This window comes from Dipodomys spectabilis, unplaced genomic scaffold (assembly GCF_019054845.1).
Source record: "Dipodomys spectabilis isolate Male_0828 unplaced genomic scaffold, ASM1905484v1 ptg000071l, whole genome shotgun sequence".
Classification (NCBI taxonomy): Eukaryota; Metazoa; Chordata; class Mammalia; order Rodentia; family Heteromyidae; genus Dipodomys; species Dipodomys spectabilis.
The window spans coordinates 6,644,723-6,788,901 of NW_024870748.1; the positions used below are offsets into that span (position 1 = coordinate 6,644,723).

Consider the following 144,179-nt stretch of genomic DNA (forward strand, 5'->3'; position numbering starts at 1 on the left):
GAATTTTTTTCTGAGCCAGTAATGGGACTTGAACTCAGGGCCTTAGCCCTGTCCCTCAGCTTTTTCACTCAAGGGTGGCACTTTGTCACATGTCCTACAGCTCTGTTTCTGGCTTTTTGCTGGTTAATGGGAGATGACAGTTTTTCTGACTTGTCTGCCTGGGCTGAGTTTGAACCATATTACTCAGATCTCACAGTCTCCTGAGATGCGAGCATTAGGAGTGAGCCATTGGCAGCCAGCCATAACATGTCTTGATCAGCAAAGACTCTTCTCAGATCTTCATAAATCATCACACTGTATCCATCACAGTGCTGATTAAACATTGCTAGACCCTGCAGCATTTATAGACAGAAATTGCTCTGAGGACCTGATGTTTGGAATTCTTCAATTCAGTGCTTTAAAAACATTACATTAATCATTTTTTATGTTTTGTTTCTAAATGATGATATCTCTAATCTCATCATTTTACTTTGCACATGTGAATAATTTTTATTCCCAATAAGTGAGAAAGCAAATTGAATTTAGCTCTAACTCTGGGTTTCCAAACTACTTGAGAAATTTTTATGTGCTACCTAAGTATTTTGATCAGCTTAAGGGTCTGATGAGTATCATCTTGAGAATTTGTAGACTTTTTATCATTTATGCTCTAAATTTGAACACCAGTATCTATCTGATTCTTTGGGGATGTATATTAAGCATCTTATGGCCATTTTTATAATTTAATGCTGTATGAAGGTCAAAAGCAAGTGTTGAGTGATCAACTGAGTACCCATCAGGCTGCCACTAACCACTGCACATGTTCAATGCCAAGAGGAACGATGAACAGAGCATAAAGTTTGTAATAAATGGTCTTATGGGATAACTCTGGGAAAATGGAAAAAATATATTCGTGGGCTGGGGATGTTGTTCAGGGATAGAATGCCAGACTAGCATGCACAAGTCCCTGGGTTGTTTTGTAAGTCCCAGCACACGCACATGCACGTGTGCGCGCACGCACGCACGCACGCACGCATGCACGTGTGCGCGCGCGCACACACACACACACACACACACACACACACACACACACACACACACACACACAAACATATTCAAGACAGATCTTTGGAACCTAAAAGACCAGGATGACTCTATTATAGTCTTTCAGTTCAGCATTTCTAGTTTGTGAAAAAAGGAGGCTGACAGATCTTGGATTCACTAAATAGGAAGAAGAGTCTCATCAAGGATCTAAGAGTGAAGAGTAGAAATAAAGCAGCCAGGACTGGGTGCCAGTGGCCCACCCCTGTAATCAGATCTGAGGATTGGAGTTCAAAGCCAGCCCAGGCAGAAAAGTCCATGACACTCATCTCCAAAAAACTACTGAGAAAAAGAGGGAAGTGGTACTGTGACTCAAGTGGTAGAGCACTAGCCTGGAGCACAAAGAGGCTCAGGGACAGTACCTAGACCCTGAGTTCAAATCCCAGGATTGGCAGTAAAAGAAAAAGAAAGTAGCCAGTGTAGGAATACAGCAGGAAATGAGAACTGAAAGCATCTTAAGGAGACTACTCCTGTCTGTTAGGCCTGTCACTAATTTACCAGAATATGTAATATGCTATGGTTCTTAAGTAATGAGCATTTCTCATTGCAATTTTTTTCTAGTCCTGAAGCTTGAACTCTGGACCTAGCCACTGTCCCTGGGCTCTTTTGCTCAAGGCTAGCACTCTACTACTTGAGCCACAGCATTACTTTCAGCTTTTGCTGTGATTTAATTGGAGTTAAAAGTCTCACAACCTTTCCTGCCCAGGCTGGCTTTGAACTGTAATCCTCAGATCTCAGTCTCCTGAGTAGCTAGGGTTACAGGTATAAGCAACCAGCACCTGGCTTCACTGCAAAGATATTTTTTTAGCTAGACTCTGGTGGCTCACACATGTAGTCCTCACTAAAGTGGAGCTATGGCTCAAGTGGTAGAGTACTAGCCTTGAATGAAAAAACTAAGGAACAGCTTCCAGTCCCTGAGTTCAAAAAAAGAAAAAGAAAAGAAAAAATATGTAATTAAAATAGAAATGTATAACTCAAAATACAACACCAAAATGTAAAACAGGATTATGAAAATAAAAACAGCGCTTTCTTCTTTATGCTGTTTTGCATGGAAAGCAATGTCAGTGTTGGATTTGTTTACTTTTCAACTAGTGGTAATTTTAAAAATCGATGAATCATTTATGCCTCTACTCAGCCTACCTTCCAGCAGCCTCTAAGGGCTGACTCACCTATGTGAAATCTTCTTCCCAGCATCATCTGTGTCAGGCGAGCTTGGTTTTGTCTTTGCAGGCCCAAAGTGCTCTCACTCGTGTAGGCTTCAGCCTGCATCATATTAAATGTATTAAAATGCATCCACATTTTGCATTAAACTTTTATGTTTTGTTATAAATTTTTGAAAGGGATTTGGTAATTTTGCTTTGGAAATTATTCGTCTGTGCATTACTAATTGCATTTATAGTAGCTATGATTTCTCTATAGTAACTATGCAGTTTGGGGAAGTGAAAAGATTCAGCCTAAAATCTATTTGTAAATATCATGAGCTTTAGGGTTGGAGGTATACACAGTGCTTGGTTAGTGTGAGAGAACCAAATAAATCACAGGAAAAACACCAGAGTACCACCAACAATAAACTCATAAAGAATGGGGCTGGAAATAAATTAAACAATAAATAAACTTGGTAAAATATCCTGTTTTCTATCCATTTAATTAAATTTGTTTTATTATTAATTTTTGACTTTTTTTGGCAGTACTGGGGTTTGAACACAGGGCCTATACTTGCTAGGCAGGTGCTCTACCACTTGAGCCATGCCACCAGCCAGAATTGTTATCTTTGAATTTCCCATTTTCTGTTAATATTTGACTGCCTTGAGAGGGTAAAGATTTATTTATTTATTTATTTTGTTTCTGTGCTGGGGATCAAAGTCATGGCCTCCTGCATGCTAGCCATGTACCTAACCACTGAGCTATGTCCATTGCCCAAGATGGAAAATACTGAAATTCTTGATATTTGATGATAGTTGTCTCATGGATCAAATACAGGTACTCCACTTACGGGGAGGGTCGTAAATGTTAGGAAACTGAGTCATGAAGGGATTAGAATATAGAAAGAGCAGAAAACGACCTCAACTGACCAAATAAACTTTAATGGAAAATTGAAGAAAGAGCCAAGGTGACCTGAGGAGAGTAAGGAGACGTGAGGCATGGTGTAATGGCTGCAGGGGTGGAGGGGCTTAAGTAGGGGTAAGGGGTGAGGAGTGAGTTGTAGAGTCCCTACTAGCTAGCTCCTGGTTTCAAAGAGTCTCCAGAGTTCATGGCCCTGGCAGCTTACTGTTTGAGCAAGCCTCCTGTCCCATCTCTCTGGCGCCAATCACCTGTGATGGTGGGGGAATGGTCATTTGTATTTAGATTAAGATTCTGGGCTGGAGAATTTCAGGAAGATCCCCTGGGGGAAGGGTAGTCAGTGGACCTAGCCCTTGGGAGCAATATTGACTTATGAGAACAAAGCAGATTCCCATCAGTGAAGGTGATGTGATGCATTGTTACTTGAAGGTAAAGATTCACCTATTTACATTTTATTCAATGACCATTTAATTCTTTGCACCACATGTTAAATGTAATTATCATTTCTTTTGTGAGAGACCTCAGTGTACTGTAACCTCACCTCAATATGTTTTAATTTCTACTACACAATCTCTTGTGTTTCACTCAAAAAAAGGCCAGGCACTGTTTTAGGTGCTGGGGATACCTTAGGCTTGGAGGAAGAAGTAAGTAACTTTTTCTCTGATGCTGATTCTTCCATCTCCTTGGAACCTTATGCTTCCCTACTGAGGGAATTTGCTGGCTACCTTTCAGTCTCTCTGTTCTAGCATCTTAAAAGGCCCTCTTTTGTTACTTCTTCCTCTTTGCCTTAAAGTGGCTTCTGGCTTTGACCCTTCTTATTAATTTAATTAAAATCGTCTTATGCTCCTTTTTATTTCCAAATGTCTTCAATGTGTGGTTGCTTGTCTCTGATTTCTCACAACACAGTCCTCTCCTCCATTCTCTAATCTGCTTATTGAAACTACATATATTTAGTAGGGCCACAGGAACATCATGATAAATCCAAAGACATTTTCTTCACCTTTATTGTTCTTGGTCTATTATTAGTATTTTATACTGCTGGCCCTCCCCTACAGCTTCCTTCTTTATTTTTCAACTTAATTGATTGCAAATGATTCCTAATGCAGAAAATCACATGAAATAACAACCCAAATACATATCCCAATCTTGATATATCAACTTTCAAGCTATGTTTGAGGAAATAACAATTACAGATATCCTTGATATTCTCTGTATATTCTTCCTCAGTCTCTGTCTATTCCCCTCTTAAATTTAGTCATCATGCCCTATCATGTTTTACATCTGTCACTATAAATCTATGTAACTATGAGCCACAAACAATATTTTCAGACTTTTCAATATTTTCAGTATTTTTCAATATTTTCAGTTTTTCAGTATTTTATGCTACATTTTCTTCAACTTGCTTTTCCTTAACATTACTTTTGAGATTTAATTCTATTATTTATAGCTCAAGTTCATTCATTTTAATTTCAAAATAATATTTAACTTCATGAATACCATGACTTATCCATTCACCTGCCAACAGGCATTTGTTTTGCTTCCATTTTTTGAGATTACAAATAGGGCAACAATGAAAATGGTTTGTCTCTTTGTGGACAAAGATGAGTTTTGCCAGGGTACATACCTAGAAATGGAATTTCTGAGTTGAAGGATTCATTCCTGACTAGTGATTGCCAAATTACTCTACTAACTTTCTTTTTAGATGTGGATGAGAGTTTAATCTTCTATGCACCCTAAACATATGTTATTTGATTTTAAAATTGTTGCAAAATAAATGCTTATAATTTCTCATGTTTTATTTTTAAATTTCCCTGACCAATAATAAAGCGAGACTTACTTTTATGTCTTTATTGCCTGTTTAGGTCTCCTTGATAATGAATGCTTATTCCTATATTTTGTGAAATTTTCCAAATTTTTCAGGGGAGGGGGTGTTGCTGGGGATCAATCTTAGGGCTTTGTATGGTCTAGAAAAGTACTATGCTATTCAGCTACAGCCCTAATCTTTACGGGGTTGTTTTTTGTTGTTCTTAGTATTTGTTAGTGTTGGTTTGTATTTGAGACAGCATCTCTCTAATCTATCCCATGCTAGCTACAGATTTCCAAATCCTCCTGCTTCTGCCCCTGAATGCTCCACTTCTGGCTTTTTGGTGGTTAATTGGAGATGAGTATCATGGACTTTTCTGCCTTGGCTGTCTTCAAACAATGATCTGATCTCAGCCTCTTTAGTAGCTAGGATTACATATATGAGCCCTTGGTTCCTGGCTGATTTTTAATTTTAAATAAAACGGGATAGGAAAGCCTCACTAAATAAGTGACCTTTGAGCGACGACCTAAAAGACCTGAAAGTAAATGTAGTGGAAACAATCATAAGGCAAGATAGTGTCTGTCAAGTCCTGGGTAAATCAAGGAGCCAGTAAGACAAAGAGCAGGTTGCAAAGAGTGACAGGAAAGAATAAGTCAGAAGGCCAAAAAATTATAAATTAGAGAACTCTATAAATTATATTTCATTGAAAATTATCTTCTCCCAAACTGGAGAAGCCCCAGTTTGGAGCTTGACTTTCTTTGGCCATACTGGGCTTTGAAATCGGGGTCTTGTGCTTGCTATGCAGGTGCTCTACATTGAGCTAAGCCTCCAGCCTCTTTTTGTGCTGGTTATTTGCTTTATGCCCATACTGATCTTGGCTGTGATCCTCATATTGTGCTTCATTGTTTTACTGGGGATGACAGGCACTCCCAGCCATTGGTTGAAATGGAGTCCTGAAAACTTTTTTTTTGGGGGGGGGGGTTCAGTCGTGGGGCCTGAACTCTGTGCCTGGGCACTGTCCCTCAGCTCTTCAGCTCAAGGCTAGCACTATACCACTTGAGCCACAGCGCCACTTCCGGCTTTTTTTTTCTGCTTATGTGGTGCTGAGGAATCGAACCCAGTGCCTCATGCATGCAAGGCCAAGCGCTCTACCACTAAGCCACCTTCCCAGCCCCAGAGTCCTGAAAACTTTTATGTCCAGATAGTCTTCAAACCTCTAGTCCTCCAATTTCTGCCTCCCAATTAGCTAGTGTTACAAGCTTGAGTCACTGAACCCAATAAATACATACATTTTGAAAATCAATGCAAATAAATATATCACATTTCCTATTTTAAGATTATCAAAATATTCTATTTTCTCCTTTTCAGTGCTGAGGATAACAGCTAAGCATGTGCTCTGTGACTAAGCTATGCCCTCAGGCCTCTGTTCTCCCCCTTTTTTTTTTTCTGAAAGCTGTGAATTTTCACTTTTCATAATTAAATCTTCGGTCTACCTGGAATTGATTTTTCCATGTATGCTGTGATGTAGATTTCTAATTTTATAATTTTCCATGTGGAAAAATCAATGTCCCCAGTATGATTTGGTGAGTAATGTATTCTTTCTTCACTGGTTTGAAATGTTACATACACTGACTATCAATTTTCCATAGATGTGTGGGTCTGTTTTGAGACTCTATATTCTGTTCCATTGGCCTGTGTCCAAATTACAGTGTTAAATTACTGCAGGATTAAAGTCTGTCTTAGTAGGTAGTTTACATTCTGGAGCACATGAATAACACAGTTGAAACATTATTTGGGGGCTTGGGAATATTTTGTGGCTGCTACCAGAGTGAAAAATGATAGGGAGATTAAAGCAGAAGGATATAGTTGTGGGAAAATACGGTAATCCAGATAGGATATCGGAAGGACTTATTATATTGAGGTGACAGAGCAAAAGAAATTGGAAAAAAAAGAGTCAAAGAAAATTTTCCAAGGTTTGTTGGTTGGTTGGATGCAGAAATTAAGTCCGGGGAGAAAACATGTGGGTTTGAGGCTTTAAGGCTGGGTGACTGAGATGATGATGTAGACGCAATGTTACTCGTTAATAATGGCTTCTATTAGGTAAGACTTGACTATCTCGGGTTTGAATAGAGAGGGGCTATGCATTTGGGATTTGCCTGCTTGGATGTAACATGGACGCGATGAAAAGGCTAAGCAAAGACCTGAGCTTTGGGTGCTTTTCTGATTAGAGGATAGAAGAAAGGAGAGAAGAACATCTGGCGGGTAAGATAACCAACACACTGTAGCCGTAGTAAGGAGGGTTTTTTTTTTTTTTTTGATTGAATGAAGTGATTCCTATTGGTCCAACACATTTGAGTCCTCTCATAGGTATGGTTGTGGTTTGTTTTTTGGTGCTAACTTTCATAGTACAAACAGGTAGTATTTAAATGGGGTTTTGGTTGGAGTTGGTAGAGACAGCGCTAAGTCGTTGTAGTTCCCTAGTTTGGTCGTAGGGGGCGGACTCTGCGGCGGCCTGGAAAACCGGTGGGGGCGAGAGGAGCCGCTCTCTCTCTCGGGTCGGGATCTTGTCTCCCCGCTCCCTGGTTCCTAACGTTAGGCGCGGAGCCTGTTCTCTCCGCGTACCCCCGGGCGGGTGGGTGTCAGAAGGTGGGAGGCAGAGCCGTTGAATTGGACCTCATTCTTCAGCCTTGCTGAGCCTGGAGGCCGCCGGGATGGAGGCACTGCTCCCGGCTGGAGCTCAGCCCCTAACTGTATCCGCCTGAGATAAGGGGGAGGGGAGGCCGCGTAGGGCAGGGGCTTGCGGCGGGGCGGGGAGCTGGGGGACTGCAGAATCATGCATGCCGGGGGGCACCGCGAGAGTCAGCCATTGAATACCGCGGAGGAAGAGGCCGGCATGGGAGGCGATACTTGGAGAGACTGGGGAGGACAGCGTGGGGAGGGCAGGAGACTCCCTACGCTGGGCACCGCGTCGCCCAGCCCCAGCCGCACTTCCAAAAAGGAGACCCTTGACTGGCGCCCACATACTATCGAGGGTTTGGAGATGAGAGGTCCTCTCCGGGAGCCCTGTTCCCTCACCCTAGCCCAAAGGAACGGACAATACGAGTAAGTAACTACCTGATTCCCACGGAGGAGCGGAGCCTGCCATTACTTCCCAAGCCCAAACCGCTCTGAGCCACCACTGTCCTCTCACTGAGGCCATGTGGGCAACAGGTTCATTCCCAGGTGTGAAGTGCTAGTACCCTCCAATCACAGGGCACTCGGACCCCCCCCCCCCCCAACTTCCAGCACAGTACGTTGCTCCCGGCATTGTGGGTTTAGTGGAAGGACTCAATGGGCGGAGAATCAGGAAGCCTGGGTTTAGTTCCCGCACCCTGAAACTGACAATTGTTGCGTAACCTCGAGCAAGTCAATGAGGTTTGCTGGGCCTTCGTTTCCTCTTCAGTTAAATTAAAATTAACTGCCATAATTTACATCTTTTGGAGTTATAGAGAGTAATAAATGTAAACGTGGCCCCCCCCCCCAAGAAAAACTGCTGAGGAAATTCTTCATTGTTAATGTTACAGACTTTCCTTAACCCCATTCAGCTGGACTCCCCCTCTCCATTTTACTTGCTGGAAGGCAAGGCCATAAATTCAAGAAAGTGCGGGTGGAGGCTAGTAACTCAGTCACTTGATTGTTGGAAGAAAAGCTAATGACATGGATAGAAATATAAATGACCACTGGCATTTTATCAGTATGTGTCACGACTGCTTCCTTGGATACAGGAGCTCAGTAAGAAACTGTTGATTGATTCAGCAAAAGATTACTTTGATAAGTTATCACCATGGTCCCTAACCTTGCTGCCTTGCCACTGATGCCTCATCTTAAAAGTATCCATAGTAACCATTACATGTCTTAGGCACCTCTGTGTCCAAACCCTTTCCCTTGATTTCCCTGATTTTTTTTTTTTTTGGTCGGTCGTGGGGCTTGAACTCTGGGCTTGGATGCTATCCCTGTGCTCTTCAGCTGAAGGCCAGCGCTCTACCACTTGAGCCACGGCACCACTTCCGGTTTTCTAGTGGTTTATTGGAGATAAGAGTTTCACCGACTTTCATGCCCAGGCTGGCTTTGAAACGTGATCCTCAGATCTCAGCCTCCTGAATAGCTAGGATTACAAGAGTGAACCACCAGCACCCGGCTTCACTGATTTCTTGAAGTCAGTTTTTTTCCCCATTTGAAAAGTTGCTGAGCACTTAAATCCTACCATCTCTTAACATTAGATTCTACCTAAAAGTAGGTGTTTTATTACTCCCTATTTAAAAAAATCTATTTCAACTCACTTACATAGAAGAAATTATCACTATCATAGCCTTAGTTTCCTCTATAGACTATAGACACCATAACTCAGTGTCAACTGATTCTGTGAAGTAGCTCTTTCCTACGTTCTGCTTGTCAGTTCTGTTGATAGGAGAAATTCATATGGTTTTCCCTGGATTTCATAAAACCCAGGAAGACCAGTTTTAATAATAAAACTAGATTTGGCCAGGTTCATGCTTACAAGTCCTCTCTGGAAGCAGAGATCAGGATGATTGTGGTTCAAGATAAGCCTGCACAAACAGGTCAAAAGACCTCATCTCAAGAGAAGAAGCTGTGAGGGTGGTGCACCCTGTTACTACAGCTACAAGGGAAGCATCAATAAGTTTTTACCCAGGCCCTATTCAAAAAACTGTGACAACAAAATGGCTACTGGTGTGGCTCAAGTGATAGAGCACGTGCCTAAAATGTACAACAGCCTGAGTTCAAACCCTATACTGCCCCCTGAAACCCCAAAGCAACCAAATTCAAAAGAACAGTGATTTGAAAACTCCAAAGGTTAGAATGGTTGGAGAGCTGGGACCCTTGTATCTTGGTTTTCTTCTGTAAAAACAAAGTTAGGACAATTGAATTAAATCGCCACATTGGGCTGGGCACCAGTACCTCACAACTGTAAACCTTGGCTACACAGGAAGCAGAGATCTGAGGATCAAGGTTTGAAGCCAGCCCCTGCAGGAAAGGCCATGAGACTCTCATCTCTGCTTGACCACCAAAAAGTCAGAAGTAGCACTGTGGCTCAAGTGGTAGAGCACTAGCCTTGAGCAAAAGAAGCTTAGGGACAATGCCCAGGCCCAGAGTACAAGCCCAGGACCAGTAAAAAGAATTGCTACATTGCTCAAATGACCACACCTCTACTCAGGTAATGAGAGTGAGCAGCTGGCCAAGTGATAAATGCCTCATCCTATCTGGATTTTGTTTCTTAGCCTTCCTGTTTGGCTACTATGTTTTTTTCAAGCCCCATACTGGGGCTTGAATTCAAGGCCTGGGGTTCTCACTTGCCTTTTTTGCTCAAGGATAGGACTTTAGCACTTGAACCACACCTCCACTTCTGGCCTTTAGGTGGTTAATTACCTATAAGAGTCTCACAGACTTCCCTGCCTGGGCTGGCTCTGAACCATGATCCTCAGATCTCAGCCTCCTGAATGGCTAGGAATACAGGCGTGAGCCACCTGTGCCTACCTAGGTAGTTGAAATTTAGAATGTCGTTACCCAGTCACTTATACCTTAGTTCTAAGCTGTTAAGGACAAGTAATTAAAATTTAATATTTTAGGAGTGCATATTGGTTTAGAATCCTTGCATTTTATACCAGGGAGCTAAGTTCACTCATATTTGTATAGAAATGCCAGCATGAAGTTGGAAACCAGAGTATAAACACAAGAGATATGAAGGCAATCTGATTACAAAATTTCTTCTTATATATACATATATATATATATATAAAACTTCTTATATAAATATATAACTGGAGTTATTTTCATTGGTCCAACTGTCTAGTCACCCACTTTTTATTCTACCATGAACTTCCATACTTATTTGAAGAAATAGAACCATTCTTTGGTGAAATCAATAAGAATTTAATTGGAAAACCAATTACTTTTCTTCTTAATAAACACATCAGTGGACACCAGTGGCTCATGTTTGTAGATACTCAGGAGGCTGAGCTCTGAAGATAAGATCACAATTCAAAGCCAGCCTGAACAGGGAAGTCTTTGAAACTTGTCTCCAATTAAGCACCAAAAAATGCCAGAAGTGGAGATGTGGCTAAAATGGTAGAGCACTATCCTTGAGCAAAAAAGTTCATGGACTTTGCCAAGGCCCTGAGTACAAGTCCCAGGACTTGAACACACACACACACACACACACTTGAACACACACACACACACACACACACACACTTGAACACACACACACACACACACACACACAAGTGCCAGGTTCTGTACTACAATGAAAAGATAACCATAGTCCCTCTTGTAATGGAGTTTACAGCTAGCTGTTACTTCTGAACTCTGATGTATATGCTATGGAGGTATTATAATCTGTAATGCATGCTCTTAAATTTGCATGTTTTTGGACTTAGATTATGTTCTTTATGGAATATTGGACTGTGAGTATGAGATATTTGATCATAAAGAACATCCTTTTAGCCATTGAACAGTATCTAGTCATAATGCTCAGATCTAGGGAATTAAATACAAGTCTAATAAATGTATACTAGGTTAGGGTTAGGGCTAGATTTGCATGGCAAATTGTTTTGTTATTAAAGTTTTGGAATTCTCAGTAGCTATTCATTGATAAATTTTTCTATTTCCTAGGTTAATAATCCAGTCTCAGGACAAGGAACAGCACATTCAAGATACCATTCCTATAAATAGCCACTTCAGATGTGTTCAAGGTGCTAGCTTTAATTTTATTTTTCCATGGTCATTATTGCATTATGTACTGCCATACATATTAAAATTTATCACTGCATGCAAAATAATATATGTTACTTTCTGCATACCAAGTTAATATTACTGATCTAGCACTAAGAATGTGGCAGGTGTTTTGTCTGAGGGAGTGATGACATTGACAGGTAGTTCCTTCTCTAGTATTTTATTTTGTTTTGCTTTTTTGCCAGTCCTGGTGTTTGAACTCAGGGCCTGGCCACTGTCCCTGAGCTGCTTTTGCTCAAGGCTAGCACTTTATCACTGGAGCCACAGTGCCATTTCTCGCTTTTTCTGTTTATGTGGTACTGAGGAATTGAACTTGTGATTTTATGCCTGCTAGACAAGCACTCTACCACTAAGCCACATTCCCAACCCTCTAGCTGTTTTAGTGCACATATAACAATTCATTATATGCTATAGTCACCTTGTTGTGCTGTGGAACATTCTTACTCATTCCTCCTATCTTCCCCCTCCCACTGCCTCTACTATCTCCTACTAAAATATTTCACACTGCATTTGTATGAACTCAACTTTGGTAGCTTTCACATAGTATTGAGAACACAATATTTTTTTCTTAATGACCTCCAGTTCCATGCATGTTGTCACAAATGGAGGGATTTTATTCTTTTATAGCTGAATAATTGTATATATAAACTACACTATTTTGTTTTTCATTTGTTTTATTTTTGTTTTGCTGTACTGGGGTTTAAAATCAGGGCCTGTATTTGCTAATCAGGTACTCTACTACTTGAGCCATGTTTCCAGTGTTTTAGTTATGTTGAGACCTCATGTTTTTCCTCAGATCACTTCCTAACTAGTTGAGATTACATATGTGCATCACCATACCTGTTTAATTATTGAATTGGAACCTCACTTTTTGCCCAGGCTGGCCTTAAATCAAGGTCCTCTCCATCTCAGCCCCCAAGTAACTAGACTGACAGTCCTACACTACATTTTCTTTATCTCTCCTACAGACAGCCCAGTTGATTCTACATCTTAGCACCTATGAATAATGTAATAATAGTTCTGAAGGTACAGGTGTGCTAAGCCTTGGGTCCACAGGTGTTCATTGAAGCTGGAAAGAAGAAAACTTGAGGCACATTCTGCTATTCTGCTATAATAATAAACCAAGAGCAGAGGTAACAGGGTCATTGAAATGAATTTTTATAGTCTAGATTTGAGTTGAGAAAATAATTCACCTCTGGGCTGTCAGAGGCAAAAATACATGGAAAGGACACAGATTATATTAAATCATATTAAATCAGCATATGAGAATCCAGGAAATTAAACTTGTGTTAATTGAATTAGCATGTTGTATTGTATCCTACTATTATTTTATCATTCCTTGATTTGCTTTGAGGAACTACATTAGCTACTTGATCTTTTCCTTTATTTGAATTACTCAGAGTCTTCAGAACCTGCTCTTAAAAATCCTTGATAAATGTACTAAACAAAAAAAAAAATCAAAGGATATTTGTTATGTGTTCTAAGATATAGAAGTAGTGGCTGAGAAGCAGTTTTTCAGTTAGGTAGGTACTTTTATTGGTGTAATAAATGATTTTATCTTCCCTGATCCTGTTTTCTTTCCTCTCTCCCACTTCAGAAGCAGAAGAAACTCTTTTAATTGACATTGCTTCGAACAGTGAGTACCTTAATGAATGGGGTTGGTTTTCATTCAAGAAATACTTACTTAAATATATATTGTCATTAAGACATCTTTTGGGGGCTGGGAAGGTAGCTCAATAGTAGATTGCTTGCCTTGCATGCATGAGGCCCTGGGTTTGATTCCTCTGTACCACATAAGCAGAAAAAGCTGGAATTGGTGCTGTGCCTTAAGTGGTAGAGCACTAGCCTTGAGCTGAAGAGCTAAGGGACAGTGTCCAGGCCCAAAGTTCAGGCCCCACGATTGACAAAAAAAGACATCTTTTGGGGTACATCTTATGTGTTAACTTCTTACTCTGTGGACTCCATGTTCTTAAGGCAGCCGTACAAACTAGCATTATCTCTCAAAAGTATTTAGGCTGAGCCTTAGGAAAAGCAGGTGGCTGATAAGAATCTTTACAAAAATGGAAAATACGATCTACTGAACAATTTTGAGCTACCATAGAACTGATGGTGGGAAGGGTAGGAAATTGCTTAAAGCATTTAAGGATTATGGATGGTTTGTTCATGTGTGGGTGTGTGAGTGTGTATGCATGCTTGAACTCAGGGCTTGGGTACTATTCCTGAGCTTTTTTGCTCAAGACTCTCTTGCTCTACCATTTGAGCCGCAACTCCATATCTGGCTTTTTGGTGCTTAATTGTAGATAAAAGTCTCACAGACTTTCCTGCCCAGGCTGGCTTGGAACTGTGATCCTCAGATCTCAACCTCCTTAGTAATCTAGGATTGCAGCTGTGACCTATCAGTGCCCAGCTTGTTCTTACTTTTTAAAAATTATTTTAAGGTTTTTTTCCACCTTTTTATGCTTTCATGTTGTCATCATATTTTACTTATTTGTGTTTTGTTTTGTTTTTGTGTTCTGAGGCTTGAACTCAGGGCCTGGGTACTATCTGTGAGCTTTTTGCATTCAAGGCTAGTGTTCTACCACTTGAGCTGCAACTCTGCATTTAGCTTTTTGGTGCTTAATTGTACATAAAAGTCTCACAGACTTTTCTGCCCTGGCTTGCTTCAAACTACAATCCTCAGATCTTAGCCCCCTGAGTAGCTAGGATTACAGGTGTGAGCCACAGGCACCTGGCTCACTTGTTTTTCATATTATTTTTGATTATATTTTTTATCATCTTTAAGTAGTTGTACAAAGGAGTCAGCACTCAACAAATCAGTTTACAAATACAATGCATCTTGATTGATGCTACTCCTTTCATTTTTCTCCCCCTTCCATATTAAGTTAGCAGGCAGCAGAGTCCTTTGAATTGCTTGTCCAGGCATTTTTTTTCTTTCTTAAAATAATTTTGATTTCTTAAAGCCACATCATCTCAAGCTATCCATTTATTAGAGGGAACATGGTGTTCTCTTCCCACTGTTTCATTTCTCTGGTTTACATCTGTTTGAAGCAAATCACAATTGACTTTCTGTGCAAGCTAGTCCTTATTTATCATCCAATTGCAATGTCATGGAGAAGAAAAGATGGGTACTTGACTCCTTCCATGACTACTGGGTGGTTGCTATGGAGAAGTATATCTGACCATATAAATCTAAATCAAATGGGTTGCCTTATCTTTTACTCTGCTAGAGACACAGGTTATTCATAACTTTCTTTAGACACAGCTCTTGCCCATGGAACTATTAGTTTATACTGAATAGCTTATGTAAGCCTTTTCTAGTTTGGGATTTATTATTCTTTTGCTTTGTTTTAGTTGCTACTGCTGCTATTTTATTATTGTTGTTGTTCTTTGTTTGGGGGATTTTTTTGGTAGAGGTAATTTCTTCCTAAATAGCCTGGGCTGGACTTGAACTCAGAGTCCTCCTACCTCACCCTCCCTGGTGGTAGGATTACAGGTTTGAATCATACTTGACTTAATCTTTTCTTTAATCATGGATTTTAGAAGTCTTAAGGACCCATCTTGACTACTAAATAAACCTAGCTGCTAGTTTCTGTTGCAAGTATCAAAGAAGAAAAACAAACCTCAGTATCAGTGTCTTACTGTGCTCAGACAAGGAAAGACAAAAACAACATTTAAAAAAGAAAGTTAGAACCAAGGTACTTCTGTAGTGACTGATAATGCTGCTGAAATAAGATACTGAAGTGTCTTGTTCTTGGTGCAGAAAGATATTTGATTCAAGCTAAGAAGTTAAACTGAGCGGATAACCACTGAATTTATATTAGTTATGTTGAAACCTCTCCTACATAGAAATTAATCATGTGTTGTGATGTAGAATCCAAGTTACTGGATCACAGGGGAAAATAATTAAGTGACCACTTATCACACGTTTATTTCCACCCATTTATAGAATACTTCATACATAAGCCCCTGAGTACAGAGTATTTTGCAAGAGGGGAACCCCAGGTTTTTCAGGCAGGCCAAATCTTAATGTAAATATATAGCTATTTCCTTCAAGTCTCATGTATATGTTTATATAATAGGTATCTATGTGTTTTATGTTTTTTGTTTATTTGTTGCTAAAGATTAAACACAGGACATTTTGTATACTAAGCATGTGCTATAACTCAGAACCCATATTCCTTTTTTTTTTTTGGTCGTGGGGCCTGAACTCTGGGTCTGGGCACTGTCCCTCAGCTTTCAGCTCAAGGCTAGCACTCTACCACCTGAGCCACAGCACCACTACTGGCTTTTTCTGCTTATGTGGTGCTGAGAATTGAACCCAGGGCCTCGTGCATGCAAAGCAAGCACTCTACCACTGAGCCACTTTCCCAGCCCCCATATTCCTTTATTTATAATTAAGTATATATATTGTGTGTACGTGTGTGTGGGGGGGTGGGGTATGGAGGAATTAGCTAGGTAGCGGTTGGCTCTGATTTTCAAGCTGATATGGGTTAATACTGCCTGGGGTATATTATAAAAACTATCAGTGGAGGCAGGCATGGTTGCACGGGCCTAAAATTTCAGTACTCAGGAAACTGAAGCAGGAGAAGTATGAGTGGAAGCCAGCCTAGGCTAGATTGTGAGACTATCTAAAAAAGAAGAAAAAGCTGGGTGCCAGTAGTTCATACTTGTAATCCTAGCTACTCAGGAGGCTGAGACATAAGGATCATGGTTCAAAGCCAACACAGGCAGGAAAGTCTATGAGATTGTTCTCTATAAGGAAATACCAAAATGCTAAAAATGAAGCTGTGATTCAAGTGTTGAGTGTTAGCCTTGAGCAAAAATGCTCAGGGACAGTGCCCAGGCCAGGAGGAAGATGAGAAGGAGGAGGAGGAGGAGGAGGAGGGATGAAGGAGGAACAGGGAGGAGGAAGAAAGCATTAAAACAAACTACTAGTGCCTGAGCTTCATCCCTAGGGATTCCGTTTTACTTGTCCTTTGGTAATTGTAATGAATCCACAGTTGAGACCTAAGAGGCTAACGGAATATTCAGATAAAATGGAGGATATAGGAATATTAGCTGATCACAGATGATTTCAGAAGGGAAAACAAGAGTAGACAGTTGGATTATGGGGTTTTCTTTTCTGTTTTCCAAGCATCTAATATTATTTTGTAAGTAGTCTCTGGAATCTTCTGGCCAGTTAAATAAGTCAGTTTTAAATTTTCTAAAATCTATCTAGAATTATAGGAGAGATACTATGTATTCTTGTTCTGAATTTCTGTCAGGTAGAAACTGCTGCTTTATCTGAGAAAGAGAGGACTTATAATGCATACTCTAAAAGAATTTTTCCTTATGTCTTCAAGGGTCCTCCTAATTGGCACTTTATTCATTATTCATGGTCCTTGTTTTTCTCCTTACATTGATACCCTCATTAAATTGCAGATCTCTGGTCCACATGGATACTTTCATCTCTTCTCTTTTGATCAGTAATTTTATATTTCTTTTTGAACTCATTCTATAGAAACAAAAGTTACAGAAGAATGAGAGCTAAAGGTTCAGAAGTAGGCTTCTACCATAAGAAACTAGAATATTTTAATTTCATTTTTCTCCTCTCTGTTATTTTCAAGAGTGGAAGAGTCTCAACAGTAATTTGTGAAATGCCTTCTGGCTGTAAATTTTGGTGTCATTAACAACAGTAGAGTGACCCACCACTCTTGGACTTTCTCCATACTAGCATTGAAAGTCTTGAGTTGTAGGAAGCCTCTCAGTACCAGTCAACCCTGAGACTATTGGTTGCTATAAAATATGGAAAGTGTTAGGTGGCCTATATGTGTAGCCTACTTCTTGCTCTATGGGAACTTACAGTTTCCAGAGTCATAGAACAGCAACACATGCTTATAGATTACCTGGATCACCATTTCCAAACAGTTGATTCAGGTAGTAACTAGAGAGCATCAAAAGAGGACCTATAATTCTAGCTACTCAGGAGGCTGAGATCTGAGGATCATGGTTCAAAGCCAGCCCAGGCAGAAAACTCAGACTTGTCTCTAATTAAGCATATAAAAGCCAGAAAAGGTGCTGTGGCTCAAGTAGTAGAGTGCTAGCCTTGAGCAAAAAAAGCTCAGGGACAGTGCCCAGACCCTGAGTTCAAGCCCCCACAACTGTACAAAAAGGAGAAATAGTGTGTTAGACTAAAGAATTGAAGCCCTTAGTAATTTTGCATTGAATTCTACTACTTTACAATAGGCTGTAATTAAACCAAACAACTCTTGGACATAAATCTCTATGTTTTTGTAAAATTGTGGAAGACATATTTTTTTTAATTTCTTTTTTTATTTTTTATTGTGAGAATACTGTACAGAAGAGTTAGAATTACATGGGCAAGATAACGAGTACATTCCTTATCAAGCATTGTTGCCTCCTGTTTGTTTCCCCTTCCAATCCCTTCCCATACTCCCTCCCTCCCCCCACCCGATCCTGCCCCCACCCCCCACCAAAATTGTAAAGTTTGTTTTTCGACATAATGACTAGTACATCTCATTATTGCAATGGGTCCACCTGTATCCCTAAACGATTTGTTTTTTCCCTTCCCCTCCACAAATTATACCGACATCAAACACAGTGAAAGCATGGGTTATACTGTGGGGGAGGGACATACAAAGCAACATAGAAATCATCTTATAAATATGTTAGAAACAATTGCATGAAAGGAAAAAAAAACAGAAAAAAACATTTCAATACTTATATTAGGGTTCATTCCCCTAACATCAGCTTATCTGACCTTTTCTGCTCGACTCAGACATATACTAGTTATTGCAAATAAGGGAAACCATGGGACCTATGTTTCTTTGGGCCTGGCTTACTTCACTTAATATAATTTTTTTCCAAGTCTTTCCATTTCCTAACAAATGGGGTAATGTCATTCTTTCTAATGGAGGCATAGAATTCCATTGTGTATATATACCACATTTTTTTATCCATTCATCTACTGAGGGGCATCTGGGTTGGTTCTATATCTTAGCTATGGTAAATAGTGCTGCAATAAACATAGTTGTGCGGGTAGCTTTAGTGTGGTCTTGTTTGTGATCATTTGGGTAAATGCCCAAAAGTGGGATTGCTGGGTCATAGGGGAGCTCTATGTGGAGTCTTTTGAGGAACCTCCATACTGCTTTCCAAAGTGGTTGAATAAGTTTACACTCCCACCAACAATGAAGTAAGGTTCCCTTCTGTCCACATCCCCTCCAGCATCTGTTGTTATTAGAGTTCTTGATTATAGCCATTCTAACTGGAGTGAGGTGGTATCTCATTGTTGTTTTGATTTGCATTTCTTTTATGGCTAGAGAGGTTGAGCATTTCTTCATGTGTCTATTGGCCATCCTTCTTTCCTCTTCAGAGAAGTTTCTCTTTAAATCTTTAGCCCACTTATTTATTGGGCAGTTGTTTCTTTGAAGATTTGTTGTAGGGGTATTTCATTTTTTGAGTTCCAGGTACATTTTAGATATGAGACCCTTGTCTGTTGTATGGCTAGTGAAGATCTTCTCCCAATCCGTGGGCTTTCTATTGATCTTGCTAGCTATGTCCTTTGCCATGCAGAAGCTCTGCAATTTCATGCAATCCCATTTGTCCAACCTTTCTTTGATTTGTTGTGTTTCTGGGTCTCTATTAAGAAAATTTTGTCCTGTGCCAAGGAGACCTAGGGTTTCTCCTATTCTATCCTGTAGTGTTTTCAGAGTGTCTGCTTTGACTCTGAGGTCTTTGATCCATTTGGAGTTGATTCTGGTGCAGGGTGATACATAAGGATCTAGCTTTAATTTTCTACAAGTAGTTAACCAATTTTGCCAGCACCATTTACTGAAGAGGCTGTCTTTCTTCCATTCTATTTTTTTAGCTCCATTATCGAAGATTAGATGGCTATAGGTCTGTAGGTTCATTACTGGGTTTTCAATTCTATTCCATTGGTCCTGGGGTCTGTTCTTGTGCCACTACCAAGCTGTTATGATTACTATGGCTTTGTAGTAGAGTTTGAAATTTGGTGTTAATATTCCTCCAGCACTGTTCTTTCTGTTGAGAATCGTTTTTGCTATTCAGAGTCTTTTATTGCTCCATATGAATTTTTGGATTGCCTCTTCTATTTCCTTGAAGAATGAGGTTGGAATATTGATAGGTATCGCATTGAATTTGTAGATAGCTTTGGGAAGTATTGCCATTTTAACGATGTTGATCCTTCCAATCCAGGAGCATGGGAGTTTTTGTCACTTTCTAAGTTCTGTTTTGATTTCCTTTTTCAGGTTTTTAAAGTTTTCATCATAGAGGTCCTTCACTTCTTTGGTTGTTAATTCCTAGGTATTTTATTTTTTGTGGGGCTATTACGAATGGAGTTGCTTTCCTGATTTCAGCCACACTTTTCTCATTGTTGGCATACAGAAAAGACATTGATTTTTGAGGGTTAATTTTATACCCTGCTACTTTGCCAAAGTTTTGAATCACCTTGAGTAATTTGGGAGCGGAGTACATGGGATTCTTTAAGTACAAGATCATGTCATCTGCAAAGAGGGAGAGTTTTACTTCTTCTTTCCCTATTTGGATCCCCTTTATGTTTGCATCTTGTCTTATTGCTGTGGCTAGGCATTCTAATACCACATTGAAGAGCAGTGGAGAGAGTGGGCATCCTTGTCTTGTTCCTGAGTTTAGAGGAAATGGCTTTAGTTTTTCACCATTGAGTATAATACTGACTGTAGGTTTGTCATATATGGCCTTTATTGTATTGAGGAAGGTTCCATGAATTCCTAATTTTTCCAGAACCTTCATCATAAAGGGGTGTTGGATCTTGTCAAATGCTTTTTCTGCATCTATTGAGATAACCATGTGGTTCTTATCCTTGCTCTTATTGGTGTGATGAATTGTGTTAATTGATTTGCGTATATTGAACCAGCTTTGCATCCCTGAAATGAATCCTGTTTGATCGTGGTGTATGATTTTTTGGATGAATTGTTGAAGTCGATTGGCCAAAATTTTGTTGAGAAGTTTTGCATCAGTGTTCATCAAAGAAATGGGTCTATATATAGTTCTCTTTCTTTGATGAGTCTCTGCCTGGTTTTGGGATGAAGGTTGTTATAGCTTCATAGAATGAATTCAGTAGTGAACTTTCTCTTTCAGTTTCATTGAAGAGTTGAAGGAATATTGAAGACATATTTTTTTGTTTAAAGTGATGAGGTTATAGGTACTTTTTTTTTTCAGGGTACTTAGAAATTCTACCACAGTTCTCTCCATTTCCTCTTTTTGTGCCAGCATTGTGTCTTGAACTTGGGCCTCTCACTCCTACTTGGCTGATACTCATAGCTGGCACTCTACTACTTGAGCCATGCCTCCAGTCCTACATTTTGCTGGTTAATTGAAATTGGAGTCTCATAGACTTTTCTGTCCATGCTGGCTTCAAACTACAACCTCCACGTTTCAGCCTCCTGAATAACTAAAATTACAGGCATGAACCTCTCATATCTAGCTAAAATTTCATTTTATAATTTACTTATAGACAATTAAATCTGAACCTAAGCCTGTAATCCTAGTTACTCAAAAGGTTGAGATCTGAGGATCGAGGTTCAAAGCCAGCCTGCGCAGGAAAGTCTGTGAGACTCATCTCCCAATAACCACCAGAAAACTGAAAGTGGCTCTATGGCTCAAGTGGTAGAGCACTCGCCTTGAGCTGAAGAGCTCAGGCACAGTGCCCAGACACAGAGTTCAAGCCCTACTACTGACAATAAAAAATCTGAACCTATCCATTTTACTGTCTTTATTTCCATCACATTAAAGTATATGATGTGAGATAATAGGAATTTGAAGTTTGAGGGTAGTAGTAGTATGAGTGAGGAACTTATCTTTAGCAAGAATTTGAAGATAATTTAGAATAATATTAATATCTTTTGCAGGGAAATAGACCTAGAAAAAATATATTAAGTCCCGTAAGCCGGGTCCAGCGAGACAGATGGCCCATGTTTTCTCTCATATGTGGAAACTGGATCTAAAATATAAACATGCATGATAACATACCCAGGGCTCTATGCATATACACAGAAGCAAACTGACTAAAGGATAATATCTTTAGGGGAAGATTCCAAAGGTATAATTCCTCTGAACAACTAATGTACAGTTTATCAAAGTGAATGTTTTGGGGGATGGGCAAAGGAGGGGGCATAGGAATGGAGGGAGCGAAGGGTGAGCAAATGTAGTGATTATATACAATGTACACTATGTAAAAAGTAAACTACAGTAACTTAGAGGTAGGGCTGGGAAGGGGAATATGAGGTAGAACAAAGGAAGGAGTGCCAGCAACCTAGCAGCCTTGTACTCATAATCTGATTTAGGTACTTGTAATCTCTTTGTACAACTATTTAATAATAATATTTTAAGATAAAAGAATTTGGATGTCACCATATGGATGTGAATATTTCTAATCTCTAACATGTGAAGCACATATACAAGAACAAGAGATTCAGTATAGTAAACAGTATTCTTAGAGCTGATTAATCACATCAATAAACAGCCCATTAAGGGGCTGGGAAGGTGGCTCAGTGGTAGAGTGCTTGCCTTGCATGCATGAGGCCCTGGGTTCGATTCCTCAGCACCACATAAGCAAAAAGGAAAAAAAAAACCAGCCCATTATAGTAACTAAACCATGGTTTTTTATCTTCTGATCTCTCAATCTGGACCTTATGAGAATGTAATAATTTGAGAATATGATCGAATAACATGTATGTGGGTGTTGATTCTTCTTAGGTGGTTGCAAAATTCGGGTTCAGGGGGACCGGATCAGAGAGCGCCGCTTTGAAATCCCTGATGAGGAGCACTGTTTGAAATTCCTCGCTGATGTCCTTGCTGCTCAGGGAGGTAACTCAAAACTCAGTGATTTTCTTTCTATTATACTGACATGCCCTTGGATCCTGGGGATAGCCAATTTTTCTTTCTTCAGGAATGAACCCCAAGGATAGATTAGAAAACAAGTCTGTCCAGCTGCAAGGACACTGGGCCAATTTCCAGAATCTATTGTGTCATGCACAGTTTCCCTCCTTCTGCCCAGATGACTCCAAAGCTGTCCTTAGTTCCTTAGTTTTTTTTCTTCTGTTAATTGCAAGAATGGTGCTGGCCCCAAGTATTAGGAGTTGAATGAATTGCTTTATGTTGTGGTAAAATCCATTTCAGTCCAGGGCTCCTCAGTTGCTGACCCACACCCTTATCATTCCAGCTCAGTCACAAATTCTTGTTCCAGAGCAAAAGGATTCCTCAAGCTGGTACCAGAAATTAGACAGTATGGACAAACCTTCTGATTTGTCAGGTATTGGAAGAGCCTCTCTTATCTCTGGGCGATATGATCATGTTAGTCAGTAGATTTTATTAGGCCAGATGAGATAATGATATGGAATAAAGGAATGTCAGTCATAATCTCCTGTGGTGTGGTTGTTATTGACTCTGTACTAATCCTTTCTGTGGCATAGTAGCTTTTCAGGAGCTGGCTTAGCAAATTGTTATAAAGTACTAACTCTGCAACCAGACAACCTGGGTTTGAATCCTAAGTCTCGGACTTACTAGTTATATTATCTTGGTGAAGTTACTCAACAACTCTGAGCTTGCATTTACATTTCTGTAACATGGGAGTATTTTTAATAGTGCCTGCATTATGGAGTTTTTGTAATGATTAAGAGAGATGATGATATAATCCCTGTCTGTCATCCTGGCATTGTGCTGAGTCTTCAAAGTATTAGCTGTTATTTTTTAGGTTCCAGATGAATGTATCCTTCCAGTTGTAGTTAGTGTTAGTGCTTTAGGGATGGGTATGCTTCTTTCCCTAAGCTAAATAATTATTACCCATATGGGACTCTCATGTTTTTATAACACTACTGACTCAAGTAGTGAGCCCTGTCTATCCTGGCCATGTTGAATGTTAGCTTTTCCCCCTTTAACTTTGGGACTTGTATCTTTCAGGACTTCTTGGATTTGAGGACAATTTCTCATCAATGAATTTGGACAAGAAGATAAATCCGCAAAATCAGCCTGCAGGTATTCATCGGGACCCTCCACCCCCACCACTTTCAGTGAATAAAATGTAAGTCCTAGGTTGAAGCCTGTTTCCCCTGTAGGAGACTTATATTTTAGGCAGTTTTACTTTTGAATTCCTCATTTACTTGGTAGGCTTCCACGTGAAAAAGAAACTTCAAGCAAGGAACAACCCAAAGTGACAAACACTATGCGAAAGCTGTTTGTACCAAATACTCAGTCTGGGCAACGAGAGGGCCTCATTAAACACATCCTGGCCAAGCGAGAGAAAGAATATGTCAACATTCAGACTTTCAGGTTTGCTATTTTCTACTTACTGAGTCCGAAGAGTTAGGCCTTTTGATTTTTAATGTATCAACTAAGAATAAAAGCATAGTTGGTCATCAGTGGCTCATGCTTGTAATCATAACTATTCAGGTGACTGAGATATGAGGATGATAGTTTGAAGCTAGCCCAGGAAGGAAAGTCCACTAATCTCTTATCTCCAATTGACCATCAAAAAGGTAGAAGTGGAGCTGTGGCTCAAGTGGTAGAATGTTAACCCTGAGCAAAAAAGAAAGAGAAAAAATAAATGCATGACAAAAGTCATTTGATTTAGTTTTCTGGCTCTGTGCTTGTCCATAGTAAGTTCCTTTGAGTTTTCTAACTACTAATAATATCATGTCTACAAATGTTTCTATCCATTCTTAGGGAACCAAATGAAGCATGCCTATAATGGAGAACTGTCCCCTATCACATTCTATAAACAAGTATATTTGTCTATCTAGTCTAGATTTATTTTCTCATCTGATACTGGAAAATTAAAGTCCATCATTACCGTTGCATCTTAACTTATTTTAGTAAGTTAACAAAAAAAAAATTTGATCCAGTGTTCTTGTTTTTCATTTCACCTTTCCTTGTTAATATTCTCTTTTCTGGACTTGGTATATGTGGTAAATGGAGTGGGGGTAGGATTTGACATGGTATGTATTCCTAATGTGTGAAGTAACAAAACATCTTTTGGTTATTTATGAATATAATGTGCCTTTTGAATCCAAGACTTCCATATGCTACATTTGTTCTTATTTAATCATATCTATGTCCCTATGCTAAACCTTCAATTTCTTATATTGTACACAGTGCTTATATTTCTATGTAAGCAGTTAAAGACAGTCATGAGTTTTCTCTTCTGCTTTCCTCACTGACTACTGTTTATCGGCCTCATCAAAATTTCCTACATGTTCTTGTAACCCTTCAGGAAGTGAATGAATTCACTACAGCTTGTTACAGAACTATTAGTCATAGGCTACTTTTCAGGATGAAGATACCTGATTCTCATCCATAAGCTCTCCCTTCAAGTATACTTAAGTTTGAAAGAAAATATGAAAGACTAATTAACTTTGTATTTTTAAATAGAGACTTGTTTCCTTGTTTTATATGCCAGTCCTGGGGCTATAACTCAGGACCTGGGCATTGTCCCTGAACTTTTTTTTTCCTTCAGTCATGGAGCTTGAACTCTGGGCCTGGGCACTGTCCCTCAGCTCTTTCAGCTCAAGGCTAACGCTTTACCACTTGAGTCACAGCGCCACTTCCGGCTTTTTCTGCATATGTGGTGCTGAGGATTAGAGTTCAGGGCCTCATGCATGCAAGACGAGCACTATACCACTGAGCCACCTTCCCAGTCCCCCTGAACTTCTTTGGCTCAAGGTTAGCACTCTTTTACTTGAGCCACAGTGCCATGTGTAGTTTTTTTTTTTTTTGAGTAGTTTATTGTAGATAAGAGTTTCATGAACTTTTCCTTCCCCAGGCTGGCTTCAAATCATGATCCTCAGATCTCAGCCTCCTGAAGTAGTTAGGATTATACACGAGAGCCACCAGCATCCAGCTTTGGTTCCTGCTTGTAGGTTCACTTAACATAAAATTTTTGAAAAAATATACCCATGCCTTTGTTTTCCAATTGTTTTTGGTGTTATATATTAGATTCTTCATTGGAACTTGGAATGTGAATGGCCAGTCTCCAGATAGTGGATTAGAACCTTGGCTAAATTGTGATCCAAATCCTCCTGATATCTACTGCATCGGGTAAAGAATTCTGCTGGAACTTCCTTTTACTCTATATTTAGTGTTAGTTTGCATGGTATTTGTCTTCTTTTTTTTTTTGTCGGTAGTGGTGCTTGAACTCTGGGCTTGGGCGCTATCCCTCAACTCTTCAGCTCAAGGTGAGTGCTCTACCGCTTGAGCCACAGCACCACTTCCAATTTTCTAGTGGTTTATTGTAGATAAGAGTCTCACGGACTTTCCTGCCCTCCTGGGTTTGAACCATGATCCTCAGATCACAGCCTCTTGAGTAGCTAGGTTTACAGGCGTGAGCCACTGGGCACCCGCTTGTCTTCATTTTTTCCCCCTAAAAACTGTTTGGTAAAAACCTATGGACTAAATGTGAGGATTAACTTCTGGGTAAATGCATGTTATCAGAACAGGACAGATCTAATATGGTAAAATAAACATCTAGTGTTTTGAATCTCATAGAAAATGAATCTTGTTTAGCCAGGTGCTGGTGGCTCACACCCGTAATCCTAATTACACAGGAGGCTGAGATCTGAGGATCATGGTTCAAAGCCAGCACAGGCAAGAAAGACTGTGAGACTCTTAATCTCTAATGAACCACCAGGAACCAGAAGGGATGCTGTACCTTAAAGTGGTAGAGTGTTAGAGTGCTATCCTTGAGCAAAAGCACTCAAGACAGTTCCCAGACCCTGAGTTGAAGCCCCATAACTGACAAAAAACCAACAACAACTGAGTTGTGAGGTTAATTATAACAGTGACTATTGCTGTTGCCCCTTGTGGGAATTTGGTAGTTTATTTTTGATCTAGCCCTATGAGTTTATAGTGGGAATTCCTTAGAAAACTGCTTTTCCTTACTGATAAATTAGGAAAACAGGATAGGTTTTAAGATTTATCTCCTACCTTCATTTTGTTTTATGTTTGCTCTGATCTCTCAGCAATGAAAAAGGAGGTAGCCAGAGATAATTATGGGATACATACACATTCCATACCCTTTTTCCTCAGATTCCAAGAATTAGACTTGAGCACAGAAGCCTTTTTCTATTTTGAATCTGTGAAAGAGCAAGAATGGTCAATGGCTGTGGAGAGGAGTTTGCCTTCTAAAGTCAAGTATAAGAAAGTAAGCTACATTTCATTATCTTCTTTAGTATATGACTAAATGGAACTCATTGGAAGTTATTCCATTATGTGTAACTTGTTCCAAAACAATGGTATGATTTAATTGTTCACTGTGTTAAATATTGGTATGTATAAACTAATCTTCATACTTATTTCCTAGGGGGAAAAATCCCCAAGCTCACCAAGCTTATATTTTCATTGCCTAGATAGGTTATAGGAGAAAAAATACTGTTCTTATAGGAATAATAAACTCAAAATAATTACATGTAAGGAAAAATGATCTGTGTAATGGAAGTTTTAGATTGAAATTGTTCACTGACATAGAACTAGATGACTTACAAAAAAGCAATATAAAGCACGACGGGGTACATAGACTATAGGGAGTACATAGACTGTTTTGGAATCTGTACACGAATCTAAGTGTTGTGGAATTTAAACAAGTTCTAAACTTGGTTGTAGGTCAAGAGTAGAGTTGACTTTCACACAGTGGTCCAATTTGTTGATCTTAAACTACCAGAAGAGTTCTTTCATTACAGGGCTACCATATTAAATTCTTAAGGGAGTAATCTGAGTAATTTTCCTCTGTTTTTGAACAGTTTGTGCAGGGAATGTAATTCTCCAAGTGTTGTTCCTCTCTAGTTACAGTTCACAGGTTAAAAATAACCAAAGTCAAAAGTACTGCTGTTTATTGATTTAGATTTCTTAAACATTTAGAAATAAACTTGAAAGGCAAGATGGGCAGAGAAAGCTGGAAGAATGACTTTATCTTTGTTATTTGAATTTTTTTTTTGTCGGTCCATGGGTCTTGAACTCTGGGCTTGGGCACTGCTCCTGCACTCTTCAGCTCAAGGTGAGTGCTCTACCACTTGAGCCACAGTGCCACTTCTGGTTTTCTAGTGTTTTTTTTTTTTGTTGTTGTTGTTGTTTTTGTTTTTTTTGAGATAAGAGTCTCATGGACTTTCCTGCCCCGGCTGGCTTTGAATCATGATCCTCAGGTCTTAGCCTGCTGAGTAGCTAGGATTACAGTTGTGAGCCACCGGCACCCAGCTTAATGCACTCTTAGTAGGCAGGACTACTGAAAATGAATAAAAGAATAAATCTGAAATTGAGAGTACTACCCATTGTCGTGCAGATCTATACCAGAGAATGTTGGTTTCTACTATATGGGGTCAAATGGGAAATAAGAGGCTTTAGATTCAGATTTGGCTATCAGTATTTCATTTTGGTAGAACAGTTCTACCTAGTTCTATCTAGGAAGCTAGCAATATGGAAAGAAGTTATACTAATATTAACACTATATAATTCCATGGAACTCATAGGTTCAACTAGTCCGCCTTGTTGGGATGATGCTTCTTATTTTTGCCAAAAAGGATCAGTGTCGAAATATCCGTGATGTTGCTACAGAAACAGTTGGAACTGGAATTATGGGGAAAATGGTGAGGTTCTTTGAAAAGGAGGTTGACTATCATTTATGTTCATATGAAATTCCCTTTCTAGTTGTATATACTAAACTGAATAATTGTTCTTGCTAACAGGGAAACAAAGGTGGGGTGGCTGTGAGATTTGTATTTCATAACACTACTTTCTGCATTGTTAACTCCCACCTGGCTGCCCATGTGGAAGACTTTGAGAGACGGAATCAAGATTATAAAGACATCTGTGCAAGAATGAGTTTTGTGGTCCCCAACCATACCCTCCCACAACTGAACATCATGAAACATGAGTGAGTGGTTAACTCTTCTGTGACCTTGAAATAGTTGGCATAAAAGAGATTAAATGTGTTTAGAAACTAAAGATCTATGAAGAGTGAAAGATTAGCATTTAAAGATTAGGATAACAGAAGAGAGGGTGTTTTAAGAAAGACTGATTTATTGAGGTAGATAAATGAGATTTGATATCAGAAAACAAATTAGTGAAGCATCTAGAATAATACTGAAGGGTGTCTGTGAATTGAAGACATTTTTATTACAAAATAGAAATGTTCATTTTAAATGCAATAAACAATAAAAATTAATGTGCAAAATAGGATTTTTAAATCCCTTATTTCTTATTATCTGCTCTCCTCAGAGAGTCCCTCTCTCCAGAGGAAACTCTAATAGTTCGATATATATCCTTGTAGATCTGCATTATATAATGTGACAGGCAATAGTCACATGTCACTACTGGCATTTGAAAGGGGTTGCTCCACATTGAGATGTTCTGTAAGCATAAACTAAAAGCTGGATTTCAGATACATAGTAGGAAAACTATATATAGACTATGTCAACTTTCAAAATATGAAATGAGGCAATAAGAAATTTTAGCTGTGAAATTTGTTTTCACTTGTTCCTTTCACTTTTTAAGTGAAACTACTACATAAATAAAAATTATATTGTGGCATGTATATAATCCCATTAAGCAGTGCTATCCTAGACATAGGCATATACAAAGATGAACATATTGTTTGTAAGGTTAAAGCTATGTTGACCTATTTACCTCTTCCCAAATCAGTGTATACAGAGTTACATTATTCTCTGTTATAGTTGTGACTATTAAAAATAGGGGTGGCAGAGAGCGGTCCTTGAAGAATGGGACTTCTTAAGCAAAGAAGCAGAAATCAATTAAGTAGTGGATTGGGTGGGTGTTGGTAGAAAATTGCTAGTAAAACAATACTGGTGATTGAAATGCTGAGAATATGGCTTATAACAACTGGTATGAGATGAAAATTAATTTTAATGCAAAAGATAATTTAAGGATGGTAGAAACAATAGAGAATAGAGCAAACTAGAGATAGGGATATTGGAGCAGTTCATATTTTCTGAACAGTTAGGATCATATGGAATTCTGTTTCATCGTGGTAAAGCAATGTTTTGAAATTTATGATCAGTTGACTTGAAATTCCATAATTTATTTCCTTTGGATTCCAAAAACTTGATATTTCATTTGAGATTCGTAGAAAAGATACTTACTGAAGACCTAAGATAGTACATAAGAGAATCCATTTTGATGTGGGAATTTCAAGGTCTGTCTCGCAGTACATCTTGAGGCTGGGTGCTATAATTGGGGGCTCAGAATCACACAATATACCACTCTCCTTCATGCCTGGAACTTGGACTGCAGATATTGGATAGGAGTAGACAGACTGGCTACATTGGAGAGCCCTAGACCTAATTTCTTCCTGACATTGCTTGGGAGAACTGTCATTCAGACCATATAGGCCTTAGCAGATAGCCTGCAGAACTTCTGGGCTCTAGGAAGCAGAAAATATTCAGAATGTCTTTTCCCTAGACTTGACAAGCAGCTAGGTAAAATTTTGAAGCTTGTTCAGCAAATAAAGTATACACTTCTCAGACCATTAATTCTTTGACTTTTGAATCTCATATGTATGCTGTTTCCCTATTTTCATTCTTTATATGTGGGGTACTTATTTTCTATCCAGTTTATAATCCTTTGTCTCTCTCAGATATTAATAATACTTGCCCCCAAAGGATTAATTACAGCTTGAACCCCATTATCAAATAGTGATAAGTCATTATAATCTACCCATTTTTTTCTCTCCTTTCTTCCCTAGTAGATTTTTATTGTAATTACTGCTACTTCTTTTAATATATTTCTTGATCCTCAGTGTTGTCATTTGGTTGGGAGATTTGAACTATAGACTTTGCATGCCAGACGCCAATGAGGTAAAAAGTCTTATTCATAAGAATGACCTTCAAAGACTATTGAAATTTGACCAGGTAAGTAAACTTTTTAACAGTGAAAATTGTTCGGATTATGAATTAGACATATAGTATTCATGTCTCTCTCTCTGTGGGATTTTTATGGTACTGGGATTTGAACTCGAGGCCTTTCTTTTCCTAGGCAGGTGCTCTACATCTTAAGGCATGCCATCAGCCCTTTGTGCTGTGGTTATTTTTGAGATGAGGCCTTGAATTTGTGCCCAGGCTGGCCTGGACCAAAATCCCCCCACTTGTACTCCTGCATAGCTGGGATGACAAGCATCTCTACCATACTTAGATTTGATTAACTGAAAAGGGGTCTCACAAACTTTTTGCCCAGGCTAACCTTGTGTTCCTTCCAAGTAGTTAGGATTATGGGCATGAGCTACTGTGCCCAGCTAAGAGAAAATCTTATTCCAGGAAAAGATGAAAAGTCATATCTTGCAAAAGAGTATTACTAGTGATGTATTAAGTGCATTCAGGACTTCTTGTGCTTTGATTAGGTACGTGGATAGGAGGAGAGGAGATAATGTTGGTGATAAAAAATAAACAGCATTTGTTTAGTAAGCTATTATCAAGTGGAGATTTCCGAGATTTGTATAAATAGTTGGAGAATGGTTGGGGTTAATTGGAGAACACTTCCTGGAGAAAGTGAGCTTTCAGCTATGTCGATATGAATTGGCAGATGGAATGGAGAAAATTGTTCTATGATTACTTGGCAGGCAAACAAGATCTGGGAGGTAAAAGAGAGAGGCCCCTGTGAGGGAGGTTGGAAAGCAAAGAAAACTAATGGGAACTAATTAATAAGTTGGGGCAAATGAATATTTCTATGTTTTATTGTGGATTAATCATATTAATTGTAGGGACCAATGATGGTCAATGTGATAAATCAGCACAAACATACAGAGTGCACTAATCATGTCTGGCCTCTCAGGGCTGAGGATGTGGCTCAGTGTAAAGCACTTGCTTCACATGTGCAAAGCCCTGGGTTCTACGCCTAGTACACCCGTTCCTCCAATGTAGACTCTCTTATCCACTCTCTTCTCACCCTTCCCAACCTTTGGCAATCATTATTCTACATTCAGTTTAAACTTGTTTTTTTATATTCTGTATAGGAGACAGAACATGTATTATTTGCCTTTCATTCTTTATTGCTGAATAATACACTCACGCACACACGCACAGGCACACACACATACATGCACACATTTTTTTCCATTCACCTACTTAAAAAAATATTTTGTTGGTCATGAACTCTGGGAGTGGGTCCTGTACCTGAGCTTTTCAGCTCTCAAGACTAGTGCTCCACCACTTGAGCCACAACACCACTTCTGGTTTTCTGTTGCTTAATTGGAAATAAGAGGCTCACAGTCTTTCCTGCCTGGGCAGGCTTTGAACCTCGATCCTCAAATCTCAGCCACCTGAGTAGCTAGGATTACAGGTGTGAACCACCAGCACCCAGCTTCATTCACCTACTTTAATGGGCACCTATGTTTATTCCATCCCTTTCCACATGAGCATGCAAGTATCTTTGTGATATATTGATTTTATTTCCTTTGGAGCTATACACAGAGGTTCATGGTGCTGGCACAAAAAATGAATGCTACCTGGGCACTGGTGGCTCACGCCTATAATCCTAGCTACTCAGGAGGCTGAGATCTGAGAATCACAGTTCAAAGCCAGCCCAGGCAGGAAAGTCTGTGAGACTCTTTTCTTCTTTTGTTTTTTGGTCGGTCGTGGGGCTCGAACTCTGGGCTTGGGCGCTGTCCTTGCACTCTTAAGCTCAAGACCAGCGCTCTACTGCTTAAGCCACAGTGCCACTTCTGGATTTTGAGTGGTTTATTGGAGATAAGAGTCTCACAGACTTTCCTGCCCTGGCTGGCTTTGAACCGCAATCCTCAGATCTAAGCCTCCTGAGTAGCTAGGATTACAGGTGTGAGCCACCTTGCTGGCTTCCATGAGACTCTTTATCTCCAATAAACCACTAGAAAACCAGAAGTGGCACTGTGGCTCAAGTGATCACAGGGACAGCACCCAGGTCCAGATTTCAAGCCCCGTGGCAGATTAAAAAAAAAAAAAAAAAAGAATGCTTACTGAGCAAAGAAAATGTTTTGACTTGATCCAAATGTCTTGAAATCCTTATGACAGCCTTTTAGACCTTTAGGCAGTCAAAATTTAGGTGTTTTACAGTAGAATGGCTTTTGTAGTGGCCTTTCTGGGTTGTGTACGTTCACATTGACATTGGAAGGACAGTTTCTTTACAATTCTTCATTTTCCTGTCTCTAAAAAAGACTTGGTTGGAATAATTATGAGTCTTATGTAATTCTTATAAAATATATGAGTGAAGATAGCTTTCAAAATAATTTAACTATTCACCAAATTTGGTTTGGGAAATTATCCACTCCATGTTTGTATACTTAAAAAAATGTAATTGTGACACATGGTTCCTATCTAGCTTCAAGGAATTTATGATTATTCAGAGTTCATGTTTCCTTTTCACCCCTGGCCACCATTTGCAATAAAAAATAGCAGTATGATTAAGAACTACATATGATCCTTCTATACCACTCCTGGGCATACATCCAAGGGAATGTAAGTCAGCATACAATATCAATACTTGCACACCCATGTTTATTGTACCACCATAAACAAGCCAAGCTATGGAGCCTAGGTGCCCAACAACTTATGATTAGATAAAGAAGATATGGTATAAATATACTATGAATGTATTACTCAGTAATCAAGAAGAATTAAAATATGTCAATAGCTGGGCACTGGTGGCTCACATCTGTAATCTTAGCTACTCAAGAGGCTGAGATCTGAGAATTACGGTTCAAAGCCAGCCTGGGCAGGGAAGTCCGTGAGACTAGAAAACCAGAAGTGCCGCTGTGGCTCAAGTGGTAGAGTACTTGCCTTGAGCTGAAGAGTGCAGGGACAGCGCCCAAGCTCAGAGTTCAAGCCCCACTACCAACCAAAAAAAAATAAAATAAAAAAATAAAGTATGTCATTTACAGGAAAATGAGTGGAACTGGATAACATGTTAAGGGATATAAGGCAATCTCAGAAAGAGAAATATTGCATGTTTTTGCTCACATGCAGCTCACATACATAATAATACATGATTGTAAGAGAAGGACTGTTTTGGGGGATCAAGTAGGAGGAAGGAAAGGAAAATACATAGGTGTATATAATAGAATTATATGTATATGAAACTTGCATAATGAAACCCACTTAAACCTGCTAAAAAGAAGGAAGGAGGGAATTTAAAAAAGACTAATAGATGGGGTAAACTTGGTCAAAGCACATTATTTGCATGTATGTAAATATCACAATGAAGCCCATTTGTACAATTGACATACAATTTTTTAAATTAGCAGTGTAAACCCAGGTGCTAGTAGTCCTCGCTACTTAGACTGAGGTCTGAGAATTGAAGCTCAAAGCCAGTTTCGGCAGAAAAGTTTTTTGTTTTTGTTTTTTTTTGTCAATTGTGGGGCTTGAACTATGGGCCTGGGAGCTGTCCCTCAGCTCTTCAGGTCAAGCAAGCACTCTACCACTTCTCCAGGTCAAGCAAGCACTCTACCACTTGAGCTACAGTGCCACTTCCAGTTTTCTGGTGGTTTATTGGAGATAATAGTCTCATGGCCTTTCCTGCCTGGGCTGGCTTTGAACCAGGATCCTCAGATCTCAGTTTCCTGAGTAGCTAGGATTACAGGTGTAAGCCTCTAACGCCCGGCTCAGAAAAGTCTTTTAAGACCCTTATCTCAAAATTAACCAGCAAAAAGCCAGAAGTGGAGGTGTGGTTCAAGTGGTAGAGGACCAGCCTTGAGCAGAAAAGTCAAGGCCATGTGTTCAAGCTCCAGTACTAGCACACACAAAATATAGCAATGTGCTAATAATGAATTTGCTGTCTGAGAATGTTTACCTGTTATGTGAATGCTGACAGTTAATTCTTAAGATACAAAAATGATATTCTTGCATTTGTACAAGCTGTGAAATGGGGTCCTTAGTGTTGATGAAACAATGGCAAATCAACCTGATTGTCATTTTTATTAAGGTGTATATAGACATATGTGTTCGATAATTATATTAAGGTTATACTGCTTATATTGCTATATTAAGGTTACACTGCTTATATAACATTTCTGTCTATCTGTAGCTAAATATTCAGCGCACACAGAAAAAAGCTTTTGTTGACTTTAATGAAGGTGAAATCAAGTTTATCCCCACCTATAAGTATGACTCTAAAACTGATCGATGGGACTCCAGGTAAAGTAATAAGAACCTTCTCACAGAACAGGTTAAAGCACTATCTTATTCTTATCTTCTTACCCCTGGTAAAAAAAAAAAAAGTCTAAGCATTTTTTAGGTCATACTATAAGTAGATATAAAAACCCTCATGGCTCAGTGCTATTGCAGAAGAGTTTTAAATTCCTATATACCCAAAAGTGAGCTTATCTTAAGGAGAGTATTATTTATGGGTCAAGGCTTGCTTGTCTTTTTTTCTGTCATCTCAGCAGACTTGCTTAGATCTTTGCTTTGCTAATCTTGGCCTTATTTCTTACCTAGTGACCACTTCTGGCTCTTTCTCCCATACTGCGTCTCAACTGTTTAACTCCAGAAACCAGAAAGTAAAAACAAAGAGCTATGAAAGCTGTTAGTCCTTAATCTTCAGAATACATTAGACTCTTTTGGGAAGTTCTTAAAAATAATGATTCCTACATCCCACATTTGCCACTGTTGTGGAAAAACTGAGAACCACTGTGTAGGAGTCCCTTTCATCTCCTAATAGGCACATACCTATCCTGGGCAGTAGGTCTGTGGTAACTATTTGTCCTCTACCTACTATTTCTTTGATTTCTAGCTGATTGAACACAGAGACAAGAAGAGAATCCCTGGGCATACTCGGTTGCTTCAGACTGTGGGAGTACTGGGGTGGGGTGAGATGAGTCTGCATTCTGGTGCTCCCAGGGAGCAGCTCAGCAAATGAAAAGTAACACTGGTAGATTTTGTACACTGGCCCATGTGTCTTCCTCTCAACTGACTTGAGATCTGACCGAATAGCTACTGATTGTTCACTTTCTAGATCAGGCGTACAAGGCTTGGTTCACAGGTTTTGTCCTATCCTTGGTATTCTATAGACCGTTCTTTGCTCAGATCTGCAAGCCTGGATGTTAGTTCATCCGCATCCAAGAAAGTAGATTAATCCAGAGATTAATCTAGTCTAGGAATAGTGGATTAAATTTTTAGACCTGATTAGCTGTCTGTTGTAGAGTGTCACTGTAGTTCATAGAGCAAAGGAAGAGGAAATGATGAGAATAGAATCCTGATGTGAGCGCTTTAAGAAGGTGCTGTGTGTGTGTGTGTGGCCCTAATCTTAGGATGACCACTGAGTCCTTTATTACATAATTATTTACCGGGTGCTAGGTGTTCAACAGCAGACAAGCAGACACAGTCCCTTCATAGAGCTTGCAATGTAAGGAGAAAGATAGTTTAAGAAGGAATTCATAGTTCATGGGAGCGTATAGCTGGAGGGCATAACCCAGATCTAAACCAGCTTATGTTACTATGTTCCTTTGTCTTATGATCTCTTTATAACTCTTTTCTTTATTTACAGTGGTAAGTGTCGGGTCCCAGCGTGGTGTGACCGAATTTTGTGGAGAGGAACAAATATTAATCAGCTTCATTATCGGAGTCACATGGAACTGAAAACTAGTGACCACAAGCCCGTCAGTGCTCTCTTCCATATTGGGGTAAACACTTTTTCATTTATCTGTGTGTTAAGTACTTATTTCTGTACTTATTTCTAGAGCATTATTTAGACTCAGAATGGAGTAGTAATGTAGTGAGCTACCAATACTCTGTAACTAAATGATCATTTGTAAGGTTGAGGATTGAGTGCCCTAGATTCTCCCAAATGTTGTCCTTAACTCTGTTCATGTGTCAGGCCTTCTAATAACAGAAGTTTCTCATGGTACATAGTGGTTGGGTGAGATAACCTGAGCCTCTTAAAGTGAGTAGCCTGAAAGAGTGTTAGATGCTACCTTTTCAGCTGAGTGCTGGTGGCTCAACATTTGTATTCCTAGCTACTCGGGAGGCTGAGATCTGAGGATCACAGTTTGAAGCCAGCATAGGCAGGAAAACTATGAGAATCTTATCTCTAATGAACTACCAAAAACAAACAAACGAAAAAAACCCAGAAGTGGAGTTGTGGCTCAAGGTCCTGAATTCAAACCCCAGAACTGGCACATACACACAAAAAAGAAGCTGTCTTTTCAAAGATAAGTAATTTTTCATCAGTTAGCTGGTAACGAAGAGAAGCACCAAGAGGGGGAATGTGTTTGCAAGCTAGAGCATGTGCACAGAATAATGAGAATATAACACAATTTGCACATTACTGTAAGAGTGTCATCTACTACAGTGAGGTCTTATTACCCAGGAGCAAAAGGTTTGAAGATTTTCCTTAATTTGCTTACATCTTGGGCTGAGCTAATGACCAGTTGTTTAATGTTTTGACTCTGTTGTGGATAAGGATTTTTTCATGTTGTATTAACTGTCATTGGTGTGCATATTATGGCTTATAATCTTGCTTGTTAAAACCAGTATATTGATGTTATTTCTCATGGATTTTTCCATACTTGCGGTCATGTTGTCTGCCAGATAACATCTAGTATACTATTTAGTAGAATGAACATTGCAGTAGACTGCTTGGATTTGCATTTCAGCTCCTCCACTTTGTAATGTTCTTACCATGGACAATGTATGTAACACTTGTATGCCTTGTTCTCCTTTCTATAAAGTATGTGTAATAATGATACCTTCTTGTGAAGATTATCAACTTAAGATGTACAGAGACATACAGGGTAGATTTCTTTCCTCTAGTGTATATGTCAGGGGGGCCTCCTGAGATAGGTATCACCCATGTATCTTATTTTGATTGTCTTTTAAAGAAAAATGGCTTAAAGCTTTTCCTTGAGGAACAAAATTCTGGCCTCAGAATATATTTTAAATTTTATCATGATAAACAGCAACTTTATTTTTTGGAGATTTTTGTATTGTGGAGACTTTCTAAACCTGCAATATTAGAGATTAAATCTATGGCTTTGTGCATGCTAAGTATGTACTCTACCACTGACCTACAACCCTAGAACTTGTTTTGAAATTTTAAAGCATAGTGATCAATAATAGTAAGCACTCCTCATAGAGGAGCTAGTAGTAGCTGTGTGCCAGGAGGTGTGGTGTTAGGCAGTTTGCACACATCTCCTTTACTCCCCACAATAACACTTTGACTTAACTATTTCCCTTCAACAAATAAGCAGATAGAGAACCAGGGACTTTAAACTCCTTCTCTGAGATCTCTATCTTAAGTCTGTTTAACAACTAATCCTGTGCTTTTTCCACCACCCTCCCATGTCCCTATAGTTCTAAGGTACTCATTGACTAATATGCCTTCAGATGCTACTTTTAGCCTATTTCTAGTTTAGACTTGGAGACTACCTTAATCCATTTTAAGAGGATGTCTTTCCTGAAACATCAACCTCCCTTGTTTAATCAACTATGCTTGGATTTTCTGTTTGTATTTTTGTTTGAAATCTTAAAATGTTTTTAAATACTCCATCCACATTATTCCATAGCTCCCAGTAGAATACTTAATTTCATTCCAGGCATGGTCTTGATCATGACTTAAGAGGTAGATGCAAATATCAGGCTCTGAGTTCAATCCTCAGCAGCACCAATTTTTTTCCCCTAGGCTTTTCATATATTTTTGTGCACCTTTTAAAAATTGTTTATTTGGGGTGGTTATTAGGATTTGAACTCAGGGCTTCATACTTTCCAGGCAAGTACTCCAGATCTTTTTGCGGTAGTGATTTTTTTTCTACCAGTACTGGGGCTGGAGCTCAGGGCCTCAATTCTCTCACTTGATGTTTTCTATTGAAGGCTAGGGCCCTACCACTTAAGTCACACCTCCACTTTTGGCTATTTGCTGGTTAACTGTAGATAAGAGTCTCTCAAACTTTTCTGGCTGGGCTAGCTTTAAACTGTGATCCTCAGATCTCAGCCTCCTGGGTAGCTAGGATTAAATGTATGACCTACCATCACCCAACTTCTGGTGATTTTTGATATGAAGGTCTCAATTTTTGCCTATACTGGCCTGAACTGCAATTCTCCTATTTATGTTTTCCACAGCAGCTAAAATGACAGGTGTACACCACTATGCCCAGCTTTTGTTGTTCAAATGGGGTTTAATGAACTTTTTTGACAAGGATGGCCTGGGACCATAATCTTATTGATCTCTGGATTATGGGCATGAGTCACTGCATTCTAGCTTCTATCTTTAAAAGAGGATTTTCTTTTAGTTATTAATTTTTAAATTATGCATCAATTTAGAAGAACATTTTCTTTAATGATCTAAATGGAATTTACAGTGAAGACTAAAGTTCAATCCCTGTTATCTCTTAATTTCCTAAACCATTACTCCCCAACCAAGACAACTCCCACCATTATTTACTATGACTTTCTGTGATGATAGAAATATCCTGTATTTGTGCTGTCCAGTCTAGTGGCTTCTACCTGTGGTAGCTATTAAAATGCGGCTAATGAGACTGACAACTGAATTTTAATGGTGTGTAATTTGTAGTAATTTTAAACATCCATATGTGGCTAGTTGCTATTCTGTTGTAAGGTGCAGCTTTAGACTTCTCCATATGCCTTTCTGTGTTCCTCCGTGACATTCCCTTTTAAACATTTTTTATTTATTTTTATTTTGTTGTTGTTGGTTTTTTATTGTGAAAATACCATACAGAGGGGTTACAATTACATGGGCAAGGTAATGAGTACATTTCTTAACAAGCATTGTTGCCTCTTCCTTTGTTTCCTCTTCCCATCCCCCGCCCCAGCCAAAGTTGTAAAGTTTGTTTTTCGACATAAAGACTTGTACATCTCATTGTTGCAATGGGTCCACCTGTATCCATATTTAAACGATTTTTTTCCCTTCCCCTCCACAATTGTTGTTGTTTTAGTGCTGGTTCTGGGGTGCCTGACCCTGAGGTTTTGTGCTCAAGGCTAGCATTCTACTACTTCCAACTCCACATCCAGGTTTTTGGTGATTAATTGGAGATGAGTCTCAGCAGTCCTGCTCAGGCTGGCTTTGAACTGTGGACCTCAGATCTCAGCCTCTTGAGTAGCTAGAATCACATATGTGAGCCACCAGTGCCTGTACCTAAAGATAATCAGTCTTCCTACCAAAACAGGGACTTGAACTCAGGACCCTCAGATTTTAAAAGTTTGATGTTCACCAGGTGCTGGTGGCTCATGCCTGTAATTCTTGCTACTCAGGAAGCTGAGATGTGAGGATCACAGTTCAAAGCCAGTCCAATCAGGAAAGTCCATGAGACTCGTATTTCTAGTTAATAACAGAAAAAGCCAGAACTGCTCAAGTGATAGACCAAAAGGAGTCCAGAGACAGTGCCCAGGCCCAAAGTTCAAGCCCCAAGATCAGCAAAAGAAAAAAAAAGTGTGATGCTCTACTGACTGAGCTGTTCAATCTTTCTTTTTAACGTTCAGTAATTGTCTTAGAGAGCTAACCATAGTATCTAAAGATCTAGCTCATTGTGCTTTTTTCTGAATACCTAATTTTATTGGTAGTTTCTTGTTCTGAAATGCTCCCCCATTATCCTTAGTATGTCATAGAATTATGTTAACCACTGAGAAAAAGTTTGCTTTTATTGAGTAACCACTTCGGATTTTGGACTCTTGGGCATACTATGATTAGAGGCTTTAAAAACCACATATATTTTCAACATCATTGACACCAATGACTGACAGCATAGGAGGAAATGTTATGTGGCTAATTAATTTCAGAAGAACATGTTGTGGTCTGGCTAAGATTAAGCTGAGATAGGGTTCCACCCCTGCCCTTGGTACTGTGAAATTCTCAGATTTCAATGGATATAAAATTTGTCTATAGACCTTTGAAAAAATGTATAGATACATGAGCCACATCCTTCAAGATTGTAATTAATAGGCTTAGGCACCTGTGATTTTAAGATTTATTTAGGTTGATTCTATGTCATAAGTGAGACTTTGGAAAGAACATAGTGAGTGGTCCAGATGTCACTTTGGTATTAACTAAGGCAGTGAGCAAGTAAACTGATACTTTATTTTGTCAGTTGTGGGGCATGGGCCCTGTCCCTGAGCTTTTGCACTTCAGACTAGTGCTCTACCACTTTGAGCCACAACTCCACTTCCATTTTCTGGTTGTTAATTGGAGATAAAGAATCTCTTGGGATTTTACTGCCCAGGCTGCCTTTAAGCTGCAGTCCTCAGATCTTAGCCACTAGGATTAAAGGTGTGAGCCACCAGCGCCTGGCTAAACTGATCTTTTGTATCTCAGTGTTCTCAATTGTCAGAATATACTTTGCTCTTTATATAGCCTTGCAGAATGTGAAAATGAGAAAGTATGTGTAAAATACTGTTTGAAATAAAAAGTTACTTTTTTGTAATATAAAATTCATCTAAAGAGTGTGACTGGTCAAAATGTGTTATACTCATGAACTAACGTTGAAATAAAACCTATTAAACTACTTAAAAATAATTAAAAAGTGATGCTCAGTTCTCTAAGCATTATGGTGCAAATGTCTATTTGGCTCAACTTTGATGTTCTATTTTCCACATCTGGTTTACACTCTTTTCTGTCTGAGTGTGTGTTTGTGTATGTGTGTGTGTTTTTACATTGACAGTTAATACTGTACCACTTTAGCCCCACACTTCCACTTCTGGCTTGTTGGTGGTTAATTAGAGATAAGAGTCTCATGGACTTTCCTACCTAGGCTAGCTTTGAACTACAGTCCTCAGATCTTAGCCTCCTGAGTAATTAGGATTACAGACATGAGCTATTGGCATCTGGCTTCTGGATCTTTTAACATGCATTTTTGTAACCTTTTCCTATTCTAAGAAGAAAACTCATGTTTCAACTTAAAATGTTAGGTTAGTTATATTCATTTTTGGTATTGGTTTGTATGATATTTTAATGTTTAAAAAAACATGCGTGTATCAGGTAGGAAATTTTTGGATCTGTTAAAAGTCTAGATGGCCTGTTTGTTGTCATGGTTTTACTCTAGTCTATGACATTTTGTCAGCCATTTTCTTTTTTTGTATATATTTTTATTGTAAAAATACTGTACCAGAGGGGTTACATTACCTTACATGAGTAAGGTAATGAGTATATTCCTATCGAGCATTTTTACCTCCTCCTTTGTTTTTCCCCTACCATCCCTTCCCTCCCTATTGCAGCCATCTTCTAAAAGGGCCACAGGTTCCATTTACTAACATAACATACTTTTGCTATTATGATATGATTTTTGGCATTGCACATAGCAGCTAATGGAGTTCAGTGTTTTAATCCCATTTTCTACAATTTCACTCCTTTCTGACAATTGTTAAGTATATTTTCACATAGTCATTTTATGCAATGTGAAAAAATCATTTTTACCACTATCATCACATTTTCTCCAGTGCCAAATGTCTTAATAATGGAACAAAATTATTTGTCCAAAATATTTTCTTTTTCTTGTGCAGGTAGTGGGGTTTAAACTCAGGGCCTGGACACAGGCCACAGGTGCTCTACCTCTTGAGCTGTAGTTCCACTTCTGGCTTTTATTGCTGGTTAATTAGACATAAGAGCCTCACAGACTTTCCTGTCCAGGCATGGTTTGAGCCACCAGTGTCCAGTCCAAATATTATTACCATGCTTCTTAACTCAGACATTTAGTTTTTACCCAGTTAGCCTTACCTTTAAGTGTATGTTTCTAGTGTTTATTAATTTGGCTTATGTTTGCTATTGTAACTTTTTAATTGTTAGAGACTCTTAAGAGAAGTTGAAAGTTGAAAGACTAAATAAGGATCTGTTTTCTTGCAGGTGAATGTTGTGGATGAAGCAAACTATTAAAAGTTATGGAGGACGTTGTTCGCACCTGTTTATTTTAAATGATTCCTCTAATAATCAGGTTTAAATAGATAATGCCAAAGGGAGATGAGCTAGGTGTATATATACTGAAAAGAGGGTTCATTTTCTTTTAGGTGAAGGTTGTGGATGAACGGAGGTATCGGAAAGTCTTTGAAGATATTGTACGAATCATGGACAGAATGGAAAATGACTTCCTTCCTTCTTTAGAGCTCAGCAGGAGGGAGGTGAGCAAAAATACATAGCCACATCTCTACTGTCCTTGGTGGCTAGCATATAGGAAACTTATTTAGAAAAGGAATCAAGGCAAAGTAACTAAGACCATGTAAGGTGGAATCACACTGCCTCTGTTCTGTTCCAGCACTATTATTTAGCAGACACAGGAAGTATTCTATTCACTTCGATTAGCTTGCTTTTCTGGCTTAAGGAGCTGTTGTGCAGATTACATGAGTTAATACATGTGAAACTCTTAGAACAGTGCTTTACACCTACTAAGCTCTCAAGCTAGTCTTTCTTTTTCTTTTTTTTTTTGGTCGATCATGTGGCCCGAACTCTGGGCCTGGGCACTGTCCCTCAGCTCTTTAGCTCAAGGCCAACATTAAGCTAGTCAACTCTTATTCAATATTTCAGGCTTGCTGAGTAATTTGTATCTCAGGGCCCATGGACTTGGTTATAGAATGAATGCCCTGGACCAAGGTTGTATCACACTGTTAGGATCCCAGGAGCAATCTGAGTTGCTTAGAGAAGGAAGAAGAACCACCTAACTCCTCTATGGTCTGACTTTTATTATGTAGAAAAGTTGATGGTATGAAGTTGGCTTAGTCAGTGTGTGCATATGGCAGTTACTTGTCTTGTTAGTAATTATCTTATTCTTTATTCATATTCTATATGGAATAATCCAACTGACTGACTTCCCCTACTAGTGATGCATGGTGTGTTTGTCTGTTACTCCCCAGTTTGTGTTTGAGAATGTGAAGTTTCGACAGCTACATAAGGAGAAGTTCCAGATCAGCAACAATGGACAGGTTCCCTGCCATTTTTCTTTCATCCCTAAGCTTAATGACAGCCAGTACTGCAAGCCATGGCTTCGGGCTGAACCTTTTGAGGGCTACTTGGAGCCAAGTGAGTTTTTCCTTTACCATTGTCTCTGACTGTCATCTCCTGAAGATTTCCACCCTCTTGATTTAACTTCTTGTTTTCTAACCACATGTCTCACTGTCACTGTCATATTCTTGGTGATATCTCTTTTGGGTGTCCAAACTCTTCTCCTTTATTGCTTGGTGATTTTTTTAGAAGACACTAGTTCTGTTAATTCTCATAACCATTTTGCACTTCCATTGGAAGTTTCTGTCTTACTATATATTATCTCTTACATTTCAGATGAGACAGTGGACATTTCTCTTGATGTATATGTCAGCAAGGACTCCGTGACCATCTTGAACTCAGGGGAAGATAAGATTGAAGATATTCTTGTACTTCATCTGGATCGAGGAAAAGATTACTTCTTGACCATCAGTGGAAATTACCTCCCAAGTTGTTTTGGCACATCTTTAGAGGCTTTGTGCCGAATGAAAAGACCAATCCGAGAAGTTCCTGTCACCAAACTCATAGACTTGGTAAGAAGCACCCTTTACGTACAATTTTCATAATATTTAAGTAATGACTTCATTATTCACTCTCTCTTTTGGACATGGGAACTGTTACATGCTATGGAAGAATCACTTTATTCTAATACTGCTTTGATTAGATTAAGCCTGAGAGGCTAATTTGTAGTTAGCTCTAGTTGGGAATATAATTATATTAAACTCACTACATAATATTAAAATTTCCCTTTGAAGGAATAATGCTTACTTGTTGTTTTCCTACTCTTGAGTCATTCTGTATAAATTGCCATGTATGTTAGGCAGAGTGTGTGTGGTGCAGTAATATCCTCATTAAGCATCTGAGAAAACTCAGGCATAAGGACATTAACTTACCTAAAGACAAATAAGTTAAAAAAAAAGAAAAGCTAGTGACCAATCTATCACCCAGAGTTTCTGACTCCTCTATTATCTATCTATATATTGCATTATATCTAATCACAGGAAAAGTTCACTGTTTATGAGGATCTAGACCAATAGTGGAACCCTGAAGTACCTGCATACAGTCCTTGGAGGTACTTCTTACAAGTACAGGTTTCTCTGCCATGCACTTCTGGCATCAATGAGGATATCAGGTTAGGAGCTCAAGGGTTATACATTTAATCAGAATCCCACATAAGTATCATGTTTTGAGGCTTAGTATTCATTTAGTGTGACTCAAATAAGGAAAGGATGGTGATTTTGTTCCCACTCCCCCAACCCAGGTTATAATGGTGATGTCCTCATGAGGAAAATGTGTATTATTTTCAGTATCACACAGTTGATTTAATAACAAGTTCATCATATTAAAAACCTTATTCTAAGTGAAACTATTATTGGGTTGTGTGCAGTACTTTTGGGGTTATAGAAGTATATTCTTGGTCTTTACCAAAGAAAATGAGGTGAAGTATTAGCCACATATTATAGTTAACACTAGTATTCTTGATCATTTTGGCCCAGCCAAGGCAAACAGTTATAGCAGGGAGGGCTAGTACAGAGAGCAGGCTGCTGGCTTGTCTGGGTGTGATCTGTTCGGTTGCCATGGAATTGTTTTAGCTGTGACTCAGATAGCAGATGAAAGCATTTGAGTCCAGTCATTACCATTCTTTTCTTAGAATTATACTTGTTTCCCTAGAGTCCTCAAGACTGAGTGTTTTACCTTTGAGAAAAAGTTATTTTCTTCAGAAATTCATATCCTGCTATTCTGTTGTACCTTATCATCGTTTTTTCTTCTTCCACCATATTTTTCTGTCTTTCAAATTTAGTGTTTCCTCTTTTATTATACATTTAGAATGGTGGGGGTTTTTTGTACCTTCATCCCTTTATCTCAAACATCATTTCCTAGATGTCCTTGTCCCAGCTTTTTTTTGGGGGGGGGGGGGGAGTCAGTTGTGGGGCTTGAACTCTGGGCCCTGGAGCTGTCCCTGAGCTCTTCAGCTCAAGGCCAGCACTCTGCCACTTGAGCCACAGTGACACTTCCAGTTTTCTAGGGGTTTATTGGAAGTCTCATAGATTTTCTTGCCCCAGCTGGCTTTGAATCGTGATCCTCAGATCTCAGCCTCCTAAGTAGCTAGGATTACAGGCGTGAGCCACCAGTGCCAGGCTTGTCCTAGCTTTATTTTTATTATTTTTTATTGTGAGAATACCGTACAGAGGAGTTACAATTACATGGGCAAGATAACGAGTACATTTCTTATCCAGCATTGTTGCCTCCTCTTTGTTTCCCCTTCCCATCCATTCCCATACTCCCCCTTTCCCCCACCCAATCCTCCCCCTACCCCCCACCAAAGTTGTAAAGTTCGTTTTTCGACATAATGACTTGTACATCTCATTGTTGCAATGTGTCTACCTGTATCCCTAGTTCAACGATTTGTTTTCTCCCTTCCCCTCCACAAATTATACCGACATCAAATACAGTGAAAGATGTGTTATACCGTGGGGGAGGGACATACAAAGCAACATAGAAATCATCTTATAAATATGTTAGAAACAATTGCATGAAAGGAAAAAAAAACAAAAAAACATTTGAATACTTATCTTGGGGTTCATTCCCCTAACATCAACTTTTTTTATGAGAAGTGATAAATATGTGGGAAAAGAAACAAAAGAATAATACAGTGAACCCCTGAACACCTTACGTACATATGAACAAAAAACATATTTTTGTTGTACCATTTGAAGTTAAATGGTATTAGCATATCAGCTTACCACTTAATACTTCAGCCTGAATCTCTTAAGAAAAAGGATAAATCCCACATATACATACCACCAATATTACACCTGAAAAGATGAACAGTTATCCAGCCAGTCATGATAGTGTTCTCCTGGAATTCCAGCAAAGACTTGAGGAACTCAAATTTGAAGCCAGCCTAGGCCACACAGTGGGTTCTTAGGTAGCTGAGCTACTAAGACACTGTCTCACAAAATCAAAAATGAAAACCAGTAATCCCAGTACTATTTGATAATATTTAGTCTTCTAATTGAACTCATAATTTCTTTTTTTTTTTTTTTTTTGGGTCTGGTTGTGGGACCTGAACTCTGGGCCTGGGCGCTGTCCCTCAGCTCTTCAGCTCAAGGCTAGCGCTCTACCACTTGAGCCACAGCGCCACTTCCGGCTTTTTTTCTTTTTGCTTATGTGGTGCTGAGGAATCGAACCCAGGGCCTCAGCTTGCAAGGCAAGCGCTCTACCACTGAGCCACCTTCCCAGCCCTCATAATTTCTTTTATAGCTTTTTATAAATCGAAGTGTTGATGCCAAGGACTTGTTTATGCTTAAGCAATAGCCCTATTTCAGACTAAATCCCCAGTCCTTTCATAGCCTTTTTTAGGCCAAAATACAATCTGGGTTTATGTAGTCTACCTGGTGAGGTCTATCTAATCTCTTTTAGGATACAGAAATTAAAGGGAAAAATCCTTTAATGCCATCAGTCCCTCTTTTTGGTGCTGGAAATAAAGCCATTTATTTTTAAAAGAGTTCCATACAGTTGCCAACTCAATGCCATTCTACTTCCTAAATTCTGATTGTTTGTTAATATTTTGTATGTTCAAGCCCATAAAGGCTTGAACTGAGGGTCTGGGCCTTATCTCTGAGTTTTTTCTTCCCTTAAGGCTAATGTTCTACCACTTGAGCCACATCTGTGCTTCCTGCTTTATGGTGGTTAATTTTCTGTTTTTTTCGACCTTCTGAATTTTTTTTTTTTTTTTTTTTTTGGTCAGTCATAGGGCCTGAACTCAGGGCCTGGGCGCTATTGCTGAGCTCTATCAGCTCAAGGCTAGTGCTCTACCACTTGAGCCACAGTGATACTTCTGGTTTTTGACACCAAACTTTTTTTTTTTTTGGGTCCGGTCGTGGGGCCTGAACTCTGGGCCTGGGCGCTGTCCCTCAGCTCTTTACTTCTGGTTTTTGAGTGGTTGTCTCACAGGGACTTTCCTGCCCAGGCTCGCTTTGAAGTGTTGCTCCTCAGATCTCAGCTCCTGAGTAGCTAAGATTACAGACATGAGCCATTGGTGCCTGGCCTGAACACTTCTTTAGGCCTAATGTTTGTCATTTTTTTTCTAAGAACCAAGATGATATTTCAAATCTTATGACACAATGCCATTAGTAGTGCTATCTATCCTCTCTTGTAATATGTCCTATATTATGGTGAAGCCAGGTTCCAGTTGCTCATGCCATAAACCTAGCAACTCAGGAGGCTGAGATTTAAGAATCATCATTCAAAGCCATCTCAGGCAATAAAGTCTGTGAGACTCATCTCCAATTAACCACCAAAAAAGCTGGAAATGTAGCTGTGGCTCAAGTGGTAGAGCACTAGCCTTGAGCAGAAAAGCTCAACGACAGCGGCTAGGCCCTGAGTTCAAGCCCCAAGACCAAGAGCAGGGATGGGAGGGAGAAACTGAGGGAAATTAAAGGAAAGGGTGACATTGTCAAAAAAAAGAAACGTACTTATTTTCTGACTTATGAAATGGTAGCCCTTCCATACAACGTCTTAATAATAGTAATAATTTTTAAGTATACTTGCTTATGCCATATAGTTAAATTCCAAATTGCAGTTAATAGAACAGTTGGCTAGAGATGACCCAAGCATTATCAATTTTTACTGACTAACATCCACTGTATTTGCTGTGTCAATATTTTGTAAAGTCATTTAAAATGAATGTGCTGGAGCTTGAAATTTATATGAACAATAGATCTTTCTATATAAGGATTGTTTACTCCAGCCCTTATATGCTATAAATAATCTATTGATTGACTAGCTAATCTATGTAAAAATCACTGTCAAAACCGGCCTATTTTTATTAATGAAATGTGATGCATATAACATTAACATGATCTCGAAGTAAATATAGTACATATGAATAAAATAATTTAGAAAATCAATTTGGCCTTGATGATAGTATTTCCAGTCAAGGCCAAGTACTTAAGAAATATGTATACAAAAGGGACATCTTGAATAAAGGGTAGAAAAGTCAAAGTGAAAAGACAATATATGAAATATGTTAAGATTTCTCTAGAATGACTGAAAAATAAGGATGAGAGCTTGTGAATCTGAGTCTGTAAGATGGGAGTAGGCCATAGATAATGTTGAAGTCAGCATATGAGCTTATGCTTGAGACTGAGGACAGCTTCAGAAGTTTCAGAAGGCTTTGAGGATTAGCATGAGGTTATAAAGCGATGTGTTAGAAGGAACATTCTGGTGTTGCTTATAGAACTGTCAGATCTGGTTATAGGTTTTGGGTTAAATATAAATATTAAAATATTTGAGAACTGGATAACTGTAATGGCTTGGGAGCATATTGACTAGAAGCATATAAAAACCAATAATTTGGTGATGAATTCACCCCTATTGAATCACTTTACTTACTGTTTACTTTGCCTTACTGATCTGACCACTTATTTCTTGTCCTGTTAAAAATATGGTTAGTTATATTATATGAACTAATGCTTTTGAAAACTTCAGTTTCGAGCTGGGAAGGTGGCTCAGTGGTAGAGCACTTGCCTTGCATGCATGAGGCCCTGGGTTCTATTCCTCAGCACCACATAAGCAAAAAGAAAAAAGCCGGAAGTGGTGCTGTAGCTCAAGTGGTAGAGTGCTAGCCTTGAGCTGAAGAGCTGAGGGACAGTGCCCAGGCCCAGAGTTCAGGCCCCACGACTGGATCCAAAAAAAAAAAAAGAAAACTTCAGTTTCTATTCAGTATTGGGGGAGGTTATTTTAAAATTCTAATCTCCCATGTCTAAATAACTATTATTTTAGCTGCATTTATTGCTAGAAACATTCTTCTTCCAAGAATACAGGCTGGGGTAAAGAATGATTTGCATTGCATTTGTGATGTACCATTGTTGCCTCGCTGGGGAATTTGCTTCCCCTTTCACTTTTTTAATGTGAACATCACATAGCTTTTTGCAAAAAACAAAACAAAACAAAACAGACATTTCTACCTTTTCTTAAAGATCATTGAACTAAATAGATTTTAGTTATTGTAGAATCACTCTAGTAGGCTTTTTATTCTGACAGTTTACTGATATTACTTTTTACAAAATTGGGACTAGTGTTGGATGAAATATTCTTTACATCTACTTAATGCTTGTACCCAGAAGAGTAAAGTCTCAATGAAAATTTCCTGTTCTCCATCAGTACTTAATTGGTCCTTTTGATACTTTTTAAAAATTCTTTATAGTTTTTTTTAAAAAATCCATTCCTTTTCTTGGGATGCAGGAGATTGAACCCAGGGCCTCACACATACCAGATAAGCACTCCACCACTGAGCTATATCCCCTGCCTATCTACTAATTTGATAGCTTATGCCACTTGAGCCAAATATCCAGCCCTGACTATTTTCATTCCATATAGAATTTTCAATGAAGCCAGGCACTGGTAGCTTAAACCTATAATCCTAGCTACTTAGGAGTCTGAGATCTGAGGATTATGGTTTGAAGCCAGCTCAGGCAGGAAAGTCTACAAGACTCTTATCTCCAGTGAATCACCAAAAAGCTGAAAGTAGAGCTGTGGGCTCAACTGGTAGAGCCCAGCTTTGAGCAAGAAACCTACTTTTCCCTTTTCCCTGCTTCTCTTTTGTATCTGTTATACCCACTAGAAAAGCAAAAATAGGTGAAATGATGGATTTTCTGATCTACAAAGGCCTAGAATGAGATTCATTTACATTTCAGAAGGGTTTTCAAATCTGAAGAGTCTGGGGTAGGACTACCAGAAGGGAGTTGACTATGGGGAAGTGGAAACTCACTTGGAGCACTGATTAGGAGGCTAACTTGGATGGAAGGATCTGCTTCTGAATGGCCACTGTCAGCTCCACAGACACATTCTTCCAATGAGGTGGCATTAGGGCAAGGTAAGAAGTACGCAGTGAAGCAGAAGAACAGGAAGTGTCATCAGTAGGTTTTTGGCTGAGTCAGCTGGCACCTGCCAGAAGGTTCAAAATAAGGCAACACCTATGTGTTTGTTGAGTAATATTTCCAGTAAACTACATAAAAAGTCAATGTATATATTACAGAACTTTGCATATGGGCAATATATTTCATTTTCAAGCCCTAATTTTTTGAGGAATCCAAAGCTTTTAAAAATATATGTGTCTAGGAAGCTAGAGAGTTCTAATGCTGATCTGTTTCTAATTCTGTAAATTAATTCTAATTTTCTATCTGCCAATGACTTTTCTCCTGTGCTGCTCTCAGGAAGAAGACAGCTTCCTAGAAAAGGTAATGCAATCCATTGCTGCTTGAGAGTTTCCTTGTGCTTGATTAACACTTAACTCTGGTCCCTGGAATTTGTCCCTAGGCCTTCCCATATCAGAGCCCTCTGACTCGGTGAGAATCCCTTATCATCCTCCCTGCTACCTTTAAGTATGTTCACAGTATAGGAAAAATGTTTGTAGGCTTGTCAAGTTATTGAGACCAAGTACATAAAAGCAATACAACTCAAGGTTCCAGATTTATGTATTTTTTTTCATAGAATCCAGCATCTCATGCATACTAGCAAATGTATGAGCTACATCCCATCCAGATTAGCACTTTTGAGCTGAGAAATAAGTACAGAACTATCTTTTATGTGTTTGGTGCTGGGGAATTAAAATCAGGACCTTGCATATATGGGATAAGGGCTCTACACTGAGCTACATCTCCAGCTGCTGAATTGGGGGAAGGCACCACTTAGCTGCCTCCTTCATTTCTGTTGCATTGAGAGTGATTTGGAGTTAGTGTAACAATAATTTCTAAAAGGCTACATTCATACAGTCGAGAATAGTTTGGAGTAGAATTGTGGAGCCAAATAAAAGCATCAGGGATCATTTGATTCACTCTTCTTCTTTTAATACAAAGGCCCCCAAAGGTTGAAAATCCTGTGGTTTCCTGAGTGTCTAGTGAAGTGCAACTATTACAGTTCTCACAGCCCATCCATGTTCAGCTGGAGAGTTCTGGGCTCCACACGAGAAAAGGTGCATGGGCTTGGTAAACATCCTACAGCACTTTCATAAAGTATCTAGCATAAGACATCCCCATGTGTTGGATTTGAATGCATTTTTGATGGTGGATATAATACTCGGTTTTTATGCTTTAATTATTAGCATTGACATTACAAAGACTAGGCTTATTAGGTAGTGTCTTGTGGAAAGAAGCAAAATGTCTTGGTTTCCCTTTGAAAGTCAGAGTGCATTATAATTTGTGGAATTTAAATTTCTTATTATATCTTTCTCAAGACTTCACAGACACAGTATGACATTTTGTATTACCACACGTGAATTTGAAAATGGATAGTGTGTATAACCTACTGACATTTTATTAACCTTTTTAAACCATTAAGATTTGAGACAGCTGTTTTCCAGACTTTTCCTGTTAAGAACAGTCTATGTTCTGTCTGTTCATCTTAGACAGTGCCTGGTGTTGTTTTAATGCCTCAGTACAAGAAAAGTTTCAGTTGGATGTCAGATTTTTTGAAAGTACATCAATTGGTGCTGAATAATTTATATATGGTAAATGTGGAGGCATCTGCTAAAGAATCTGTACACACATTTCATTTAATCCAGAGAGTTAGCAGAGTGCCTTGTGAAAAGTTTAGTCTCAGATATCATGTGGATTCCCACATTTAAAATGTGCCACCAGAATGAAGTCAGTGGGTGGTCCACAGGTAGAAGTTATGGTAACTATATAGAATAGGAATACCAATCATAGAATCCCAGGGAAAGAAAGCAGAGTAAGTGTAAAAATAGATAGAGCCATGGTCCAGTAGCTCTCACCTCTAATCCTAGCTACTGAGGAGGCTGAGATCTGAGGAAAATGGTACAGAACCAGTTCAGGCAGAAAAGTCCATAAGACTCTTATCTCTAATTAATCAGCTGAAAGCCAGACATGGAGGTGTGGCTCAAGTAGGAGAATGCCAGCCTTGAGCAAAAAAGCTAAGGAACTCAGCTCCTAGGCCTGAGTTCAAGCCCTAGTACCAGCACAAAAAATATTTAGGGAGAGACTTTCAAGGGTGAACAGCTATATTATGCCCCCTTTTCTTCCTTATTTCACGTAGAAAGACACAGCAGCTTTAAAATGTCATTAGTGCTTATTAGAGACTTCCAAGCTGCTGTAGTGTACATGTTCACTGTGATGTTAGTGAAATGCTCATTTCTTTTCCATTTAAAGCTTTATGACTAGAGATTGTGGATGGAATTTACAGGGTGCACAGTTGGAAAAATATCTTCTAAAGTTGTGGAAAAGAGAGGAGTGCGGAAAAAAAAATAAGATCATGGTTTTCTCCCATAAGATTTTTCTGAAGGCTGCCTTCAGATACCTTTCAGCCTATTTTGGATATCTTTTTCATATATTGATATTGTTTTGGTACATAAACATAAGATAACTAGGTTGGGTTTCTTTGAGTGCTAGGGGAAAACAGTTTATCTCCTAACCTTCTTCAAGTTTGAATTTGATGTAATTTGTCATGTCTGGATTTTTCTCTTATGTTCTTTCAGAAGAATCTAACAAATAGTAGAAAGGTAGGTATAAGGAATAAAATCCTCTAGAAATCTTTTAATTTATACAATAACTCTTGGAATTACACTGTAATCTTCAGCTGCTATATTTCAGTTTGTTATTTTCAGATCTTAAGTCTTACAAGTTTTAGGGCTTAACAGTAGAAATTATATCAAGCCTAAAGTATTCATATATGTGGGTCTGATGTCAAGACTTTTCTTTAATCCCTGAGAACTAAAGAACCTCAATTAAAGCAACACTGAAAATGGTAAGGTTTGTGATAAGACTTGAAGGAAGAGTAATTTAAAAGCAAACAGAAACCTAAGTGTGAACATGGTCCTTTAAAAGACAATTTTACTGACAATTAAAATTTAATGGTCCAAACTCACTGTTTGTATGTGTACTGTACTGTGATAGTATCACCGGAACATTGGTCCTTCGTTACCCTTGAAAGGATTTACAACACACAATCTACTCACGTGAAAAATACCATAAATTAAACTGAGTTCCTAATGTGTGGATGAAGTATTTCAGAAAGAGGATCCTTTAACTGTGGAAATCATATTGAGTACCTTCTGGTTAGGGATGTCCCCAGTGAGAAAAGGAAAAAGAAAGTCTTAAGAGATGAGGATTTTATCGTACCAGGAAATTAGGTCTATCATCTGAGATCCCTTTGATTCTCATCCCTTTTCATCTATTAGGAGAAATCCCTTCTTCAAATGGTTCCCTTGGATGAAGGTTCCAGTGAGAGACCCCTTCAGGTCCCCAAGGAGATCTGGCTTCTAGTAGATCACTTATTCAGATGTGCCTGTCAACAGGTAAGTGAAATAAACCTTCCCTGAAACTTCAGAGTATATGCAAGTCCTGTAGGAAATTATGATACCTCACATCAGCATAGTGTGTTTAATTTCTCCAATCATCCTCCGCACAGCAGTACTCTAATACCATGGTCTCTAATATCACAGGAGTGCTCTAATACCATGGTCTACCTACTGATTGATTCCTTATTCTTTCCCAGTAGACATCTGAGTACCTGAGTCTATAATGCCTACTTTAGTTGCCATGTAGCCATTACAGATTTTGAAGTCCAAAACATGCTTCAAGTCCAAGTTTTAATTTATCAGAACACATTCTACCCCTAATCATTCCCCCACAAAAGAAAACTCTGGTGGACTAAATTAAAGGGTGATGTTCTGTAACCTTCTAAATAAAGGCCAATAGCACTTGAAAACAAGACTTATCATGAATATTCCATTTATTCTTCCCCTGCTATCCTGCCTATATCTGATTGTCTTTGTGCTATTTGCACTCTGCCTTCTTGTCCACAGGCTCTAAGTGGAACACCTGGCTTCCTATTTTACAGGTATTAGGCTCAAACCACTGAAGAAGAATCTGTACACACATTTCATTTAATCCAGAGAGTTAGCAGAGTGCCTTGTGAAAAGTTTAGTCTCAGATATCATGTGGATTCCCACATTTAAAATGTGCCACCAGAATGAAGTCAGTGGGTGGTCCACAGGTAGAAGTTATGGTAACTATATAGAATAGGAATACCAATCATAGAATCCCAGGGAAAGAAAGCAGAGTAAGTGTAAAAATAGATAGAGCCAGGGTCCAGTAGCTCTCACCTCTAATCCTAGCTACTGAGGAGGCTGAGATCTGAGGAAAATGGTACAGAACCAGTTCAGGCAGAAAAGTCCATAAGACTCTTAACTCTGATTAATCAGCTGAAAGCCAGACATGGAGGTGTGGCTCAAGTAGGAGAATGCCAGCCTTGAGCAAAAAAGCTAAGGAACTCAGCTCCTAGGCCTGAGTTCAAGCCCTAGTACCAGCACAAAAAATATTTAGGGAGAGACTTTCAAGGGTGAAAATTATTTTCTTCTTTGAAATAAAATTTCACATGGATTACAGAGATGCTATAGGAAAACAATGCTGTTTTCATACTTCATCTGTAATCATTAACATACATACACTCGTTCCTTTTGCGTCCTGCTGTCCTTGTATTTCCTGGCAAACTCCAGAATCTCAGGTGATTATCGTGCCTTGTTCACTTCATTTTGACTTCTTTTGTAGGAGGACCTGTTCCAAACCCCTGGAATGCAGGAAGAGTTACAACAGATCATTGATTGTCTAGATACCAGCATTCCAGAGATAATCCGTATCCTTTCTACCCAAGGCTTAGAATTCAACATGGGTACATAGACAAATTCCTTTTCTCACCTACATTTAATTTTTGTTTTTCTATATTTTCTTTGTAATTGCCTTTTGTGAGAATTATCTAATATCTAGTTGTTTTTAATCCCTATAGGTATTTTGACTTTCCACTCAAGTAAGAGGAATCGAGGAGTACCTAACAACTTTTTTATTGGCAGTTCTGGGGTTTTAAACTCAAGGTCTTGTGCTTGATATTGATAGGTAGATAACACTACTACTTTGAGCCATGTCTTAGCTCTTTTGTTATTTTTCAAATAGAATTCTCATATTTTAGCCTGGTTGGCTTCAGATTATGATCTTCCTACCTATACCTCCCCGTAACTGGGGCCAAGGAGTCTACCAGCATACCTGAATTAATTGGTTGAAATGAGGTCTTGCTAAATTTTGCTAGCCTTTAGCCTCCATCTTATCAGTCCTCACTGAGGACTGAGTAGCGGAACCACTGCCCAGCCTAGTAACAACAACTTTGAATAAGTGTGAAATGTAGCAGCCACAGCAATGGTACTGTTCTCCTTTGACCAGCTATTCACTCTCCCACCCCTTCATGTACAGTGCTAAGGGTAGGGAGAAAGATGGTAAATACTGTAAGCAAGTTTATAGGATCAACCTAGTGGAAACTATTGTTCAGCAGGCCTTAAGAGAGAAGTTGGGCCAAACCTCTAAAGGGACCAAACAGTTTCATAACAATTTAGCTGTAGAGTACTTGGACTAGTAAATATCAAACCCCGTTAGGATCAGTGTGCCCCAAATAAAAGGAGGAAAAGCCTCATTATAGAGGTGTTCTTCCTGAAGAAAGATTCAGTTAGGTCTCTGCATGGCCTATTTTTGGAATCTCTTTCCCTTGACTGAAGGTGATACAGCTGGCAGTAATCACTCTGTAGCTGAAGCATTGCTCATTTTCCTGGAAGCCCTGCCAGAGCCGGTCATCTGCTATGAGCTGTATCAGCGATGTCTTGATTCTGCTCATGAGCCTCGGATTTGCAGACAGGTGAGTTTCATTGGTCTAAGGAGGTTTTTGAGGCAGTTCTTCCCCCATTACCCCCCATGAGCAGTGATCAGTTCATCAGCTGTATGATATGCTGAGCGTGGGTCTTTGATTCATAACAGGATACCAGTATTAAGAGCTGAGAATCTTAACCAGGCCCTGGTGGCTCACACCTATAATCCTAGCTACTCAGGAGGCTAACATCTGAGGATTGTGGTTCAAAGCCAGCCTGGGCAGCAAAGTCTGTGAGACTCTTTTTTTTTTTTTTTGTAGTTGCTGGTCATGGAGCCTGAACTCTGGGTCTGGGCGCTGTCCCTCAGCTCTGCAGTTTAAGGCTAGCACTCTACCACTTAAGCCAGTGCCACTTATGGCTTTTTCTGTTTATGTGGTGCTGAGGAATAGAACCCAGGGCCTCATGCATGCAGGGCAAGCACTCTACCACAGAGCCACCTTTTCAGCCCATCTGTGAGACTCTTATCTCCAGTTAACCACCAGAAAACCAGAAGTGGCACTGTGGTTCAAGTGGTAGAGTGCTCCCTTGAGCTGAAGAACTCAGGGACAGCACACAGGCCCAGAGTTTAAGCCCCACGACGGACCAAGAAAAAAAGAAAATTGAGACTCTTGAGTTTTTTGTTGTATTATTTCTTATTATCTTTCCCACCTTTTCCCCTTGGCCTAATCTCTGTTCAGCAAACCTAATAGGGTAACTATCTGAACCTTGGGATAAAAGTGGTGAAAGTGATTGTATGTGGAATGCTGACTGATTGTCAGTACCAGAAGGGTATGGGACCTTTGGAAACCTTCCTTCTATTTCTTCTTGGTTTATATTTAGTCTTGAAATGAGTTTTGATGCACAATAGCTAGGAATCACACCTAGGAATCACACTAGTGAGTATGGGAAGGTGTTCTCCATCAATGGCAAGTGAATTGGAGAGAAAACCACTCAGATTGGCAGATAACTTGGCTTTCTACCTGTATGAGGAGGTGGGAAAAAGAACATAAAATCATGCCTTCATGTGAGACACTAGTTTGAGTCTGGGATTACTGTCATTGTACAGACAAAATCCAAACAATATGACCATTCATATTTACAGTTGTAATTTGGCAAGTATGATGTTGGTTGTGAGTAAAACAGTAGAGGGTAATGACAAAGGGACGGATAAGGGTTGGATTGTAAGCTGTTTTTCATCAACTATAAGGTCTTTTTACTCCTTTCTTCCACCTATTTTCCTCACCACTCCCTCCCTATTTTTAAAACTAGATAATTTCCCAGCTTCCAAGATGTCATAGAAATGTTTTCCGTTACTTGATGGCATTCCTTCGGGAACTCTTAAAATTCTCTGAATACAACAACGTCAACGCCAATATGATCGGTAAGGGTGCTTCACAAGATGGCTACATAGGGGTGTTTGTGGAGGACAATCTGTGTGCGTTGTGCTTGATAATATATCTTCCTGAATGCTCAGTCACTTCCCTCCTGCACTCCCTGTCCTCTTCTGCCCCTCCCAACCCTGAGGTTTTGCTCAAGTCCTATCTGACAAAAGGTTTCCCTTTTTCTTTCTCTCACCCTTTAGCTACTCTTTTCACTAGTCTTCTCCTAAGGCCTCCACCAAATCTCCTATCAAGACAGACTACAAGTGACCGCCAGCGAGCCATCCAGTTCCTTCTGGTCTTTCTGCTTGGGAGTGATGAAGATTAAGTGTTTTCCTGCCCAAGAGTCTAGAGGAGGAAGATCTTGGGGGTCCAAGTATTTCAGAATGGTTTGAAAAGTTATACCATAGGATGGATCGTTTGCAGAATCTCAAGTTCGGTTAATAATGCAGAAGGAAGTTTCCTAATCTCTCCTTTACCATATCGTACAGAGCAAAATACTTCTAGATATATATTGCCAAGCCAAAGTTATCATATTTTGATGTTTCTGTGTTTTTTTTCTTTGTAAGGCAAAGAGGTCTGTATTTACACTCCTTTACCCAGGGATGTGTTTGTTGTCCTCTCACCCAATTGTCATGATTGTTCTTGGTACCCTAGGCCTAGATTCTGATGTATTTCCATCGTAGGCCTATAGGCACTACTTGCTATAGCTCAGATTTGTCTGTAGTCCTTTGTTCAATGCACTTTTGACCCACTCCTCTCCATATCACTCCTTTGCACTCCCCTCCACTCATTCTATCACCTTGAAGGAAGCTTAAGTGAGGCTAGTGACTCCTTCGGTGTTCTCAGTGGTTATTAGATCATTTTCTACATGTGGCCATTACATATATTTGTGTATTTGTACTACAGTGGTCTCTATGTGTCACTGTAACATTGGCCTTTTTGTGAATCCACCCTGAATGCAATCGTATTGTCTTGTTTTAGGTCACATTTAGTAACATAACTAGGGACTACAGAGAGGGCGTCCCATGATTTGTGAGAATCGCAATCAGAAGGGATACACTTTGCATACTTCAAGAGTGAGTACATTTATGCTTCACAGGTCCTGTTTCCTTTCTCTCTTTCCTGCTTATTATCCATATTTGGTATAGGGTCCATCCTGGGTGTCAGGGGACCCATCTCCCATTTAGGATCTACAGTACAGTATAAGAGAGAGTCTACGCACCTCAGGTCGACCACTGTGGAACCCCTTCTGCAATTTTCTGACATACTCCAGGACAGACATCACCCCCTCCGTCAGCAGGGCTAACTCTAGACTCTACATCTGGCCCCATCAAGACAGGATTTAAAGACTCATTGGTACTCGGTCACTATATTCAGTGCTGTGTAAAAGAGACTGACTAGTGGGACCTGCCATGCATCTTACCTCTCTCACCTTAGATGACCCTTTAAGCTTTTCATTTATTGAAGCTTTGTGGAACAGCCTTTTTAATTAGTTAATTTGCTGAATAACATACAGGCCTCCAGCCACAGACTGCAAAACTGCCTGATGAAACGTCTTTCCTCATTTTTTTTAAACCCACACTAAGTTGATTCATTTTTGCCTATTAGCATTTTATGCAAGGAGCATAATGTCCAGGGTCTGGTGCAATCTTAGGAATTTATTCCATGACTCCTCTAGTGCATTCAAGGAGAGACCCAGGGGAACCTGCACCACTGAATGGTTCTCCAGTTCCCCATCTCTTGAAAGTTGAGTTCTTTAGCGAAACAGAGGGTATGTAGCCTCCCATATACTGGTTAAACTTTTCCCTAATAGGAGGTAGAGAAATATTGGTGCCAAATAGCTGAAGATCTGATAGGTCTGGAGCTAGGTGCACAGTGAACCTAGTTAATGACAGGCTGAGAACAGAACAGTTCCGCCATATCCAGTAGAGCAGAAAGTAATCTCAGAAAGCAGCAACTGATAGGAGCAAGGGTAGGGTTTTAACAGGAAACTATCATTACTATGCCCAATTTCTAGTATCTTGCCAATCTGAGTTGTTCGTGTGACCAAGGATGTGGTTAGCAGGGGCACTGTGTGGTATACATGCAGCGTCCTTTCTTCCTTCATCAGGCCAAAGCACGAAGTTGATGTACTGCCTCAACTTTTCCCAGCTAATCCTGGGATATGGACAAGGTTGAGGGTTTTTGACAATCTCTAGGTAGGAGACACAACACATAAGAAATGTACTTCCCTGCCATGGTTTTTTCCAGCATCCCAATCCCTAATCCCTAATTCTTCCATGGTACTATTTCATAAATTAAGGGTTTCAGATCTAAGTTATAGGGCAGGATTCTGCACCCATTGTTTTAGGAAGAAATAGTTTAAATCCATGGGGTGATGTAACATTGGTCTTTCTTTCACCATTTTCTGATTCTTAATTTGAAATTTTTTTGTTATATTTTCCCCAAAATGACTTGGTCACTAAGCAGTGCTGCTAGTGGGATTCTATATTTCATGTCATCTTTTTTAAAATTATAATTTATTGCAATTTTTCTGAATAAATATATGTTGTGTGAAAAATCAGTGTGATCTTGATGAGAGAGAGCTGGGAAGGGGAACATGTCCCACTTTGCTACAGTATCTATCAACTGCCTGTATTATCATCAGTTGTCTTCCAAAGAAATATTGGCTACAAGAATCCTTAGGCTAGAATTGTGTCTCAGTGGTAGAGTATGTGAGGACTTGGGTTTGATCCTTAACACCAGAAAAAAAGAAACAAAATTATTTCCCCTCGGAGATGAGAAGCAATGTACTTTGAAAGAACAATAAAGTAGTCATCTATTTTCAGAGGCCAGCTGTGTGTGTGTGTGTGTGTGTGTGTGTGTGCACTCATGCATATGTACGCACATTGCAGTCCTGGTCCAGGGGCTGAACTCAGGCCCTAGGCACCTGAGCTTTTTTGCTCAAGGCTAGCTCTGTACCACAAGCCATAGCTCCACTTCTGGCTTTTTGGGTGTTTATTAATTAATTAAATAAGCATCTCACAGACTTGCCTGCCTGGGCTGTCTTTGAATAACAATCTTCAGATCTCAGCCTCCTGAGTAGCTAGGATTACAGGCATAAGCCACCGGCGCATGGCTATTGTGCGACTTTTGAACACCATTTTTGAACTTTTGTCAGGATAAAGTACATAAATTTAGTCCTTAGAAGGTGAGCTTTAGTCTGAGCTCATTAATATATAGAGAGAATTCCCCTGATCTGAATTTTGAATTTGTTGATTCTAAATCCATTTCCCCTTGAGACAGACGAGGCCTCAGCTGGAGGTTTCTTCTCAGCCAGGGCTCTCTTCCAGTTCTTTCCAACTGTGAGCTTGACCCAGATGAATGTGCTGATTCAGTGTTGTCAGGAATAGTTTTTCTAGCCCCACCCAAAGCATAGATTTGGCAGAAGAAATTATTTCCTTTTCAGAACAATCTTCCCTTTAGCAAATGGAAACTGAGAGCCAGCAGTGTTTACATATCATCAGCAGACTGGGTTTCTGTTATAGGAAAGCCATTATCCCTTCCTTCCTAATGGTAGGGCAAGTTGAAAAATGGGCTCATGGTGTTACCTGCAGCTAGGGGATCATGAAGTGTTAAAGAACCTTAGTGATGCTGTAATCCAATCTCATTGTTTGAATGGGAGAGTTTCTGAGGGAATAATGATTGAACCAATTATTATCACTTGATTACTTTTGTTAGTGACAGCATTGGCACAGTCAGGAAAAGGTGTGAGGGTGGGGGAGGGGCTTTCCACTCTGTCACATCAACTATGATTGACTACTTATACTTCCCACATAATTCAGATGACAAATGCATGGCACCATGACCAGCGTTTTTAGTGGTAGGGAGATTGTCTTGCTTTTTGCCCATGCTTCCTATCCTCCTGAGTAAGATTACAGGCATGAGGCACCATGCCCAGCTTCAAAATATCCTTAGCACTCCTTAGAATAATGGTCCTCAAACTGCATTGTGCCTCAATGTTACCTAAGAGCTTATTAAGATCTACCTGAAGGGCTGCGTATCACATCCAGAGTTTTGGAGCCATTGGGTCTGAGGAGATGTCTTAATCCATTTCTCTGTTGCTAAAACAAAACACCTGAGATTAAACAAATTTGGAAGTTTGAGCTCAGGGCTTCACACTTGCTAGGCATGCCTCTTAGCCCTGGATTAGGGATTATAGTCATACACCACTATACTCAGCTCACCAGTACTCTCAGCCATCTACACAGTATTGCCTTCCTGCAAGCCTACCCATGTTCTCCTCCCATGTGACCAGATCTCTCAGTCAGCTACTTCTGCTTCCTCATGCTCATTCAACATCTTCATCCTGTGACCTGCAGTTTTTCAAACCCTTTCTGTGCTTGTTCATTAATCCCTTTTATGTCATCTCAATTTTTTTTTTGTCGGTCGGTCGTGGGGCTTGAACTCTGGGCCTGGGTGCTGTCCCTGAGCTCTTCAGCTTATGATGAGCACTCTATCACTTAAACCACAGGGCTACTTCCAGTTTTTCTGGTGGTTAATTGGAGATAAGAGTCTCCTGGACGTCCCTGCCCAGGCTGGCTTCTAACGGTAATCCCCAGATCTCAGCTGAGTAGCTAGGATTACAGGCATAAGCCACCAGAGCCCAGCTCATCTCAATTATTTTCTGTGACTTTAAAGACTAACTCTAATGCCCCTGACTCCAAATATGTATTTCCAGTTCACCTTTCTTGTTTCCTGCTCACTATGTCCAATTAGTTATTTGACATCTCCCCTTGGATGTCTCACAGGTATCCTAAGCATCCTATGTCCAAAATGGACTTATTTTATTTCAAATAAGACCAGATTGGTCATCCCTCAGCCAGAGAAATGCCAGTGTTATCCATCCAGTTACTTCAGCTAAGCATTAGTGTAGCCTTAGTTTCTCTCCTTCCTACTACTTTGGCCTCTATGTCAGCTTTCTAATCACCTCCTAGTCCAAGTCACCATCATTGCTTGCATGAACTACTGTCACAGCTTCCTACTTGTTCTCCTGTCTAGCCTTACTGTCTTTCAATCCATTCTACGACAGCCAGCCTGACAAGAGCATTCATCTCAGTATTCCTCTGTTCACAATCCTCCAGTGACTTCCCAGCATCTGATTTCTTCAAGCAAATATCACATTAGATGAGATTTACAACAAAACCTGGATTTTCCCATGTTCTGTTAGGCCCTGCACTGCTGGATTCCAAATCTTATTGGATTGAAGAGTCATCTGGAGACATTGTTCAAAAGCAGGCCACACAACTACCTGAGAGCATTTTAAAAAAATATTTATTTTTATTGTACAGAGAGGTTACAGTTACCAAAGTAAGGAAATAAGCACATTTTTTTTTTGTCAGTTCCGGGGCTTGAACTCAGGACCTGGGCACTGTCCCTGAGCTCCTTTTTTGCTCAAGGCTAGCACTGTACCACTTGATCCATAGCACCACTTGTGGCCTTTTCTTTGTTTGGGTACTGAGGAATCAAACCCAGGGTTTTATGCATGCTAAGTAAGCACTCTACCACTAAGCCACATTCCTAGCCCATAAGTACATTTCTTCCAAGAGCATTTTGATACAGGATTACAAGCAGCCCTCCCCTTGCCCTTGTTGCTAAATTTGGTTACTGTTCTTTGCCTCCCAGTGATCTGAGAGCTCTATCCCAGTTCAGAGCCTTTGAATATGCTGTTTTCTTTACCCAAAACATAAATTCTCCACCTGCTTCACCCTTCAGAATGCCTTAGTCACCATCTTTGCTGTGCCTAACTCCAAGTACCAGTCACTTTCTCTGCTCCTATTCCTGGACTTTTTCTATCACAGCATGCTGTTCCATGGGAATTAAAGACAGAAAACTATTAGTTCTTCATATAGACTCTAACTCTGCCATTTTGTTTGTTTCTTTTTTTCTTTGTGCCAGTTCTGGAGCTTGAACGCAGGGCCTGGATGCTGTCCCTATGTTTCTGTGCCACAGCATCATTTCTGGCTTTTTTTTTGGAGTATTTAGAGATGAGTCTCACGGACATTTCTGCCCAGGCTGGCTTTGAACCATGATCCTCAGATCTCCTTCTTGAGTGGCTAGGATTACAAGTATGAGCCAGCACTGAGCTTTCAGCAAAATTTAATTGATTATTCTATGCCTCACTTTCCACATTTTCCCCAGGTTTAATGAAGTGTAATTGATGTCAAATTTTTATATATTTTAGGTCTATTCACATCTTACTCCATTTTGTATTGCTCTAACAACATACTTGAGGCTGGGTACTTAGAGAAAATGTTTATTTCACTTGGTTCTGGATATCCAAGATCATAACAATGATACTGTTTAGCTCTGGTAAGGGCCTACCAGCTACATGACAACATTAGGTACATGCAATCAAGGGCAATACAAGGAAGCAAGAGAGATCCAAGGGCTTGCCTTGTAACAACTCACATATTATGGGATTTATCTAAAGTCATTTGAGAACTGCATTAATCCCTTGCAAAGGCAGCATCCCCATGCCCTAATCCCCTTCCACTCCAATCCAGGGACCAAACTTCCTACATGTAAACCTTTGATAGACACACTGAAGCCATATCGAAACCATAGTCATCCTCATCTTAAAAGCAATAATACCTTTCCTCATTGATTGTCATGATTATCCTGTAGTCCTAGGTAATCAGGAGGCTGGGATCAGGAGGATGGAGGTTTCAAGGTTACTAGGGCAGAAAAGGACCACAAGACTCCATCTCCAAAATAACCAGCAAAAATCTGGGTTGAAGATGTGACTCAAGTGGTTGACTTCCAGCCATGAGCAAGCACAAACCCCCTCTTCTGCTGCCTTTCAAGTCTCAGAAAGTGATTCCATGCTTTATGCTAAAAATGTAAAGCCAAGGGTGAACAAATGCAGCAATGATACCCACTAGACACTATGTTGAAAATGAATGATACAACTTGTAGGTGGGGATAGGAGAGAAAAACTGGGAGAGAGTGAGGGAAGGGGGTGACATTGTCCCAAAAAGAAATGTACTTTTTACCTAACTTGTGTAACTGTAACCCTTCTGTACATCACGTTTATAATAATTTTTTTAATGTAAAGGCATCTGACAGAGGTAGCCCTCTCAAAGAACTGTCCTACACATTAAAATGTTTTTAGCTTCACTTCATCCCTCCTATTTCTCTCCATCTGGGAAATATGTGGCCCTCTTCCTGCAGAGGTCAAGTCTTCCTCTTTTGAGGCTTTCTCTTCCACCTTCACCAAATCTTTTTGCCCATCACCATGACAGTTCTTCTTATATCTTCAATACCAGTAATTCATTTGACAAGTGGTATGGAGTGCTTCCTACATGATTGATGCTGTTCAAGATGCTGAGGATATCGAAATAAAGACAAAGTCCATGCTGTTGTCGTGCTTTCATTAGGGGGAGAGGCAGGTATGGAGGTAGACAGGCATGCAAATGAACTTTATGGAGGCAATGGCCATATATCTTGTTCCTTACTCCCATATCCCCAGCTCTGTCTCTAATGTCTGGCACCCCATAGTCTTTGCCATTTACTACTTAGTGGTAGCAGAGGCCAGGGGAAACAGCATGTCTAGGGCTGGTAAAAGGGTAAATGAGTGTCATTTTCTAGAGGAAATATGGCAATGAGTATTAAGAGCCTAGAAATATTGGCATGAGCAATTCTACTTCTAGGAAGTATTCTAGAGGTGCACAATGGCATTATTCATTAGAAAAAATAACCTATGCCTTGTGCTGGTGGCTCACTCCTGTAATCTTAGCTACTCAAGAAGCTGAGATCTGAGGATTAAAGTGCAAAGTCAGCCAGGACACGAGACTCTTATCTTCAAATGACCACCAAAAAGCTGGAAGTGGAACTGTGATTCAAGTGGTTGAGTGCTAGCTTTGAGCAAAAAACGTTCAGGGACAGCCCCTAGGCCCTGAGTTCAAATCCCAGGACTGGCCGCACACACTTTAAAAAGCAACCACTAGAAGATAGGCTGAGGGATTTGTCTAGAAACAGCAGACTACCTTTTCATACCAATCAGAATTTTGCTTTAAATTGCATATATATTCAGAGTGACTTTAGAGGTGCTTCTGGGGTGACTTTGGAGGAAAATGATTATGTAAAGCCACCCCCAAGCCACTCTTCGGTACCAACCTCAATGATATTTTGTAGTCTTTATTTGTTTGGTTTTCTAAATATTTTACAACAAACATGTATTCCTTTTTATAATGAGAAAGGATTAAGGAAAACATTATTTCATAAAAGAAAGAAATGTGTGTGTACTGGAATGAATGAGCACAGTGTCCTCAGGCTTGGAGGCGGCGGACCAGCCTTGCCAGCCTGGAGCCGCTGGCCCTCCTCCCTCACATTGCTGCCCACTCACTCCCTCATTTCGTGGGCATGTCTCCTCTACCTCTGACATTCTCCCCAGCAAAGATCCAACGTTATCTGTGCTCCTTGCTCCAAGTCAAAACCCTTCACCAATAGTCCTTTTGGCAACAATGGCAACAAGCCACTTTTTTTTTGTTTGTTTGTTTGTTTTTTGGGTCCAGTCGTGGGGCCTGAACTCTGGGCCTGGGCGCTGTCCCTCAGCTCTTCAGCTCAAGGCTAGTGCTCTACCACTTGAGCTACAGCACCACTTCTGGCTTTTTTCTTTTTGCTTATGTGGTGCTGAGGAATCGAACCCAGGGCCTCATGCATGCAAGGCAAGCGCTCTACCACTGAGCCACCTTCCCAGCCCAACAAGCCACTTTTTAAAAACAATTTTTTTATTGTAAAGATAATGTACAGAGGGGTTACAGTCACATGAGCAAGGTAATGAGTCCATTTCCTTTCAAGCATTGTTGCCTCCTCCTTTGTTTTTCCCCCACCATCCCTTTTCTCCCACCTCCACCCCCAACCCCGCCCGTGCCAAAGTTGTAAAGTTCATTTTCAACATAGTGTCTTATACAGCTCATTGTTATATTGGGTCATCTTGCATCCTTATTTCACCATTTTGTTATTTCCCTTCCCCTCCCCAAATTAGAAAAATGCATATATAAGAAAATGTGATATATATATATATATATATGATGCAATTCTATACCTCCATATGGAAAGACTTGGAAAAAATTATATTAAGTGAAGTAAGCCAGACTCAAAGAAACATAGGTCCAATGGTTTCCTTATCTGCAATAATAACTAGTATATGTCTAGGACAAGCAGAAGAGGTCAAAAGCTATGTATATATGACCATATAACCCAACACTAAGTGAAATGAACCCCAAGATAGGGACGCAAGAGATTTTATCTTTCTTGTTCTTTTTAATATGTTATTATTTTTTTTGCAACAAGCCACTTCACTTTGAAGTTTGTGTCTGTGTCCACTAGATGGCAGACAACAGTGAATGTGCCCATTAGAAAACTAGCATTTAAAGCTACAGTTACTTTCTTATTCTGGGATCCTTCCAAGTTTGAGCAATATGATTGAATTTTCTCTCTTCACAGTCTATGAACAACAGCTCCAAAAATCAACAACTGCAAAACATTTCTTAGGACTAGATTGAAACTGTCTAAAGGCCATGGAGGTTTTATCCCTGTCTTCTATTGAACACCAGGGAGATTTCATTAACATTTGTCTCCATCATTGTCCCTAAGTATTCCAAGTTATTTGGAAAGTGCTAACCAAAATTGAGGAGGTAATCTCACTGCTATAAGCCAATGACTTAGATATGTGGAGGGCTCATCTGGAAAGGAGGGATGAAAACAACGGAATCCTAGAGGGGGGACACACAGGTGAACTGGGAAAAATCAAAATGATTCCTGGCCAGATGGTTGGAGAAGGAAGTAGAGAGAAAGGAGACCTAGAGGTAGTGAGGTGTGTCATGGCTGTATTATATCTCCCCAAATTCATATGTCATTTATATAACTTCCCCTCCCCCCAGTCTCTATAAACATGACTTAACTTGGAAATAAGGTTGGTGATGCATGGGGTAAGACGAAGTCAAATTGCAAATGGTGGGCCTTATGCCATTAGAATTGGTGTCCTCATAAAAAGGGGAGAATCAGATAAAGGCATGCACACAGGGAGGTGGCCTTGTGAAGGTGAAGGCAGAGATGATTCTTTGTAACTCAAGGAATGCCAAGCAAACTACCAGAAGCTAGGGGAGAAGCCTGGACCAGATTTGCCCTCACAACCCTCAAGAGGAACCAAGCCCTGTAACCTCAGTTTTAGGACTTCAGCTTCTAGAACTGGGAGAACAGTCCCTATTGTTTAAGCCTCCCACTTTGTGGTACTTTGTATAGTAGCTCTTTGGGAAAGTGAAATGATGGAGGAAACAGAACTGAATTCCTTTACTCTCCCCAAGAGTGATAGCTGTTCTACCCATCTGCCACTTCCTTCCTCGACCATTATTCTCTTTTTTTATTGTCAAGGTGATGTACAGAGGGTTTTCAGTTACATGAGTAAGCTAATGAGTACATTTCTTGTTAGCCTTGTTATCCCTTCCCTTCCCCCCCCCATTCCCCTCAAGTTGTACAGATTGTTCCCAACATATTATCTTGTGTATATCACTGTTGCAATATATACATAGGACAAGGGCTCCCCCCTTGTCCTTTGTCTCACTATTCTGTTTTTCCCCTTTCCTTCCCTAATTCCCATAAATGTATATTCAATACCAGGGCATACTTCTTGAAAGAGTTCCGTCCACTTACTATCCCTGCTTTCTCCTCTTCCCCTACCCCTCAATCTTCTCTAAGCCATCCCTCTCACATGACTCTTCAATGTCACCAGCAACTTCTGTGTTGCCAAAGGTCTTTTTCTCAGTCCCATCTCATCAGCCTTTTCTGGAACACTCCCTCCCCAGGCCTCCAGGACTCCACACTCTTCCTGGTTTTCTTCCTATGTCACTGGTGGCCTCTAGCTCTGTTGTAGGCTCCATTTCCTTTTTTTGGGGGGAGGGGTCTGGTGTGGGGCCTGAACTCTGGGCCTGGGCGCTGTCCCTCAGCTCTTCAGCTCAAGGCTAGCGCTCTACCACTTGAGCCACAGCGCCACTTCCGGCTTTTTTCTTTTTGCTTATGTGGTGCTGAGGAATCGAACCCATGGCCTCATGCATGCAAGGCAAGCGCTCTACCACTGAGCCACCTTCCCAGCCCTCCATTTCCTTTATATACCACTAAATGATATCATATGTTGGGGATGGGACTTTAGTTGACCACCTCTCATCTTTCTCTCTCTCTGCCTGCAGTTGTTACTTGTTGCTAATGCATCCCTAAACTATCTAAAAAAAACTGTGTTCATCCCTATCACCTTCTACTTCAGACTCATGTACAGTGACAGCACATTCTACCCAATTTACATTCCATAGCCCACTGCTTAAGTCAAAAATTGATCATGAAACCAACTGCCAGCTGCTCATGCCTGTAATCCTAGCTACTCAGGAGGCTGAGGTCTGAGGATTGTGGTTTAATGCCAGCCTAGGTAGAGAAGTCTGTGAAACTCTTATCTCCAATAAACTACTCAGAAAAAGCTGGAAGTGGCTCTGTGGCTCAAGTGGTAGAGTGCCAACTTTGAGTGCAAAGAGGCTCAGAGACAGCACCCAGTCCCACCGTTCAAGCACAAGGACCAGAAAAAAAAAAAAAAAGATAATGAAGCTGGGTACTGGTGACTGTAAACCTAGCTACTTAAGATGCTGAGATCTGAGGATCACAGTTCAAAGCCAGCCTGGCAGGGAAGTCTGTGAGACTCATCTCCATTTAACCACCAAAACCAAAACAAAACAAAAACACAGAAGTGAGTCTGTGTCTCAAGTGGTATAGCCCTAGCCTAGAGCAAAAAAGCTCATGGACAGCACTCAGGCCCTTAGTTCAAACCCCAGGACCAGCACACACAAATGAAGGTGTACAGAAAAATTCCTAAACCATCCTGAAATGAAATAATACTCTCAAGGAGGCCTGTTGTGCATATGCAGCATTGATATCCCATAAATCTCCTTATTTTTCCTGTGCTCTCAGAGAATGACAGCATTATCCAGCACTACTAAATCCCCATGTCACTTCTCTCCTTAAATGAGTAGCATAAGGGATGGCTCAGGATTGGTTGGTGGTACACACATACCTCAGTGTAACAGCCCTAGTTAAGACTCAGACCAAGAATGTCAGGGTAGCCTACTCTTCAAGAGTGAGTTAAGGGCATACTACTGAGCAATCTAAGCCAGAAGCCCTGCCCACCTCTGTAGTGACCAAGGCTCACTTAAGATGTCCAAATGGACTCTGAATAAACCTATATTGGATATATCACTTTCCTGTGTGGTTAATGTATAATTCACTTGTGGAGAAGTTCTGCAGAATTATATCTCAATTGCTTTCAAAGGTTGGCCAATTCTGGTCCATGGGTCAAATCCATCCCACCATCTGTTTTTTGGTGTGTGTATGTGGGGGGGGATTGAACTCAGGGCCTAGGTGCTGTCCCTGAACTGTTTTGTTCAAGGCTAGCAGACTAACACTTGAGCCATAGTTCCACTTCCAGAGATTTGGTAGTTAATTTGACATAAGAGTCTCATGGACTGAGCTGGGCGCCGGTGGCTCACGCCTGTAATCCTAGCTACTCAGGAGGCTGAGATCTGAGGATCACGGTTCAAAGCCAGCCCAGGCAGGAAAGTCCGTGAAACTCTTATCTCCAATAAACCACCAGAAAACCAGAAGTGGCCTGTAACTCAAGTGGTAGAGCACTAGCCCTGAGCTGAAGAGCTGAGGGACAGCGCTCAGGCCCAGAGTTCAAGCCCCACGACGGACAAAAAAAAAAAAAAAAAGAGTCTTATGGACACTCATGCCTGGGCTGCCTTTGAACCACAATCATTACATCTCAGCTTCTTGAATATCTAGGATTATATACGTGAGCTATACCTGACTGCCATCTGTTTTTATAAATAAAGTGTTGTTGTTGTTTTTTTTGCCAGTCCTGGGGCTTGAACTCAGGGCCTGGGCACTGTCTCTGAGCTTCTTTTGCTCAAGGCTAGCATTCTACCACTTGAGCCACAGCACCTTTTCTGGCTTTTTCAGTTTATGTGGTGCTGAGAAAATGAACTCAGGACTTCATGCATGCTAGGCAAGCACTTTACCGCTAAGCCACATTCCCAGCCCCTGTAAAAAGTTTTACTGGAATGCAACCATGTTCATTACTTTTCATATTGTCTATGGCTGCTTGTGTGCTATAACAGAACAGTTGAGTCATTGCCAAAGAGGCCATATGGCTTGAAAAGTCTAAAATAGTTACTAGTTGTCTCTTTCTATAAAGTTTGCCTGTCAACTATCTAGACTGTGCTGATCTGAGTCCTACCAATAAAGGCCGAGGTCCTTTACCAGTGTCTTCAAGTCAGGAAGTTGACCTTGAAAGTAATATATTATATGGTATTTAACTCACAGGAATTCACGTAAAGGTGCTCAGAACAAAAAGGAGATCAAATGCCCACAATGATTTAATACAGTTATCTAACACCCTACCAGTGAATGAGCACATACCTTGAGTGAGTGTGAGATACATGGGAACTGTGACCCTGCTCTTCCTGTATTCAATCTCTACATGCTTCTCATTGTGCAAGCATCTCACCATGCTGAATTGATTTGAATGTGCGCGATTCAATAAGTGGTGTTAGGAAAGCTGGATAGTCATCTGGAAGAAAATAAAGTTGGATCCATACCACACAACTAAGCCAAGATGAAATCCCACCATTGGGCATGGAAGAAACTCCCCTGCTTGACAAGGTCACTAACAGGATGACACAGGAGATGGCTGATGCTTTGTGGGACCCAGTGATTGCAGGGAGTTTGGGATTGATAGAGTTGGTCGATAGCAGGCAGACCCCTTAGCTAGACAGAAGGTGTCCCAGGAGATTTACTTGGGCCTCTCAATGTGTATCTCTCAGAACTAGCCAGGAAGCAGAGCTAAAACAGACAATCCAAGAGGGAGCAGAGCAGGCCAGTGGCTCACGTGAAGAGTGTCTGTTGGTTACACAGACAAACCCCAGCCCCTCAGCTAGAGATCAGGAAAGTCATTGTTCATTTGTTATTGGAATGTAGCTGGGTGTTACACAACCCAGTGACAATGACTATGGCGCCCTCCTTGATTCACAGAACCCCTAGAGGTTCATGTTTTGGAAGACTTGCAGCCTGTGGAGCTGGTCCAGGAGCTGAGGTAATCCTACAAAACATGCAATGAGTCCAGATTCATTTTTCAAGTCACTAACAGGAGAACCTGTGAGCAAGGGGGAGAAACAAGGAACATTGGACTCCAGTCATTATGTCAGTACATAGATTTCCCCCTTCCTCGGGGGCTTAATGAATTCAGGGCCTCAATCTTGCTTGGCTTTCTTGCTCATGGTGTTCTATCACTTGAGCCATGACACCAGTCTAGCTGGTTATTTTGGAGGTGGCATATTATGGACTTTAATGCCTAGGCAGGTTTTAAACAATAGTCTTCCGGATATATGTAGGCTTATAGCCAAGAGAAACCAGCACCCAGTATGTAGATCTTCAGTATCTTCTGTCCTGTCAAGCTGAAGCCTGAGTAGTAGTAATTCCTTTGACTCATATGACTCTTTACTAAGTATATCTTGGATAGTTTTGCTTCTCAAGATCCTTGGGTTTTGTTGATTTTGACATATATGTATATATATATATATATATATATATCTGTTGATATATATATATAAGTTAATATATACACATAAATACATACATATTCTGGCACAAGTACTGGAAAAATTGACAATGATGAAAGATCTGGTAATCGATCACAATTCTCCAACTATAGTAATAAATAGAACAATGCCTTTGAAGATCTGAATCACAAGCAGTATTCAAACCCCTTATCCTTATTCTATGGGAGAGAGACCATTGACAACACAGTCTTATAGCCCAAAACCCTATGAGTGATCTGTTAAAACTTTCAAAAAGCTGGGCACTGGTAGCTCACATCTATAATCCTAACTATTCAGGAGGCTGAGATCTGAGGAAGCCAACTCAGGCAGAAAAGTCTGTGAAACTCTTTTTTTTTTTTTTTTTTGGGTCCGGTCGTGGGGCCTGAACTCTGGGCCTGGGCGCTGTCCCTCAGCTCTTCAGCTCAAGGCTAGCGCTCTACCACTTGAGCCACAGCGCCACTTCCGGCTTTTTTCTTTTTGCTTATGTGGTGCTGAGGAATCGAACCCAGGGCCTCGAGCATGCAAGGCAAGCGCTCTACCACTGAGCCACCTTCCCAGCCCCAAGTCTGTGAAACTCTTATCTCCAATTAACCACCAAAAAGCCTGAAGTAGAGCTGTCACTCAAGTGTAGAGTGCTAGTCTTGAGTGCAAAAGCTCACGGACAGCACCCAGGACCTGAGTTCAAGCCCCAGGACTACACAAAACGAAACAAAACACACACAAAACAAAAACAACTTCAGATGCATCATTTTCTCTCCCTTCAGATACATCTTCAGATGTATAATTTTCTTTCATTTGTTAAACCAAGTCACCAACCAACGAAGGAAAGCAAGAAATGCATGGAGAACTGAGTTTATTTGACAGAACAAAAATCTCAAATTTTCAAGAATTCTTCACTCCCGTGAACAAGGATAACTTAATCACTCCTGTTGTATACACACATGGAAATGGAAAGCAATGAAGTAGGGGAAAATAATCCGAAACTTCTGAATAAGACTGTGTTTCTGTTCTTCCAAGGAATTGTTTTTCAAAAGACAGTTCAAAGCCTCATCCTGAAAAGAATGGGACACTAGTCAACAATTGGTCCTTAATATTGTCAGTGATAACTAGGCTATCTAACTTCAAATATCCAGTCTGGCTCCAAAATCAAAACTTGCTACCTGATGCAAATAGTCAAAGGGCTTAGGAAACACTGAACCTAATCAATGTTCCCCTAGACATAGCTACCAGTCACAAAGAACTTGTCATGTTATAAATAGATTGCTTTGAGGACCCTTTAAACCCCATGTTCTTCATTGGGAGCAGAAAATATTTTTTCCCTTCTTCAACCTGTTATACTAAAATAAACCCCTACTAAAATGTTTTAAAAATAGATTGTTTTGAATATACTTTTGAACCCTCAAACTTTTCAAATTCCTTGAGTAAAGCATTAGTTAACAAAATATGATTGTGAACATAATGTGAATGTGAGCATCAATTTTTTCCCAGGAAATCCAAACACATTCAGTGATAATATTTTGCTTTTTAGTTTTTTGTGTTTTTTTCCAATTAAAATAACTGCAGCAAGCTTGACCTAATATCTAAGAGTTTTACATTTTTCCTTCTAGTACTTTTATGTACCTTTTTTAGAATTATGATCTTTTATAAAGTATCATATAGCTATAAATATATTGCTTTAAGTGCCACATTTTTACATTTGCTGTTATAAATGTGTGTATTAGAATTCAAAGTTCTATTAGTTCTTGTTGACTTTGTGGATTTTTAATATTTTATATTTATTTATTTAGGGTCCGGTTGTGGGGCCTGAACTCTGGGCCTGGGCACTGTCCCTCAGCTCTTCAGCTCAAGGTTAGTGCTCTACCACTTGAGCCACAGCATCACTTCCGGCTTTTTTCTTTTTGTTTATGTGGTGCTGAGGAATCGAACCCAGGGCCTCATGCATGCAAGGCAAGCGCTCTACCACTGAGCCACCTTCCCAGCCCCTTATTTTTTTTTTAATCAATATAAAATTTTAAAATTAGCTGACAGAATTTAATCCTTATTCTGGAAGCCAAGAGAAATCTCACATAATAAATGCTGAATAATTACTAAGGCTTCTGAAAAGGAACACGCTTTTTACATGGTGACATATTTCATAGATCATACATACATATTTCATACATCATACAACTTCTGGCTTTTGTTGAGAGCCAACTATCTCACTGGAACATCTTGAGGCTGAGTTTACAGAATCCCACCTTTTCACCTGGCCCTAAGTAAACACCCTGCAGCTACTAACGACCACCTTTTCACCTTGCCCTAAGCAAGCACCCTGCAGCTGCTTCGGCCAATGAAAACGCTTCCTTATTCTAAGCGTATAAATACCCCTGTGTGAAAAATAAAAATTAGCAGCTTGATCAGAATCCCTGTCTTGCTGTCATTCTTTGTGTCTCTTGTCCCTTCATTCCTTCTCGCTTAGGTTCATTGCCCTCGTTGAAGTCCTGCGGGTCGGGACAGGCTTTGTTACATGTTCTTTTTGTTTCACTATTAAATACTGATATGTACCTTTCTATGGTAGTGAAGTTTGAGTTCAGGGCCTTGAGTTTGCCAGGAAGGCTTTTTACCAATTGTGCCATACCCATAGATGAATACAAAACAGAACAAACAAAACACCGCCTGCAATGTTCACTATGACCACTAGAGGGAACTCGTAGGTAACAAGCCAGCAGAAGCCAGACCACCATTTCATTCCCAGCCTTCTGGAGGTGGGAAAGCCTCTCAGGGAATCTTTTGGAGTTCTGGAACGCTGGGATGTCCCTCCCTGGCAAAAAGAATCTGTCCTATCAGCGATGGCCTGGGCCAAACACTCATGGTCTCTTTTAACAAGAGAAGTACAGAGAAGCAAGAAACAGAAACCCATGATGAGGCCTTGACTCCATCCTACACATCCTACATATCATGTCCTGGCAGAATGGCTTGGCACCACCATACAGACCCAAGCAGAAAAGGCCAGGGCTCTAGAGGATGGCTGGGCTCCTGGATTCAGGTGTCCTCTGTAATGTTGTTGATAAACATTTGACCTCAGGCGATTAGAGAACTCAACACCATGCAAGCAGCCCATATACTTCTTAGCTCTTCAGCTCAAGGCTAGCACTCTACCACTTGAGCCACAGAGTCACTTCTAGTTTTCTGGTGGTGTATTGGAGATAAGAGTCTCATGGACTTTCCTCCCCGGATGGCTTTGAACTGAGATCCTCAGATCTCGGCCTCCTGAGTAGCTGTGATTACAGGTGTGAACCACTGGTGCCTGGAACATTTCCCTTTCTTTAGTGTTGTCATTCTAAGTTCTTTATATTGAGGCTATGACTTGAATTTTTCCAATTCTATCCAACCTCTACCTCCACCCTGGTCCAGGCTGTCATCAATCCTTTATAGGAGTGACAGATAAAATATAGGGTACCTATCAAATTTAAGTTCAGATTGGATGAGAGTTATGCAAGCCTCAAATCCTGACATCCTGGAAGCCAAGGCCTGAGGACTGAGTTTAAGGCCTGCCTGGGCTATATAGCAAGACTCTGAAAACAAAACAACATTTAGATACACAGAATACTTTTTAGTTTATACTATACAACATTTGGGGTGTACTTATACTTAAAAAGCATGTTTGAAGTTAAAATTTAACCAGACAATCTGGATTTCATTTTGTTTGTTTTATTTCTAATCCTAGCAACCTGACCAAGAGCTCCCAACCCTGCACTGCTACAAAGCATCTACAATGGACATGCAGAAATTCAGATCTACCTATGTCACTGTCCTGCACACAGACCATCCTGGGGCTCCTAACCACCCAGGAATCAGGTCTAAGCCCTTGACAAGCCACACAAGACCTCTGCTTCCAGCTTTCACTCTCTTCTCCCACAGTTCCCTTCACCCCACATTGGTATGCCCCCTACATAATGAACACTCTATACACCCTTAAATGCACCCCAAGTGCTTTTATCTACATCCACCTCTGTTGTCAAGCAACCACCACCTTTCTTGCCAAGATCTTCTCAACAGGTCATCTGCTTCCCCTGAGCCAAGCACACACTTTTGGCATGATGCAATGGCCCATAACTAGCTAAACCATTGCTTATGTGTCTGTTGTCCCCCAACAGATTATGGCCTCCTTCAAAGAAGTTTTCTTAGTTCAGCTTTGTAATCCCCCTGTTAGTCACAGCACCTGGCCCAAAGCTGGGCACTTGGCATGAATGAATGAATGAATGAATGAATGAATGAATGGGCAAGTGAATGAAGAGAAATGACGGATTCTCAATCTTAATTTAGGAAGTGGGTACAGTTACAGTAAGAAGGCACCAGGGGGCAGAATTACCTTAGTTTTCTTTGGTTTGGCACAGTGCTGAAAAATGACTTTTGCTCTTCTTGGATCTTTTTCTCCTGTTCCGAAGAGAGGAATCTCTGTTGTTTTTGTTTTGTTTTGTTTTCAAATCATGGAAACATGACACCAGGAAGGAGCATTTTAGAAAGCATGTGGACCAGTCATCTGTATTCTTATAGCTAAAAAGAGCCACCCCTCTTTGTTGTATTTAACCAAGAGCTTTTAGGTGGTCTAAATTATCTTTTGGTCAGAGAGGTTAGGAGACTTAGCCAAGTCACTGGAGACAAAGTAGAGGGGTCGATGGAGGAGCCCTGATGACATTTTGCGGTCTGAGCCTATGTCCTTGTCCCTGCAACCCTATGAGGGCGGTGCTGCTATCAGCTTGCAGATGGGCAAAAGGCCCAGGGAGGCCGGCTCATATCATAGCAGAGTGGGGTTTAGACTCAGGTCTCCAATCTTTTTCCTACCCTTGATTCCCTCACACTCATAAATCTGTTCCTGAACTTGACAGAGAGTGTTGAAGAACATTCTTCCCAGGAAGCTACACTGGTGTGACCTTGGCTCCTCCTAGGGGAAAGTGAGTCTGTTCTGAGTCTGCTTTTCTGTTTGGAGGCTGGCTATTGTGTGATGTTTGCCCTTTTTAAAATTATTTTTTTCTTTGGTGGGGAGGAGTAGTGCCAGTCCTGGCACTTGAACTCAGGACCTGGGATCTGTCTCTGAGCTTGATTTTGCTCAAGCTATTGCCCTACCACTTGAACCACAGCTCCGCTGGCTTAATGTTGGTGGCTAATTGGAAATAAGAGTCTCAGGGACTTTCCTGCCCAGGCTGGCTTCAAATTGGGATCCTCAGATCTCAGCTTTTTGAGTAGCTAAGATTATAGGCATGAGCTACCAGCACCCAGCTTTTATTATTATCTTTAAGTAGTTGTACAAAGGAGTTGCCATTTAACGAAGCAGTTATGAATACGATGCATCTTGATCAATGTCATCCTTTATATTTGCCTTTTTGAGCTTGGCTTATCTTTTTTTTTTTTTTCTTTTTTTTTAATTTAATTTTATTTTTTTTGTGAACATACTGTACAGAGGGGTTACAATTACATGGGCAGGATAATGCATACATTTCTTTTTTTTTTAATTTAATTTTATTTTATTTAAGAACATACTGTACAGAGGGGTTACAATTACATGGGCAGGATAATGCATATATTTCTTACCAAGCATTGCAGCCTCCTCCTTTGTTTACCCTTCACCTCCCTTCCCAGCCTCCCCCCTCCCCCCACCCAATCATACCCCCCCTCCCCTCCCACACACCGACATTGTAAAGCTGGTTTTGACATGACATTTTGTACTTCTCATTGTTGCAACAGGTCCACCTGAATCCTTAAACGACTTGTTTGTCCCCTTCTCCTCCACATGTTATACTGACATCAAATATAGTGAAAGCGGGGGTTACACTGTGGGGGAGGGACATACAAAGCAACAAAGAAATAACCTTATAAATGCGTTAGAAACACATGCATGAAAGAAACAAAAACATTAAAATACATATTTAAGGGTTCGTTTTCCTAACATCACATTATCTGACCTTTTCCGCTTGACTCATACCTATACTAGATATTGCAAATAAGGGAAACCATGGGACCTATGTTTCTTTGGGCCTGGCTTACTTCACTTAATATAATTTTTTCCAAGCCTTTCCATTTCCTAACAAATGGGGAAATGTCATTCTTTCTGATGGAGGCATAGAATTCCATTGTGTATATATACCACATTTTCTTGATCCATTCATCTATTGAGGGGCATCTGGGTTGGTTCCATATCTTAGCTATGGTAAATAATGCTGCAATAAACATAGTTGTGCTGGTAGCTTTAGTGTGGTCTTGTTTGTAAACATTTGGGTAAATGCCCAAAAGTGGGATTGCTGGGTCATAGGGGAGTTCTATGTGAAGTCTTTTGAGGAACCTCCATACTGCTTTCCAAAGTGGTTGAACAAGTTTACATTCCCACCAACAATGAAGTAAGGTTCCTTTCTGTCCACATCCCCTCCAGCATCTGTTGTTGTTAGAGTTCTTGATTTTTGCTGTTCTAACTGGAGTGAGGTGATATCTCAATGTTGTTTTGATTTGCATTTCTTTTATGGCTAGGGATGTTGAACATTTCTTCATGTGTCTATTGGCCATCCTTCTTTCTTCTTCAGAGAAGCTTCTCTTTAAGTCTTTCGCCCACTTATTTATTGGGCAGTTGTTTCTTTGAGGATTTGTTGTTGGGTGGTTTAATTTTTTGAGTTCCAAGTATATTTTAGATATGAGACCCTTGTCCGTTGTATGGCTAGTAAAGATCTTCTCCCAATCCGTGGGCTTTCTATTGATCTTGCTGAGCTTGGCTTATCTTAATCAACATGATGATTTGCTCCATTTTCCTGCAAATGACATGATTTAATTTTTCTTTATAGCTGAGTAGTTTTCCATGGTATATATATGCCATATTTTCTTTGTTCATTCCGGAGTTCTTGGGTGCCTTGTATGATTCCACAGTTTGGCTATTGTGAACTTAGCTGTAATGAACAAGGATATGTAGGTGTCTGTCTTCCTTCCTTCCTTCCTTCCTTTCTGTCTTTCTTTCTCTCTCTTTCCTTCCTTCCTTCCTTCCTTCCTTCTTTCCTTCTTTATTTTTGGTGGTTATAGAATTTGAACTCTGGACCTGGGCACTGTCCCTAAACTCTTCAGTTCATGAGCCACCAAACCACTTCTGGTTTTCTGGTGGTTACTTGGAGATAAGAGTCTCATGGACTTTCTTGCCTGAGCTGGCAGGTGCTTTTCTTTCATAATTAATTTACATTGCTTAGAAGATATGCTCAAGGTGGTAGGATGGGAACATAAAGTATATCTATTTTTAGAGGGTTTTTTTTGAGAAAATTCCATACTGATTTCCATGTGGTTGTACTAGTTTACATTCCCATCAACAATGTATGAGGGAGGGTTCCTCTCCTCTCTATCATTACCAGCATTTGTTATTGTATTCTTCATAGTGGACATTTCCCACTGGAGAAAATGGACTATCACTGTCATTTTGGGTTGCATTCCTTTTATGACTAAAGATGTTGACCATTTCTTCACATATTAGCCATTTGTACAGTGGGGTGTGGTACTTGAGATTGAACTCAGGGCGTAATACTTGCTGGGCAAGTACTCTACCACTTGAGCTATATATATGCAGTCTCCTTTATTAGTTACTTTTTGAAGCAGGATCTCACTTAATGCCCAAGTGGACCTGGGCTGTTATCCTCATTCTGTGTTTTCCTGTGTTGCTGGGGATGACAGACATGCACTGCCACACCCAGCCCTTGATTGAGTTGGAGTCTCATGAACTTCTTTTTACTTAGGTTGACATATTCCCCTATCTCAGCCTCCTAAGTACCTATGAAGACAGAACTGGGCCTCTGTACCTCATACCATTAATATTCCTCCTTTTAAGAACTGTCCAGTTCATTCACCATTGGATTATTTGTTCTTTCGCTGTTTAAGATGTTGAGGTCTTTTGTATATTATTGATATGAATCCTTTATCCATTCAATATCTGTTCAAAGATTTTCTCCCATTCTGTGGGTTTTCTCTTGATTCTGGTAAATGTTTTTTTGCTGTGCAGAGACTTCTTAATTTGACACCATTCCATTAGTGTATTCTTGCTCTTATTTTCTGGGCTACTAGAACTTATTTTTCCCAGCCCTATCTCCTCTTCCCCTTTAATTTGTTCTCATATGTAGACTGAGGACAGAGCCACCAGTCTGCCACCCATGCAGATGCCTACTGTTCAAGGGTATCCTATTCTTTGCTCTTCACACCCCAGCTCTTGACGTTCTTGATGGCATTCTTTTGGAACCCTTCACCTGGCTAGGGGCCTGGAGAGAGAGAATCCACACCACTAGACCAGAGTCTCCTGATCCCATGATGTCCTCCTACTGCCTTCAGGAAGGTGGTTGCTGTAGGGAGTCTCTTAATAAGCCCATAGGATATCTTGGTCCTCTATGGGATGTGTCCTTAGCTTTGAGGCCTAATTTCCAGTTCTAAGGTCTATAGAAGGCCCACTTACATACTGTTCAATGACCGTTGTATAACTTTTTATGCCTCAGTTTCAATGCCTATCGAGTGGAGGTAAAATGAATGTCCCTTATTGACCTATTTTAAATTGGATGGAAATGAACTTAGCATACCAAGTTTCCAGGAGAAAGCAAAGAGATTCACAGGACCCAATAAGAGGCACATGGGACCAGAGAAAGAGCAATTCATTGTCACTCAACTGGATGCATGCCTCTTGGATGTCACGAGTGTTTTGAGGCTTAGTTACCGTGCTTGTAAACTACAGATAACACAAACTCTCAAGAGTATAGTAAAGATTAGATGAGATTTTTGTGTTCACTGTATATTAACTGTAAAGTCCTGTTCAGAGGAGAAAAGGCTAAGTATTCATCTGAAGCCATCTCTACCTTCCACGACCTTGTAGGGTATATGGAGTAATTCCAAGAGACTGTAATAGACTGACCTGTAGGGGCCAGTAGAGGACAGCGGTTAAGATCATTGTGGTGGAATCAGAAATGCTTTGTGGTCCAGTTGAGACCAGGGTGCCATGCTAGCTGTGTGACTTTGGATAAGTCACTTCCCTTGTCTGAATTTCACTTTCCTCTAATATAGACATGATGACCAAACATCCTCTGGCTCTGGGAGGAGCCCAGAAAATATCATGTAAGCAAATAAGATAGCACAGGACATGGCTCATAGAATATACAATAACTATTTGCTGTAGCTATTATTAGAAGTTCAGCAGACATTACAACGTGTGAAAAAAAGAAGAGAAGGGTTTTTAGAGGAGAGTAAACTTGAACTAGGCCTTGAATGTAGAAAAGAAATTAGGAGGCATCTTCAGATGAAAGCAATCAGTATAGATAAACAGAGCCAAGCATATCTTTTCTCTTTATAGAAAGAAATTCCTCAAAGTTCACATTCATCCTTTCTCTGGGATGGTCTAAAAAGATGGTCATGAAGGTGGCATGGCCCAAGGGGGACACACCAAGGAGAAAGATGCCACAGGGAAGCTCAAGTAGAGACGTGGGCCTCTTATTCCTGATGAAATTCAAACCTCCTCCTGGGTTGGCAAAGGGATAACTATAGCCCAAGCTTAGAAGTCTGCTTCCTACTTTGTGATCCACCCCTGAAGAATGTGCTTTTTGGTTATCACGGGATAAATATATGACTCCTTCTAGGGAAGTGGTGTACATATCTATGGGAACTTTCTAGAAACAAAGCCTAACTTCCAAGCATATCCTAACTAAAAAAATATACCAACTACAGCTCTTGTTTTCTTACTTGAAACTTCAATGGATTCCTTCAGCAGTTTAAATGGTCACTACCACATACCACAATTCAGGAAGTAAGGTTCCATCTATCTTAATAGCCACAACTCACTGGATCCATACTGAGTCTTGGAAGACAAGTTGGGTCCAAAGAAAACTGCTAGAAGCACTCTTCTACTTTTAGTCTTGGTTAGAAAAACGTGATATATATTTGTCTACCAACTGTACGTTGGTGAGGATAGGTGGGGTTAAGCTGCAGTAACATAGAAACTCTATAGTGTCATGGTCTAACACAGGAAAGGATTCTTAATCACATAGCTTAGTGCAGGGTAGATGACAGGTAAGCTGACTGAATCCAGTAGCTGCTAAGAGTTCCAGGGTAGCAGGGCAGACTTCCTTGGCCCAGGCTGTCATAACAAACTACCAAAGACCAGAGGTTTAAATGATCAGAATGTGTTCCCCTCAACTCTGAATGCTGGGGACAATATAGGCAAGGCACTGGCAGAGTAGATGTCTAGTGAAAACTCCTTTTCTGGCTAACAAGTGCCTGACCTCTCACTGTGTCCTCACATGGGGCAGTGAGATGGTCCCCTCTTATAAGGAGACTAATCTTATTGAATCAGGACCTCCACCCTTATGATTTTATTTAACCTTGATTGCTTCTTTGCCACAAATGTAGCCATAGTAGGTTCATTGCTTCAGCATGAGTTTGGGGGAGGGGAATACAATTCATTTCATAAGAGCATACCATCTACTGCTATAGTCCAGAAATGACACACAGTACTCCCATTGACACTCTCATGGACAGAATTTGTCATGTGGCTTAAATTACAAGGGAATCTGGAACTATACAGTAATAAGAGAATATTTCTTGGGTGTAATCTTTGCCATACACTGTGTCCTAGCCTTGAAGAACAAAGTCTTTGAAGGTCAGAACAAGAGTAGGAAGCACACCTGAGATTATCTACTAAGTAGGTTCAACTCACTAAGATCTAATTCTGAAGAGAACTCCTTTGGGCAGTGTGGAAAGTAAGGAATTCTCTATATGTGTGGTATTTTGACATTTAGTAGGTCTCCTGCCTGGGACAAGCAGAGATACTTCACCACTATCATGTCCATTTATACAGATGAGGACACTGAGGCTCAGAACGGTCAAATAACTTGCTTGAGGTCACACAGCTGGTGAGTATGAAATAATCTATTATTAGGCACTAACTTGGGGAATTCCCCTATTTTTATTGTGGTGATTGTTGACCCAGGTCACTTAGGAAGTGCTACATCAACTCCTCCTGCAGTTTAGATCCTGTTTACGGACAGTTGTGGTAAACAAACAATGCTCTGGCCACTGCCAAGATTTCTCTTTGGTTTTGGATGTGACTCAAAGTTCTGAAGCTCAGTCCTTGAGGCCTTGCTTCGAGAGTGGTGATTACAGCAGTAGCCAATCTCAGCAGGGAAGTCATGTCTACAAGGTTTTTTCTTTGCTCTTAAGTTAGGATCTCAGATCAGTCAGTTTAGTGGATTCTATGTAGCCCATTCCCAAACATCATATCTTTCCCTAAGGAATGGCAAGAACACGTTACAGGTGCAAATACATCACATAGTGCTCTCAAGTAACTGAAATCAGTGGATTTATCTATGCATCTTCTTCTGGAGCATCCCATATGTGCCAGGTACTGCTTGGTGTTGGGACCATAGAAGTGGTCAACGTAGCCCGAAGCCCTACGCTTTCATGGCATATGAAATTCAATAAAGAGGAGCAGGATATAAAGAAAGTGATTATGGAAATGTAAAAGTCTGTGATATGCAGCCACTTCCCTGCTGAGAGTTGCAACATCTGTACTCAAGTAGGTTTCGAAGCTCTGTGTGTGTGTGTGTGTGTGTGTGTGTGTGTGTGTGTGTGTAGTAGAGGGTGCATCTCAAACCTTTCCACTTCATATGTCTTTTGCTTTGAGCATAGGACTAACAGAGTCTTGGTCATAGTAATTCCAGCTCTTCTATTTATTCAAGGATATGGCATGGGGTTGGTGAACCTGACTCTAGCATCAGATAGACTTGAAGTGGCTTGTTGAAAGAAAGGAGAAGAACAAAGGGAAGAGGAGAAAAGGAAAGGACTTGGCCTTTGCCCTGAATAGTGGATTCTGGTAGTTCATATAGGAGGGAAACCCATAAGCCATTCTGTACTTGGCCTAATGTTAAACTCTTCATCCTAAACTTTGTGTTGTCAAAGAAGGAAGGACAATAGAAGAAGTGAGGCTCCAGTTGGACTGGGAAGGAGAGGAAGGATAAGGATAGGGTGGGCACACTCCTTCCCAAGCCACGTGGGATGGATTGGCTGTGTGTTGGCTGGTAACAGAGACTAACAGGCCAGTCAATCCCAGGCAAGATATTGAGCCCTCAAAGTGAGGACCTTGGAGCAGTCAGAAGGAAAGCACCAGAGGATCTTGACTAGAAGTTTACAGAGGCCATTGTGCAGCCCGTGGTCTCCAACTCTCATTCTGTTCTCTTTCTTGCCTTCATCTTTGCACTACCTCCTACTTTCTTTCCCTTCTTTAGGGTATCTTCATCATCTTCCTCCTTTTCTTCTGACATCCAGTTATTTCATTGGCAAAATAAGGATGCTCCTATTAGAGGCTACACGTGTTACCTACTCTGCCTTGCTTTTCAATTCTGAGATCTGATTCCATGTTTAATGCTGCCCCATGCTGCTCTTATTCCTGGTGCCCCAAAGAGATGGCTGAGTCCCTGGGCCTTGGGTGGCTGTTTGCTTGAGGGCTGTGAACAGCTTGTTACCTAAGCTGTAGACAGGTGAGGATGCCAAGCCTAGATGTTGCTTTGCTTCTAGAATCAAATGGCTTCCTCTCAGCATCATAGTCCCTTTAAGATGAGAGAGAAGCTACAAGGAGATCTTTGATGTAGTTCAACTGAGAAATCCATCAGGAGGCAGCAAGCCCGGAAATGCCTGAGAATAGGGCTCCACAGTTGGCTGCATTGACAAGCCTTGCCTGGACTTTGTTTTCTGATGGCAAACATTTCTCTGACATAAACACAGGCAGAGCAGGGGAATAACAACCTTCAGTCACCAAACAAACAAAACAGGAATGAGACCTGCCTTACATGGGCGGATGGCTCTTTCTCCAGTGATGCAGTTCAAGGGGCCTTCACTGTGGAATTTCCTGCCTGGAGCATGATGGATTTTCCATTCTTGCCCTTGAATGAGCACTGTCCTTACAGCTCAGTGGATAGTCAGTAGAGCTCTGCCAGGCCCTCTGGGAAACAGGCAGCATTGTCTTCTATGGCCTTGGTCAAGGGGCATGCCTCCTTGCTTGACTAACAAAATTAGTCAGGAGTTGGGTGAGTGCTACTGCTGTACTTTCTCCAAACACTATGACACCCCTTGCCCTCATGTACCCAATGACTTGACTTGACATCATTTATTGCAGCCCACTCTTGGAATACTTGCCTTCATGTATCTGATACTCCAGCTGTACTAGATCATTACTGCTATCCATGAGGGGTCAGGTGTTGTTGCATTCCTGGGTCTACTGATTCTTTTTCTAGCTTGTATCACCCTTCTATCATCCCATTTCTTCCCATCCAAGAAGCAGTGTAGCAAAGGGTTATGAGCATGGAATGTGCTAGGTTTGATGCAAGACTCGCCCCTTTCCCAAATGTGTGGCCCTGGGCAAGTCAGCCAACCTCTCTGAGCCTCCATTTCCATGTCTGTTAAATGAGTGTGCATATGGCATTCATTTCACTGTGGTAAGTCCTAAATGAGTTACTATTTTCAATATATTTAGGAGAGTATCTTGGCATCTAGTAAGCACTATATAAGGGTTAGGAATTAATGTGTAAGTCCTAACTCTTTCAAGGTTAAGTTTATATGAATTATTGTCCATGAAATCTTCTTGGTCTACTCCAGTAGAATTTCCTCTCCATTCTCCAATAGCCTTGTCATGGATCTGTCCTCGAGAGCTAACTGAATGGTATCCTAACGATGTATGTGCATGTGTATACAACCCGAGGAAAATGACCTCCTCTGTAACTTCCAGAAGACCAACACCAGCAAATGCTCCATAGGACCTTGGTAAGTGATTGAAATGAAGTGAAAAGGGTTGGTAAAAGGACCTTGGGAAACAGCACAGCTGGACTTGATCCATCACCAGCATGTTATATGTTGATCTACATCTGGGACCTTCTTTATGTGTTTTGGCGCAGAGTTAAGAGGAAAATGAATAATGGGATATACCAAGCAGCGTCCATCCAAAGTAGTGTCATTAGATTCCATTAAAACATGACTAAGCCAGGTGCTGGTGACTCCTGCCTGTAATCCTAGCTATCCGGAAGGCTGAGATCTGATAATCACAGTTTAAAGCTAGCCCAGGCAGGAAAGGCCTTGGGATCTTATCTCTAATTAACTACCCAAACAACCCAGAAGTGGAGCTATGGCTCAATTGGTAGAGTGCCAGTTTTGAGCAAAAAAGCTCAGATACAGTGACCTTACCCTGGGTTCAAGCCCCAGGATCAATGTACACACAATCACTAAAACCACTAAAGTTTTATATAATATAAAATTGCATTCAATGTTAACAATAATTTACCATTAACTACAATAAACAGAAGTATCATTCCTTATCCAGGTGACAGCTCCAGTATATTAAATGAGTTGTAGTAAGGATTTACAAATTAAGATTGAATTTTTTTATTTTTTGGTTGGTCATAGGGCTTAAACTCTCGGCATAGGCACTGTCCCTCAGCTCTTCAGCTCAAGGTGAGCACTCTACCACTTGATCCACAGTGCCACTTCTGGTTTTTTGGTAGCTAATTGGAGATAAGAGTCTCACAGATTTTCTTACCTGGGCTCACTTTGAACCATGATCCTCAGATCTCAGCCTTCTGAGTAGCTAGGATTACAGGCGTGAGCCACCAGTATCCAGAAAGATTTAAGGACAGATTTTTCTCAAGTAAAGAGATATTGTTTCTTTTGAGCATATTGGTACCATATAGAATGCAGGAGAGATATCACTAGAGTGGGAAATTTATCTGTGGCAAATGCTTTTTTTTTTTTTTTTAAAGGATGCCTAAATCATTGCATGCCTTCACTCAGGGGCTACAGTGGAAGTTCAGATTAGCTACTACATGATTTTTCTTTATTTCCCATTGTGATTTTGTATCAATTTTTCTACCTTTAATCCCAGAATTCTGATTCTACAATAAAGCCAGATCAGTTCTGAGCTCAGAACCAAACCCGTACACATTTCCTTCCCTGAAAATTCAAGCCACTGTTGTCCTTCTTGTACAGCTTACCTAGTCCCTGTTGAATTTGGGCCTCTAAACCCTGCCCAGTCACTTTCACCTCTTTTCCTTCTGGTTTAGGACTTGACACATCCAGAAATTCCTCAAATCAGGCCCCCTGTCTATTGTGGCTTGACTGAGGCTCCACCAGAGTGCTGAACCATTTAAAAATGTATTTTTATTGTCATTATAAAGGTGATATACAGAAGAGTTACAGTTAACTCAGGTAAAGTGTACATTTCCTTTTGAACAGTGTCACCCCTTCCCTCGAACTCTCTGTTTTGCTGAACCATGTCTGCAGTGCTCTAAGCATCCTCTTAGGCTTTATGTTATATGATTTCTGATCTTTGCCAATGCTACCGATTGGTGAAATGACTTCTCTATGGGCTGCAAGTCATGGTAGCTTTTTGTATACCTTACAGTACCTAGTATGGTAAGGGTGGAGGCTGGCTTTCATGTAATAGAAGCTTCCTATTCCTTCGAGGTTAAATTGGTGGGTCATGTTGAATCAAGGAACAGGAGGTGGGAATTAAATCTGAAGGTACTCTAATCAGATTTCTCTTAACTTTTTCACTTCTAATCATACACGTGGATCCCTGGGAGCAACCAGGCTCTGCCATCTCTCTGGCTCCTCTTTCTGCCATATGACTCTTTCATTCATTCTCCTTTGTCATCCCATTCCCTCATTTTTTTTTCTGGAGTGGTGGGACCTGTGGTATTAGAATTTGAACTCAAAGCCTCATGCTTACTTAGCTTGCTTGCTCACAGCTGGCACTCTACCCCTTGAGCCATACGTCCAGCCTGACTTCTTGCTGGTCATTCTTTCGAGGCTTGCAGAATGCTCTGGAGGGATGGCCTTGAACTGCCATTTTCTGGATTTCAGCTACCTGAATAGTTAGGATTGCAAGTGTGAGTCACAGCTTCTCTCCTGCTTCTTAAAACAATTTCAACAGGTTTCATTGTTCTATTTTCATCATGCGTACTTTGACCGCATTCCCCCTCCTTCACCTTCTCCATTTGCCCTTCCCTATCTCACTGATGCTGGCCCCCTAATATAGCCAGTTGGAAATTGCCTCTCTTAAAATTTCTCTTGCTCGGGCTGGGAAGGTGACTCAGTGGTAGAGCGCTTGCCTTGCATGTGTGAGGCCCTGGGCTCGATTCCTCAGCACCACATAAGCAAAAAGAAAAAGCCGGAAGTGGCGCTGTGGCTCAAGTGGTAGAGCGCTAGCCTTGAGCTGAAGAGCTGAGGGACAGCGCCCAGGCCCAGAGTTCAGGCTCCACAACCGGACCCAAAAACAAAGTTTAAAAACAAATTTCTCTTGCTCCTTTATAGTTTCATATACTTCACAGTGTATTTTATTAACTTGCTATAACCACATCTTATCACCGTAATATGTAATTAATATGAAAATATTAATGATATATTTTATATTATTTTTTTCAGATTCCAGTGTGCAGTGGCCATGTTTTCAGTGCTCCATAACCACCTATGATTGGTAGTGATGCTTCCGAACAATTGGGGTTTAAATGAGGTCTAAGCACCTTGCCTTCTACTGTGGTTTCCAAGGTCATCTGTTGGAACTTTTAATTTAGAGTGGCAGTGTTGGCAAGTGGGGTCTAATGGGGAATGTTTAAATGGGAAGGCTTCTTCCCCTGTGCATGGATGAAAGCCTTCTCATGGAGGTGTGTTAGCTCTTTTAGGAGTGTTCTCTTTCTTGACAGAGTGGATTCTTGTGCATGTTCTCACTTGCCATCTAACCATGTGATGCCTTTCACTTGAGGACACATTACTACACATTAGTACTGGTGCACTACAGTTCTCAAGCGCTTACCAGACACTGTCACCATGCCCTTCGACTCCCTAGCCTTCAGAACCATGAGCCAAATAATAATTCTTGCCTTTATAAATTACCCAGCCTGTGGTATTTTGTTATGGTAATAAAAACAGACTCAGGCACCATGCTCCTGTGTGTCTGCATCTCCTAAGGTGTATTGTATCCTTGTTGTTAGTCATGAGATACTACAGCCCTAGTGGAACTGGAACATTCAGCTTGCTTGATCTAGATCTCTTCCCATTGTTGGGTGGGTATCTAGAGGGTGGTGAGCAGGCTGCTTTCCCCAGCTCCAAGGACTTTGAAACCAGCAGCATTGTTTCTATTGCTGTTTACTGCCATCCACACCTGCAGTCAGCACCATACCACCTTGGCAGAGGCATCTGTATAAGGGCTTCCTGATATAGGATAAGTCTTAAGTATTCCCTTAAAGCTTGATACATCAAAGATTTGACCTCCATTGTGACACCGTAGGGAGATGGTGGTACCTTTAGGAGTTGAAATTAAGTAAAAGAAAGTTAGGGGGTGGGAAGGTGGCTCAGTGGTAGAGCGCTTGCCTTGCATGCCTGAGGCCCTGGGTTCGATTCCTCAGCATCACATAAGCAAAAAGAAAAAAGCTGAAAGTGGTGCTGTGGCTCAAATGGTAGAGCGCTAGCCTTGAGCTGAAGAGCTGAGGGACAGTGCCCAGGCCCAGAGTTCAGGCCCCACAACCAGAACCCCCCCAAAAAAAGTTAGGTCATTGAAGCACTGTCCTTGAAGGGGATTATGGGACCCCAATCTCTTTCTCTTGCTATCTTTCACCTCCCACCATGAAGTAAATGGTTTTCTTCTACCATGTACTCCCACCACAATGTGCATCCTCCCCACAGATCCAAAGTATTCATGTACTGAAGCATCCAAAACTGTGTGCCAAAATAAACCTCTTCCCTTTATAAGTTGATGATCTCAGGTATTTGTTATAGTAACAGAAAGCTGACTAACAGTCCTGTCCTAGGAAGGTCATTCAAAAAAAAAAAAAAAAAAAGAAAGAAAGAAAGACAACTTTGAGCAGACTAGATGAGGCCTTTTCTGTGAACAACAAGGTTAAGACAGATCAGTTCAGTTACTAGGTGTATCACTGATATAAAGCACCAGTATTTGCAAATATATGATTTTGCCTTACAAATGAGGTTGCATTCGGCATTGTCTTTACTATAGATAAAGATGGAGTTTGATTTACCCTTAGAAGAAGGTGATTTGTACTCAAGCAGAACTTCTTCAAAGGAGGAGAAAAGGGATGGGTGGGTAGAGAGTCCCTACAACTTCAGTGCTGGGAATTAGAAGGATCTTAGCTTAGCTTCCCTCTGCTGAACTTTAGTAGTCATTAAGGATCACTAAGCATTGGGGCCCTGATCACTACAAATTGAATGGAGTGATGATCACACCCCAAGTTTGTCAACAGGAGCAGTCTTAGGGTGGTTTACAGTGCAGATAAGACATTGCAGAGTGCTAGAATGGGGTATCCAGTTGGGAAAAATGAGAGATTCTTTGAACTGAGAGCCTTTGAATTACCAAGAGCCTATGACTGCTTATAAAATCCCCTAATACACTCACAGACTCTTTAGGCAAAGGCATGGAGAGAGCTGGAGCCAATCCCCTTGCTGTCCCCTGGCTTTCCTAGGCCTACAGGTACTCTGGTGCTGGTTGAGCACATTGCCTGCTCAGCCTCTGGGGTGATAAGAATGGCTGAGCTTGCAGGGAGTTCACTAGGGCCTTATCATCCCTGTGCTCTAGAACAGTCTTTGGGGCCAGAGGGAAGCTACAGCTTTTGCTCTTGCAGCTGCAACGGCAGTGAAGAAGGCAGGAGGGCATCCTGAGGCGGGAAATGCCTGTCCATGTCATCCCCAGCTGCTTCCGCCTTCTTCCTTCCAGGATTCCATAGCTTCTCTGTATCCCTGCCAACCCCTCTCCCCTACCTCAGGTTCTGGCAGGCAGCTGTGTACTCCCCCTCTAGGGCCAACTCACAGGCTCTCTGAAGGACTGTCAGCTCCTCATTGTTCTTGGGTCTTCTCCGGCATTCCTTTGGTTCAGGAGGGGAAATGCCTGAAGTTTGGCCCCCCACGTCCTCGGAGATGCTTGACCCCTCAAGGGACTCTGCTTGGGAGGATCTGGCCATATCCCAGAGCTAGTCACACTAAGGCCACCTGCTGGAAGCCAACATGACGCTGAGGGGCTAAACTAGGCTTTGGCCCTGCTCCTACCTCAACAGCCAGCCGTCTTTTCCTTGTCTCTCCTGAGCAGTATGGTTCCTCCTATAGTCACTCCCATACCTACATCCCCATTACTAGTCCAACCCATTTCCACATAGTCTCCACACACTGTCATATGTGTATACCACCCCCAACCTGACCCATTCTTTCAGGGATGTCTTCAGGTACAGCAGAGTTGCAGGTACATGACTGAGCCTCTTCCAAGAAGCCTTCTCTGACTGACAGGCAAATTTCTTGGAGGGAGCTGCCCCTCAGCCCCTTCCTGCCTACTGAATGCCAAGTTCATAAGTCCTGCGAAAACTGTGCAGAATGCAAGCAACAACTCTCTCCCTTCTGGAGTTCACTTCTAGCGTGGGAGAGAACAAGAAGCAAGGTTTAAGATTGTAACCATAATATAGATTAAAAAGTAGATGAAGTGCCAGGTTCCCGTGGCTTACAACTGTAATCTTAGCTACTCAGGATGCTGAGATCTGAGTATTATGACAGGAAAGCCTGTGAGACTCATCTCCAATTAACCACCAAAAAAAGTTGGAAGTGGAGCTGTGACTCACGTGGTAGAGCATCAGGTGGATAGCATCCAGGCCCAAGACTATCACAAAAAAAGTAGAGGTAGATAAGAGATTTTAAATATAGGGGTGGGTAGGAAGTCTACTGATAAGTTGTCATTTAAAGGAAATAGCGAAGGACAAGAGACATTAAACGATGTTGATACCCAGGAAAAGAGGATTCTAGATCCAGGGAGTACAGGTGCCAAACAAGGAGCCACATCCACCAGATCAACAAGTCTAGCCTGGTCCAACAAAGCCATGCATTCAGGAATTGGGGCAGTTACTCTGCTCTTGCTATCCAGTCTAAAGAAACAATTACAGAACTTTTGTTGTTGTTGTTGTTGTTTTGTTTTAGACAGAATTTTATTATGTAGTCTAGGTTGTGCTGGAACTTATGATCCTTCTGCCTCAGCCTCCTGAGTGTTAGGATTATAGGTATGCATCACCATACCAGGAAATTACAGACCTTTTATTCCTTAGTTTCCATGGCAAATAGTAACCACTGCCTCCCTCCGAATCCTAACTCACAAGATGTTCTTACTGTTATGACTAGCAAGTATGCCATATTATAAATCAATAACACACATCCTGCTGGGTGCTGGTGGCTCACGCCTATAATTTTAGCCACTCAGGAGAATGAGATCTGAGGATTGTGATTCAAAGCCAGCCTGGGCAGGAAAGTCGTTGTGACTCATCTCCAATTAACCACTAGAAAATCAGAAGTGGCACTGTGGCTCAAAGTGGTAGAGCCCTAGCCATGAGCTCTGGGGACAGTGCCCAGGCCCTGAGTTCAAGCACCCATGACTGACAAAAACAAAATCAAACAAACATAAACTCCCACATTCATCCTGATTTGGAGACTAGATTAGCCCTGCAGTCACCCCAAGAGGGACAGCATTGCAGGTAGTGAGAGGTCTTAATTCCTGGAACACATCCAGCTCCCTCAGCTCAGTGTCACCAGAGAAGTTAGCATTCATCCCAGAATTCCTTGCTGGGGCTAATGAGGTCTGCTTGGTGAAGAGTATTTAGTACACCCAAGTTTTAGTTACTCATCCTCTCCAGCTTCAGCATCCTTTTCCTTTGTTAAAGAAAAATAATTATGCCTTCTTTGACAGCTTGTAGAGAAGAAATAAGATGACCAGTCACACATATCTTTGCATATAGAAGGCACAAAAAACAGTCAAACCGAAATGGTGCCTTCTAAACATGTTTACCTGCCCCATAATGGAAACTTCTCCCTAGACCTTTCTCATAAGCTCTATGATGATTAGCAAGGCAAAGCCCCAGTGGTCCTTGGGAAATGAGAGAGACCAAGTTAGAGGTGACCCAGACGTTCTTAAAATTCTGATTTTTGGGGAGTGCCCTTACAAACCCAAGAGTCCTGGGGTTTAGCTTGGCTGTGGGGACTTGGGCAGTTCTCCTCCATCCTTGGCTCTCAGCCTCTCCATCTGGACTATGATGTGGACTGACCTAGATAGAGGCAAGGTTATTCACATTGTGTTCTACAGAAATCTTGGGGGACACTGGCAGTGTGGAGGATGAGATGGAATGGATACTGCTGCAGTTTATACATGCCATGACTAAAAATATTAGAGCCAGGCACTGATGGCTTATGCCCATAGTCCTAGCTACTCAGGAGGCTGAGATCTAAGATCATGGTTCAAGGTCAGCTTGGGCAGGAAAGTCTGTGAGACTCATGTCCAGTTAAACCACCAGAAAACCGGAAGTGGTGCTGTGGCTCAAAGTGGTAGAGTGCTAGCCTTGAGCAGAAAAGCTTAAGAACAGCACCCAGTCCCTCAGTTCAAATCCCACAACTGACCAAAAAAATTAGTTTGAAAACTCTGAATCCATGCCCTGGCTTTAACAGGGTGAGGTGGCTCTTTGGCCTCAGAATACATGAGCCCAAATGACCTAGGAGCAGCCACAGCAAAAAAGTGCCCAAGGCACCATTTTCTCCCACCCCAGCTAGCCTGTGTCCAGTTCCTGCTTTGACTTTTCCCCTGACATCACTAATGGTCCAAACCTAGGCTGCTCCAGCCTGAAATCTTTAGAAGCAGTGTGGACAACGGACTTGGAGCAAAGAAGGGACTAAGGAAGGGAACAAACCCTGGCCCTCTCTTCTCTTAGGGTGAGAATGACAGGGGCCAAGCCCTGGGGCTACCATGCCAGTGGATAGCCCTCCCAGGGTATTTTTGCTGAGTGTACAAGGTGGGGACCTAATCTACATTTGGGACAAAGCCTAGCCTGGTGCTTGAGTGTTGTTGTCATGGAGACTCAGAAAGGTGTTATTAGCATCTTTTCAACTTGGTGGCCCTGTGTGGTCCAGTGCTGTGCAATCTTAGCAGTAGTGTGCCATCACCCTGGCAACCCATTAGCCTAGTGTTGTTACCATGGAAACCCCAGCAAGGGCGATCAGTCCCAGAACTTCTGAGCAGATATGAGCTCTGGGATCCGCCCATAGCAGGCCCATTCTGCAGGTCTCCCACCTGACAGTGGCCTCTCCTCGGACACTAAAGATAGTTTAAAGTCTTTTCTGAAGTAAGCTCAGAGACATGTGACAGAAAAGAATTTGACCCTATAAAGTGGCAGGTCTAGGCCTGGTTACCATGGAAATGTTGCTTTGAAGGATCTCAAAGCATGATGTACAACTAACTTTTCCAGGAAATTAGGGCTAATGGGAAAAAGAAACTACAAATCTATGCTTCATAACACTAGCCTATGTATTCGATCATTCAGCATTTAGTGAGCACCTGTTCATACAGTTGGCACTGTGTAGGCCCACTACCCAACTCTCCCCAACTGAATAGAATGTTGAGGTGCAAGGAAATACTTTACTTCCTGTTTCAACATCCAGGGTCCTTGGGCAATTCATTCACCTTCCCTAGTTCTCAGTCTCTTCATCTGGATTGCCAAGGATTTTCAAAGTGTGTTCCATAAAAGCCTATGAGGTCAGAGGGGTACAAGGAGAATGTTTCCTTCAAAAGATTTCTGTTGCCAGGTGCTGGTAGCTCACACCTGTAATCCTGGCTACTCAGGAGGCTGAGATCTGAGGATTGTGGTTCAAAGCCAGCCTAGGAAGGAAAAGTCCATGAGTCTCTTATCTCCATTGAATCACCAGAAAACCATAAGTGGAGCTGTGGCTCAAAGTGGTAAAGTGCTAGCCTTGAGCAGAAAAGCTCAGGTCAGCACCCAGACCCTGAATTCAAGCCATATGACTGACAAAAAAAGCTTTCTGTTTTTAGCCTGCTCCCTACCCAAGTCTCCTGGGAACCTAGATGTTTGTGTGTGGTTTGAATTACCAAAGGCTTGGTTAAACTTACATGAAGATTCTAGATGGTACAGCTGTGTGAAGTCAGAACAGGCTACCTTAGGACGTAATGAGCTCTCCATCACTGGAGGTATTCAAGCAAAGGCAAAACAAGTGTTCAGTGGAGATGTTAGAGGATAATGATTAAGAACACAGATTCCATAACAGGTATGATAGCATGTACTTGTAATCCTAGCACTTGGGAGACTGAGGGAGGAGAGTTGTGAGTTCCAGGCCATCCTGGGTTATATAGCAAGACCTTGTCTCCAATGACCAAAGGAGAAGAAAAAAGAGTATAGGTTGCAGAGCCAGACAATAGGCATTTAAATCTTGGTCCAGTATATTACCTTTGTGACTTCGGATCATACTTGAGCCTAGGCTTCCTTGTGCATGAAATAGGGATAGTAAGGTGTCTATATTGTGGGGTGCTTATGAGGATTAAAGAAATTATATATATATATGTATATAGATGCAAAGCACCTAAGTTCTCAACAAATATTAGTGGTATTTATCTGCTTTTTTTCTTGGTGCCAGTATTGAATCTTGAACTCAGGTCCTTGGTACTATCCCATAGCTTTGTCATTCAAGGCTGGTGTTCTACTACCTGAGCACACCTCCACTTGGGGTTTTTGTGATTAATTGGAGATGCAAGGCTCAAGGACTTTTCTGTCCAGCCTGACTTGGAATGCAGATCCTCGGATCTCAGCCTCTTGAGTAGCTAGGATTACAACATGTGCCATTGTGCTTGACAGTGATATTTCTCTATTCACTGTTCAGCTGCAGTCCTTATCAAGCCTGGGATGCTGCAGGATAGTTTGCTACAAACTTTTTACCCATTCTATCAAGGGTGGGACTCTGCTGAGATGGCTACAGATAGCATGTCAGTGCTTTTTTTTTTTTTTTTTTTGGTCAGTCATGGGGCCTGAACTCTGGACCTGGGCGCTGTCCCTCAGCTCTTCAGCTCAAGGCTTGCGCTATACCACTTGAGCCACAGCACCACTTCCAGCTTTTTCTGCTTATGTGGTGCTGAGGAATCGAACCCAGGCCTCATGCATGCAAGGCAAGCGCTCTACCACTGAGCCACCTTCCCAGCCCCACGTCAGTGCTTTTAACTGTATACTTGCATGCTTGCTTCAAGCAGTGGTTGTCTTTTCAAAATGCTTTGTGATGAGCTCCTCATCACCAGAGGTATTCAAGCACTTGGGCATGCTAGGCAAGCACACTACCATTGAGCTATACCTCCAGGCCTCAAAATGCTTTTGAAATTAGTGTCTTCATCCAACCCTAAAGACCACATCTCCTATGTTATAGATAAGGAAAGTCAAGCTAAGAGGGAGACAGTGACCCAGCTCTCAAGTGACAGATCTAGGGTGACAGCTTCCTCTCTGTCATACCACCTCTCTCTCCTCAGCCCCATGGGGAGGACAACAGATGAAAAGGTGCAAGTCTTAAGTTAGGCAAAGCAAGAGCCAAGCCTAGTGACAGGGTGAGAGAAACTGGCAGAAAGTATCTCCCCTCTGTGAATACTTCTACGAGAGTACAAGGCCACAGTCCAAGGAGCCCAAGAGGGGATTTCCTGGAAATGCTGTGGCTATGGCTGTGTGCCCCACCCATGGGCAAAGGACGAGGACAGGCCTGCCTGCATGTAAGTACTCACTGGGAGCTGATTGCTGCGAGCTGAACTTGGCTCCTCCAAATCTCCCAGCCCTCTGAGCTCATCCAGAAAGCTTTCCTATTGGGCAAAGTCCAAGGGGGGTCATTAGACTCTGATCTGATATTCTTCTCTTTGATCCAGTCACTCAAGTACTTAGCTGATGGCTGATGGCCTCATCAAGGGGTTTTTCTCGCTGAAGCTAGCAAGGTAGGCTAGTATTTTCATGCCATTTGGAGGAGTGATAAAAGAAGTGGTTACTAAAAGAAAAACTAGGCTATAAATAAAAAAATAAACTATAAGCTCAAGAACAAAAAGAATAGCCTAACTCATGGCCTTCTGATGCTCTAGGTAAAAATACACCTTATATCTGAGAGTGGTAAGTAGACAGGTGTAACAACCTTGAAAAGCTTTGATAACAGAGTTGACAGAGAGAGACAGCCTTCTAATTAGAAGGTTCTATGACTAGAATCATCCTGCAAGGGGGCATAAGCACAGACAGAGGTAAAGAACAGCCCTGGATGAGGGCCTTAAAAGGAGATGGGAAGCTCATGAGCATGTGTGGAAATTAAAAGTATTGTCTCCAGAAACTGTGGGCTTTCTCACAGGAGCAGGAGACCAGTGGGAACATGGGGATGGGGGGCACCGAAGGAAGCACTTCTTGGGACAGGTACAGAACCAGATAGCATTAGCTAGTCCTATAAGGATGCTGAGGCCCAGATTTTGTCCTTTGCCAACATGGCCTTCACCTTACAGTACCTTGGGTGCAATTTCTCTCCCTCTCGCACCTACATACTATGCACAAGCATCATCAGTATTTCCACAGTCATACCCATTTTGGGAGAAGTGGTTGCAATTCTGACATTCGCCAGCAGGGGGAAGCCTGTCACATCACACTGGATTTTACCCAAAGGCTAAGCAGGCTGGAAGGAGAGACTCCAGTGACCTCAAGGAAAGAAAAACATACAAGGAGCTTGCAAAGCATACTATTTGGGCACCAATGGCCACTCACTTCTAGGGGGTAGGGAAAGGACCTCAACCATTCCTTACAGAGCATTATCAGGAGGGGATGTCTTAGCTACCATAGCAAATCCTGCCTAACCAGTGTAGAGCTGGACAGGGACTCCACACATGTAGAAGTACAGTGGAATCTCTCATTAGGCACACTACAGGCTCTCTTAAGGCTTGCTTCCTCATCTGTAAAATGAGTTTAGGAATAAGTTGTGTCTGCTTCTTCCCTCCTCTTGGACATGGACTTCCCTCTCTGCTTGGACATGAACTCTGCCTGCAAGGACTTCCTTCCTGTTTACTTCCAACTCACTCTAAAAGTCTCAGCTACCAGTTCTGGTAGAATCAGGCGATTTCCTAGAGGCCTGGACTCACCCCTTCCCAAAACTTTGCCACCACTTCTGGTCAAACAGTCCATTGTAATTTTAAAAACTAACATCTATCTCCCTCTCTGGGTTACAATATATGTGGTCTATCTCAAGTCCTCAGTAAGCACTTAGTTAATGGTGAGAAATAATGTTTTGGGTTTTTTGGGGGGATGGGGAGCAGAGAGAAGCTGGGGATGGAACTCAGGGCCTTGGTCATCCTAAACACCTGTTCTACCAGTGAGCTACAACCCCAGCCTGAGAAAAGAATTTCTATAGCCCTTTAAAGATTACAAAACGGGCTGGGAGGGTTGCTCAGTGGTAGAGCGCTTGCCTTGCATGCCTGAGGCCCTGGGTTCGATTCCTCAGCACCACATAAGCAAAAAGAAATAAGCCATATGTGGCGCTGTGGCTCAAGTGGTAGAGCGCTAGCCTTGAGCTGAAGAGCTGAGGGACAGTGCCCAGGCCCAGAGTTCAGGCCCCACAACCGGACCCCCCCCAAAAAAGATTACAAAACACTTTCACTGTACCCTGGAGGTAATTCTCCCTCCTTGTGTCATACATGCATGCCTTACGACACTCTCACTGTACCAAATATTGTGTTTTCTTTTCCACTAGTGGGGATTTGCGCTTGCTGGACGGGCCTTGAGCTTGCTGGACATCACTCTACTATTTAAGCTATGCCCTTAACTCTTTATCAATTTTTTTTTGCCAGTTCTAGGGATGGAACTCAGGGCCTGGCCACTATCCCAGAGCTTTTTTTCTCAAGGCTAGCACTCTATACCACTAGAGCCACAGTACCACTTCTGGCTTTTCTGTTTATGTGGTACTGAAGAATCGAACCCAGGGCTTCATGCATGCTAGGCAAGCACTCTAGCACTAACCCACATTTCCAGCCTTCTATCAAATATTTTGACTTCTGAATTTCTCATCAATATGGGACTGTGAAGAAGCTAGGAATTATTTTTTTTATTGTGAAAATACTGTACAGAAGGGTTACAATTACATGAGCAAGGTAATGAATACATTTCTTATCAAGCATTGTTGCCTCCTCTTTGTTTCCCCTTCCCATCCCTTCCCATCTTCCCCCCCAACCCCCCCACCCCGCACCAAAGTTGTAAAGTTCATTTTTTGACATAAGGGAGCTAAAAAAATAGAATGGAAGAAAAACAGCCTCTTCAGTAAATGGTGCTGGCAAAATTGGTTAATCACTTGTAGAAAACTAAAGCTAGATCCTTATATATCACCCTGCACCAGAATCAACGCAAAATGCATCAAAGACCTTGAAGTCAAAACAGACACCCTGAAAACATTACAGCATGGAATAGGAGAAACCCTAGGTCTCCTTGGCACAGGCTGAAAATTTCTTAATAGAGACCCAGAAACAACAAATCAAAGAAAGGTTGGACAAATGGGATTGCATGAAGCTGCAGAGTTTCTGCACGGCAAAGGACATAGCTAGCAAGATCAATAGAAAGCCCACAGATTGGGAGAAGATCTTCACTAGCCATACAACAGACAAGGGTCTCATATCTAAAATATACCTGGAACTCAAAAAATTAAATCATTCAAAGAAACAACTGCCCAATAAATAAGTGGGCTAAAGACTTTCAGAGAAACTTTTCTGAAGAGGAAAGAAGGATGGCCAATAGACACATGAAGAAATGCTCAACCTCCCTAGCCATAAAAGAAATGCAAATCAAAACAACACTGAGATACCACTTCACCCCAGTTAGAATGGCTATAATCAAGAACTCTAATAACAACAGATGCTGGAGGGGAAGTGGCCAGAAGGGAATTCTACTGTATTGTTGGTGGGAGTGTAAACTTGTTCAACCACTTTGGAAAGTAGTATGGAGGTTCCTCAAAAGACTCCCCTATGACTCAGCTAGGGATTATCATTTCCATTTTAGAAATGGTAAATGGAGACTCAAGAAGGTGAAGTGCTAGACTCGAGTTTGGCCAGTGGATTGGTAACTATCCTGCCCTAGGAAGAGTGAGCAATGTCACCTTCAGCATGCTTATGTCCTCACTCAATCCGACCAACACCTGCAGAGTTGGAAAACACAAGACCTTTGGAGATCAAGAGACAAACCTGGGTTCCAATCTTAAAAGTCCCATGTGGAGTGACTCTCAAGGCTGGGGGAGCATCTGGCGAGCCTTCTTAGTAGGCTTTGGCTAGCAATTGAATGACCAGGGCAACTTGGTGGGGGGAGATGGAGAACCCTAGAAAGGAGGTCTAGGGAAACTGGAGAAGCATCTGCCAATGCATAGGTTCAAGTCCAGAAGAGAGCTTGGGTGGGGGTGGGGCTACATGAGGTGCTATGGCAGCAAAAGGCAGCAAGGGCTGCTACTTGCCACACACCTCCTTTCCCTGGAGCTTCCCAGAAGCAAAGTGGTGAGCAGGCCTCTATCACTGCCCTGCTTGGTGGGGGGTCTCTTTCAGTGGATATCCAGGGTAAGCCAAAGGACTCTTTCCTATGCCTGGGTTTTGGAAGGTTGAGCAAAGGCTGAGGGAACTTTCTTTAGAAACTTGCATAAAGACTGGGACTTAAAACTTGTGAGATCATTTGAGAATGGAATGGGGGTGACAAGGGCTATGGGACTGAGCCAGTCGGGGAACTAGAGTAGAGGATCTCTGAGGTGCTGAAGGGGGAGGTTGAATGGGAAGACCTCTCCTCTAGCCCTTTCTGTGCCTTGGCACCTCATACTTATCCTCCTTTTCTTTCCACATCCCTCACACCTGAGCTGAGAGTTAACAAGGCGGCCAAAGTAATTCCAGACTATGAGAAAATCTGGGAGCCCAAACACAGGATGGGGGAGGGAAAACCCTCATCATGTATGCCAGAGCCAGCAGTCTGTCATCCCATGCTTGCGCTGGAGGGAGGTAGAAATGTCCCTGCTTAGCTGGAAAGATGAGTCTCCTCTTCCCAGAAGACTTCCCACAATCCTGCAGACACAAGCACTTTGTTGGTCTTCATGGATGGAAGGGGCCAGAGTGAGTTCTCCTACAGTTGCTAGACAGTGAACCAATCTAACACAGTCCTGGAAGGAATGCTTGACATTTGAACATGGCCTTTGCTTCTCTTTGAAACAAGGCCCCTTAAAGCACATGGCACAGAAATCCTTAAATGAATGAATTGCTCTACCAGTGCTTAGTTTCCTCAACTATAAAATGGGGCTGTGAGCTGTAATCCTAGCTGCTTGGGAGGCTGACATCTGAGGATCACAGTTTGAAGCTAACCTGTACAGAAAAGACTGTTAGATGCTTGTTTCCAATTAACCACCTAAAAGCCAGAAATGGAGCTGTGGCTCAAGTGGTAAAGTGCTAGCCTTGAACACAAAAGCTCAGGGACAACACCTAGGCCTAGAATTCAATCTCCAGCACCTGCATAAAAAATAATAAAATAAAATGGGGTTGTGATATAGACTAAAAATAGTGTACAAGTTGGCTGATATTTAGCTATATGATCTCATGCCCGTCACTTTGAGTCCCAACTTACCCATCTGTAAAAATGAAGGGGCTTCATCAGCTGTACTGGACATTGATTAAAATGAACTAAGCAACTCAAGGGCAGCAATGGGAGGGAAGGAATGAGAGGGAAAAAGGGAACAGTTTACACTAATCAAAAGGAAAAAAGTGTACATATCACATAATGTGGAAGAAATAGTATTGTCAAAGCTCATAGAATTCATAAACATTATAGACCATGATAATGACAATTTGTCTTGTGAAGGTTAAAATGTGTTTGTGACTTTAAGTATCACTCTCTCATAATACTGTGAATTTTGTGAAATTTATGTAATCACTTAACTTCAATAAAAATTATTTTTAAAAAAAATGAAGAGGCTTTTACTGGGTGCTGGTGGCTCTCACCTGTAATCCTAGCTACTCAGGAGGCTGAGATCTGAGGATCGTGGTTCGAAGCCAGCCCAGGCAGGAAAGTCCGTGAGACTCTTATCTCCAATAAACTCCCAGAAACCCAGAAGTGGTGCTGTGGCTCAAGTGGTAGAGTGCTAGCCTTGAGCAAAAGAGCTAAGTGACAAGGCCCAGGCCCAGAATTCAAGCCCCATGACTGACAAAAAAAATTAAGGAGCCTCAAATATTGGGTGGCCTCCTGGCCTCCTGCCAGCCTGACCTTCTAGAATACTACTTGGATATTGAGATCAAAGACAGTTATCCCATAAAAATACATGGTGGGGGGAGTAAACCCCTAAAAGAACAACAGAGCTAGCTTCATGGCAGCTACTTTGTGGCCACTGAACTAAGTCAGCTGCAGCCTACCAATTATCTAACACTTGGAGACAACCAAGAAACACTTGCTTTGCACCATAGGAAAAGTGAGACATGAGGCTTCCAGCAGCCCTTGGGGTAAAGAGAAGCTGGGCAGATCCGTATAACCCAGCAGTGGCATTCCATGCTGGCTGAGCTTCCCATTTTCCCACTGCATGTCCACTTCTTCTCCCAGAGTTCTTCCTTGTAGGACTCTGTGGCAGGCCCTAAACCCCCTCCAGAATGTAACTGGAAGTGCCTGAGGCCCTCCCACAACAAAGCACTATTCATCAAAAAGTGCTTCACCTTCATCTACCTCCTCAAACTGGCCTGGGCAGGAAGAGAGGTTAAGGCTCAAAGAGGCCGAAGAAAGATTGTGCCAAGTGTGCTTAGCAAACCCTGTGCAGACACAGAGTCAGAACAGAAACTTGGGTTTGTGGACCTTGTGTGTAAAGGAATCATAAGTGCCAGGTAAGTGTTCTGGAGCAGGTGCCTGGCACTGCAATTCCTGGCCACGGTGCTGGAATAATGTACTAAGCATGAGCACTTAGTACCTCTGGGAAGGGTTGTTGACTGTTGCCCAATCTCCGTAAGAGAGAGCTGTGGACCAAATGTGTCCCTGAAGAGGCTTTATGTATTATTTAGAACACTGGAAGTTTCCAGAATGGGAAGTATACCTTTTGTGAGAGCAGGGCAGTGAATGACAATAGGAAGATCCTAGGCTGGTGGCTTGACTTATGGATTAGCAGCTCTATGCATTTGAACAAATGACTCAGCATATTTCCCCACCTATAAATTGGAGGGAATGATGCCTGGCTTGTCCACATTTCCAGAGTAGTTAGAGCTAACAGAGAGAATAGCAGCTCCTACTGTAGTCAGCTGCTCCCAAGGGCCAGGCACTGGGCCAAACTCTTCACTTGCATCAATGTGTCCAATACTGACCACAGGCAACAGGAGGAACCACAGGGTCAAGACCCTGGCTTCAAGGTCACACAAATGTGTAAATGTGCCAGGAATTGAAGTCTGGTCTGACTCTTCTTGTCTTCCCCTTCCACTGAAAGCACTTTGCTAGTATGAGTATTATCATATAGGGCTTGTTATGATATAGAGGTTATATCATAACAAGTGTATTGAATTTTTTTTTAACTCTAGCCTTTCTGCAGACTCTAAGTCTTCCCTTTGAGCCTCAGGCAAGGGTCAGGAGTTGAGTTGGAAGGGCTGGCTGGTTGCTTTGTTTGTGATGGAATTAGACAAACTATAGCCTGTCACCTGTTTTTAACAATTAATTACAAGCATATAATGATTGCCCAAAGGATTTCATTGTAATACATCTATATATACGTATAATGTGCCTTGATAAAATTTACTCCTTGTATTACTCTCTATTATCCTCTTACTTTTTTGTTGGTTGTGGGGCTTGAACTCAGTGCCTGGGTATTGTCCCTGACCCTCTTTGCACTCAAAGCTAGCACTCTACCACTTGAGCCACAGTGCCACTTCCAGTTTTTGAGTGGCTTATTGGAGATAAGATGCTAAGCGAAATGAACCCCAAGATAGGGATACAAGAGGTTTTATCTTTGTTGGTGTTTTTTTTTGTTTTTTGTCGGTCATGGGGCTTGAACTCTGAGTCTGAGCGCTGTCCTTCAGCTCTTCAGCTCAAGGCTAGCGCTCTACCACTTGAGCTACAGCACCACTTCCAGTTTTCTGGTGACTTGTTGGCGATAAGAGTTTCATGGACTTGCCTGCCCAGGCTGGCTTTGAACCTTGATCCTCAGATCTCAGCCTCCTGAGTAGCTCGGATTACAAGCATGAGCCACCAGCGCCCGGCGGTTGGTGTTGTTTTTAATGTACTTATAATGTACTGTGTGATTTTTTATTTCTTTTGTATGTTCTTTCTCCATAGTATAACCCCTGTTGTCACTGTATTTGATGTTGGTGCCCTGAATCTTGCATATACATTTTTCTAATTTGGAGAGAGGAAGGGAAATAACAAAATGCTGAAATAAGGATACAGATTGACCCATTGTAACAATGAGATGTACAAGACACTGTTGAAAATGAACTTTATAGCTTGCCATTTTTTGGCACCCAGGCCAAGTCCCTTGTTTCTGCCACAGGTTTTGAAAACATTTGGTTGGAAAAGATGTATTGCATCTATAAATGGACACATTAAAACTCCCTTGTACAGTTGTTTGAAGGTAATGATTTTTTAATGTTATAAATGCTTGGGGGCTGGGAATGTGACTCAGTGGTAGAGTGCTTGCTTACCCTGCATGAAGCCCTGGATTCCATTCCTCAGTACCACATAAACAGAAAAAGCCAGAAGTGGTGCTATGGCTCAAGTGGTAGAGTGTTAGCCTTGAGCAACAAGAAGGTAAGGGACAGTACCCAAGCCCTGAATTCAAGCCCCAGCATTGGCAAAGAATAAAAATAAAAAAGGTTGGTTAAAGCACAGCCATACCCAGTGATTTAAGAATTGTCTATGGCTATTTTGGGATAACAACGATAGACTTGAATAGTTGGAACAGAGACTGTATGATCTCTAAAACCAAAACTCCTATCTGATACTTTATAGAAAACATTTGCTGATCCTTGATTTGAGACATTAAAGTAAGTGACCTGGGTACCTATTAGGCCTGAAACTAATGTCCAAGGCAGCAGCATAGAGCAGCTCTGGCCAGTGTCCTTCAAGCACTGGTCACTATAAAGGGAACAGTGGCTTTTCAAAGGAACCCTGGAGAGGCCTTTCTTTTGCGGGGGAAGTTCCAACAAAATGCTGGCTGGGTCAGCAGTCTTCCTGGGCCAGGAGAGGAAGGTATTGACCAAGACTTTTCCGACATCTTTGGCAGTTATCTGGCACAGGCTCACTAGAGTCAGGAAGAAACAAACCTTACTTAGGTTGAGAAATTTCAGTTGAAAAACCTTTAGGCCTAAAAACAGAATTATATAAGTCCCTCAGAATGGTTACTCAGGCCAGGGCCCATGAGACCCTTGCTTACAGAAGCACAGTCCAGGCCCAATTGGAGATAGCAAGTCAGCTAGGACTTATGGCAGAGTCTAAGGCTTGAAAGCAGCTTTTAGCTTATTTGACACTGCACCTAAGGTCCTCAAAATCCAGGTGGGTGGTCTGAGTGCATTTGCCTGCCTAATCTCTGTCACTGAAGAGCCTGCCTAATTTCCAGATGGAGTGGAAGCAGAGTTGTATTTCAGGTACTCTGCCCTCACCCTTCAACTTCTCAGTCCAGGATCTACTTGTCCAGAAATAAGCAGTTTTTCTAGGGCTCTGCTTCTATTGTATTTATTTGGTCAATCAACCTATCTCCAAAAGATATAACCTATATGATTTCCCCTGTTTCGGTTTGAGGTATAACTCTCTTTACAGAAGGCCACCCATTTTTCCTGTCATCCCCTGGCCTAAGGAGGCTTGGCTTGCTTCCATCCACTAGCATCCCGTTTACTAAACCTGTTCCATGGTCCCAGATGGCTGTTCCCCTTTCCTTATTCCCACCCTCACTGCCTACCAGCCTCCTGTCAACTTAATCAAATGCTATTGGGCCTTCTAGTGCAAATTTGAGTAGCTTGTCTCCCACTCACTTTCCCTTTTTTCCCCTTTTGCTTTTCCTTGTACTCCAAAATTCTGTTGCACTGATGAGAAAACCCAGCACTCTTCGTACTTTGTTTTATCTCTGGCTAGAGGATTGCCTGTTCTACTATAGAAAGTTTCTGCATGTTAAACTTCAAAGACTAGAATCTTGATTCACTTAGAGGCTGAGAGACTAAGCCAGTGGCTTCCTCTTTGTTAGCTAATTCTCTCATTTGTAAGCTAAGTGCCGGTGCTCTTTGTGGCCAAGTTGGTAAAGTGATGTAATGAGTTAATATTTTTAAAGAGCTCTGCAAATTGTTAAAGGTCTGTGCACTTTATGGGCAGCTTTTCTGTTGTTTTGCCCCACCCCCACCTCTTTCTTCTTGGCTTCTTAGAGCTCTGAGGGTGAATAGGGAGATAATAGACCAATCAGTATAAAGCCAGCCCACCCCAAACCCAGCTCTGCCTAAAGCTAGTTGCTCTCTGATGACTAGTTTGCCTAAAAGTCAAACTAGCAATTTCTTAAAAATAAAGTATTTTGCACCAATTTTCCTAAGAGGCACTTCCAACAAAATGTCATATTTTTAAATAACTATGTAACCATATGCAGCATTTTGTCAATGATGAGATAGTTTTACAGCTTGTGGCTGACTTTTTCTTTTTTTTTTGTTCTCTTATTGAACAGTTTTATGACTGTTGAGCAAGTTTGTCTGAAGGTGCTTTCTTTAAAATGATGTATTTGGGGCCTTAAATACTTGTCACATCTATAGAATTTCCTACAAGATGCACCAAATGTATGCATTTCGATCACTCCTATCTCCGTTGCTTTGGGTTTTGCTCTGCATTATGTATGCTTGCATGCCCCTAATGGGTTTTTTAAGCAAATTAGCATGTACCCAATGTTTCTTTGTGTTCTGGAAGATATTGACATTTTGACAACAAACACGAAGATATAGGAGATATGGGGCAGGACTGAATTGAACTCTCTGTATCTCGTTTTTCAGGCCATCTCATTCATCAAGCAACTTTACTTTGTGAAACATAAAAATGATACATACAAAGTGATTACAAAATATATTTATTGCTGAGAACATAACATTTTTCAAGAAAGGCAAACTGGTAAAGAAGTCCCAAAAGTGTTCAGAAGTAGAGAAAATAGAAGACACCCACCAAGGCTACAAAACAATTTGTAGTAGAAATACTGTCTTGAATCAGCATGCTCTTAAGTAAATTGCTTTTGAGAAATCCTTTTAAGTGACTGCTAAAAAATTAGGACATTCCAATAGATGCCAAAGACTTAAAAGTGGGTTGTATTTTATGTGCACTGGTCATTAAGCACAGATTCCTTTGTGAACTTGTGGTGAATCAGTTGAGAGACCAGTTGACCTAAAACCAATTTGGGATGCAGGCACTTACTGCCCCCTCCCCGCCTTGCACGTGCAATCTTTGGGCACAAGAACAACCCTGGCCCCCAGGGGGAAAGGAACGCCCATCCTGAATGTGACCTCCAAGAGTAAGGGCAAGTATCAGCTTTTAACTCTTTATTATAAAGACATATTTACATAGAACAATCTTTACAAATACAGTGAACACAATTATGGGAAGAGGGGACAGTTTCTTAATGAGAAGGGCCTTAATATCTTTGTATAAATTAGCATAAGAATCATACATAATCACTTTAAATAAGACAGCCTCCATGCCCATCCAGGCTCCCCTTTTGCCAAACCTCCCCCCAACATCTTTCCTCTTTTTCAGCCTCTTTTCTCCCCTTCCCCTTGGGGCTGGGCTTAGCTACAAGTCATTGCAGGCTGATGAGGCAGGAACTTCATAAAGGACAAGGAGGAAGAAGGCTAGGTCCCTGTTGAGGGACCAGTGGCAGAACAGGCACTGGGCAGCTCCTACTCCAAGCCCTGGGGTGATGAGGCTGTGCCCTGCTCCACAGGGTGGGCTCAGACACAGCAGCAGCAATAGCAGCAGCAGCAGCATTAGCAGCAGTGAGAAAGAAAAGGATTTAGGGGTTGTAGATAGGCAAACACCAGGGTTACTGTGGGACGTGGGGGTCCTGATTCCCACTGGCCCACACACATGTAGGTGAGCATTAAGCTTTGTCTTCTCTTTGTCCCTCCTGAGAAGCCTCTGAAAAGGATACTTGCTCACACAAAAGGCAAGATGACTCTACCCCTTCTCTGCTTCAGGGAAGAGTTGCAGAAGGCTCCTCATGGAAGATGGGATGTCCTGGTAGAGAGGTGTACCCCATTTGTACAAACTCCCGTTTCTCCTTCCTTCCTTCTCTCCATCTAGCTCCTCTTCTCTTGTTGTCCACTCTTTGCCCTCTGCCCTCTAAGAAGAGGCCACTGGAAATAAGGCTACTTCTGGTTCTGGACAACAAGTGCTGTTGAAGTGTAAGGGGTCCCAATTATGGAACCATCGAGCCCAGGATGGAAATGGAGCAGCCTGAGAGGTGGGAGCAGCTCCATCCCCATTCCCACACAGGGCAGTTCACAGGTAGCTTGCCTCTCCTCTTTCCAGCCACTAGTAACCCTAACCCTAGGAAAAAAGGCACTTCATTTGTTTTGAAAGGACATCATCAAGAGGGAAGGAGGTATCATAAAGTGGGAGTTGGGAGACCTGGTCCCTTTTCTGGCTCTGCAGTGGCCCAAGCAGGTCAATCCCCTCTCCTTTTGCAGGCTTTTGCATAAGAAGGCTGAGCTAAGAGATCTTCTAAGGTCCTTTGGGTCCTGCTTTTCTGTGATTCTTGGCAAAAACAAACCTCCTACTTGGCTTTCACTCCCTGAAGGGTATAGAGTCATGACTCAGACACTGAATTAGCTGGGGCTAAGTGGAGGTTGAGAGTATTAGGAGACAGCATAAGATGAGAGAAGTGACAAACTACCTCATGGCCTCCTCTCCTTCATCTCTTCCTTAACTTGGCCAAACACAATGATGAGGCTACAGCTACTATTTCTGTTGTACTTTAGTCTTCAACCACATTCCATTTCAGCGCCCCGATGCAACCTGTCTGGATTCCAACAATCTATGCCTCTAACTAGATCCTCTCATTATGTATCTCTGTATTCTTTTCTAGAAGCTGGCTAAGTTCAGCTGACAGGAAATAGTGGAGGTGCAAGATCCCACTGAGAAGGGAGTGTTTCCACCCAGATGCCAGAGCACACATGAGGAGGGAAAGGGTCAAGTGAAGGGCAAGGCCAGAGCTAGGTGAGGTAGGGACTCGGGCATCAGTGGACCAGAGAAGAGCTGAGTTTCCATAGTCAGTCCAGGGAGTGGCCAGAAGGATGTGCTGAATGGATCCTTGTGAGAGAAATGGAATCATCTGAATAAGAAGCAGGACCACACTATTAGAGGAAGCTGGTGGGTGAAAAGAGCTGGGATCATCAGGAGCTATACCAGCTGCAGGATGAGAGTTGAACAGATATGAAGGCTCCACAGAAACAGATGAATCTGTGGAGTAGAGAGAACTGCAGAGAGGGCAGGCACTTGGGGGGACGTTTTCAGTCCTAAAGAGACAAAAACAAACAAAAAAAAAGACGAGAGAAGTCATAAACATAGGTCAAAGGACACCTCACCCTCCACTCCAGGAAAGGACAGGAGATAACTTTCATTCCATGTTTCATTCCAACCCTTGAACCTAATGCTTGAGGTGCTATATTAGCTAGTCTCTGTCCCAGTGCAGTGACAGCAGGCCGGACCTCCAAACCGAGTTCCAGCTCTCTCATTGTTTTTCTCCTTTCCGTAGCTCTGGACGACCACAGCCACACTTTCCAGGATCTCACACTCTCCTTCTTCCTTCCGCCCGCTAAATCTCAAAGCGTTGCCTCCTTCCCATTCACACCCTGGACCTGGGGAGGTTCTGCACTGGACACCTGTGCATGCCTCTCCAATCAAGGCCTGCTAGGACTTCCAGAACTGTCCAATGGCCAGCCTGTCCAGCCCTAGGCAGCAGCAAGGTAGAGGACAGTACTCAGCACTTGAAGGTGGGGGGAGCCACCAGGAGATGAGTCCAGTGTCAAGTCCATCTCGGGGCCTTAGTCTCCTCCTCTGATAAATGGAGGGGCGAAACAATGTTTAAAAAGCTGTGGTTGGTGCTATGCTTCCTTGCTGGGTGGACCTGGCCAATGATAAGCCACAGGGTCACTAACAAGTCTGTATTAGGCTGTCCCTCCCCATCCCTGTTAGTTCTCCCCCTTAACCAGGGACTCTAGTACCTACTTCAGAAAGGCATAGGGCCCTTATGGGAGAGGCGAGGCCGCTGGCGGCGAAATTTCCTCCGGCCACCCTGCCAGGTTCCCGGTCCATTCCTTGAAGCTCTGGGCTGCACCAGGTAGTGAAGGTTGCCTTCCTCCATCCCATTGCCATCTGAAGGCAGCATCAATGGCACTGTAAGAAGAGGGAAGCCTATTAGCCAGGAAGACTGTTGGAAACAGTAGGAAGCAGGAGAGGATGTTTTTCTTTTCTATCCTGGTGAAAAAGGTGCTGTTTGTACTGTGTCCTGGAACAAATGGATGCGCTCACATGTTGTCACTAACGTAGCTGCTTTTATGTTCTGTTGAGTTCTGTTTCTGACAGGCACAGCTGGACACTTCCTTTACAATGTCATTGAGGGGTACACTCTGGGACAGCAAGCCTATACTTGGCTATGGTTCAGGAGGCAGACCCTCATGGTACACTAGTGACTTGTTCAAGCCTTTCACAAATACAAAAAGCACAGTGACTCTTCTTCCATTGACCCACCACTTGGATCCCACAGTTATCTGATGGAATTACATATGCTCCACTTAGCCTCTTTGTTTCTTGTCTGTGGGATTTTAAAACAAATCTCAAACATTATGTCATTGTAGGCCTACATCCTCTGGTAGGCTGGATGGCCTAATTTTGTGTGCTAACAATCTCATCTCTCACACCTGGGCCATCCTCAGTGGTTGAGATCTCTGAGGCACATGGTGCCGTTCCAGAGACTTCCCTGTGTGTCTGCCTGGGACATGTCTAACTAGCCTGCTTTCTGCTGGACTCTATGACCAGATTTTGAGGCTATGAAATCTTGTTTGAATGAATGAATGATCACCTATAGCAAGCATGAATGTGTACCAGGAGAAGGGTGGGCAACTGCAGCTATTACCTCCCCACTATGGCCTGCCACCTATCATTCACAGAAAACACCTTCTATCCTTCTGTTCAAACCCCTGCTGGCTTCTGTTCGAGTCTCCCTAGCTCCTCTTCTACTTCTTTCCACATCTGGCTTGCAGTAGAAGTTGTCTGATGCTAGCTTGATCCCTGACAGTGCAATCCAAGCGGAGCTGGGTGTACTTGGACAGGATGAGGGAGAAGGCACACTTGCCAGCTCTCATGGAGCCTGCAATCCAGCCAGGGAAACCAAGCTGGCACCCAGAGGTAAGCCTGCCCACTGGGGGAAGGCAGTGTAGGCAGATGAAATGGTGCTGGAGAAGAGGTGAATGGACACAATGCTTGTGCAATGCACAGTGTGAGGTGGGCTGCAGAAATAATGGTGTGTGAGGCCAGGAATAATGAATACCAGGGTCTCTTCCCTTCCCACCATCAGATTTGCCTTCAGCTATAGTCCTGTCCCTTGGGCCTTATTGCTATCCATCCAGGAATTCCTTAGCTCACAGTTTCCATATAGTCTACCATTGGCTACTCCCTCTTCCCTTGCCTCAACACCCCCATGTCTCGTTTCTTCCTTGGACCCTTGGCTCTTGTGAGTTCTCCTTTGCATGCATATGCTTTCCAGGCATTTCACTTCCTTCTGGTTCAAAAGTGGGCAAGGTTTATCCTTGGAGCCATCTTTGCCCAGCCTATAGGACATCCTCTCCCTCCCCACTCACAACCAGACACCATATTCTTTCAACCTGCACCCTCTTTTCCTTCTTCTCCAGGGAAAACCACCAGGCTCATTAGGACCCAGCTGTTCAGTAGGGTTATTTGGTTCACCAGCCACAATTTCATTCTGATAACCAGAATAGGTTAATGTGACAGCTCAGCCCTTAAACTCTAACCCATGAGCATTAAAACAAGTTATATTAGCACTTTGGGGAAGAAAGGAGAGCCCAAGGTAAGAGGTTGTTTTTGTCTGGCTGATCTAGAGGTCCCTTCTTGCTACATCTCTGAAAGGGCTGGGGTTGGAGAGGAAGGGAAGAGAAGAATGTTCATCAAGTTCCACCCATGCTGCTCCAGCTCCTGCCCAGAGTTTTGAGATCTTTTCAAGACTTAGCTGGAGCACTTTTGGTGGATCTGGATGAGGCTGATGATGAGGCAGATCCAGAGATACACTTGGGGCATGGTGCAGTAAGGATTGTGTAGTGCATTGGCCATGCATAAGGGAATGACCCTAGGGGCCTCAAAAATGCAAGTGAAACCCTAGTTCTAACATCTGTGCCTTCAATTGATAGTGGTAGGGGCACAGGCCACTGTGCCCCAAAGGTGCATTGGGCAGGAGGAGGGCATGCATGGTGTTAGGAGAGAGACAGTTATCAACCCCATGTGCTCAGCAGCTTAGACTCTCTGTGGCAGTCAGAAAAGGAGGCCTGGGGGAAGGGTTCTGTAGGAAGGGTGATCAACAGCTAGGATGGGGAGCAGGGTGAATGGCTCAGACTCAGGCTAGGATTCAGTCCAGGAAGATGTCTAGACTCCAGGCCCGCAGACAAGAGCCATACTAAGCTCATAGAGCATTACATACACTCTACTGCAGCCATCCAGAAGACCCTGGTCTCTTGCATTCTATTCTCTTGGGTGGAGGACTCCTTGTCTTTCTCATCACAGGAAGTCTGCAGACTCCTCCCTTGCTCTAAGCCACCTGCTACCTACTTTCGCTGCTGAGTCTGGCTTTCCCTCAGGTAAGCTGACACCTGAAACCATAGCTTTGTCCTTTCCAAAGGGAAAAATTAGAGGCTATTGATTCTCACCGCTGCAGAGGTCCTAGCTGTACAAAAGAATTCTCTTTCAGATTGGGAGCCATCCCCAGTACACTTCATCCAGTTCATTTGCAACTTTAAAGGAAGGCAGGCTCTATCCTCCAAAGAATCTCAGGCCTGAAGGGCTTAGAACTATTGCTCAAGGAAGTGCCAGGCAGTCAAGGGGAGAACAGAATTGGATTTCCATGCCACCAGAACACCAACCCCCTCAATGCACAAAGAGGTATATGCACACTTTTTAGGAACAATGCCAACTTCACAAGGAATGGTAACCTGTTTTCTGTGTCAGGATTCCATCTGTCATGATTCCTGAAAAGCCCACTGTCAGGAACTGGTAATGACCCCTCTGCTGTTGGGTGACTCTGGCTCCAGGATGAGAAGCTCAGCTTCATGCCCAGGTTTTCTCTAGAGCTGGTGCTGCCTTCTGGTACCAGCTTTGCTGCTCTGGATGCATCAGGCTCTGGTAGCCTGGCCCTACACTTGCCTCAGTCTTTTGCTGCTGACAGCCTTGGCTTAAGTTACATGGGTGCTTAGCACTTAGGTTTGGGCATAGAATGGAAATGCCCCCCTAGTGTCTATGGGAATGGGGTACAGTAGGCTGTCCTCAAACTGACACTGTGACTGAATAGAGCAGGGGCTGGTAAGGGGGAGTAAAGGGGGTAAAGAGGTGCTCAAAGACCAAGGGACACTTGGCCCAGACCCAGCAGCTCTTAGACAGAGAAGAGCAAAGTGTATCTCAGGTCAGGAGGCAGTGGAGGACAGCGGGTGGTGAGCGGGGAGGGCAGTGGAAGGGGTGGGCATTCCAAGTCAGGACAGAGTGTGGGGAGAGAAGAGGTAGCATGGTTTTCAGGTCTGGAACTTTGACTGGAGCCTCTGGCTGGGGAGAGCACATGCAAGTCTGGGCCAAAGACAAAGTAGTTTTGAGGCCCAGGCAGCAGGAGAAGGAGACCTATGTACCTAGACTTTGTCTGGTGGCTACCTGTCCTACTTTGGCTCTAGGAGAGGATAGGAGATGACAAGGCAGTAGGAGCCTTAGAAATTTTTAGCATCAGGCTTAAACAAAATGTGAGGGCAATGTATATTCCTAAATTGGGGTGGGCAGATGAGCTAATGACAAAGGAAAGATTAAAGCAAGAGGTGGAAAGATCTAAGCCAGAAGCATGCACTGTTCTAGCAGGATGACTAGCTTCTCTTCCCTTGAAACTGCACTACCCCATATGGCTCACTTTTCCATTGATCAAGGATTTCCTTGTAGCCTGGGGGAGGGGACAGGGTATACAGATCGGGCAGCCCCAGCTTCCTGTGGGTCACCCTTTCCACACTCACTCTTTTTCTTCCCTGATGGCACCACCTTGGAGTCTTTGATGGCTAAGGTTTCATACAAGGGGCTTGTATTGCTATTTATACTGGATGGGAAGTTCCAGGATGGAGGGACAGGAGCTTTTGGGATCTTTATTCTTATCTTTCACTCCCTTGCTGACACTGCCTGGCAGACAGGAGTTTGAGCATAAAGTCTGCTCTTCTCATGGTGCTGGGAAGGTGGCTCAGTGGTAGAGCGCTTGCCTTGCGTGCCTGAGGTCCTGGGTTTGATTCCTCAGCACCACATAAGCAAAAAGAAAAAAGCCAGAAGTGGTGCTGTGGCTCAAGTGGTAGAGCACTAGCCTTGAGCTGAAGAGCTGAGGGACAGCGCCCAGGCCCAGAGTTCAGGCTCCACTACTGGACCCAAAAAAAAAAAAAGTCTGCTCTTCTTCCCAAGGAGGTGAATGACTCAGTTCTGGAGTCCTGAGGAAAGAAACCACTGGACAGCTGCCTGGAGGCAAAAGGTGCCAGACGGAACCAACCTGCCTTCCTGAAAATCCTGACAGTGCCCTAGAATCAGGGCAGAGCCAAGGAACAAAACAGAGAAAGGAAGGTGGCCTGTGAAGACACGCAGGCAGAGTAGGTCAGACCTGTAAAGGCTCCTGGGCTTCAGCCCATCATCCTGCTTCAGCCCATCATCCTGTTCTAGAAGGTTTAGAACCAAGTAGGACTCTCTGCCCTTGATCTAGGAAACGTAGTACTCTGCCCTCTCCCCTTCCTCCCTGTGGCCCCAGTCCTGGCACTGGCATTAGTTCTCCTAGTCTTGGCTTTCTCCTTCTGTAGTGACAGGCAGGCAGTAGTGACAGCCAGATCACAGGACTGTAGCAGTTGGAGGTGGGAGTTGGCGAGCCCAGGAGATACTGACGCACAGAGGACTGGCAGCCTGGAAATCAGGCTTGGGGCAGGCCAGGGAGTACTAGTGCCAAGTATTACCAGGTGGGGGGTTGGTACAGGTGGGGGTGAAAAGAATCTTCCCTGAGCTGCATCAGGTCAAGTGGTTGTGTTTCTTGGTTTGATGCCTGGAGACAGAATTCAAAAGATGCAAACCCATGCCTGGGGGAGTGGGGTCTGAAACAAGGATATAGAAGATCGGAGTACCTGGGGTGGGTTGGAATCTGTAGCCGAGGAGGGTGTCCCATGCTAAGCAGTGGAAAAGACCAGAGAAGATCTTAGCATAAGGCAGGAGAAGACCCGTCCATTCTGGTCCAAGCCCAGCCTCGGGGAGGGCTGTCTCTGCTCATATACAGGCTGAACGGAACAACAGCTGAGATCCACGCTGCTGCCACCCCACCACACGCTCCTCCTGCCTATGCAACAAGTGTCACGTCTACATGCTGGCACATAAATCCCTAGTGGCCAGCACCCCTGGACTGGCCGGCAGCCCCTAAGTTCTAAGAGCCAAAAAGACCTTCAACACGGGGGGGGGTGGGGTAGTCCACTCAGCTGTAGCCAGCTCTTTTCCATTGATCCACACGGACAGGTTCCCCGCCCCCCACCACCACGTGGGATGCAGTGTGCAAGACATCGGGAGTTCCTTAGACAGTGAAGGGTGGTCAAGAGGGGGCAAGGCGATCACTGAGGATGCCCAAAGACATGCGGACCCCCAGCCCACTCCCACCCCTCCTGCCGGAGGAAGCAGCTCGTTGGGAGCTCTGTCAATCAGCCTCCCGGCCCGGCTTGGCGCGTGGCGGCTTGTGCCTAGCTCGCGCCTGGCTCTGCGGGAGGCAGGGAGAGCGTGAACTGGGGGCAGAGGGAGGGGAGAGCACGGGGGAGCGCCGGTGGGCGAGCGTGCAGTCACTCACCTCCACACACCGCAGTCAAGGAGAGCCAAAGCAGCAACAGTGTCTGCACGCAGAGCCGCAGATTCATGCTGCAGTTTTGTACTGATGGGCGGGCGGGAGAGTTGAAGACACGGAGGAGCTCAGAGGCAAAGAAAAGCGAGAGCTCAGAGCGGTGCCGGATGAGTGCGGGAACCGAGGTCTTGTGGCTGGGATTGGGGTGGGGTGGGAGGGGTGCGTGCGTGGTGTGCACCCCTGCCACGCCACAAGCGACCAGCTGCTGTACCCGCACGCTCGCGGCCTCTCCTCTCGTGCAGCTTCTCTTTACCACCGCGCGTGGCGGCGCCGTGAAGCTGGCCTCCGCTGATCCAGGGGAGAGGAGGTGACGGCAAGCCTGTGCCAAGCGGTTGGCTTTGCTCCGCTGGGACTCCAACTGCCCGTGGTCCAGCTGCCAGCGAGAATGCGCCCGCTCACTCCCGTGGCTGCATTTTGTAGTTTGCGGCTTGGCTGAGAGCCCACTTGGTCATGTGGTCATTGGGAGGGCTGACGGGGGGGGGGCAGGAAGAGGGAGAGGAGGGAACAAGCCTCCTTTGCACCGCCCCCCCCCACCGCCCCCCTTCCCTCACGCACTCTGCTGCTCCAGGAGGGCATAAGAGGGATCCCCGAGGTGGCCCCACAACAAAGGCTGCACATTGGCTTGGACAACCCACAAGCGCTCCTAAGACAATGCCCGTTTGGCTGAGGGCCAGGGGGTTAGTGGAGACCTAAAAGATTTCAAACACAGGAAGAGTGGAGGGGCGTGCTTAACCCTTTCTCACCTGGCCTCCTTCAGAGCGGCCACAAAACCTGTCTACTTGGAGAAACATCCCATCCACACTGACCCCATTCATTCCTCCTCCCTCCCACCTCGGACTCTATGGTCCTTCTTATCACTCTGCAGCCCCAAGAATTTGCTCAAGAGCTTTCAACACTAGTCCAATTATTTTCACTTCACCTTCAACTAAATTGGAATGGGAGATGATTACCCTGGTTTGTGCCCAAAACTTGATTCATTGTTCACACACTCTTATTTCTCCTACTGTCTCCCAGGAGGTATCCTCTACCTGGTCTGCAACACCTCCGCCAACATCCCAGCCTATGAGCTCTTCATTCTTACAACTGACCCTCAAATGCCAGGTCATCAGAAGACTTCCAAGGTAACAGTAATCTAGGAGAGCCTTCCCCTTGGTTTTTTCTCACTGTTTAGGATGTACAAGTCCTACCACATGCCATTCTCTTTGGAACTGTCCCCTATCCACTTCCCCATCATCATAAAGAGAGGTTGGTTTATCCAGGTCCACGCAGTGGAGACTGCATTTCTTTTTACATATACCTGGCATGCCTCTTTATGTGCCTCCTGAAAACTTCTTCCCTTCTAGACTAAACTTCTAGTCCCTTCTACAGCCTGGGAGCTTCCAAACAGAGACTGCCTGTTGCATCAGATAGGAAACACCCAGGATGGGATCCTATGTTTTCACTCTTCTGTATTTTTCTAAGGTCCCCACCAGTATCATTCTCTACACATAGATGGCACTCTCTCAACACATGTTAAATCAAATGTGTTTCCACCTTGCAGCAAACCAGGCAGCTTTGTTTAAAGTTTAAGACCAGATTCAAACAAAGGCATATTGGACAGTGCCTATGTGGGCCATAAAAGACATGAAATATTACAATGAAATATTTTTGAAGTGTTACAAAAATGCAGCAATCTACTATTTAGTATCAGTTTCCTGCCATCAGAATGTGTTACCTCCACAAAAGAAGGATCTTTGTTTTGTGCTTGTGTCTCTCCCTAAACCCAGAAGAGTGTTTGGGGGCATAATTGGTGCTTGATATATAATTTAAAATATATGGACGTACTAGTCAAACACACTCCTATTGCCTAAATCAGGGGATCTGGAAAAGAATTCTTGTTCATGGGCTATGATCCCATTAGTGCCCTCCCCCCCAAATCACAAAGTAAAGCATCTCTCTTCAGCCAAAAGACCCTGGCACTGAGCAAGTGGGCACAGTACCACAAAGTAATTCTTTCTCTGCTATGCCCATGGAAGCCTGTTCCAGAAGAAAAAACAGCTTCTTGGTTTCACCCTTACTTAATGTAAGGCCTTACAGGTCTTACATGTACAATAATGTCTGCCCTATCCACTTTGGTATGTCATGGGATCAAATGCAACAATGCACATGAAGGTACAGTGCAGATCATGAAAGCTTTGGAAGGTCATTTTTATAAAACATCTGGGTCCTACCCATGCACACCTAAATAAATGCCCCCCCCCATATCTAGGTTAATAGAAGCCTTCAATCACACCTCCACTATGAGGCTATTGTTCAATGGTTAGAGAAGTATTTCCCATACAAAACCTACTAATGTATTTTAAATGAAGTTTAAATTCAGTTCCTTTGTCACACAGGCCACATTTCAGTTGTTCAGTTTTTCAGCTACTCTATTGGACAGCAAAGAACAGAAATGTTGATCATGGCATTGATATTGATCATGGCATTTGATGGCTCATTCATTCTGCTTGTTCTATAATTCTTTTTCCTACCTAGACTAATCCTCAACTGTACAAGGTAAGGTGAAAAAAAAGGGAAAGATTAAAAATGAATGCAAAGCAGTTATAGATTGAAGGCATTCATTAAGGTAAGATGAAAAGAGCTTTACATTTAGGAGAAACATTTCAAAACTGAGTCCTTCTCTCCACTTAACCAAACTCCATTCATTTTTCTAGTCCCAACTCCAAGACCTCTTCCTCCTTCTTTTTCAGGCTATTCCTTGCCCATTGTGAGGACAAAGGTCCTCCTCATGACAGCTATGGCCACTGTGTGTGTGTGTGTGTGTGTGTGTGTGTGTGTGTCATGGGGCTTGATCTCTGGGCCTGGGCGCTGTCCCTCAGCTCTTCAGCTCAAGGCTAGCACTCTACCACTTGAACCACAGCACCACTTTCGGTTTTCTGAGTGGTTTATTGCAGATAAGAGTCTGACGGCCTTTCCTGCCCAGGCTAGCTTTGAACCTCAATGCTCAGATCTCAGCCTACTTAGTAGCTAGGATTACATGGCCACAGTTTTCATCAGCACTACTCTTGGGAACATAGAAAGCATTTTTAATGGATGTACCATCCTCTTTGGACCATGTTCTACACAGAAGGACAACCACCATTTTATACAAATGCAATTGTGATCACAAACTGTGAATCCTTTGTAGACTCCCTGGAATGTCCAGTTTTCCTATGTATCTCCACCATCCGGATTTTAGGGTCACCAGAATGTGATAGTGTCTAGTTTGTACTCTGTTTGTCCAATAAATACCTAAGCAGAACTCTGTGTTGGCTTTTGTTCAGGAAGATGATACTGTTGACTCAATAGTGCAGAAAATGTGTTTGAACATTTGTTTGGGGGAGCATGTGCTTCCTGCCCTGATGAAGCAAGTCACTGTGAAACACACTGTTGCCCTTGAGGATCAGATCTACCATCAGAGGTTAAGACTGTTTCCAGTCAGAGTGAGGGACAATTTGGGACAGGAGTAGGACTCTGAATTGTGGAAAAAAGTGATGACATATCTGGGCTATGTGACTTGTTCCCCTCTTGGACATTATACATAAATTATTCAGATCTGCATAGTGACCTATGTCATCACCACCAGCTACTAAAGTTCAACTGACTCATCCATGTCTGTATACTGTGGGTTTATGTGAACAGTGCAGTATATTAAAAAGAAGGCAGATTTACATAATAGATTTCAAATCTGGCCTCAACCCCATTCATTGGCTCTGTGATATGGATGAGTTACTTAGCCTCATCAGGCTTAGTTCCTTCCTCTGTTAAATAAGTGCAATAATGGTACCAACTTTATGTGCTATGGTTTCAATGTCTATGTCCCTCCAAAAGAGGAGATTTCTTTTTTAATGCCAGTCATGAGGCTTGAACTCAGGGCCTGGAAGTTGTACCTGAGCTTTTTGCTTAAGGCCAGCAGTCTACCACTTGAGCCATTTTTCCACTTCTGGCTTTTTTGGGGGTGATTAACTGAAGATAAAAGTTTCACAGTCTTTCTAGCCCAGGCTGGCTTTGAATCATGAACCACAAATTTCAGCCTCCTGAGTAGCTAGGGTCACAGGCATGAGCCACCAGTGCCCAGTTAAGAGGAGCTTTTTGGAAGGTTAATAATCATGAGAGTTCCACCCCTACAAGTAGATTGGTGCTTTTATAAAAAGAGGTTGGGGGCTGGGAAGGTGGCTCAGTGGTAGAGTGCTTGCCTTGCATGCCTGAGGCCCTGGGTTCGATTCCTCAGCACCACATAAGCAAAAAGAAAAAAAGCTGGAAGTGGCGCTGTGGCTCAAGTGGTAGAGTGCTAGCCTTGAGCTGAAGAGCTGAGGAACAGAGCCCAGGCCCAGAGTTCAGGCCCCATGACCGGACCCAAAAAAATAAAAAATAAAAAGAGGTTGAAGGGGGCAACCTAATGTCCTTTTTGCCTTTCTGGCTTCTGTCATGTGAGGGCACAGTTCCATTCCCTCCAGAGAAATATAGCACTCAAGGTAGTACTTTGGAAGAGGAGAAGAGGGCTTGGGAACTTACACCAGACACTAAACATGCTGGTACCATGATTTTAGAAATAATTTTTGACTGCTTATAAATTATTAGTCTTGGGGCTGGGAAGGTGGCTCAGTGGTAGAGCGCTTGCCTTGCATGCATGAGGCCTTGGGTTCGATTTCTCAGCACCACATAAGCAAAAAGAAAAAAGCCGGAAGTGGCACTGTGGCTCAAGTGGTAGAGCACTAGCCTTGAGCTGAAGAGCTGAGGGACAGTGCCCAGACCCAGAGTTCAGGCCCCACGACTGACCTAAAAAATAAAATTATTAGTCTTAGCTATCTTGTTATAGCAGCAGGAACAGGTGAAGACAAACATTATTAAATTTGATAATGCAAAATAAAGTACTTAGCATAACCCCCACCCACAAACACACTATAGTTACTGCTTTAATGTTACTCTCCTTTTCATATGCTCTCTCTTGACTTCTGGGTTTAACCCTGAGTCTCCTGGAACTGATTTGGAAGGAAAGACTCTGTCTTCCCCTTGCTCCATTTATATCTATTTTCTTAGTAGCCATTAAAGCTGCATCCTGTACTTGCCTTGGCAGCACATATACAAAATTGGAATGATACAGAGAAGATTAGCATCCACTGCACAAGGATGATCTGAAAATTTATGAAACATTCTATATTTTAACATGTATTTGCATGTAGAAAACAAAAGAACTGCTGTCAGGCACTGGTGGCTCATGCCTTTAATCCTAGCTACTGGGGAGGCTAAGATTTTAATCACAATTTGAGGCCAGCCCAGGCAGAAAAGTCTGTGAGACTCTTACCTCCAATAAATTACTAAAAAGCCAGACATAGTGCTGTGACTCTAGTGGTACAGCACTAGCCTGTAAGACAAAGAGGCTTAACAGCAATGCCCAGGCCTTGAGTTCAAGCAAAAACAACCCCCAAACAAACAAAAAACCCCCGCTCCCTATCTTATTTCCCCAAAGCACCAGTGACTATTGGCGCTATTATTTTTGTCAGTCATGGGGCTTGAACTCTGGGCCTGGGCACTGTCCCTCAGTTCTTAAGCTCAAGGCAAGTACTCTACCACTTGAGCCACAGAGCCACTTCTAGTTTTCTGGTGGTTAATTGGAGATAAGAGTCTCACAGAATTTCCAGCCTGGGCTGGCTTTGAACTGGGATCCTCAGATCTCAGTCTCCTGAGTAACTAGGATTACAGGCATGAGCCACCCACCAGCACTCGGCTATTAGAGCTATTAAGATGAGTGCATTTGATCCAGGGAATAAATACATGATAGTGGTTTGAAGTTATACCTTCTAAGTGTGATTCTCATTCTCATTCTAACAAGGCCTTTGGAAAACAATATCCTATACCAAGGTAACACCAGCTTCAAGGAAAAAGCACTTGAGTCACTTTGATATGACTTCTCTACACAGCACTCACCTTGTTCCACAATCAATTGAGGAAGAGAGTCTGTCTGGCAATCTCCAACCCAACTTTCAACATACAGGTCTAGCCACTGAAGCCTCAAAGCACAATCTTGTCGTATCCTATTCCTTTCTGCCTGCCCTCAATGATAATGATGATGACAATGACAACGATAGCTACAATTTCTTGTGCATGTACTGTGTGTCAAGCAGTAGCCTAATGCTTCAGATGAGTTAACTCATCAAATCCTCATACTCATATAAGGTAGGTTTTGTTCTTTATCATCACCATTTTGCAGATGATTTTTATCAGAGATTATATAATTTTTCCAGATTGGCCTAGCTTCAAGACCCATTCTTTCCTCTTTACTGGGCAACAAGAAGTAATGTTTCATTTCCTGGGCCCATATATCACTACTGGCAATTAAACATCTAATTCATAAAATTTTTATTTGGGAATCAAGAAGGCATGGTGGGTGAGTACATGTCTTCTGGAACTAGGTGGCCCAGTCACTTACTAAATAGATAACTTTAGGCAGATTATTAACCCTTTCTGAACACTAGGTTCCTCAAGTAAAAAGTAAGCCAGCACCTAGCTCCCTCAGTTCTTGGAAGGGTGAATAAAGTACTTGGCAGAGTGCTTAGTTATCATAGTGAGGGGAGCATTGTATAGCTCTTGTGAATCTTACAGATATTTGTTACATGTGTCTTATAAATATAAGAGTAAGTCTTCTGGGGCATGGGTTACATATACTTCTAATCCTAGCTACTCAGGAAGCTGAGAGCTAAGAATCAGGACTCAAAGCTAGCTCAGGCAGGAAAGTCTCTGAGACTCTTTTCAAATTTATTTTTTCTTTATTTTTTAAATTTAATTTTATTGTCAAGGTGATGTACAGGGGGTTACAGTTGCATATGTAAGGTATTGAGTACATTTCTTGTTAAACATTGTTACCTCCTCCTTCATTTTTCTCCTACCTTCCCTCCCCCACACAAGGTATAAAGTTCATTTCCAACATAATGTCTTGTGAGTATCGCTGTTGCATTGGTCTCACCATTTTGTTTTTCCCCTACCCTTTCCCAGATCAGATAACTGTATATACAAGATTCAGTGTACCAAAATCAAATAGCATTGACAACAGGGGTAAACCAAAGGAAAAAAAATGAAAGAAAAAAGAAATAACTTCATACAGTGCATTAAAAACAACAACAACAAAAGAAAACTTTTTTCCATATCTTGGAATTCATTTTGATTAATATCATCTTATATGGTCATATATACATAGCTATTGAGCTATTATAAGCCTCTGCTAAGACTATCCTAGACATATACTAATTATTACAAATGAATGAAACCATGGAGCCAATATTTCTTTGGGTCTGGCTTAACTCTAATCAATCACCAAAATATCTGGACATGGTCTGTGGCTCAAATGGTAGAATGAAAAAACTAAGGATAGTGTTCAGGCCCTGAGTTTTAGCCCATTCCTGGTACCACGAAAGAAAAAAAGAGAAAAGGAAGAGAGAAAAGGAGAAGGAAGGAAGGAAGGAAGGAAGGAAAGAAGGAAGGAAGGAAAGAAGGAAGGAAGGAGGGAAGGAAGGAAGTATTCTCACTGGGAGTGCTCTTACCCTAAGTAAATGTTCAATGAATGAAAGAAGGAATTGTAAAGTCACACTAAGAATGATTCTAAGTTTGATACCTATCAAGTATCTTTTAGCTGAGTCTTCACCAGTAGTTGAGAAATACTCGAAACCATGACCCTCCACCCCTGATTGTGTAATCATTGCTTTGATAGAAATAATGCAAATAATGGAGGGAGGAAAAGACATACGGATAGTGATAAGCCTTTCCAGCAGCCAGGAAAATTTCATACTCAAAAGAGTCACTCCCATGCCCTTCATTATGCAGAAAGAGAAACTGAGGTCCCAAAAGTAAAGTAGCAAAGTTATACAGAAAGGCGCTGGCAAACTTAAGACTGGTATCATGGTCAAAGTCACTTCAACTGTCTGCTGTTCTGTTGTGCCTTCCTGGCATAGCCTGGGGCTCACTGGCATTGTTGAACATGAACTTTCATTGTTCCTCTACTAAGTATTTGTCTTGCCTATTCTATTGACCACAACTGAGCTTTCTCTGTATCTATCAGAGCAGTCAGCATAATGCTTTCCATAGAATAGTGGAAGTTCAAGCCATATTCACAGATCAACTTTCCCACTGAGGTATGAGACCATTCTAATCAGAGACCATGATGTTAATTATAAGGAACCTATCCTGGAACTTTGTGAGTCAAGACACTCTAGTTACTGTTTGGAGGAAATAACCTTGTTGTTGAATTTTGTCAAGCTTTCTTCTACAGCTAGCTGTATGATGCTCTCTCCCTTGTCTTGATGTCTGGTGCTTCCTAACCCTCATCACCAGAGTAGTAATTCTGTACTTCCAAAGAGGTTGCAAATGCCCTAGAAATGCGTAATCCACTTGCATGAAATGTTTCTTCCAATTTCTTTGCAAATGATGTGTCTTTCAGGTTGTTTTAAATGTTTAAGAGGAATCAGAGGTTCCCACAGATATACCTCACTTACCCAAAAACCATGCTCCTCAAAAATGTTCTAGCAATAGAATTAAGATAATTGGCTATTATTCCAACTGTCTGTGAAGATGCAACTGTTCATTAGCAGGATATGTCCTAAGAGAAATCCATCATGAAGGTAAAGAACCACTCTTCTGCCCCTGACCCTAGCTCAGCCCCATCAAAGTGCCCTTTTCCCCCTGCATCCTGCCTAATTCCTTCTGATCCTTTGGCCTCTCCCAGCATCACACTGGTCCCTTGTTCCTCCTGTTTGTCTTTCAGAGCAGTTACATTTCCTTTTCACATCCTCTATGACGTCTCCCAGGAGCCTCCATCCTTCCTCTCCCCTAGGATCTATAAATACTCTGGTCCCCAGGGAGGCATGTAAATTCTTTCCTCAGCCAGCAAGGCCCATTGAGCTAGGTAGCCACTCCCAAATGAACAGGTTTGTGGGTATTGAGCCAGGGCCAAGAAAGACTGTTGGAGAAGACTAGGGGGCCCATTAGATCCTATCTCTGAGACAATGAGGTCAAAGACAAAGAGCTAATGACCTCCACACTGCTGTATCCCAAATCCAGTTTTTACCTTTGAAGTGATCAGAGCTAGACACTAATCACTATGTGGTTTCAAATCCTGGCCACAAACTGAACACTTGGATGGTTCTTACTATTTTATCTTTCAAATATTAGCATGAAGAATTAAAATACTTTGCTTAAAACATTTAATCTTAAAAAGTCAAAATGTTGGGGGTGGGGTATAGGAAAAAAAAGAAAATTAGTCATTTTACAGAAAAACTTCATGCATTAGCTTCCCAGTGCTGCTGTAGCAAATTACCACAAACTTCCTACCCTACAACAAAATTATCCATTTTCATTGATAGAGACCAGAAATTTAAAATCAAGGAAGTTATAGGGCCAGGCCAGTAAACCATGGCTTGGAAGACAAATGTAATTCAGAAAATCATCCCCAACCTTGCAATAGTGAATATCTGTGGATTTATCCGGGGGAGGGATTTAATGTTCCCAAGCCCCTTGTACTTTAATAAAAACAACTTGTGTTAGGGGAAAAATCATTGTCATTCTCACCCTAGAGATGGCTTGCTTTCATCCTAGTGAATGTGTAATCCTTTTCCTAATAAGCAAGATGAAGAAGACAACAAAATAAAGTTGCAGGATGAAGATAACTTCATAAATATGAACAGAAAAAGCAGGAGAGAGGAGGGGAGGGAGAGAGAGAGAGAAAGAGAAAGAGACAGACAGACAAAGAGCAGCAAAAAAGAAAACAACTAACTCCAGGCTAAAGAGTTGATAATCAATCCATGAGGTAAGGGTTCATTAATTAGCTTGGCTGATTTTTTTTTTTTTCCGGTCTTGGAGTTTGAACTCAGGGCCTAGGTGCTGTCCCTGAGCCTCTTTGTGCTCAAGGCAAGCACTCTACCACTTGAGCCACAGTGCCACTTACAGCTTGTTCTGAGTAGTTTATTGGAGATAAGTCTTAATGGACTTGTCTCCCTGAGCTGGCTTTGAACTGCCATCCTCAGATCCTAGCTTCCTGAGTAACTAGGATTACAGGGGCAGCTACCAGTGCCTGGTGTTGGCTGATTAAAAAAAAAATTGAGATACCACCTCACCCCAGTTAGAATGGCTATAATCAAGAAATCTAATAGCAGATGCTGGAGGGGATGTGGACAGAAGGGAACCTTACTGCATTGTTGGTGGGAGTGTAAACTTGTTCAACCACTTTGGAAAGTAGTATGGAGGTTCCTCAAAAGACTCCACATACAGCTCCCCTATGACCCAGCAACCCTACTTTTGGACATTTACCCAAATGATCACAAACAAGACCATACTAAAGCTACCAGCACAACTATGTTTATTGCAGCATTATTTACCATAGCTAAGATATGGAACCAACCCAGATGCCCCTCAGTAGATGAATGGATCAAGAAAATGTGGTATATATACACAATGGAATTCTATGCCTCCATCAAAAAGAATGATATTGCCCTATTTGTTAGGAAATGGAAAGACTTGGAAAAAATTGTATTAAGTGAAGTAATCCAGGCCCAAAGAAACATAGGTCCCATGGTTTCCCTTAATTGTAACAACTAGTAAATGTCTGAGACAAGCAGAAAAGGTCAGATAAGTTGATATTAGGTGAAATGAACCCCAAGATAAGTATTCAAATGTTTTTTTTCTTTCATGCAATTGTTTCTAACATATTTATAAGATGATTTCTTTGTATGTCCCTCCCCCACGGTATAACCCCTGCTTTCACTGTATTTGATGTTGGTATAATTTGTGGAGGGGAAGGGAACAGGTGGACCCATTGCAACAGTGAGATGTACAAGTCATTATGTTGAAAAACAAACTTTACAACTTTGGCGGGGGGGGGGGGGGGGGGTGTGGAGGCGTGAAGGGGGAGGATGGGAAAGGATGGGAAGGGGAAACAAAGGAAGAGGCAACAATGTTTGATAAGAAATGTACTCATTATCTTGCCCATGTAATTGTAACCCCTCTATATGGTATTTTCACAATTAAAAAAAGGTATACAGACATTAAAACATCATATTATACCCCCTAAATATATACACAATTATTATTTGTCAATTAAAGTTAGTGAGGAAAAACAAAGCTGTAGGAGAGAAGCCTTTCTTGTCCCTTTCAACTTCAGGTGACCATTGCTTAGGACTGTATCACAACAATCTCTGCCTCCATCCTCACATGACTTTCTATTAGAGAGAGAGAGAGAGAGAGAGAGAGAGAGAGAGAGAGAGAATTTTGCTAGGAATGGAACCCAAGAGTTCTACTTCTGAGTTACCCCTAGCTTTCTGTCCTATTATTACATGGACATTCATTATTAGATTTGGGGTCCATCTGGATAATCCAAGATAATCCGATCTCATACTTTAGTTACATCTGTAGGACAATTTTCAAATAAGTGTGTCACACACACAGGTCCCAAAAGATAAGACACAAGTGTATCTTTGGGGAGAACCATCATTTAACTTATTGTACCCCATAACCCCTCATTGATACCTCTCGCATACTGGAATCAAATAAGCATGAACTGCCAATCAATTTCATCTTCAAACAGCTCTCAGAAGCAGGGCTCCAGTGACTCACGCCTGCAATCCTAGATACTCAAAGGCTGAGAACTGAGGATCACGGTTTAAAGCCAGCCCAGACAGGAAAGTCTGTAAGACTCTTATCTCCAATTAACCACCAGAAAACTGGAAGAGTGCTGTGGCTCAAAGATGTAGATTACTACTAGCCTTGAGCTGAAGAGCTCAGGGACAGCAGGCCCTAAGTTGAAGCTCTACAATTGACAAAAAAGCTGTCATCTCTACACTTCTTTATGTCTACTGCTGCTTCATCCTCATTCAAATCCATTATTCTTTGCACATTGTTCTCCATAGCAACTAGCAAGCTCATACCAGATTGGCTGGACTTGTAAACCATCTGTAGCTCCCATGGATTGAAGGATTAAGACCAAACTCTTAGCCATATCTGCAAGGCCCTGAATAATGGCCCCTCACCAACATCATCGACCTCCTCTCTTGCCTCTTATCTCTATGTGTAGCACCATGTCTCTCCTGTCCCAGTACCTTCCCAATGTTCTTGTCATCTACTCCATATCCCCATTTTTACCTGGCACCTATCAGCTCATCTCTAAGGTCAAATAACGCCTCCTCAGTATATGCTTTTTCCCATCTTCTTACTGGCTAAAATTCCCTAGTAGTAACTTTTCTCATAGAGTACAATTCCATTTGTATTGAATTAATGTCTGTCTCCTCACCCTTAACTAGACTCCACAGGGAGGAGAGGAGTTGAAGAGTCTGGTACCATAACAGGCTTCAATATCTATCTAGCCAATTTCTGATTAGTGTTCATTTTCTAAATGAATGTATAATGAACAAATGAATGGACAAATATATCTGAACATCTGAGTTGTAATACTCCATGTTTTTCTCCTTTAAAAATTAGAATAGAACTGGGCATGATGGTGCAATCTTACAATCCCAGCTACTCCAGAGACTGAGACAGGATGATTGTGAATTCAAGGCCCATCTTTGCAAAGGTAGTGGTGCAACCCTGTCTTAAAACAAAACAAAAAGGGGGGCTGGGAAGGTGGCTCAGTGGTAGAGCGCTTGCCTTGCATGCTCAAGGCCCTGGGTTCGATTCCTCAGCACCACATAAGCAAAATGAAAAAAGCCAGAAGTGGCGCTGTGGCTCAAGTGGTAGAGCACTAGCCTTGAGCTGAAGAGCTGAGGGACAGCGCCTAAGCCCAGAGTTCAGGCCCCATGACCGGACCCCCCCAAAAAAGGGGAGGGGTTAGGACACATAGCTCAAGTGTTAGAGTTCTTGCCTAGCATTCACAAGGTACTAAGTTCAATCTTACACAGACAGACAGATAGACAGAGAATGCCTACCTTATAGAATTCAGGAAGAATCAGAGTGAGAACTCGAGGGAAAGGGACATTGTAAACCCTGAGATGCCTTCCCAATTGAGGGAATTATTATGATGCGGGCCAATATAATCAGCCACGAGAGGTAGATGCATTTCTCATGGTTCAAGGGCAGCAGGAGAAACAGATGGAGGTGGGAAAGAATACAAGAGGTCTACATTCTTCTGGATAAAGGGGTTTTTGTGGCTCTGCCATATAGGATACAATGGCAAGAGCCTATTTCCTGGCTTTAGGCTTGAAACACTTAACTTATCACCCTCTGGGGATTAAGAAAAAAATGCCCCCCAAAAGAAGAAAATGCCATCATCCTCAAGTAGAACTATTGCCTACAATCACCTTGGATGTCTAGGGCTTTCATTACCTTCCTTTAAAGCATCTGATCCACGTGCAGGCTGAGGATAGGGTAACAGCTTCCTGGGCTAGGTCTATCCCCATGACACTACCCATGAGGTGATCCATCAGCTGTGGCGCTGGCTTAAGGTGCTTCCCAGCTGACAAATGACTTTGAAGCTTGCTTCTTGGCATTGCATTCTTCTACTTGTTTGCCTACTTGGCTTTCACTGTTAACAGGCAGGGAGGGTATCACCTCCTTCCTCTTGCTCCTCCAGCACGTCCATCTGGAAGGAATCCCTGGGGACCTGACATTCCAAGGCTTTGGTTTCTTACATTTAATTTCCCCCAGACCCTATCAAGTCATAATCTCCTTTCCTGCAGGAAAGGGACACTTCCACCTCTTCCTCCATATCCTCTGAGCTTCTTGCATTTGAGTCAAGAGACATAAAAAGGCCGTTTCTCATTTCCATCTTGTCTTCCCTTGTTTTCTCCCTTGGGACATCTATGCATTCAAAGCTGTGAGATGCCTCATTGGTCTGGAATGTCATGGCAAGTTAATTCTCTGAGTCATAGACTTAAAGAAATTGGAAAGAGCAGCCTTCATTAGGCTGTCATTTCCCCAGTTTCCTCCTCTGACCTGGATGTCTTCCCACTTGCCTGATGGTGTGCTTCCCTACTCTGTCCCATTGGCTTTTCAGGCATACTCTACACAGTCTCAGAGAGAGAGAAAGGGAGAGGGAGAGAAAGAGGGAAAAGGGGAGGGAGAGAGGAAGAGAAAGAGGAAGAGGAAGAGGAAAAACAAGAGAAAGAAGGAGAGGGAGAAAGAGAGAGAGAGGAGGTATATCTCTCCATAACCTAAGCAATTTTGTCTAAATTTGAACACCTCAGGAAAGAGTCAGTAGAAGGCTTTGGAATAATTTCTTCTAATAGATACCACAGAACTAAAGCTGAAAAGGTATCATCTATCCAAATACTTCCTCCACTTTTTGATGACATTAAGTAAATATAACTGACATACAATAATCTGCACAACTTTCATGCAATGTGCAAAAAAGTATACAATTCATAAAGTTTGGACTTTCACACACTATCTCCATCATCGTTTCCATCACTTCCTAATGCTTCCTCCTATCCCTTCATAATTCTTCTCTCCAGCTTCTCTCCCTTCTCCTTTATCCTCAGCCAACCATTGATCTTGTCTGTATATACAGTTTGCATCTTCTAGAACTTTTACAAGTAGAATATAACATATGCCCTTTTCTGGCTTCTTTCTTATAGAAAAAAATTGGAAATCCATTTATGCTGTTGTATATATTGACAGTATTGCATATATGAGAGAATTATTCATTTTTAAGTTGTATTCCACCATATTTTGTTTATCCACTCCATTGTTGATGGACATTTGTGGGACTTTTCTAGGTAGTTTCACCACTATTGTATGGATAGACAGACTTTTTACTTTTCTTGGGTAACTTGAATGTCAAGTTATATGAGAGATATGTATTTAACTTTTTAACTATCAAATCTTGTTTAAAATGATCATATGATGTTATATAGTCCCATCAATAGGATTTGAACTCAGGGCTTTGTGCTTGCTAGGCAACCATTCTGATACTAGAGTCAGCTTGCTAGTCCTATGGTTTCACTTATTTTTGTATAGTTTGTTTCTATCATCTTAAGTTCTGCTTTAATCTTTCTTTCTTTCCCCTCTGGGTATAATTTGTTCATTGTTTTCTAGTTGCTTATGGTGAAAACTGAGGTCATTGAAGACTTGTGATGATTGATTTTTATATGTCAACTTGACTGGGCTTAATGGATATCTAGATAACTGGAAAGACATTTCTGGGTGTGTCTGTGAGGGTTTTTCAGAAGCAGTTAGCGCTTGATTCTAATTTGACTGAGTAAAGCAGTTAAGGGCCCAAATCAAGCAAACTTAGAAGAAGGGGAAATTTTCTCTCTTTATTTGAGCTGGGATATGCTTCTTCACCTGCCTTCAAATATTAGAAGTCCTGGTTTGGGGCTGGGAAGATGGCTCAGTGGTAGAGCGCTTGCCTTGCATGCATGAGGCCCTGGGTTCGATTCCTCAGCACCACATAAGCAAAAAGAAAAAAGCAGGAAGTGGCGCTGTGACTCAAATGGCAGAGCGCTAGCCTTGAGATGAAGAGCTGAGGGACAGCACCCAGACCCAGAGTTCAGGCTCCATGACCGGACCCCCCCCAAAAAAAATAGAAGTCCTGGTTCTGTGTCTCTTGGACTGTGATTTAATTTAACAGTTTCTTAGGCTCACAAGTTTGGCCTTGGACTATGAGAGAACTAGCTGGGCAGAGAATTCCTCCTCTGGCTGAGAGCACCGCCTTGCTTCACCCTTTCCCCACAAGCTGGCAAGGCAGGGCATCCAAGGGGGAGGGGCAGTGGGCGGCTTAGGGGGCAGGTCACCGGATATAAGGAGGAGGGGGTTCTGGGATACAGTTCAGAAGAGGAGAGATGCCACAAGAGATGCAAGAGAAACATGGTAAGGAACGCCCCCAGAGCAGAGCAGTGCCCAGGCTCTCCTCAGGCCCGAGGAAGCCTGGGCCAGCCTGAGGCGAGACCCAGGCCAGCCTGAGCGGAGACCTGGGCTGGAAGAGAGGCCCAGGCTGGTGGATAGGCCCAGGGACACCCACACAGGACCAAGAGGCCTGCGGAAAAGCCCACAAAGAGCTGAGAGACTACAGAGAGGGCCGGCAGAGGAGCGAAGAGGCAGAGAGGCCCAGCAGGTGGGCAGAGAGGCTGGTGGAGAAGCTGAGATGCCTGCAGAGAGCTGTGGGAAGGAGGGAAAAAGGGGGGAAATCCCGCCTCTTGGAGGTTGCATCTACTCCTAATTCTGAGGTAGCTCAGGATAGGGCAGTTGCATAACTGATTAATAAAACTCCTTTGTTACCTTTAATTGTGCCTCCATGGAGTTTCTCACTCACAGGGTATTACCCAAGTGAGATTATCCATCTGGACAGCATTGCACCCTGGCCCCTGGGAAACCCCTTCTTAGGTGAGTGTCTCAGCCTCAGGGGTGAGAACCTCCTCTGAGTGTCTGATTCTTGAGAACCAATGCAGACAGGAGTCATTTGGAAACCCTTCAGGGGTGAGTCTGGGTAGACTTGTATTCGGGGAGACTCAGTGGAAGGCTGGACACAACATTACTTCCAGAGTCCGAAGCCAGGAAAAGCTGTTCCCCACGGCTCCTGGGACTTCCTTGAGAAGCCATCTGGGACCTCCTTGGGAGGTCATTTCGGACTTCTTTGAGAAGTCACCTGGGGCTTTCTTGAGAAGCCATCTATGCGGGGCAGGCCAGTATCTGGGGGACTCAGTGGAAGGCTGGATGCAGCATTACTTCCAGAGTCTGCGGCCAGGATGAAACATCACTTGTGACTCCTGGACCTTCCTTGAGAAGCCATCTGAGACTTCTTTGATAAATCATCTTGAGAAGCTGTTTGGAGCTTCCTCAAGAAGTCATGTGGGACATGTGGATTAGGTATCTGTGATTACTTGACTGTTTTGGTTTGTTACTATTTCTATCTGTGTCCTGTATACTCTTCAACATATTCCTTTTTTCCAGGATGGGATGAAAAGCCTCCATGTCTTCACCCCTGGAATATATGATTAATATCTTTTTTCTTTTAAACAAAAGACATCCATGCTTGAATATTCCTATAATGCTTATCATCTCAAGACACTCTGAGAAGTAGAGTGGCCTTCTTTTGATGTTGGATGGCCATTTGAAGGAATTTTTGACCTCCTACAGCATACAGGGTTCAGCAAGTCGTTTTTGGAAATCCTGATCAGGTTCCTATTATTATGGTGTGGATTGACTTGATAACTAACAAGCCTCCTTGGCTGGGGAAGTATTTAAAACCATGTCCTAAGGTTCATGTATACAAAACTGTAATGGAAAGAACTACTCTCCCAGTGTTATAGGATCCCCAGAAGAAGACCCACTGGTGTACTCTCCCTCTTATTCTGTGCTATCTGATGTTTAGTCCCCCCATACCAGGAGTGGTTTCTTGACCTGATGGTGTGCTAGTGGATCAGACCATAGTCCCCTTACCTCTGAGACGGGTGCAAACCTCTGGGGGAGACTATGGACAGGCCCCCTCTCTGGTGTATGTTCCTTTTACAACTAGCAATCTATGTAACTGGAAACAACAAAATCTGTTCTTTTCTGATAAACCCCAGGGGTTCATCTCATTATCAGACACAGTATTCTTTACACACCAGCCCACCTGGGAGAATTGTCAGCAACTTCTACAGGTGCTTTTCACCTCAGAGGAAAGAGAGTGTATCCAGCGTGGTACCTTGAAGGCAGTCCTTAGACCAGATGGCTCCCCCACTGATGATCCAGTCTGTCTGGAATGAGCCTTTTCCCCTGAGTTGCCTAAGCTAGGACCACAACAGCAATGGAGGTAGGGAGCCCCTTGCCAATTATCGCCAGACTCTGTTAGCAGGGATACGGGCAATGGCTAGGAAGACAACTAATTTATCTAAGGTGAGTGAGAATGTACAGCTCCCCAGTGATTCCCCCTGCTGCTTTCCTGGAACGGCTCTTTGATGCCTATAGGACCTTATATACCTATAGGTCCTGAGGCCCCAGACTATTAAAGAGCCCTAAATATGGCCTTTGTTACCCAGTTGGTCCTAGATATTAGAAGAAATCTTCAGAGGTTAGAAGTTTTGAGGGAAAAGTGTTATTTGAACTGATGGCAGTTGCCCAACAGGTGTTTGATAACAGAGATACCCTAGAAGAAAAACAGTTAAAATTGTCAGTTAGAGTTTTAGTAGCAGCACCAGGGCAGGGATCAGGAAACCCTCCATGGTGGCGATATAAGTCATTTGCAAATGGCAGTAGGGAACCCTGGGACTAGACCAATATGCTTATTATAAGCAAAATGGACACTGGAAAAAGGAATGTTCAAGGAGGAAAAAGATGTGGGTTCAGATTTTAAACCTAGAAGAGGATGTACAATGATGGGGTCTGGGGGCTCTGTCCTCAACCCCCCAGAGCCCATAGTAACATTGCAAATAGGGGGTAAAAAGATAAAATTCTTCGTGGATACTGGAGCTGCTTATTTGGTATTGAAAAAAACCAGAAGGACCAATGACTATACAAAGACTAAGTGTTCAAGGGGCCACTGGAAAGACTGAATCTTATCCATGGTCCCTGGCTAGAATAACCAATCTGGGAGAAAGAATGATTACCCACTCCTTTCTCATCATTCCAGATTGTTATTATCCACTCCTAGCATGGGACTTATTAAAACAATTAAAAGAGGCTGATAAACTAACTCTGGGACAAGACCTGCAGGTAGCTGTACCGCACTTAGTGGGAGCCTTATTAAGAGCCATGCCAGCAAGGTGGCTAATGAATGCCGAAGTTACGCAGTATCAGGCCCTGTTACTTCATAAAGATAAATGCACTCAACCTAGCTACTCTTCTTCCTGATGATGATCCCAGTGAGCCCATCCACGACTGCACTGAAATCCTGCAGAACGTCATTAGATTTTGGGAAGATCTGACTGACATTCCCCTGGCAACTTTTAATGAAGTACTGTACACAGATGGAAGTAGTTTTGTCAAGGATGGAGTTTGGTATGCAGGGGCAGCTATGGTGTCATCAGATAAAGTAATTTGGGCACAGCCCCTAAATCATGGGACCTCAGCTCAGAGAGCTGAACTAATCACTCTCACTCAAGCCTTGAGGTGGGCAAAAGGAAAAAGTTAATGTTTACAGAGATAGCTGGTATGCTTTTATTACAGCCCATGTTCATAAGGCCCTATACAAGGAAAGAGGACTCTTAACTTCTAAAGGAAAACAAATAAAAAAAAGTTGAAGCGATATTGGCTCTCCTGGATGCCATTTGGCTACCCCAAAAGGTAGCCACTATTCATTGTAAGGGTCATCAAAAAGAAGAGACCCTGGGTTCAGGGAAACAACCAAGCTGATCAGGCAGCTCGTGAGGATGCCCTAAAGCCAGTGGGGCCTCTAGAGCTACTAGTCATTACTCCCTTGCCAAAACTGCAAGAAAGGCCTAATTTTCAAAAGAAGATTTAGAATTGGCAAAGACCTTCCCTACTGAGACACTTCCCTCTGGTTAGAGAAAGCTGCAGGATGGATGGATATTCGTCCCTCAGGCCCTGGGGTGGACCTTGGTTATACTGACACATTAGAAAACTCAGTTAGGGGAAACTTGACTTAGTCAGTTATTGCAAAAACATTTCTTCAATCTCCATTTAAAAGACCTAGTTTCTGATGTGGTGTCCAGATGTGTAAGCTGCCAACAGGTAAATGCTGGAAAGATAGAATATGTGGAGAGGGCACGTACGTGAAGACCTCACCTGGTGAATTTTGGGAAATGGACCTCACAGAGGTAAAGCCTGGAAAGTATGGGTATTAGTATCTGTTAGTACTAGTGGACACTTTTTCAGGCTGGGCTGAGGCATTCCTGACAAAAACCGAGACTGCTCAGATAACAGTAAAAAATTACTCCATGAAATAATTCCTCGATTTGGCTTACCCTTAGACATGGGGTTCAACAATGGCCCAGCCTTCATGGCCCAAGTTACTCAATTATTGGCTAAGGCCCTAGAAATAAATTGGAAATTACATTTATAGACCTCAGAGTTCAGGACAGGTGGAAACAATGAATAGGACCTTAAAGAAACTTTAAATTACAGAGACTGGCCATGACTGGGTAAGCCTCTTCCCCTTTGCTCTCCTCTGAGCAAGATGTATACCCCTTATGTTAGGGGATTCACTCCCTTCAAAATAATTTATGACAGACCACACCCTTTGTTTCCTAAACTTGGGGAAACTATATTAACAGAAATGTCTAACCACAATCTTATACAGTCTTTGCAGGCTTTGCAGCATGTTCTTTTACGTACCTGTACTTGGGTAGCTGAGGCCCACAGGCCTTCTGAGAAAAATTCCACCTACTCTTTCTTGGCTGCACAGCTGGTGTGGGTAAAAAGGCCTCATACTCCTGAATTGGAGCCCAAGTGACAAGGACCCTATTCAGTAGTGCTAATTATACCAGCATCCATTAAATTTGCAGGAAAACAGCATTGGATCCATCACTTTCAAGTGAAACATGCAGTGGGACAATATCCAGAGACAGCACAAGATGGACTGTTCAGAAATACTCAGAGGATCCACTAAAAACTTACCAAGTGTTAATATATTTCTATGTTACCCCTCCTCGTTTTAATGTATTACCATGGGAGGAGCTTTTCTACCAACACTTTTGTATAGGCAGCCTGCTATTTGTTGGATTTGCTACATTCTAAACCTGTGCTATGGGAGAGAGGGGGGAGTTTAGGATTTGGCCTCAAAGAGGGATATAAAAAATCAATGATTTGATTGAACAGAAAAACCAGTGGGGAATGAGAGAACCAGCTGGGCAGACGGTTCCACCCCCAGCTGACATCACCACCTTGCTTCACCCCCTCTCCCCCTGCTGGTTGGGCAGGGTGTACAAGGGGATGGGGAGGTAAGTGGCTTAGGTGGCATTCCAGGGTGGAGATCAGAAGAGGAAAGATGCTGCAAGAGACATGTGGCAAGGAATAATCAACGAGTGGAGCAGTGCCCAGGCTCTCCTCAGGCACAAGGAAGACTGGGCCAGCCTGAAGAGAGATGGGCCAGAAGAGAGGCCCAGTTCGGTGGATAGGCCTGGAGACACACATGCAGGACCAAGAGACCTACAGAGAGGGCTGGCAGAGGAGCAGAGAGGCTGGTGGAAGAGTGGAGAGGCTGGTGGTAGAGCAGAGAGGCTAGTGGAAAAGTGGAGAGGCTGATGGAGGAATGGAGAGGACAGCGGAGGAGCAGAGAGGCCTGCAGAGAGCTGTAGGAAAGAGGGAAAGGAGGGAAAAAGGGGAGAAAAAGCCCGCCCCTTGGAGGTTTCAGCTGCTCCTAATTCTGAGGTAGGTCAGGATAGGGCAGTTGCATAACCGACTAATAAAACTCCTTTGTTACCTTTAACCATGCCTCTATGGATTTTCTCACTCACATGTTTTCACAGACTACACCACTGGCTTTCTTGGACCTCCAGCTTATAGACAGCAGGTCATGGGACTTCTCAACTCCCATAGTCATGTGAGTCAGCCCCTCATAATAAATTTCATTCTACATATTTATATGTTTTTCTTTTTGTCAGTCATGAGGCTTGAACTCAGCCTGGGCACTGTCCAGCTCTTCAGCTCAAGGCAAGCACTCTACCACTTGAGCCATAGCACCACTTCCAGTTTTCTGGTGGTTAACTAGAGATGAGAGCATCACAGACTTTCATGCCCGGGCTGGCTTTGAATCATGATCCTCAGATTTCAGCCTCCTGAGTAGCTAGGATTACAGGTGTGAGCCACTGGCACCCAGCATATTTATATAAGCTGTGCTGTTTATTGCTTCTGTTTCTCTACAGAACTCTAATACAAGACTTCTTATTTTCAAGTATAGGCAGTTAGTGGCTTAAAATATATTCACTTATCTTATTTTTATAATTTTCATTTATTTCAAAATGCTTTCTAATTTCCTTTTTTTTGGGGGGGGGAGTCCGGTCATGGGGCCTGAACTCTGGCCTGGGCGCTGTCCCTCAGCTCTTCAGCTCAAGGCTAGCACTCTACCACTTGAGCTACAGTGCCACTTCCGGCTTTTATCTTATGTGGTGCTGAGGAATCGAACCCAGGGCCTCGAGCATGCAAGGCAAGTGCTCTACCACTGAGCCACCTTCCCAGCCCTCTAATTTCCTTTTTTAATTTCTTCTTTGGTCTATGGGTTACCCAGAAGTGTGTTATTTCATTTCCAAAATTTTGCTATTCTCCAAAAATCTATTATTGATTTCCTCTTTAAATTTGTTACAATTAGAGATTATATTTCATATGAATTGAATTTCTTAATGGCATTGAGACTTGCTTTATGACCCAGGAAATATTCTGTTTTGGTAAATCTGTCATAGGCTCTTGGGTAAAAGTTTATTCTGCTGTTGTTGGGTGAAGTATTCTGTAAATGTCAGTTGAATAAGTTAGTTGATAGTGCTATTCATATCTTTTATTTACTTACTATTTTTCTTCCATCTTGTTTGATCTATAAACTTATAAGACATAAGTATTGAGATTGCCAAATACAATTGCAGACCTTTCTATTTTTATTTGACATTATATGTTTTTGTTCTTTATGCATTTTGTTGTTCTGTTATTAGGTGCATAAAGGTTTAAGATTGTTAGATGAGGAAAGGGGAGGGAGAAAGAATTATAGAGGGTGAATAATTTTGAAATACATCTTCAAAGAAGACGAATATGGTCAAAATAGATTGTTTGCCTCTATGAAAATTGAACAAGGAAACCTGTGGAAATCGTTTTGGGAAGGATGCAAGTGGGAAAGGAGAAGTGAGAGTTATAGAAGGGTGGCATTGATTGGAACATATTGTAAATGTGTGGAAATGTAACAGTGAAAACCTCTTCTGTCTAACCAATGTAACCAAAATAGTTTAAGATTAGCATGCTCTCTTGATCAATTGATCATTTATCACTATGAAAAGTAACTTTATCCAACTACTTGACTTATCTTCTTATTACTCTGTCCTTTGTGGCTATGCCAGGTAATTTTTAAGTAGATGACAAACATTGTGATTCCTATCTTGTTAGGTTCTTTATGGCTGTATTTCTGCAATAAATGGTTCTCAATAAGGGGTGATTTTCTTTGTCTGGAGACCTTATTGTTTGTTATAACTTGAGGGTACTACTGGTACCCAATGGCTATGTAAAGACTAGGTATGTTGATAAGCATTCTACAATACACAGGACAGCCTCCACCATAAGGAATTATTAGGCCCCAAATGTCATTTGCACTGAAGCTGAAAATCCCTGCTAGAAATACTTTCGAGCTTTGCTTAGATTCAGTCAAGTTTCTTGAAAAGTATTGGATCCTTTTGCATTGTGCTATTAAACCGTGTTAACTGAGACCAGCATGTTGCGGAGTCTAGAGTTCTTTATTCCCCAATAGTGAGGCAAGACCTTTTTGTATACTCTATTTTTCTTAATCTATTCAAGATGCTATAACAAAATACCAAAACTGGGTGGCTTATGAACAATAGAAATTTTCACAGCGCTGGAGGCTAGCAGTCTGGCATCAGGCTGTTATGCCTGTTCTTGGGGAATGCCTTCTTCCCATTTGTACTGGGTATCTATTGTTGCACCCTGACTTGGGAAAGATCATCCCTTCTTAAATGGGCACCATCCCATCTCTGGGGCTCCTCCTTAATTAACTAATTGCTTCCCAAAGCCTCACCTCAAGGTAACAGTGAGAACTCCCAATTTTAGCTTGTTGGGAGTAGGCACTGTCCCCAGCTTTTTGAGTTCTGAGTATAGTTCTCTCTAACCATTTTGGATGATTCTTTCCCAAACATCAGATAGGTTCCTTTCATGTTCATGAATCCACACAGAATTTGTTCCATCTCTACTTATCCCCAGCACCCAGCCCATCTCTTCAGTATGTTTTAGAGATACCTCAAATTCATTGAGTTTACTCTAAACCTACACTTCCTTCTCCTCTTGTGTTTAAATGAATAGTATCAGTTCCCTAAGTTAAAAACCCAGATGTCACCCCTCTGTACATCACCTTTATAATAACAATTAAAAATTAAAACCTGGGTCATTTACACAATAAAATAAAATTTAAAAAAAAACCTGTGTGTCACCTTCTGTTCTTCCCTCCTCATCACCTTATCATTCAATCACCAAATGCTGTCAATTTTATCTCAACAACATGTCTGGGATCTTGTCCTTACTTTCCACCCCCATAGTCCTCTCACTAGGCTATATAACCCCAACTTCCAACTCTAACATCCATCCCCTGTCCCACCACCCAAAATACCACAGTACTTAATAAGAAGATACAACTCTATGCCTTTGGAATGCAATTCACATCATCTGAAATTCAGTTCCTCTGTTTTGGGTCCATCAAATCCTGGTCAGAAATTTGAGAAGGGCCAGGCAAAATATCACCTCCTCTACCAAGCCTGCCTTTGATTCTTTGAGACACTTCATGATCCCTAACCCTCCATACTCCTAGTGTACTATGTTCACAATTTGTTAACAACACTGATCACATCTCTTCACATCACTATCTTCCCCACTACCAGAGCTCTAAGGGATCTAGAAATCCTTTTAGGTGCTTGTTATGGATTCAAATTTTTCTCCCATTACTACTCCCCCCCCCCTTAATACAGTGAAGCCCTAACTCTTCAGCATAGCTGTATATGGAGATAGAACCTTCAGGAAGTGGTTAAGGTTAAATAAGATCATAAATATGCAACCCTAATCAGATTGGAATCAGATAGGATTATGACTTTATAGACAGCAGAAGAGGTGTGTGTGTGTATGTGTGTGTGTATGTGTATTTCTTTACAGCTCCTCCACATCATCTTTTTACCACAACCCTGCCACTCCCTTAATCCAGGAAAAGAGCCCTCACCAAACTTCTGTCCTTCAGAAGTATGCAAAAACTAAAGTCTATTCTTTTTCTTTTTTCTTTTTTGGTTAGTCATGGGGCTTGAAGTCAGGGCCTTTCCCTGAGTGTTTTTTTTTTTTTTCTTCTCAAGGTGAATGCTCTACCACTTTGAACCACAGGTCTACTTTCAGTTTTTAGATGGGTAATAGGAGATGAGTCTCATGGATCTTCCTGTTTGGGCTAGCTTCAAACTGTGATCCTCAGATCTCTTCCTCCTGCATAGTTAGAATTACAGGCATGAGCCACCTGGCGCCTGGCATAAGTTCTGTTCTTTAAGCCACTCAATCTATGGCATTTTGTTATGGGAGCAATCTGACTAACACAGTTCTTAAAGTATAACAGACGCATTTTTAAAGGACTAAGGAAGGGAGAAACAAAAGAAAATGGAGAAGTAGAATAGCTGGAAAGAAGAGGAGGGAAGAAAGCTGAAGACAAGAATCACAAAAACTGAAGAAGAAAGAGGATTAGAGTGAGCTCATAAAGGAACTAATATTTCAGTGGAGACAATGTCCATGACCCCAGAACTCCTGTTTGAAAGAGGCAGGTGAGTTCAACCACAGAATTTCTTTTTTTGAGGTGGGGGCGGCGGTTGTGGGGCCTGAACTCTGGGCCTGGGCACTGTCCCTCAGCTCTTCAGCTCAAGGCTAGCACTCTACCACTTGAGCCACAGCACCACTTTCTGCTTTTTTTTCTGCTTATGTGGTTCTGAGGACTTGAACACAGGGCCTCATGCATGCAAGGCAAGTGCTCTACCACTGAGCCACCTTCCCAGCCTTCCCAGCCCTGCCACAGAATTTCTTATATATCCCCCCTAGACAGGCAGGTTTGACCTTTTTGAAGAAGCTATGTGTCCTGCAGCAAAGGACTTAAGGCCTAGAGCTTTTAGAGTCAGGTTGGCGCATTGGCCAGCCAACAGCTGGGTGCTCTTGCCATCCTGGCCAAAGGCAGGGGCCATCCACACCCAGCTGTCTCAGACAAGGGAGGGGTGTTTATCCAAGGCATGAGTGTCCTCAGAGGACTCAGTTCTCAATTACACAGCAAACAGCTGGCTCTAAAGAGACTGAGTCCTGGCCACTGCAGCTCACCAGCTCCAGCATTGTCTAAACCCATACCATGAGAATATTTGCTTCACTTTTCCAACCTTGCCCAAGATTGGGATCAAACAGGTGACTAGAAAAAGCGAACATTCTGAAGGAATAGTCTCCATTGGGAACATAAGGCTTTCTGTCACCCAGGACTTGTGCAAACTGGTTTCACACTGTTACCCTTGCAGCAGGCAGTGGCTGTCTTTCCAGTAAGAAGATATTTCTTGGGGCTGGGAAGATGGCTCAGTGGTAGAGTGCTTACCTTGCATGCATGAGGCCCTGGGTTCGATTCCTCAGCAACACATAAGCAGAAAAATTCAGAAGTGGTGGTGGCTCAAGTGGTAAAGCATGAGCCTTGAGCTGAAGAGCTGAAGGACAGCGCCCAGGCGCAGAGTTCAGGCCCATGACTGACAAAAAAAAAAGATATTTCTTGGCTGTGTACCAGGTCAGGCTGCAGGGCTGTGCAAGCTGGACGCAGGCTGAGAACCATCTAGCCAGCAGAGATTAGCATTGCCTGCCCTGAGGGGGCAGTGTGGCCTCTATTGGCCTCTAGCTTCCCTGCTCTGGGAGCTATCCTGTCCAGGCACTGCCATCCCTTGGGAGAGCAATGGCAGCAGTAGCAGCAGCTGCTGTAGGGACCCCACCTCAAAGGGGATTACCAACATTATTCAGCCTCAGAGCCCTGGAACTAAAGGGTCCTGGCTCCATCCATCCAGGCTCAGATGGAAAGATCTAGACATTTAGCCAAAACAGGGCCATTATTTAGAAACCAAACCAGTAATCGAATTGGAACACAGTTTGATCACTTTTTCTTTTCCTTTTTGGAAGAGGGATTTGTGGTGGGAGTGGGGAGCCAGTGGAGAGAACAGCAGGGAGCTGTGGCTCTCTAAGCAAGCAATGATTCCACCTCTACATGACTAGGCCAAGCCTGCAGTTAGCTATGTGTAGGAATGTGGCAGGGACCAAGAGGGCTGGTTCTTTATTGTTTCCACTCATCAGGAAAGGCACTGCACGAGCGTATTCTGCCAGCCCATACTTTCCTAATGGAACGGAGCCCTAGCTTTGCTTTGCTGTCACTCCTCAGGATGGGAATTTTGTCCATGTGAAGCCTTACTTAGTCTTACTGGGATGCACACCCAACAACATGGCAAACCACTGAGGCAGACTTTAGGTTAGGACCTGGGAAGAAGTGGGAACTCCCAATCTAAGCAGCTACACACTTCCTTGGCAACTGAGAAGAGCTCCTTAAATCCACAGTCTCTTGCCTGGCTCATTGCAGTGTTTCACAAACACTATCACTTGGGTCCTTCTTAAAAGGCAGATTCTGATTTAGATGAGCAGAAGCCCAAGACAGCATTTATATCACAGTCCCAGGTATTACGGCTACTGAGTCATGTACAGTTGTACATTAAAAATCACTGGAAGATTTCAAAACCTAATTAGGCTAGGCCCCACCCCCAGACACTATACTGATTTAATTGTTCTGAGGTAGGAGGGGATCTTTGCTTTTTTGTTGTTGTTGTTGCTATGTAACCTGGGCTGGCCTTAAACTTTCTTTTCTCCTGAATCAGCTTCTGGAATGCTGGGATTACAGGCTATACCACCAAGGCTATTCTGAGGGCTGTTTGTAAAATGAATTTTGGAGGTGATTCTATGAACACCCAGGATTGAGAACTACTGAGCTGTGAGGGGGACTTAGGCTGCAGTCTGGTGTATTGATTTCATGCTGGGCCTAACTAAAGAGTTCAACTTAAAACCATGATTAGAAATTCAGTTTATGATTAAGGAACATAATTGGTCCACATAGTTTCAAACATTTCATCTTGCCTCACATTCATCCAGTCATCAAATATTTATTGAGCCATTCTATTCTGCTAGGCACTATACTTAGCTAC

General features: G+C 42.1%; 2 protein-coding genes, 1 long non-coding RNA gene and 1 other non-coding gene across 5 annotated transcripts; 3 read left to right on the forward strand and 1 right to left on the reverse strand.

The window, feature by feature from the left end:
* Nucleotides 1-7,932: 7,932 nt before the first annotated feature.
* Nucleotides 7,933-60,560, forward strand: Ocrl (OCRL inositol polyphosphate-5-phosphatase). 2 transcript variants are annotated; one of them, XM_042682427.1, is made up of 22 exons: nt 7,933-8,044; nt 11,612-11,691; nt 13,329-13,367; nt 22,484-22,594; nt 22,950-23,039; nt 23,687-23,807; nt 23,894-24,055; nt 25,718-25,819; nt 26,807-26,921; nt 28,240-28,356; nt 28,456-28,643; nt 30,525-30,636; nt 34,775-34,884; nt 36,233-36,368; nt 42,694-42,804; nt 43,534-43,699; nt 43,958-44,193; nt 53,859-53,975; nt 55,231-55,315; nt 56,232-56,359; nt 57,618-57,729; nt 57,931-60,560. In XM_042682427.1, the coding sequence occupies exons 1-22, from the start codon at nt 7,983-7,985 to the stop codon at nt 58,053-58,055; spliced, it is 2,625 nt and encodes an 874-aa protein (XP_042538361.1). In that variant the 5' UTR covers nt 7,933-7,982; the 3' UTR covers nt 58,056-60,560. The 2 variants fall into 2 exon arrangements, with proteins under 2 accessions (XP_042538361.1, XP_042538362.1); XM_042682428.1 differs by lacking the exon at nt 57,618-57,729 and adding an exon at nt 50,881-50,904 and having other exon boundaries at nt 57,931-58,040.
* Nucleotides 60,561-83,205: 22,645 nt separating this feature from the next.
* LOC122109985 lies at nt 83,206-87,565 on the forward strand. The gene is made up of 3 exons (XR_006147787.1): nt 83,206-83,294; nt 86,059-86,196; nt 87,486-87,565. It is a non-coding gene; the product is annotated as an uncharacterized LOC122109985 (long non-coding RNA).
* A 21,762-nt stretch (nt 87,566-109,327) lies between these two features.
* Apln (apelin) lies at nt 109,328-116,456 on the reverse strand. Its single transcript, XM_042682408.1, has 3 exons — nt 116,326-116,456; nt 110,444-110,615; nt 109,328-109,735 (listed from the first exon to the last, which is right to left on the reverse strand). The coding sequence occupies exons 1-2, from the start codon at nt 116,390-116,392 to the stop codon at nt 110,449-110,451; spliced, it is 234 nt and encodes a 77-aa protein (XP_042538342.1). The 5' UTR covers nt 116,393-116,456; the 3' UTR covers nt 109,328-109,735; nt 110,444-110,448.
* A 4,999-nt stretch (nt 116,457-121,455) lies between these two features.
* Nucleotides 121,456-121,559, forward strand: LOC122109995. Its single transcript, XR_006147796.1, has one exon. It is a non-coding gene; the product is annotated as a U6 spliceosomal RNA (small nuclear RNA).
* Nucleotides 121,560-144,179: the final 22,620 nt, after the last annotated feature.

Coding starts and splice junctions, on each gene's coding strand:
- Ocrl (XM_042682427.1), top strand. CDS start 7,983: ATGAGAGGTCCTCTCCGGGAGCCCTGTTCCCTCACCCTAGCCCAAAGG. Junction 22,595..22,949: donor TGTCCTTGCTGCTCAGGGAG/GTAACTCAAAAC, acceptor TTATCATTCCAG/CTCAGTCACAAATTCTTGTT. Junction 43,700..43,957: donor TGAGGGCTACTTGGAGCCAA/GTGAGTTTTTCC, acceptor CTTACATTTCAG/ATGAGACAGTGGACATTTCT.
- Apln (XM_042682408.1), bottom strand. CDS start 116,392: ATGAATCTGCGGCTCTGCGTGCAGACACTGTTGCTGCTTTGGCTCTCC. Junction 110,616..116,325: donor CTTGACTGCGGTGTGTGGAG/GTGAGTGACTGC, acceptor CTCTTCTTACAG/TGCCATTGATGCTGCCTTCA.